The sequence below is a fragment of the Hevea brasiliensis genome, chromosome 17 (genome assembly GCF_030052815.1).
Source record: "Hevea brasiliensis isolate MT/VB/25A 57/8 chromosome 17, ASM3005281v1, whole genome shotgun sequence".
NCBI classification, from domain to species: domain Eukaryota; kingdom Viridiplantae; phylum Streptophyta; class Magnoliopsida; order Malpighiales; family Euphorbiaceae; genus Hevea; species Hevea brasiliensis.
Window position 1 is genome coordinate 43941693 of NC_079509.1, and position 144179 is coordinate 44085871.

General features: G+C 36.0%; 1 non-coding gene across 1 annotated transcript; it reads right to left on the reverse strand.

The window, feature by feature from the left end:
* Positions 1-126748: 126748 nt before the first annotated feature.
* On the reverse strand, positions 126749-126855 carry LOC131175741 (small nucleolar RNA R71). The gene has a single exon (XR_009145930.1). It is a non-coding gene; the product is annotated as a small nucleolar RNA R71 (small nucleolar RNA).
* Between the last annotated feature and the right edge of the window lie 17324 nt (positions 126856-144179).

Consider the following 144179-nt stretch of genomic DNA (forward strand, 5'->3'; position numbering starts at 1 on the left):
ATAATTTATACTCTAGGACATACTACTAGCAGTTAATTATTAACATAGAATGAAATTTGATTACATGAGATACATGACATGTGACACCCTTCACCCGTCTACAGTGTAGCCGAGCAAGGCATGTCACACTTAGTGCCGGAGTATCTTATTTTATCTTACTTTATTCCTTTAATCATTTTCAAGTTATTATCTTTTAATATCAATCATTTTTCGACAGAGAAATTAACGGAGTTTCTCCTATTTTATTATCGTTTGGCATATTTCAATATTCACCTGTTTGAAAATTTCAATAATATTTTAAAAATAAAAATTTCATCAATAATTCTCATAATCATCTCATCATTTCATTCATCATCTATAAATTTCAATTTTGTCTTCAAGCCCATGCAATCTCATTCATGCTCAAATTACATAATTTACAAAATAATTACATAATTTCATAATTTACATGATATATAAATTAATTACATATGAAAAAGCTAATTTATTAGTTTATATCACATTCCTATTAATTACCTTTTCATTATTTACATTATAATACAATAACTAAGCATTTTATACAAAATACAAAAGATGATCTATATGGGCCCTATCTATAAGCATTGCTGAGGAGGTGATAACCTTATACACTTCTAACACTTCTGCAGATCCGGACTCCAAAATCCCAGTCTGTGGTTTACTTGGGCATAAAGCTTAGTGGTACCAATAATATAAGAAAATATAATATACAAATAAAAATAATAATTTCTTAGTTATTGTGCTTATAAGAATAATAAATAATTTCTAAATTTTTGTTTTGTTTAAGGCTAATTAAATCTTATGATATTAACTCTTCCTAGCATGTTATTAATCGATCTCATAATGATTTTAAGCCTCATATATTAATTTATCTTCATTTTCTGACCCTTAAGAACATTTATTTTTATTGGAATCATTCTTATTTCTTAACTTAACATTTCATCAATTTGTTGCCTTTAAATTTAATTTAATTTTATTAATACTTTTCCATGCCCAAGTAACCTATACAAATTGACCGGACTGGATAAACAGGTAAACTAGTACTGGGTATCAGATACCTCGGGCCGTCACACCATTGGTCACTATGTGTCTCCCGGTGTGCAGACATAATGGCTAATAAGCCATAAAAGCAATAAGGCATAAAGCCAATTATAACATCATCATCAGTCTAGCCATAGGCTATCATATCACAGAATGGCATGAAGCCAGATGCAGTACTGCTATCAGAACCCTATTGGCATGCCAACCTATCCAAACTAATCACACTAGGTCTACTAGGGCATTTAACACTTTTAATTTATGTAATTCTTTGAAATTGAAATTTTATGGCTACTATTCATTTTATTAGTAAACTAAAATGTTGACTTTTTCATAGACAATAGGTATATTGGTTATAATATCACCAACATACCACATTTTGCATTCTAAAGTTATGGGCATTGGTTGCCAATTCCATTTCAAAGCTTAGGGTTGGTTATTTAAAATTTTCAGATTTCAAATACTTGGTTTACTATTCTATTGGTCAATTTTTAGTAAGAATTTGGCAATATTGTCTTCATGAAAGTTGTTCCTTTATGTGTCTTCTTTAATTCCCTTTTTGAATCACTCAATTTAGAATTTTTTAGATCAAGATATGCCACTTTGAGCAAGGTTGGCCGAATTGGTATCTACCCAGAAATTCTGGACAGAATACCATTCTGCTAGATTTGGTAGTTTAATTTTGGCCAATAATTTCATTTGGTTAAGTCCAGAATTAGAGTTTGTGTTCAACATAAAAGTTGTTCTAAATTATCTAAGCTTTTCATTGACATAAATTTCAGGTCAATTGGACCTTTCTATACTAAGTTATGACTAAATAAATGAACACTGTTCATTTGGTCATTTTGCTCAGGCAGAATGTGTGTTACCCAGATTTAGTCAATTTTTAGGGCATCCTAAGTTTGGTTTCTAGACAGAGTTCCTTCATCAAAGTTGTGCCATTATGTGTTTAATTTCATATCCAATTGGCCTTGCACCAATTGAACTTACACAACTCAAGTTATAATTGTCCAACCTTGCTGGACTCCCATCTAGACCTGCAGGGTACATTGGACAACATACCTAACCTCAATTTCCTTTGCACCATTCACTCAATTTCCTTCTTAAACATGATCAAATGGTCACTAATTGACCATTACAACTTCTTTTCATCAATATATAAACAAAATCTCAAATTTGTGCCCAAACCCTAACTTTACCATTTCAATTCATGCATTAACTTACATTTCATTATCCTAATCATGAGATTAGTGTTAAGGGCAGCTATGAAGCCATTTTTAATTCAAAGGAATTCATCAAACTCTAACCCATCTATGGCTGCCAATATATATATATATATATATATATATATATATATATATATATATATATATACATAATTTTCATTTCTTTTCTTACTAATTCAACTTAAATCATGTTCTTAAACAAGAAATTAAAAAGAGAGATGAAATAGTATTTTGGAAGCCAACTTGAGCTTATAAATACCCTTAATTTCTTCTTCTAATTTCTACCTAGAGATGGTTTAAGTTGTGAGGATGAGTTTTTATGAAGCAAGCTTATGATTTTATGGTGATTTTTCAAGCAATTTTCTAGTGAGAAGATTGAAACAACAATGGAGGTTGGTAGAGAAATGGGTCTCGACTGGAGAAGAAGAAGAAACCAGAATTTGTTTTTCATTTTAATTTATTTATCTCTTTTTAATTAAGTTTTAAAGTGTGTGTTGCAAAGTGATTGGGTGGGGGCATTTTAATGATATCATGTGATGTCATAATTTCCAATTTCTTTCATTTTCTTTTCTACTCATTTTCAATTAAATTTTTAGTAATATTTATTCATATTTTAGATCATAATAATTATTTACTTAACTAGACAAGTCAGCCAAAAATCATCTCTGAAGACAAAATGACCAAAATGACCTCCGTTTGGCTTATTGAGCCAAAATCATCTGTACCAATCGAAAAATTTTTCTAAACATTTTCTTAGCATTCTAATGCCATCGAAACCTCATGACTCTTCCCTAGAGTTCCAAAAATTATTTCATGAATTTTTCCCAGGGTTTAGGGCTTCTAGCTGCGAAAACCGCAACTTCCCACTGGGTTACCCATCGCTAGGGCACCGGCTCATTTAACTTGGTTGTATTTTATTTTGTAAAATTTTTCCTTCTTTTTTCTTGTTAATATTTGAGTTAATTATGGCTCCTCACTTTAGTCCAAATATTTTTTCAAACGTTCTAGCTGTCCAGACCGACACCGGTCACCTGAACAGTAGAATGTATAGAATGGCTACAGTGAGGGTGTTACATGACACTTAGGTTAATTAATTTTACACGAACTGTGTAATTTTAAAAAGTTACATAGGTCATATAAAGACAAGCTTCATCTTTACATGATCATGTAAATGTTACATGGTCATGTAAAGATTGGCTTTATCTTTACATAAGCTGTGTAAATGTTACATAAGTCATGTAATGACACGCTTGGTAGCTACACAAGTGCTATAATGCCAAAATGAAACAAAGTGTCATGCGATTTGTCTTTACACAAGTCATGTAAAAGTTACATGCATGGGCATGTAAAGACATGCATGAAAATTTTACTTTAGAAAACAAGTAGTGTAAAAGTTACACAATTGTGTAATGACATGCTTTGTCTTTACACAATCATGTAAATGATACATGGTCATGTGAAGACATTTTTCATAGCAAGTACTAATTTTTCAAGAAGTAGAGAATTGCACAACCAAATCCACTAGCTGTGTAAAAGTTACACAAGTGGTGTAATTGCTTATGTGCTTTTCTAAAATTAGAATTTTGACACATCTTCAAGTCCTATTGTCCTAAACCTAAATTAAAGAGTTTAACTAAATTCTCAACCAAAATAAAATAGGTATTGGTACATTTGGCCTATCAAAAAGGGATTGAGCTCAAGATTATCCTTCCCTCACAAATAAAAGAATTTGTAAAACTAAAAGTCCAACATATAAGTGGGAATCCACTTGCCTCATGGGTAAATGAATTATCTTCAAGCCTAATTTTTAAAATAGGCAATAAAGGACTCATTCTTGGCCTAACAAATAGGTCTAAAAATTCAACACATCACATGTAATAAGGATCTTAGGCTCACATGTTTCTAAGGTTAGCATGGACTTAATTTCATCCTTATGTCTCCATTAGGGTCAACCGGCTCCCGTAAGTAAGGACTTAACTATTATGTCTTTCATTGGCCTTAAGAAAGCCAAAGGTACAAACGACAAGGTTTATGTTCTTTTTATATCTGAGGAGTCATGCTATGGTTAACAAGCAGCCAATTCACTCTACCTCAAATGGAAGTAGAGCCTTGTCACACCTTACCCCTCTGTAAGGCATAATATGATCCCGTAGAATACCTAATGAACTACCGAACTTTACCTACCGATAACTCATTAAGTACCCTACAAGGGATTTTAAAACTATTTTCTTACTTTTTGGAGTGGTGAGCATTTTAGTAGAGATTAAAAACATTTAATTGAAGTTTCAAAACTAGTAAAAATTTTTGTTCATTTTTATTTGTCCGTAAATTTTGGAAAAATTTCAGCAGAGTGCCGTCTGTATTTGAAGAAAACAGTTCTTCAAAAACTTGTAAAACACTTCCAATAATTATTTCCACAACTCTCAACCACCAAAAGAACTCAAGTCAACACAATTCAATTTAAGTTCACAATTCAACCAAAGTTGTCATCTCAAAATACTTCACAAATTGTAATACCCCTCACCCGTCTACAGTATAGCCGAGCAAGGCGTGCTACACGGCGTGCCGGAACACCTAGTCTGTGATTATTTCATTTCTTGAACTAAATTTGATTTTAAGAAGTCTTTTATGTAATATTCATATCATGCTGATACTATTGTCATACTTTGATAAAATCAGTGTTTCAAGATTGGTAATAAAAATTTGGCAAGGTGCCATCTATATTTAGGACAAACTGTCCTTCCAAACCTGTTGAAAACAGTTTAATATAATGATATCAAAATCTCAAATATTTCACAGTATCTATTTCTCAGTAAAGTCAATAGACTTTTACAGTCATTAAACAGTTCCATAATACATTCCATAATAATTTAAGTATATATAGAAAATCTCCATGTCATTTAATATGTACAAAATATTACAAACTTTAGAGCTTTCATAACATTACAAAATACAGGGCTGAATTTCAAATATACAATAAAAGTACAAAATACAAGATATTCTAAGTCCTACCATGCATGCAATGCAGTGCAGATGATTCTGGACTCCTGTGCAGATCTGATGTCTTACCCGGTCGTAGGTCTGCTGGGCTCCCCAGCTGTATCTCCAATACCTACGCGTTACAAAAGCAACGCGCTAAGCAATTTTGCTTAGTGGTGCCAAATATAAAGAAATATACATTAAAATAAAGTAAATAAAGTGTTTACAAATTTTTGGTGGTGCTGTATGTCGGTAGACTGGATTTAGGTATTTGAATTTAATAGTACTTGAATTATCATCGTAGCTGTGGTAATCGATCGGACTAGATAAACGGATATACTGGCACTGGATACCTAGTACCTCGGGCCATCACACCATCGGTCATAAAGTGTCTCCCGGTGTGCAAATAGCGTGGCTAAAAAGCCATATAGTCAATCTGGTGATAAGCCAAAAATAAATACACAATATGTATAGCCGTAGGCTATTAAAGTCATAGTGCGGCATAATAAGCCGTAAAAATACAGTATGGCATAAAGCCATTTACGTAATACCGTCGAATCCTATTGGCATGCCAACCTATCCATACTAGTCAACTAGGCAAACTAGGGCACATTATTAATTAATTGTTTAATTCTTCAATTTTTGGAGTTTACTAACTATTATATAATTCACAAGTCAATGCATAAGTTGACCTTTTTAGGTAATATGGATAAGTTGTTTCTAGCATCAATATGTCACAATTTATATCTCAATATGCTGCCAATATAGTGCAATTTACCATTTTTACAAGTTGGCATTCATTGCCAAAATGCTTCAAGCATCATTGTATGCAAAATATCAAATTCTCAATTTTTGTGTGCTAGATTGGTCTAGCTTAAAGTCCTATTTCCCTTGGTTTTTAGCTTCTGGTCAAAGAAGAAAAATTGTAGCTCTATGTCTTATTGCACGCAGGGCAAAATTTCAGGTTATTCTGAGTTGTATAGACCAAGATATGGTCAATTTACTAAACCTGGACAGATTGCACCTTTAGAGCAAAATTTGGTCAATTTTAGGTCAGTTTTGGTTCGGCAGTTTTTGTACCCGAACTTGTGCAAGCCATTTGACTTGGTTTTGGCCATTTCTGGGCTTTGGTATCTTCATAAGAATTGTAGATCTATGTCTAAACTAACCATGGTAAAAATTTCAGGTCAATTGGGCCTGTTTTGAGTGAGTTATGGTCATCCAATGGACTACTGTTCATATGGTCAAAAATCTGGGTTGCAAGGTTGCTAATCCAGATTTGGTCATTTTTAAGGTCAGTTTCTAGGCAGAATTTTGGCAACATTTCTACATGAAAGTTGGCCTATTTGGTGTCTAGTTTCACCCCCTATTGACCTCATACCAATTGGGTTCATAGTTTGGCACTTATGGCCTAATTTATGTACTACCTTCACACACAACCTGCACAAAGCACATACACTTCCAATTTGATATTCCTTCTCCTCCTCATTTCTTCAATATTCAATCAATAAAACTTCCATATATATATATATATATATATATATATATATATATATTGTACACAATTCCAGCAACAATTTTGGGCAGAATATTCAAGTGCTCAATGCACACAATTCACCATTAATTCAACATTCACTTCCACCAAAATTTAACACATCTCAATGTCAATATTACACATACACTTCAACATAATCATACTTTAATATCACTTACACTTGCTGCCCACAATTTAACTTTAGCATATTTCATTAATAACTACATGTTCACACACAAATTTATGCTATTAGGGGCTGCCAAATATGGCAGTTTGCTCAAGGCATCAAAGTTCCATTTCACACCCTTAATTCAAACACTACATGCATATACTTAGATACAAACTTACTACAACTTTCATTTAAATTAATCAATCTTCATTTCCATTCATTAGAAGTAAAAATATCTCAAGCTCAACAAAGGTTCATGGCTGCCAAAAATGGACAAGTCCATTTCTCACTATTTCTTTCATTTCTCTTCACCAAAATACTCACCTCAACCTAAACACAAGGTTTACTAAAGCAAGGGAGAGGTTTTGGACACTTACTACTTTTGAAGCTTATCAAAACTTCACCAAATCTTGCTTTTCTTGTTGCCAATATCTTCCCCAAGGTGAGTAGGCAAGCTTTAATGAAGGAAAAAAGTGGAAAGGATGGCTTGATCATGCACCCATAGAGGTTGCATGTGGGGTGGCCATGGTGGAATTCATTTCGGCAAAGTAAAATGGGATGATGAAGAAGATGATGGTGAGTGCTATCTGCTGTCCCAAGGCTATGATAAGGGTCCCAATATCCAAGTTAGTGGAGCACTAACTTGGATTTTAATGTTAATTATTCAAAGTTTCATAAATTGGATTTTATCCCCCATTTCTTTCACTATTCTTATAATGTATCACAATTTAATTTTTCATGACATTTTCTAAGTGCAATATCATTTATTCTTAATGGACATTGAGGTCAAAAGGCAACACTAGGTGTCAAATGACCAAAATACCCCACTTCGAGTTATATTCCCGATTTTTCGATAACACCGATTTTTGTCTGTTTCTCGATTTTTCATTTTTCTTTGTACTAATTTATTAATTTTTTTTTGATATTTCTAGTATCAATTACATTTCAATAAACCTTTATTTATGTCTCAAAATTAAATTCAGAGGGTTCCCCGCGGTCCTGGGGTCAGCAACGGCCTTCCTAGTGCAGTCACCCATCGCTGCGGTGCTGGCTCGTTTAACTTAGCATCATTTTCTCTCTTTCATTTTTGTTTGATTTTTATTGTATTTTCTTTTTATTTATTTCATCATTATATGTCTGTTCACTATCACCGAAGTGTAGTTCTAGACATCCTGACTTGCCTGGACTGTTATTTGACTACTGGAGCAATAGAACGTACAGAACACGTATAGGGAGGAATGTTACACAAATTCATTCACATTGCAAATAGTACTTAATTTACAAATACAGATCTTAATTTACAAAAAGAAAATTTAAAATATCATTATTACAATTTATTATACAACTGCTCAACTTTACATTAATACATAAGACATTACAGTATTTACATCAAATAACTACAAGGTATAATTAAATACCCATACAAAAAGATCGGCGAAGGCCTTGCCAATTTAGCAGCTCACTCTGCTGCTTTATCCGTGCCCTTATCTACGACAGCAAAATAAGCTATTGCTGAGTATAAAAATACTCAGTGGTGCACAATAAAAATTTAAAATGCAATACATAAAACATTTATTGACAAATCACAAATTAAATATTTCAAAATTATCAAAACTCATTATAGCACAATTTTGGTCAAACAATTTAATAAACATAGCGTTGCCAATTCATACACAACTTAAGCCATGACACAAAATTTTCGATCAATGCCGCGTTGTACACCACGACAAAGCAATCTACAACCCCAATAATCAAAATCAATGAGGGAGGTGGCTATTTAGCTAATGAGTACTCATCCTATCTACAATCTCAACTGGTAAACCAGAGAGGGAGGAAAATAATTAATCTCAACCCCATAAATAGAGGAGGAATAATAAGGCACTGTCATGCTAAGTGTGAATCAGAAATCAATTTAAAATAATTTATTCAAATATTGCATGCAAAATCAAATCAATTTCCAAAGTCACATTTTCATTCACAAAGTGGCAACACAAAAGTTCTTAAACTCATAATTAACACGGAAATTTCATAGTGCACAGTAAATCAAATTTTCAATGAGAAAATGCTTAAATAGGGTTTATTGTGCACAAACCTGACGTGAGTCGCCTCTAAGCCTTGACTCAGTCTCTTAGACCTTCCGAGTCTTTTTCAGTTGAAACACGAAATTTATAGTATCTCAGTATCTTTGCCTTACAATAATTCCAATAATTAATTCATATATGTTCAATTCTAGCCCCAATATGCTTAAACTTATATTCTTGAAAATTTTCATATTGAGGTTACTATTCATGGTACTATTCAAGTCAAAATATTGACTTTCTTATGCTTAATAGGTATGGAAAATCCAACTATACTCACATACCACATTTTGGTTACCAAACTTATTGGTTTTGGTCATTTTCTAAAAACCTAAGTCTTTTAGGCAAACTTTCAAAATTTCAGTTTTGGTGACCTATTTTGCACTGATCCATTGGTCATGTTGCTGTTAGAATTTGGCCAAGTTTTCTTCATAAAAATTGTTCCTTATTATCTTAAATTTATTTCCCTTTTTGAATCACCCCATTTGGAGTTTTTTAGCTCAAGTTATAGCCATTTAAACATGGCTGGCCGGATTAGCCTAACCTCGATTTTCTTGGCACCAAAACTGGTTCTGGCAGTTTTAGGTCACCAACTTTGGGTAGCTAAATGACTTGGTTAAGGGCATAATTTGGGTTTGTGTTCTTCATGAAGTTGTAGATTTTATTTCTCAGCTTTCTATGTTAGTAGTATGCCCTAGAGCATATCATTTAGTATGTATCTTGTACATAATTTTATTAATAAAAGGCATTTCCACTTTTCCGTTTACATAATATATTTATGTGTAATAGAAAAGGTCCATTGATATTTTGTTAGAAATATTATTCTTAAGTTGTTAAGAATATGAGTGACAATATTTCTAGCACAAAGTATCATAAATAGGTTCACAATCGAGGATACTTCATAATAAGGACATGACTTATCCAGAAAGATTGTATTCATGTTTGTTCCCAAGTTATTTATATGAGATATAAATAAGATGGAATGGTGAGTCTCATGCCATATAACAAACTTGGTAGGCACTTATAAATGATAAGTAGGCCGAACCAGTGACACTTATGACAAGCACATGGAGTTTACTCTTGTCAATGTTTTGTCATAAATCATATCAGTGCATATAATCTTTAGACACGAGATAGCACAGTTATCTTGTATATAGGTAGTTTGAGTTTGATCTGCTTTCATACTTGTACTATGTATGGGTATATGGGCATGTGTTGGCTCTGCTAGTTATATATGGAGGTAGGTGTTGATCAAGATGGAATCTGTTCCTCTAAGTAAATAGAGATAAAATCCTATGTTCATTTAATTGTTCTTGATGTTTCAAGTTCTGGCCAGACAGATAGATTTATTCGTAAAAGAGTTTCGATGAGAAAAATCTTTTAATCAAGAACTGGAATTAAAAGAGAACATAATATTCATAGCAAATGGAGTTTGACATAAACCATGACTCCGGCTTGAGTTGGGATTTTGTAATGAGAGATTCTAGTGCATGGTAACATATGATTATAGGTTCATTTAAGGTAAATCTTATTACTAATTGGGTGGCCATGGCATGCTATGCTAGGTGTTAACCATGGTCTATGAGGTTCATAAAATGATTTAGAGAAATCACTTATGGTAAGAAAGAGTTCGATGATATTAAGAGTTGATATCATGTCTCATTGCCAATTAGTGATGAGCCTAGTAAGTCACACACATACACAAGTTATCACCTATTTAAATATGATTTAATTAATTAATTAAAGAGTTTAATTGATTAATTAAATAGATTTGGTTTGCAATAAAATTGCAAAGTCCTAGCATGACTTGAAACCAAATCTAGATTATTGGATGTGTAGTATAAATTAAATTTATATTTAAAGTGTTTAAATATGAATTTAATTGATGAGAAATTAATTAATAGAGATTAATTAATTAATTTATATTTGATATAAATTAATTAGAAGAAGAAAATAATTATTTTGGGTTAAGAACTCAAAATTAAGACACAGGGCATTTTGGTCATTTTGCGATTGTGACACGTGGCACCATGAGATGGTGACACATGGCATAACACATAAGCTTGCCAAATATTTTTAATCATGTAAGATGATTAAAATCAAGATTAAATATAGGTTTGACACTTGGCACAATGTGATTGGGTCACTTAAACCTAGAGCTAATCAAAAGGTGACATGTGGCTAGGGTTTAATGTGTTAACCTAGCTATTTAAGTGGGGTTATGAAAAGAAAACACAACCAGCAGCCTCTCCTCTCATATGTCACGCCACTTTGAGCCTCTCCAGCTATTTCTCTTCATCTCTCATCAATTCAAAGAGATTAGCCATCAATCTCTTGAATTAAGAACACTAGAAATTGTTTCTAGTGTCCTGTTTGCATCTCTAAACTCTTAAAAGGCAGAACTTGAATATCTAATTAATAGAAAAGGCTTTAGAAGCTGTTCAAGGGCTGCCATAGGTGTTCTTGGTGTGGACAAGCTAGAGGGACAACATCTGGTGTCCTGAAGACGAATCTCAAAGGCGCAGACATGCTGCAGCACATCAAGAGGTTAGTGTAATCGTTCTTGATTTAATATAGGGTTCTAAAATTAATCTGATTAATTTTAAAATCTTAAATGGAAAATACAGATCCAAAAACATATTAAAAGAGTTTTAATATGTTGTTTATCATTGAAATCAAATAGATAAAAATAAATCTTGCATGGTGCATGTGACCCTAGGTGAAAATTTTTGAATTCAATGGTATAATATTGTGTTTTTCACGCTTCCGTTCCTTCAATTGGTATCAGAGCCACTATATTTGCCATTTAGATTGTTGATTATATGATTTAATTGTGTGATTTGATCATAAGATGATTGATTCATTGCTGGTTGGATTAAGAGGTGTGGCGTCACACATGCTGAAGCCACCAATGGTGGCGGCAACAATGGTTCCATGGGTGATTCAAGGTTTGGCTTTTAATTCTGCAATTGTTGTATGATCTAAGGCCTATTCTTTGACTAATTAAAGTGTTTAATTAGTTGTTTTAATCACACAATTAAATTATGATTCAAATCAGAATTTAAAAAAAAAATGTTTGAATGTGATTCAAATCTGAATTTTAAAAGTTGTTTGAATGTGATTCAAATCTGAATTTTTAAAGTTGTTTGAATCATATTTAAATCTGATTTTTTAAAATTGATTCAATAAAATTCAGATCTGATTTTTTAAAAAATATTTGAATGTGATTCAAATCTGATTTTTTAAAAAATATTTGAATGTGATTCAAATCTGAATTTTTGAAGTTGTTTGAATGTGATTCAAATCTGAATTTTTAAATTTGTTTGAATGAGATTCAAATCTGAATTTTTAAATTTATTTGAATCATATTCAAATCTGATTTTTAAGTTGAATATGAGATATTCAATTTAATATAAGTATGTATGTTTTATTTAATTGTTAAATAGTGATATGCATGATGGATGATCATGGACTATAAAAGACCAATGTGATTGGATTTATTTCTTTTATGTTTCTTTGGGATTGTAAATTAATTTATTTTAATTTATTTTGGGCATATATTATTAAGTTTGTAATATTTTTGGGTTGTAATTTCATTTATTTAAGTTCTTGTAAATTCGCCTTGGTATGCCAAGGATTACTATGTAATATTGGATTGCAAGAAGTTCAAGGAGGTCAAGAGCATTGGTGGGACCGTGGGAGGAATTCAAGATCAAGTGTTGATTATGTACTCCTTCAGCAACTCTTGTAAAATGAATGAATGAAATGCACCTAGGAATGCCCTGATTCAATTCTTGGTGGCTCGAATTGAATCCTTAGAAAGTCCATGATCATACCATATTTATCGCTTATCCATGAATGCATGAGATGTATGGGAATGTATGCAATTATATGATATATGCATGCTAAATGGATAATGTGCAAAGTGAGACCTTAATAGTAATTAGGATGGCTATAAAATCTTCCAAACAAATGATTAAGTTGGAAATGCTATAATTAAAGTAATTATAACATAAGCCCTCCATTGGGGCAATTATTTTAAGAAATTTTAAATAGTTGCATGAGATGCAATTAATTTAAGAGATTTTCTTAAGAATAATTGTTAAGCATGAGATGTTGTAAATATGTAAATGGTTTGGTGGCCAATATTGGATGTACCTGAGGACATTAAAATTATTTGCATAATTACTGGCTCAATGGGATCAACTTAACTAATGCAAGATAAGTCAATATTGGATGTACCTGAGATTTTGAGCATTAGGGGCTAGTAAAAGGATTGAACCTCACATGAGATGTGATGGGCAAGGAGTTGCTCACTTATAGTTTATTGTAATTCCAATAATGGATGTACCTGAGGATGATCAATAGAATTATAAGAATTCAATCACCCACTAGAAATTCATCCAACTAGGATTTCCGTTTTCTACTTTGGAAGTGTAGGATTCGCTAAGTTAGTGGGAGGACCAATTTGATTAAAAGACCATAATCATTTTGGTTAATTACATGATACATTTACTAATTAATCTGGTTATTTTCTGCAATTAATTTTTACGATAAAAATGAGCACAAAACAACCACCACCATCCAATATCCTTGCAAGCATACTTGATCACAACAGTTGACAGGACCTAATCATGCGATTGGCTAAGAAATTTGAAACTTGTCTGAACCTTGAACATATAGGATATGTTCTATATTCAAATGTTCTGGTCCCTTACCTCCGGAGGCCACACAAGAGGAACATGATACTTTGGACAAGTGGAAGGAGCATGATATGAGAGCTAAGTGTTACATGCTTGCTTCCATGAGTAATGAGTTCTGAAGCAACATGAGAACATGCAGAGTGCTAGTGAGATCCTCCTTCACCTACAAGAGTTGTATGGTGAGCACAGCAGGAATGCTAGGTATGAGATATCTAAACAGTTATTCCGTATGAGGATGTCTAAGGGACAGAATGTTGGGGATCATGTCCACAAGATGATTCGGCTGATTGAGCAGTTGGAACATCTTGACTTCAACATGGATTTCCAACTACAAACGGATTTGATCCTTCAGTCCCTTCCTGAGTCTTTTGGGAATTTTGTGACAAATTTCCATATGACTAAACAAGAATGCACCTTAGCCGAATTACTCAACATCTTTGGTTATTGCCCAAAAGAATATGCCAGCAATAAAGAAAAAGAGGTAGCTTTGGTTGCATCTTCTTCTGTGGAAAGTCCAACAAGAAGAAAGGCAATAAGAAAAAGAAACCTCAGATTCCTGGTCCTTCCAAGAAAATAGCTAAACAGAAAAGTAAGACTAAAGCTGATGGAGGCAAAGGAAAGTGTTTCCACTGCCAACAGGAAAGTGTTTCCATTGCCAGTAAGAAAGTGTTTCCACTGGCCAGAGTGTAGCAATCTAAATGAAAGCAATGCCATGGTGAAAACCAACTCAAGTTCAAAATATACTTGGCACTTAAGGTTAGGTCATGTTTCATAAGATATGATTGCAAAATTGGAGAAAATGGGGATTCTTTCCTCATTGGTCTCTGAGCCTACTCCAACTTGTGAATCTTGCCTTGAGGCAAAATGACTATATCACCCTTTGTTGGACAAGGGCTAAGAGTGAAAATATTTTGGAGCTAATACATAGTGATGTATGTGGTCCATTTAAAGAAATGGCTAGAGGGCTTTCATTATTTTATTACCTTTCTTGATGATAAATCAAGGTTTGGGTATTTGTATTTGATGAAATACAAACATGAATCCTTTGAAAAGTTTAAGGAATTTAAATCAAGTAGTAAATCAAACAGAAAAAATATTAAAGCTCTTCGATCGGATCGTGGAGGTGAATATTTGAGTTTTGATTTTGATGAATACTTGAGAAAGCATGGTTTTGTTTCTCAGCTGCCTCCTCCAGGAACGCTACAACTGAATGGTGTATCTAAAGGAGAAATCGTACCCTATTGGATATGGTACGTAGTATGATGAGCTATCTTGATATGCCAATCTCCTTTTGGGGATTTGCATTAGAATCACTTTCTATATTCGAATAGGATTCCATCAAAATCGGTTTCTTCCACACCTTATGAGATATGGCATGGAAGAAAACCAAGTCTTAAGCATGTTAAGATTTGGGGTTGTCGACAATTATATCAAAAAGTGAACACGATAAATTGGAGACCGGATCGTAAAAGGTCGATTTGTTGGATATCCAAAAGATAGTTTTGGATATTATTTTTATTTGCCTACTTCACAAAAGGTCATGTGATAAGTAGAGATGCCACATTTCTTGAACAACGGTTTGTTCAAGAAGGAGGCAAAGGAAGGCAAATAGAGTTAGAATTGGAGAATTCGACCAACCAGCATCGGATGGATATAGATCCATCTAGTCAACCTATACCCATTGATGAAACATCTACACTGTTCCTCGTAGAACAACCAGGTATCTCACCCACCGGTGAGATATGGTTTTCTTCATGAAGAAGAACAAGAGTTGTCTACTCATGAAGAAGTAGATCATGGAGATAATCCACTTACCTATGACGAAGCTATATCAGATATAGACTCTTCAAAATGGATGGATGCGATGAAATCCGAGAGTGATTCCATGTATAAGAATCAAGTTTGGGATCTTGTTGACCCACCTAAAGGTGTTGTACCTATAGGGAACAAATGGGTTTTCAAGAAGAAAATTGGTTCTGATGGAAAGGTAGAGACCTATAAGGCAAGGCTAGTAGCGAAAGGGTTTCGCCAAAGGCAAGGAATAGACTATGAGGAGACTTTCTACTTTGTTGCCATGCTTAAATCAATTAGGATTTTATTAGCAATAGTGCATACTATGATTATGAGATTTGGCGGATGGATGTCAAAAGCGACTTTTCTCAATGGATACATTGAAGAAAACATTTTCATGGAACAACCTAGGGGATTTGAATCCCAAGATGGTTCCAAGGTATGCAAGCTAAAGCGATCCATTTATGGGTTGAAACAAGCTTCGAGGAGTTGGAACATCCGTTTTGATGAAGCCATTAAATCTTTTGGTTTTATAAAAAATGAGGATGAGCCATGTGTATATAAGAAGGTTAGTGACAGTGCTATCACTTTCCTTGTCTTATATGTGGATGACATCGTTGATGGGTAATGATACAGGTATGTTGACGACTATAAAGGTATGGTTGTCAAATACATTCTCCATGAAAGACTTAGGGGAGGCAACCTATATTCTTGGGATTCGCATCTATAGAGATAGAGCGAAAAGAATAATTGGTTTATCCCAAAGTCTATACTTGGAAAAGGTGTTAAAGAGGTTTAACATGCTTGATTCCAAGAGAGGATTGTTACCAGTGAGACATGGTATCCACCTTTCTAAAGAGATGTCTCCAAAGACACCTGAAGAAAGAGATAAGATGGCCAGGATTCCATATGCTTCGGCTATTGGAAGTTTAATGTATGCAATGTTGTGTACTAGGCCGGATATCGCATATGCTGTTAGTTTGACTAGCAGGTATCAATCCAATCCAGGTTTGGAACACTGGATAGCTGTCAAGAATATCCTTAAGTACTTGAGAAGAACTAAGGATTTATTCTTGATTTATGGAGGTGGAGACTTGCAATTGGATGGTTATACTGATTCTGATTTCCAATCAGATATCGATGATAGAAAGTCTACCTCTGGATATGTGTTCATTTGTAATGGAGGTGCAGTCAGTTGGAAGAGTTCCAAACAGAGCACGACTGTAGATTCCACTACAGAGGCTGAGTATATTGCTGCATTAGATGCTGCAAAGGAAGCTGTTTGGATTAAAAAGTTCGTGACAGAACTTACAGTAGTTCCTTCCATTGAGTCAGCAGTTCCATTACATTGTGACAACAATGGAGTAGTCATACAGGCTAAGGAACTAAGGTCTCACCCAAAATCCAAACACATAGAAAGGCACTACCACATTATCAGAGATATAGTTGGGCAAGGCGATTTAGCCATGCAGAAAATAGCATCAGCTGAAAATCCAGCTGATCCATTCACTAAGCCTATGTCACGCACTCGCTAGACCGACATCTTGAGAAGATAGGTCTAAGATATTGTAATGAATGGCTCTAGTGCTAGTGGGAGATTGTTAGTAGTATGCCCTAGAGCATATCATTTAGTATGTATCTTGTACATATTTTTAATAATAAAAGGCATTTCCACTTTTCCGTTTACATAATATATTTATGTGTAATAGAAAAGGTCCATTGATATTTTGTTAGAAATATTATTCTTAAGTTGTTAAGAATATGAGTGACAATATTTCTAGCACAAAGTATCATAAATAGGTTCACAATCGAGGATACTTCATAATAAGGACATGACTTATCCAGAAAGATTGTATTCATGTTTGTTCCCAAGTTATTTATATGAGATATAAATAAGATGGAATGGTGAGTCTCATGCCATATAACAAACTTGATAGGCACTTATAAATGATAAGTAGGCCAACGTTGACACTTATGACAAGCACATGGAGTTTACTTGTCAATGTTTTGTCATAAATCATATCGGCATATAATCTTTAGACCTGAGATAGCAGATTATCTTGTATATAGGTAGTTTGAGTTTGATATCGCTTTCATACTTGTACTATGTATGGGTATATGGGCATGTGTTGGCTCCTGCTAGTTATATATGGAGGTAGGTGTTGATCAAGATGGAATCTGTTCCTCTAAGTAAATAGAGATAAAATCCTATGTTCATTTAATTGTTCTTGATGTTTCAAGTTCCTGGCCAGGACAGATAGATTTATTCGTAAAAGAGTTTCGATGAGAAAAATCTTTTTATAAAGAACTTTAATTAAATGAGTACATTATATTCATATCAAATTGAGTTTGACATAAACCATGACTCCAGCTTGAGTTGGGATTTTGTAATATAGAGATTCTAGTGCATGGTAACATATGATTATAGGTTCATTTAAGGTAAATCTTATTACTAATTGGGTGGCCATGGCATGCTATGCTAGGTGTTAACCATGGTCTATGAGGTTCATAAAATGATTTAGAGAAATCATTTATGGTAAGAAAGAGTTCGATGATATTAAGAGTTGATATCATGTCTCATTGCCAATTAGTGATGAGCCTAGTAAGTCACACACATACACAAGTTATCACCTATTTAAATATGATTTAATTAATTAATTAAAGAGTTTAATTGATTAATTAAATAGATTTGGTTTGCAATAAAATTGCAAAGTCCCTAGCATGACTTGAAACCAAATCTAGATTATTGGATGTGTAGTATAAATTAAATTTATATTTAAAGTGTTTAAATATGAATTTAATTGATGAGAAATTAATTAATAGAGATTAATTAATTAATTTATATTTGATATAAATTAATTAGAAGAAGAAAATAATTATTTTGGGTTAAGAACTCAAAATTAAGACACAGGGCATTTTGGTCATTTTGTACAGTGACACGTGGCACCATGAGATGGTGACACATGGCATAACACATAAGCTTACAAATATTTTTAATCATGTAAGATGATTAAAATCAAGATTAAATATAGGTTTGACACTTGGCACAATGTGATTGGGTCACTTAAACCTAGAGCTAATCAAAAGGTGACATGTGGCTAGGGTTTAATGTGTTAACCTAGCTATTTAAGTGGGGTTATGAAAAGAAAACACAACCAGCAGCCTCTCCTCTCATATGTCACGCCACTTTGAGCCTCTCCAGCTATTTCTCTTCATCTCTCATCAATTCAAAGAGATTAGCCATCAATCTCTTGAATTAAGAACACTAGAAATTGTTTCTAGTGTCCTGTTTGCATCTCTAATCTCTTAAAAGGCGGAACTTGAATTTCTAATTAATAGAAAAGGCTTTAGAAGCTGTTCAAGGGCTGCCATAGGTGTTCTTGGTGTGGACAAGCTAGAGGGACAACATCTGGTGTCCTGAAGACGAATCTCAAAGGCGCAGACATGCTGCAGCACATCAAGAGGTTAGTGTAATCGTTCTTGATTTAATATAGGGTTCTAAAATTAATCTGATTAATTTTAAAATCTTAAATGGCAAATACAGATCCAAAAACATATTAAAAGAGTTTTAATATGTTGTTTATCATTGAAATCAAATAGATAAAAATAAATCTTGCATGGTGCATGTGACCCTAGGTGAAAATTTTTGAATTCAATGGTATAATATTGTGTTTTTCACGCTTCCGTTCCTTCATTCTACTGGTAAAATTTCAGGTCATTTGGACCTGCCTAGCCCAAGTTATGGCCAAATGAACAAACACTGTTCATTTGGTCATTTTTATACAGGGTAGAACACCCAATTCCGGATTTGGTCAATTCGTTTACTATCTTATGGTCACTTTCTGGGCATGATTCCTGAATGAAAAATGTGTCATTTTGTGTCTAATTTCATTCCTAATTGGCCTCACATCAATTGGGCTGGTAAATTTTCAGTTTTGGTCCCTGAAAGGGACCTTGGTCATGCTACCTGCATAATGACCATGTCCAATCCGAATCTCCATTTGATTCCAACACTTTCAACATACCACAATTGGTCATACATGACCATTTTTCTACTCAAACTAGGTCAAACACACCATTTGAGAAATTCTCAAATTTTTTTCTCCCAAACCCTAGGTCCAAAACCCTAACTCATTAACTTTGTTACATTTTACTAAATCAAAACATATAAACATAATTTCTCAACTCATTCAAGCTTTCTAACATGTTTAATTCAATCAAACTCATGCAAATCATTCCCCTACATAAGCTGGCCGAAATTATCATATAGTCCTCCAACAATTGTTTTCTTTTCCATTTTTCATAATTTCTAAGTTTATTCAACTATAAACACAATAATTAAACTAGAAAAACAAAGTTTAGCTTACTAACCTTTCTCTTTGAAATTCAACCACCCAAATCTTTCACTTTTCTTTTAAAATTTCTTGATCAATCTTCTTGTCTAGTGGTAATAGCAAGTTTTCTTTAGAAATTTGGGGGATTTATATCCACTTTGGGGAGTTTGAAAAGCTTGAAATCAAGCTCTAATGGAGGATTTTGAGAGAGAGAAGGGAGAGATGAGAGACGACAATGAATGAAGATGAAGACCAAATTTCTTTTTCAATTATTTTTGTTTTATCCTCATTTTTGACTTGGTCAAAATAAATTCATTAATTCAATAATTATTTATGAGGTCATCCATGATGTCATGGAAGGTGATGTCATAAACTTTTTCTTCCTCATTTTTTTTTCTTTTTCTTTTGTATTTATTTTTCTATTAGCTCTTTAATTTAATTCTTAATCCTAAAATTTTCTTTTTTCTGATTTTATTTGGCAGTTAGGTCAGGAGTTAGCTCCAGGGGTCAATTAACCAAGTTGCCCCTCACCAGTTCGATCCGGTTTGCAAATAATTCAATATTTCTTCTGGATCCCTGACCTAATTATTTGACCTGTTTAACCACTCTTTTTTGTGATTTTCTCTTTTCCACTGTGTTCGCAATAGTCCTAAGGACCGTAGCATTTCATTTTATGATTCGAAATTTGAGTTTAAATCGACCTCGCAATCCTTCTCGAGGTGGTCACCCATCGCTGTGACTCTCGGCTCATTTAACCTCTTATGTTCTATTTTTCTTATTTATACTTAACTAATTGACAATTACTAATTATTTATGTTCAAGGCTTCTCTAGGTGTCTTAGATGTAGTTCTAATCCCCTTAATTATCCAGACTGACACTAGTCACCAGAATAATAAAATATACTAAGCAATGCAAATAGGGGTGTTACAATTCTCCCTCCCTTAAAATAAATTTCGTCTCTAAATTTTACCTGGTATCAATTTCTGAACAACTGTGGGTGCTGTCTCCTCATGTCCTCCTCTCGTTCCCAAGTAGCCTCCTGGCCCGAATTATGGTTCCATAGCACTTTTACCAACGGTATCTGCTTATTTCGTAGCTGCTTCACCTCATAGGCCATAATCTCTATGGGTTCTTCCTCATATGTGAGGTCTGGATTCACTTTAATTTCTTCCACTGGTAGTACATGAGATGGGTCTGATTGATACCTCCTCAACATAGACACATGGTAGATATTATGTATCTTCTCTAACTCTGGGGTTAGTGCCAAACAATATGCTAAAGGACCCACTCTTTCCAGAACCTCATATGGCCCAATGAAATGAGGACTCAGTTTTCCCTTTCTGTCGAATCTCATAATCTTCTTCCAAGGGAAAACCTTGAGGAATACTTTGTCACCCACTACATACTCAATATCCCTTCTCTTTAAATCAATATAGGACTTTTGACGGTCTGATGCAGTCTTAAGTCGATCTTTGATCACCCTGATCTTCTCCTCGGTCTGCTGAATAATTTCGGGCCCAACCATCTTCCTTTCACCTACATCATCCCAACACAGTGGAGTTCTACATTTTCTACCATACAAAGCTTCATATGGAGGCATCCTAATGCTTGATTGGTTGTTGTTGTTGTAAGCAAATTCAATTAAAGGCAAGTGTATGTCCCAACTGCCCTTAAAATCAATCACACAAGCCCATAGCATGTCCTCCAAGATCTGAATCACCCTCTCAGACTGGCCATCTATCTGTGGATGGAATGCCGTGCTGAAGTTCAATCTAGTTTCTAGGGCTCTCTGAATACTACCCCAGAATCTAGAAGTGTACCTAGGATCTCTGTCAGATATGATGGATACTGGCACTCCATGCAGTCTTACTATCTTATCAATGTATAACTTGGCCAATCTTTCAAAACTATAGTCTATCCAGACTGATAGAAAATGAGCAAACTTGGTTAGTCTGTCAATAATGACCCAAACTGCATCATGACTCTTCTGTGTCCCCAGAAGTCCCATCACAAAATCCATCGATATTCTCTCCCATTTCCATTCTGGTATTGGTAGTGGATGTAACAAACCAGCAGGTACTTGGTGCTCTGTTTTTACTTGTTGACAAGTTAGGCATTTGGAAACAAATTTTGCCACATCTCTTTTCATATCCATCCACCAGTAATGCTCCTTTAGCCCTCTATACATTTTTGTACCACCAGGGTGCATGGCAAAAGGAGACTCATGTGCTTCCTTCAAAATCATTTGGAACACACATTCTGCCCTGGTGTAGCAGTAGACCATCATCTCTTATTGAGAATTCTGGTTTCTTGCCCTGCCAAACTTCTTCTAACAGCTTTTGATACTTCTGATCATTCTGAGCAGCCATTCTGATTTGATCAATCAACACTGGCTGTACATGCCATGCAACTACTGTCTGCCCCTCATCATTAATCTCTAAGCTGGCATGTAATGATCTCAACTCATGTACCATAGATAAAAGAATAACCTGTAGACTTGCCATAGTCTTGCGACTTAAGGTGTCAGCCACAACATTAGCTTTCCCTGGCTGATAGTCTATCAGACAATTATAGTCTTTTATCAACTCTAACCATCTCCTCTATTTCAAAATCAACTCTTTCTGAGCGCCCAAATACTTTAAACTCTTATGATTTGTGTAGATGTAGCACTTCTCCCCATACAAATAGTGTCTCCAGATCTTAAGAGCGAACACAATAGCTTCTAGCTCCAAGACATGTGTTGGATAATTTCTCTCATGCTGTTTCAGCTGGCGTGATGCATAAGCTGTGACACCCCTTACCCGTGTACAGTATACCCGAGTAAGTAATGCCACATGGTGTACCGGCACACTCTAATATTCCTCAATTAATTTATATCATACTTTTGCATATAATTTATGAAATACAATTTGTTTAAGCCATTTATCAAAAGTATTATTCATTTAAGGTTCCGAAAATTTTAAAGAAAATCCGGCGGAGTACCGGCTAAAAATGGAGAAAACCGTTCTTCGGAACCTGTTAAAAACACTTCCAATAAACAAATTCATTCATTCTCAACTTCAATATCGTCACAAAACTCAATATTAAGATTTGAACAATTTTTCAGTTTCAGGTTTCAACAACCTTTTCATTTCTCAACATCCATTTCTCATATACAAGCAATAAATACATGCTCAAATCTTGCATTCATAGTCATAACTTTCATTATTTACATAAACATTAAAATATATTACATGAGTTCAAGTACATATGAGAAAATACAAATCTGCTACAAAATATCAAAATGACAAAATGACACCTAGTGCCCTACCGATGCAATCGCAGTAGTGAGGTGACACGGACACCGAGCGTAACTGCGGATGGACTCACCACCTGTGGTCTACCGGGCTCACGGTCGGAATCTCCAGATTACGCTGGCGTGGCAAAAGCAACGCGCTAAGCAATAATGCTTAGTGGTGCAATAATATAATAGAAGAAATTGGCAAGAAAATAAATGTGTATGCAAAGTGTATGCTTTCTTTGTTTGATTTTGGTATATTCATTAATTCATTAACTTTGTTCACTTTTATTCATTTGGTTGCCCCAAGTAACCTACACTAGACGATCGATGGATAACGGGTAACCGCACTGGGTACCTAGTACCTCGCCACACCATCGGTCACATATGCATCTCCAGGCAAATGCAGAGCACTAACAAGTCAGAATAATATCGGCACAAGGCCAAGTCTCAATGCAAAGTCGAATGGCTAAAAGCCATGAAATCACAGAATGGCATTTTTGCCATGTGCGATCGCTAATCGAACCCTATTGCCATGCAAAACTATCCAAACCAAACTTGATCGGTAAACTATGGCATTTGAAACTATTAAATACGTCAAAATGGGAATATCAATTTTTAGTGGAGTTACTATTAATAATTGGTCAACAAAAATGTTGACTTTTAGAATAAAAATGTGTACATCAACTTTGGCACTCCCAACATACCACATTTGGTGTTTAAAACTTGTTGGCATTAAGTGTTTTTGCCATTCCAAAGTGTAACTCAACACAAACAGATTTTTCAGTTTTGGTGAGTCAACTTCACTGTTCCATTAGACACTGTTACTGTTGGAATTTGAGGAAATGTAAAACATGAAAGTTGTTCCCTATTTTGTCTAGTTGAATTTCCTTTTTTGAATCACTCCATTTGGAGTTTTGTAGCTCCAGATATGGCTCAAAAACCCAGGCTGTCCGGATATGCAGTCTGCAGAATTTTACCATATCTACAGTGCATGAACAGTGACTTGAGTCACTTGGTTGAATGGGTTCTGGCCATAATTTGGGGTAGGTTCCTTCATGAAAGTTGTTTGTCTATGTCTTAAATTGTTGCTGTAAAAATTTCAGACCAATTGACCAAATATACAGTGACTTATGGCCAAATGAACAGTTACTGTTCATTTGGTCAAATTCTGCAGAGGCAGTTTCAGGGTTCCGGATTGTGGCTGAGTTTTGACCCTTTTGCTTTGGTCTTTTGGGCATGGTTTCTTCAGCAAAAATGTGCCATTATAAGCCTAGTTTCATGTCCAATTGGCCAAACATCAATTGGACAAGCACAGCCCAAGTTATGGCAGTGCAAAGGGACTGAAATTTCAGTCCCTATGCTGCTGTCCATAGGGCAGTTTATACTTTCACTTTACCATCTCATTTTTCAGTTCTAATTAGGGTCAACCTACCTAAAATGGTCACTAATTGACCATTAAAAAGTTCCCTAACCATTTCCTAAGCTAAGTCACAATTTCACCTACACAACCCTAATGTCCAAACTCATTACTCATACACTTTGATTAACATACTTACTTAAGTCTCCATGCATATTAATACTTTAACCATGATTTCCAACCATTCTAAGCTTATCAAACAATCAACCTCAATCTCCCATAGGGCTGCCTAAATTCTTTGGTAGAGATACACATGGATTTGTTTCATTATTTCACAATTTTTCATTCATTACAAGCATAGATCATGGAACTAATGAGTTTTAAACTTCATATATGCACTAACCTTGTTTGGGCAGAATTTCCAAAGCCTTAAACTCCAATTTCTTCCTTCTTCTAGGCTGCCAAGAGACCATGCAAGGTACTAGAACAAACTTTAGTGAAGCTGGGTTATGATTTTAGGGTGAAACAAGGTAGGAATTTGAGCTTGCTTATTTGAACTTCAATGGAGGTTTCTAGGTGTGTTTCGGCTGGGTAGGGAATGAAGAGGGGCTGCTGCAAATTTTGGTAAATTTAGTATTCATTTAGTCTTTTATTTAGTTAGTCAAAGGGTGGTTAAATTGTGATTGGTCCAAATAACCTTAATGACATCACCATGATGCCATAATTAAGCTTTTTTCCTCATTTTCTTTCCTTTTTTCCACTACTCATTTTCAATTTGATTTCTAGTAATGTTTATTCATATTTTATGTTATATTAATTATTTACTCAACTGGACAAGTCGGCCAAAAATCACCTCGGAAGGCGAAATGACCAAAATGCCCTCCGTTTGGCTTAACGGGTCAAAATCGTCTGTACCGATTGAAAAATTTTTCTAGGTATTTTCTTGGCATTCTAATGCCATGGGAACCTCAATTACCCTTCTCTGGAGTCCCAAAATTATTTTATAATTTTTCCCCTGTCTAGGGCTCCTCGTTATGCAGAACTGCAACTTCCTCCGATGACCCATCGCTTGGGCACCTACTGCTTGACTCGATTGTATTTTATTTCTAAAATTTTTACTAAATTTTTCTTATTAGTATTTGAGTTAATTATGGTTCCTGACTTTAGTTTAAATATTTTTCCGGACATTCTAGCTGTCCAGACCGACACCGGTCACCGGAACAGTAGGATGTACGGAGTGGTTATCGGAGGGTGTTACAACTCTTCCCCTCTAATTTAAATTTCGTCCTCGAAATTTACCTGATGCAAACAGTTGAGGGAACTGTTACCTCATCGACTCTTCACTTTCCCAAGTTGCCTCCTCGGTGTTGTGGTGCCTCCAAAGCACTTTCACCAATGGAATTTGCTTGTTCCTCAATTCTTTTACTTCCTGAGCCAGGATCCGTAGAGGTTCCTCTTCATATGTCAAATCAGGCTGTATTTAAATTTCTTATCTGGAGATGACATGCGAAGGATATGATCGATATATTCTTAGAATAGACACGTGGAACACATTGTGGATATTGTGGATCTCTTGTTGTAAAGCTAGCCTATAGGCCACTGGACCCACACGTTCAATGACTTCATATGGGCCAATGAACCTAGGGCTTTACTTACCTTTCCTTCCAAACCTCAATACCTTCTTCCCTTTTGACACCTTGAGGAACACTTTGTCGCCAACCACATATTCTATTTCTTTTCTCTTGGTCGGCATAAGATTTACATGCATGCGAGGCAACCTTCAAGTTGGCATTGATTATATTCACTTTTTCCTCACTGTTTCACCGTGTCCGCCCTACCAGTTGTCTTCTCCCAATTCAGCCAGACACCTGGAGTTCTACATTTTCTTCCATACGATTGCTTCATACGGCCATTTGAATACTAGCTTGGTAGCTATTGTTGTATGCAAATTCTGCGATGGGAGGTATCTATCCCACTTCCTCAAACTCAATGACACAACTCCTCAGCATATCCTCAAGGACCTGACAAGTATTTCATGTTATTGTTATCATTTCAATTCAATATTTGTATCAATTTCATGGGTTTCAATTGTTTACCTGGATTACTCTTTCTGATTGCCCATCCGTCTGAGGATGGAAAGATGTGCTGAAATGGAGTTGTGTACCCAAGGATTCATGCAATTTCTTCCAAAATCTCGATGTAAACCTTGGGTCTCGATCGAATATGATGGAAAGTGGGATTCCATGCAATCTAACTATCTCACCGATATACACCGCTAACCTCTCTAGTGAGTAGTCACCCTAATCGCAGAAAGTGTGCTGACTTTGTCAATCTATCCACTATTACCCATGCTGCATCATGTTTCCTCTGGGTGAGAGGCAGACCACTTACAAAATCCATGGTGACCCGATCCCATTTCCATTCAGGTATGCGTATAGGCTGTAGCAAACCCGATGGAACTTGATGTTCTGCCTTGACTTGTCGACATGTCAAGCATCTAGTCACATAGTCACTATGTCTTTCTTCATACTGTGCCACCAATATCAAGCTTCGTGTCATGATACATCTTTGTACTTCCAGGTGCATAGCATATACACCGGTGTGTGCCTCTTCGTAAATCTTGGCCTTCAATTCCCCATTATCCGTACACACGTCTTCCTTTGAAATACAGACACCCATCCGCTTCGCCTCATAGTCGCTTGCTTTTCCTCTCGAGATCTTGCTCATAATAGCCAAGAACTTCTTATCCGCTTTTGCCCATCTAATATCTGCTGAGCAGGTGTTTGGCCTCACTTGCAACTCACCAAAATAGCTCCATCTCGAACCAATGATAGACGGGCATTCAATGATCTCAAAGTCGTGATGGACTTTTCGCTCAAAGCATCAAGAACTACATTTGCCTTCCCGTGATGGTAGTCAATTACAGTCATAATCCTTCAGAACTCAATCCATCGCCTCTGCCTAAGGTTGAGCTCCTTCCAGGTTGGCAAATATTTCAGGCTTTTATGGTCAGTGTTAATATAGCACTTTTCACCATACAAGTAATGCCTCCATATCTTCAGTGCGAAGATAATTGCTGCAAGCTCTAGATCATGGGTAGGGTAGTTCTGTTCATGTGGCCTTAACTGCCTGGAAGCATAGGCGACCACCTTCCCCTCTTGCATCAATACACACCCCAGCCCATTATGTGAGGCATCACTATAGACCACAAAGTCCTTCTCGACACCGGCCGTTAACACCGTGCCTCTGTTAACATAGCCTTCAACTTCTCAAACTGGTCCGACATTTATCATTCCAAACTGACATTCTTGTGTAACAACTTGGTCATTGGAGCAGCTATTAGGAAAATCCTTCACAAATCTCTGTAATACCCACTAGCCCCAAGAAACTTCGACCTCGATTGTGTTTCTGGGAGGCTTCCATTCCATCACTGCTTCTATTTTCTTGGGATCCACCCTAATCCCATCAGCTGACACTATGTGTCCAAGGAATGCAATCTCATCCAGCCAAAAGTCACACTTGGACAACTTAGCATACAGCTTCTTTTCTCTCAGGGTTTGCAGAACAATTCTCAAATGCTCATCATGTTCTTCCCTAGGTATTTTCTTGGCATTCTAATGCCATGGGAACCTCAATTACCCTTCTCTGGAGTCCCAAAAATTATTTTATAATTTTTCCCCCAGGTCTAGGGCTCCTCGTTGCGAGAACCGCAACTTCCCTCTGGTGACCCATCGCTTGGGCAGGCACTGCTCGTTTACTTCGGTTGTATTTTATTTCTAAAATTTTTACTAAATTTTTCTTATTAATATTTGAGTTAATTAGGGTTCCTGACTTTAGTTTAAATATTTTTCCGGACGTTCTAGCTGTCCGGACCAACACCGGTCACCGGAACAGTAGGATGTACGGAGTGGTTATCGGGAGGGTGTTACATAAGCAATGAAATTTTGATCTTGCATCAATACACAGCCTAACCCATTGTGAGAAACATCACTATAAACTGCATATTCTTTACCCGGTGTAGGTAAAGTCAGGACTGGAGACTCAGTCAAACACCTCTTCAATTCATCAAAACTCTGCTGGCATTTATCCGTCCACTAAAATTTCACATCTTTTCAAAGTAATTTGGTCAATGGAGATGCCAATATGGAGAATCCCTTCACAAACTGACGGTAGTATCTAGCTAAACCTAAAAAATTGTGAATCTTAGTGATATTCTTGGGTGGTCTCCAATTAAGGACAACTTTTATCTTGCTAGGATCTACCTTAATACCTTCTGCTGATACTATGTGCCTCAAAAAGGATATCTCCTTCAGCCAAAATTCACACTTCGATAATTTGGCATATAGTTGTTTCTCCCTCAAAGTTTGTAGTATAATCCACAGATGTCTATCATGCTCTTCTGCACTCCTCGAATAGACCAATATATCATCTATAAACACAACTACAAACTGATCTAGGTATGGTCTGAAGATAGTGTTCATCAGATCCATAAAAGCAGCCGGAGCATTAGTTAACCCGAATGGCATAACCAAGAAATCATAATGGCCATAATGGGTTCTAAAAGCAGTTTTAGAAATACTTTGCTCTTGTACTTTCAGCTGATAATAACCTGATCTCAGGTCAATTTTGGAAAACACAGCTGCACCCCTCAACTAATCAATCAAATCATCAATGCAGGGCAATGGATATCTATTCTTTATTGTCACCTTATTCAACTGCTGATAGTCAATGCATAACCAGAGAGTGTCATCCTTCTTCTTTATAAACAACACTGGCGCTCTCCAAGGTGACATGCTAGGGCGGATGAAGCCCTTGTCAAGTAGGTCTTGCAACTGCACTTTCAATTCTTTCAATTCTGCTAGAGCCATTCTACATGGTGTTATGGAGTTGGGTCCACACCAGGCATAACCTCAATCTCAAACTACACTTCTCTTTCTGGAGGTAATCCTGGCAATTCAACAGGAAACACATCCGAAAAGTCACATACTGTGGGAATGTCCCTCAATGCTGGACTACCCACTTGGGTGTCTATCACATGTGCCAAGTATGCCTCACACCCCTTCCTAATCATTTTTCTGGCCAGCGTAGCTGAAATGATGTTTGATGGCAGTAAATGCCTCTCCCCATGTATTACCACATCACCGTACAGAGGGAGACCAAAAGTGACTGTCTTCAGTCTACAGTCAATCATTGCATGATGCCTGGCTAACCAATCCATGCCCAAGATAATATCATAATCTCTGAAGGGCATTTCAATCAAATCTAATAGAAAAACATGTCCTTGGATCACCAAAGGACAGTCTCTATAGATTCTGTTGACCCTAACCTCCTGACCTAATGGACTAGTTACTAACACATCATAGTCCATTTGTACACACTGGATAGCAGTAGAACACATCACACTAGCACTGACATATGAATATATGGAGCCAAGATCAAACAACACATATGCATCTTGGTCAAGGATAGAGAAAATACCAGCTACTACATCTGATGTTTCAGCCTCCTCTCTTTATTTCATGGTATAGACTCTAGCTAGTGCACCACTTGGTTCTGGCTAGTTAACAGTACTTTGACTTCCAGGAGTGTTACCAGGAGCTCTACCTCTGCCTCTACCTCGACCAGCTAGCTGTGACCCTCTAGGTGTAGAGACTTGGGTTAATCCCTCAGATGTAGCAGAAGGTCTAGATCGGCGTGGACTAGTACAATCTTTAGCAAAATGTCCACTCCCTCCACAGTTGAAACATGCACCTGTGGCCTTGAAACACACCCCACCGTGTGTTCTACCACAAGTCTCACACTGCCGGACTGATAAAGTTCCTCGAGATGCTTGCTAGGTCTGCTGACCAGACCAGGGTGGTCTTTAGACAGAGTATCTGCTTCTGCCAGATATGTGAGAGCTGGATCCCCTAAATTGTTTCCTCTTCCCAAAACCACTCTCAGTAGCCTGATCCATAGCCTTTTCAATATTTTCTTTCTCTTGAGTGCCCTTCTTTACCGCCCCTTCTGATTCTATCTTTTTTAGTTCCAGGGCTTGTGAAATCAGCTCAGAAAAATTCTGGTGTATGAATCCTACAACTTGCATTCTTAAGCTAGGCCTTAACCCAGCCTCAAACCTCTTACATCTGTCTCTAGGGGTGGAGACTAAGCTTCCAGCATAATGACTTAGCCTTGAAAAGTCTCGCTCATACTTTACTATTATTCTGTCCCCTTGCTTCAAGCTCAAGAATTCTTGCAATTTCATATATACATAAGCATCGGGAACCCATATTTGCCTGAATTCCCTCAGAAAGTCTGTCCATGTCAGCACAGGTGGCTCAACCAGGCTGTGGGGGATGGTCTTCCACTATTCATATGCATCCCCTTGCAATAGAGAAACAGAGTACTCGAACTTAAGCTCTTCTACACATTGTAGCTTTTTGAAAACTCGTTCCATTCGTTCTAACTACCGTTCTACCTCCAGTGGATTCACAGTGTCCTTAAACTCAGTGGCCCCAAATTTCATTAATTTTTCATATTGCCGAGCCGAGGGCTATGGTTGTGCTGCAGGTGCTTGCATCTGAGCTTGAGGTGGCACATTTCCCGCCATTTGTTGGAAAAACACAGCCATCTACTGTGCAAACTGAGCAAGAAACTGCGGTGCTGGAGTAGGACCTGGAGTGGCTGACCCACTCACGTTCTAGAGTGCTAGGGCTTCCCCTTGGACCTCAGCCTCGACAGATTGCTCCACAGAATGATCTCCCTCTTCCATTCCGTTTCTCAAAAATTTCTACTTCTTGAGATCAAACGCAAGGAGGTTGACCTCCATTAGCGCATATACATGATGTAAATATGTCATATCTATCAATTAAAGACACTTGAGCAGATGTACTTATCAAAGAAATATTCACATGCATAGTCAAATTCATTGCAAAACCATGCTCTGATACCACTAAAACATGTCACACCTTACCCCTCTGTAAGGCATAATATGATCTCGTAGAATACCTAATGAACTACCAAACTTCACCTACCGATAACTCATTAAGTACCCTACAAGGGATTTTAAAACCATTTTCTTACTTTTTGGAGTGGTGACCATTTTAGTAGAAATTAAAAACATTTAATTGAAGTTTCAAAACTAGTAAAAATTTTTGTCTATTTTTATTTGTCCGTAAATTTTGAAAAAATTTTGGCAGAGTGCCGTCTGTATTTGGAGAAAACAGTTCTTCAAAAACCTGTAAAAATACTTCTAATAATTATTTCCACAACTCCCAACCACCAAAAGAACTCAAGTCAACACAATTCAATTTAAGTCCACAATTCAACCAAAGTTGTCATCTCAAAATACTTCACAAATTCATTCACATTGCAAATAGTACTTAATTTACAAATACAGATATTAATTTATAAAAAGAAAATTTAAAATATCATTATTACAATTTATTATACAACTGCTCAACTTTACATTGATACACAAGACATTATAATATTTACATCAAATAACTACAAGGTATAATTAAATACCTGTACAAAAAGATCGGCGAAGGCCTTGCCAATTTAGCAGCTCACTCTGTTGCTTTGTCCTACGACAGCAAAATAAGCTATCACTGAGTATAAGAATACTTAGTGGTACACAATAAAAATTTAAAATGCAATACATAAAACATTCATTGACAAATCACAAATTAAATATTTCAAAATTATCAAAACTCATTATAGCACAATTTTGGTCAAACAATTTAATAAACATAGTGTTGCCAATTCATACACAACTTAAGCCATGACACAAAATTTTTGATCAATGTCGCGTTGTACACCATGACAAAGCAATCTACAACCCTAATAATCGAAATCAATAAGGGAGGTGGCTAGCTAGCTAATGAGTACTCATCCTATCTACAACCTCAACTGGTAAACTAGAGAGGGAGGAAAATAATTGAACTCAACCCCATAAATAAAGGAGGAATAATAAGGCACTGTCATGCTAAGTGTGAATCAGAAATCAATTTAAAACAATTTATTCAAATATTGCATGCAAAATCAAATCAATTTCTAAAGTCACATTTTCATTCACAAAGTGGCAACACAAAAGTTCTTAAACTCATAATTAACACAGAAATTTCATAGTGCATACTAAATCAAATTTTCAATGAGAAAATGCTTAAATAGGTTTTATTGTGCACAAACCTGACGTGAGTCGCCTCTAGGCCTTGACTCAGTCTCTTGGACCTTTCGGGTCTTTTTAAGCTGAAACATGAAATTTATAGTGTTTCAGTATCTTTGCCTCACAATAATTCCAATAATTAATTCATATATGTTCAATTCTAGCCCCAATATGTTTAAACTTATATTTTTGAAAATTTTCATGTTAAGGTTACTATTCATGGTACTATTCAAGTCAAAATATTGACTTTCTTATGCTTAATAGGTATGGGAAATCCAACTATACTCACATACCACATTTTGGTTATCAAACTTATTGGTTTTGGTCATTTTCTCAAAACATAAGTCTTTTAGGCAAACTTTTAAATTTTCAGTTTTGGTGACCTATTTTGCACTGTTCCTTTGGTCATGTTGCTGTTAGAATTTGGCCAAGTTTTCTTCATAGAAATTGTTCCTTATTGTCTTAACTTTATTTCCCTTTTTGACTCACTCCATTTGGAGTTTTTTAGCTCAAGTTATAGCCATTTAAACATGGCTGGCCAGATTGGCCTAACCCAGATTTTCTGGGCACCAAAACTGGTTCTGGCAATTTTAGGTCACCAATTATAGGTAGCTAAAAAACTTGGTTAATGGCATAATTTGGGTTTGTCTTCTTCATGAAAGTTGTAGGTTTTATATATTAGCTTTCTACTGGTAAAATTTCAGGTCATTTGGACCTGCCTAGCCCAAGTTATGGCCAAATAAATAAACACTGTTCATTTGGTCATTTTTGTACAGGGCAGAACACCCAATTTCAGATTCGGTCAATTTGTTCACTATCTTATGGTCACTTTCTGGGCATGATTCCTGAATGAAAAATGTGTCATTTTGTATCTAGTTTCATTCCCAATTGGCCTCACACAAATTGGGTTGGTAAATTTTCTGTTTTGATCCATGAAAGGGACCTTGGTCATGCTGCCTACATAATGACCATGTCCAATCCGACTCTCCATTTGATTCCAACACTTCCAACATACCACAATTGGTCACACATGACCATTTTTCAGCTAAAACTAGGTCAAACACACCATTTGAGAAATTCTCAAAATTTTATCTCCTAAACCCTAGGTCCAAAACCCTAACTCAATAATTTTGTTACATTTTACTAAATCAAAACATATAAACATAATTTCTCAACTCATTCAAGCTTTCTAACATGTTTAATTCAATCAAACTCATGTGTCACACCCTACCCCTCTGTAAGGCATAACATGATCCCGTAGTATACCTAATGAATTATCAAACTTCGCCTACTGATAACCCATTAAATACACTATAAGGGATTTTAAATATTTTCTTACTTCTTTTTACAGTGGTGGGCACTATTACAGGTGTTAAAAAGTTTCTTTTACTGAAGTGAAACAGCTAACACATTTGAAGAATTAATAATTTCTGTAAAAATTTTGACAGAGTACCATCTATATTTTGAATAAAACAGTTCTTCAAAAACCTATAAAAAACACTTCAAATATATTTTTCAATCTCAAACTCCAACATCCAAATCAACACAATAAGTTTCTCAACATTTGTCTACTCAATCCTCAATAATTTTCTAGTATTTTCAAAAGCTGAGATAAAAGAAATATATCACAATATTTACAAACCAAAATAATTTACAAATTTAGTTTACGACTTTAATGTACAATTTTAATTTACAACTGCTCAAAACCAAAAACACTCTATACATACAGTGAACATACATTACAATACGAAATGCTAAATTTGGTATACTCAATATACCCGATGAACTCTCAATATAACATTAGCAGCCTAGTCTGCTACCCTGTCAGTCTGTCTACTTGCGACAGTAATGAAAAGCTATCACTGAGTAAAATTTACTCAGTGGTGCACAATAACAATTTGAAATGCGATATATAAATCTTTTATTAATAATTCAAAAATCAAATAATTCACAATTCCATTTCACAATTTACAAAGTTCATATAATACAAATTTGATCTAACAATTGAATAACACAGTTTTGCCAATCAATAACACCATTTGATCAAATAACTGAATAATACAGTTTTGCCAATCAATAACACCATTTGATCAAATAACTGAATAACACAGTTTAGGCCATGACACAATTTTTCCGCACATGCCGTGTTGTACACCACGATAAGACACACTCACCCCAATAATCGAAATCAATGAGGGAGGAAGCTAGCTAAACAATGAGTACTCATCCACACTCACCTCATACTGGTAAGTCAAAGAGGGAGGAACATAATCACACTCACTTCAGATTGATAAGTCAAAGAGGGAGGAATATAATAACAGTGTCATGCCAAGTGTGAATCAAAACAATTCCAAATCATAATATTTCATACAATTCCGAAATCATATTTTATCTCAAAATTTCCATTTGCAAAGTAGGCAACACAATAATTTCCAAATAAGATTCTCAAAGCCAAAACAATAAAAAATTATTTATAACTCATTTCTCCAAATAAATTTTCTGGTAAAAGCAGTGAATATAAAAAGTATTGTGCATAGACACAATTTAAAACTATAATGTTCAAATAAATTTTTAAGTAGAAAATAAGAAATCAAAATTATTGTGCACAAACACAATTTAACATACAAATAATCATAATTTATTTGAATTGAAAAATTCAAAAGAAATAACTATTGTGCACAAACCTCTGATATATGCCTCTTGGCCCTGACTCAGTGTTCCTTATGCTTCTCAATATCATTTTCAACTGAAACACACAATTTAAAGTGCTTCAGTACTGAATGAATTTGTTTATAACAATAAAATCCAATATTTAAATTTTCTTGGTACTGTTCCTTTCAATTCATTTCATTAGTCAACCTATAATGTTAACCCTTGATGCACTCTTAGTGAGTTAATTCTAATGTTACCAATATGTCATATTTTGTAGCCTTTTAGTGTTGGTGCATGTTACCAAATTCATTTTCAAGTATATTGCATTTTATTTCAATTTGCTGGATTTCGGTATACTAATTTGACCTAGCAGGATGACCTAGTTCCCTTAGTTTTCGGGTTTCGGTCCAAACTACAAACTTGTAGGTCTATGTCTTATTGCACGCGGGGCAAAATTTCAGGTCATTCTGAGTTGTGTAGACCAAGTTATGGTCAATTTACCAATGCTAGACAGAATGTACCAAAATGGTAACTGTAGGTCATTTTTAGGTCACTTTTGGTTCGGCTAGTTTTGGTACCCGAACTTGTGCAAGCTATTTGACTTGCTTATGATCATTTCTGGGTGTTGGTGTCTTCATGTGAATTGTAGATATATGTCTAAACTATTCATTGTAAAAATTTCAGGTTAATTAGACCTATTTTGAGTGAGTTATGGCCAAAACACCAACTACTGCCCAAATGGTCAATTTTCAGGCTTTCAAAGCACTAATCCGGATTTGGTCATTTTTCAAGTCATCTTCTAGGCAGAATTTTGGTAAGCCTCCTTCATGAAAGTTGGCACATTTTGTGCCTAGTTTCACCTCCAATTGGTCTCATACCAATTGGAGCCACACACTTAAGGTTCTAAGCTAAAACATACACTGCCCTATTACACATTGTTCATCACTCATCAATTACACATCCTATGCTTACCAAGTTAACTCTTCCATGTCATTTCTGTTTTATACCTTACCATTAACATATTTAACAACACATTTTTGGTCATTTTGGCAGCTTATAACCATTCTCAATATGTACATTATAACCCAGAATTTTCCAAGTCCAATTACAACAATTAAACACATGAATGCACCTCATTTACATGTCCAAATTCAAACCTTTATACACACATACATGCTGCCATCCATAACAACATAATTCAACAATATAATTCCATAAACCAAACCATGAAACAACACATTTTGATCTTCTTCATAAGACTACCACAAGTTTACACATATCCATCAATTGCCATTTTCACTTTTTAAGCTTCCAAATCATACCTTACACATGGAATTCAAGTACAATACAATCAAACCTATAAATCATCATTTAAACCACTATTTATGTGCAAAAATAAACTGTTTTTATTGAGGTTCCATGGCTGCCAAAATGTACATCTCCCTTAAAACATCAAACTTCAAAAATTCTTCCATAAATCAACTACCCATAACATCCATTCAAGGTTTAATGAAACAAGAATTAAAAAAATACATACTTACCAATTTTGAAATTCATCAAAACCTCACCAAAACTTAAATTTCTTGCTGCCTATCTACTGCACAAGTTGTGTAGAACAACCTTAGTGAAGGATAATGTAAGAAAATTGGCTTGGATCATGGTGAGAGAGAGAGCTTGGCCATGGACGGCTATGGATGAATTTGAGAGAAGAAAAGGATTCGGCTGGTTCTTATCTTTGAGGTTGAAGATGAGGTTTAGTTGTCCATTTAGCTTATATAGTGGTCGCAAATCTACCTTAGTGGAACACTTACATGATTTTAATGTTTAATTATTCTAACTTTCTAAATTTTCACTTTTATGCCGTAAGCTTCCATCATTTATATTATGTGCTTCAATTTTAATTTTCATGACATTTTTCAAGTGTAATATCATTTATTTTTAATGGACATTTAGGTCAAAAGATAACTCGGGGTGTCAAATGACCACAATGCCCCTGTTTGTTTTGCATTCCCGATTTTTTAGTAACACCGAGTTTTATCATTTTCTCAATTTCTCGTTTTTCTTTGTACTAATTAATTAATTTTTCTTTGATATTTCTAATGATATTTATGCTTCAATAAGTCTTTAATTATTTCTTAAAAATATTTTTCAGGGTTTCCCGCGGTCTAGGGCTAGTCAACGGTCCACGCCGCAACTTTCCGGTGCGGTCACCCATCGCTACGATTTTTGGCTCGTTTAACTTGGTTACATTTAATTGCTATTATTTTTCCTTTATTTTTCTTGTATTTTTCTTTCTTGTATTTCATTATTTTATGTCTCCTCACTAACATTTAGATGTAGTTCTAGGCATCCTAGCTGTCCGGTCAGACGCTGGTCACCGGAACAGTAGAATGCACTACCGAACATAGGGGTGTTACATCATACAAATCATTCCCCTGCATAGGTTGGCCGAAATTTTCATATAGTCCTCCAAAAATTTTTTTCTTTTCCATTTTTCATAATTTCTAAGTTTATTCAACTACAAACACAATAATTAAACTAGAAATACAAAGTTTAGCTTACTAACCTTTCTCTTTGAAATTCAACCACCCAAATCCTTCACTTTTCTTTCAAAATTTCTTGATCAATCTTCTTGTCTAGTGATAATAGCAAGTTTTCTTTAGAAATTTAGGGGATTTATGTCCACTTTGGGGAGTTTGAAAAGCTTGAAATCAAGCTCTAATGGAGGATTTTGAGAGAGAGAAGGGAGAGATGAGAGATGGCAATGAAGGAAGATGAAGACCAAATTTCTTTTTCAATTATTTTTGTTTTATCCTCATTTTTGACTTGGTCAAAATAAATTCATTAATTCAATAATTATTTATGAGGTCATCCATGACGTCATGGAAGGTGATGTCATAAACTTTTTCTTCCTCTTTTTTTTTCTTTTTCTTTTACGTTTATTTTTTTATTAGTTCTTTAATTTAATTCTTGATCCCAAAATTTTCTTTTCTCTGATTTTATTTGACAGTTAGGTTAGGAGTTAGCTCCAGGGGTCAATTGACCAAATTGCCCCTTGCCGGTTTGATCCGGTTTGTAAATAATTCAATATTTTTTCTGGATCCCTGACCTAATTATTTAACCTGCTTAACCACTCTTTCTTGTGATTTTCTCTTTTCAACTGTGTTCACAATAGTCCTAAGGACCGCAGCGTCACATTTTACAATTCGAAATTTAAGTTTAAATTGACCTTGTAATCCTTCCTGAGAAGGTCACCCATCGCTGTGACTCTCGGCTCATTTAACCTCTTATGTTCTATTTTTCTTATTTATACTTAACTAATTGATAATTACTAATTATTTATGTTCAAGGCTTCTCTAGGTGTCTTAGATGTGGTTTTAATCCTTTTAATTATCCGGACCGACACCAGTTGTAACACCCCCGTTTGCATAGCCTGGTAGATTTCACTGTTCTGGTGACCGGTGTCGATCCGGACAATTAATGGGATTAGGGCCACACTTAAGACAACTTGAGAAGCCATAAACACAAATAATTAGTAATGTTTAATTAGTTAACTATAAATAAGAAAAACAAAATATAAGAGGTTAAACGAGCCGAGAGTCACAAATGATGAGTGACTCTCTGAACGATCGCAAGTCATTTTAAACTCAAATTTCGAACCGTAAAAAGTGACGCTGCGGTCCTTAGGACCCTTATGAACACAGTGGAAAAGAGAAAATCACGAAAAAGAACTGTTAAGTCAGTCAAATAATTAGGTCAGGGAACCGAACGAAATATGGAATTATTTGCAAACCGGGATGAACTGGTGAGGGGCAATTTGGTCAATTGACCCCGAGAGCTGACTCCTGACCTAACTGTCAAATAAAATCAGAGAAAAAAAAAATTTCGGAATCGAAAATTAAATTAAAGAACTAATAGAAAAATAGAAAAAAAAGAGAAAAATGAAAAAGTAAAAAGGTGATGGCATCATGCATGATGTCATAAAATAAATTAATTAAGTTAATTATTAATTTAGATTTTTGTAGTCTTCCATAAACCAAAATAAATAAAAGAAAAGAAAAAAAAATTTAATTACTTCTCCATTCCCGTCACCCATTTCTCTCTCATTTCTCTCATTTCATTTCCTCCATTAACACCCATCTCAAGCTTTCAAAAGCTTGATTTTATTTTATAAACTCCCTAACTTCTTTAAGTAAATCTTGTTCTTAGACTTTAACAAGCATCTTGACAACAAAAAGAAGAGGAAAGAAAGAAGATTTGAAGAGGGAGAAATTCAGCAAAAGAGGCTAGTGGTTAGTTTTTAATATTATGTTTAAATTCATAATGAAGTAGTTGAATTGCACTAGAAATTGTGAAAAAATGAAATGAAATAAATTGTTGAAGGACCAAGCCTAAATTTTAGTCAACTAGGGTTTGAGGATGTGTATGCATGAACTTGGTGAATTTAAAGGTGTATGTGAGCTTATTGGTGTTGAATGATCATGATTAAATGTTTTGAATTAGTTAAATGCAACAATTTAGTGTGATTAGGGTTTGGAGGCCTAGGGTTTTGAGGCAAAAATTTGGAGAAATGAGTAAATGATGTGTTTGACCTATTGTGAAGTGAAAAATGGTCAATTATGACCAAATGAGTTGTGTTTGAATTGTTGGAATGGAAGCCAAATTCGGAGGTTGTATGGTCATGCTGCTGGCAGCATGACCAAGTCAAATTTGAAGGACCAAAACTGAAATTTTACAAGTCCAACTGATATGGCACCAATTGGGGATGAAAATAGACATAAAATGACACAATTTTCATTTAGGAACTATGCCCAAAAAGTAAACCAAACCTAGTGAACAAATTGACCAAAGTTGAGTAAGAGCAGTCTACCACTGTACAAACTGACCAAATGAACAGTATTTATTCATTTAGTCATAACTCGAGCTAGGTAGGTCAAATTGACCTGAAATTTTATCAGTGATTAGATGAGATATAGACCTAAAACTTTCATGAGGAACACAAGTCCAAATTCTGCCAGCAACCAAGCCATTTGGCCACCCCAAGTTGGTGACCCAAAACTGCCAGCACCAAACTTTGCCCATAAAATCTGGGTTATTTTTCATCCGGCAGCCCTGATTCAAAGGACCATAACTTGAGCTACAAAACTCCAATTGTGGTGATTCAAAAAGGAGAATAAACTTAAGACATTAAGGAACATTTTCTATGAAGGAAGTTTTGCCAAATTCCAACAGTAGATTGACCAATGGAACAGTGCAACTTGGAGCACCAAAACTGAAAATTTGACAATTTAGCCAAAAGGATTTAAGCTTTGAGAAAATGACCAAAACCAACAAATTTAATGACCAAAATGTGGTATGTGGGTGAAGTTGGAGTTCCCATACCTATTAAGCCTTAAAAAGTCAACAATTTGACTTGAATAGTGTAGTGAATTGTAACCAAAAACACAAAAACTTCGAGAACGTCGAAATTAGTACATTAAAGCTAGGTAAAAATGAAGTGAAATTTATTTTTGGATTTATGCTAAGTTATGGTACTGAAACACTGTGAAATTGTGTGTTTCAGCTGAAAAAGACTTGGAAACTCGAAGAGACTAAGTCAAGGCCTAAAGGCGACTCACGTCAGGTTTGTGCATAATAATAATTGTTTAAATATTTTAATCTCAAAAATTTGACTTTGATTAATTATGTATTGTGTTGCCATTTTATAATCGTAAATGTGACTTTGGAAATTGATCAGATTTCTCATAAATTGTTTGAATAAATTTTTTTGAATTGATTTTATGTTCACACTTAGCATGACAATATCACATTATTCCTCCTCCATTTATGGGGTTGAGATCGTTTATTTTCCTCCCTCTCTGGCTTGCCAGTTGAGGTTGTAGATCGAATGAGTACTCATTAGCTAGCTAGCCACCTCCCTCATTGATTTTCATTAATGGGGTTGAGATTGCTTTGTCGTGGTGTACAACGCGGCATTGATTGGAAATTTTGTGTCATGGCTTAAGTTGTGTATGACTTTGGCAATACTGTGTTTATGAAATTATTTGACTAAACTGTGTTTAATAGATTATTTGACAAAATGGTGTTATTAGGAACTTTGATAATTGTTGAAATGTGTTTGAGAAACATTTGAATTGTGTTTGGCAATGAATGATTTATTTATTGTATTTTAAATTTTTATTGTGCACCACTGAGTATTTTTATACTCAGCGATAACTTATTTTGCTGTCGCAGATAAGAGCAAGGAGAAAGAAGCAGAGTGAGCTGCTATCGAATTGTGGACCACATCGATCATTTTGTACGGGTATTATTTTATACCATTGTAGATAATTTTGATGTAAATATAGAAATGTTGTATGTATCAATGTAAGTTGAGCAGTTGTAAATAAATTGTGATAATATTATTTTGGATTTTCTTCTATAAATTTAATATTGTACATGTGAATTTCATGTTTTATGCCTTGTGAATGAAATATTAAATATTTGAGATAATGAATTTTGATTTGGATTGTGGAATTACTTTGAAGTGTTTTGAATTGAATTGATTTGAGGTTTGGGAGTTGTGAAAAATTTTTGGAAGTGTTTTTTTTTCAGGTATTTGAAGAACTGTTTTCTCCAATTACAAACAGAACTTTGTCAAAATTTTTATAAAATTTGCGGCAATATTTAAATGGACAAAAATTTTTACTAGTATTTAAACTTTGAATAAATGGTTTTTAATTTCTACCAAAATGCTCACCACTTCCAAAATGTAAGTAAATTGTTTTAAAATCCCTTGTAGGGTACTTAATGAGTTATCGGTAGATGAAGTTCGGTAGTTAATTAAGTATTCTACGGGATCATGTTATGCCTTACAGTGGGGTAAGGTGTGACATGTTTTAGTGGTATCAGGGCATGGTTTTTTCAATAAATTTTGACTATGTGTATAAACATTTTATTGATAAGTACAACTGCTCAAGTGTGTTTAATTGATACATATGACATATTTACATCATGAATATGCACTAATGGAGGTCAACCTCCTTGTGTTTGATCTCAGGAAGTAAAAAATTTGGGAAAATGGAATGGAAGGAGGAGATCATTCCGAAGAACAATCTGTTGAGGCTGAGGTTCAAGGGGAAGCCCCAGCACTCCAGAATGTGAGTGGGTCAGCCACTCCAACTCCTGCTCTAGCACCGCAGCTTCCTGCTCAATTTGTACAGCAGATGGCTGCATTCTTCCAGCAAATGGCGGGTAATGTGCCACCCCAAGCTCAGATGCCAGTACCTGTAGCACAACCACAGCCCTTAGCTCGGCAATATGAAAAATTGACGAAATTTGGGGCTACCGAGTTTAAAGGCACTGTGGATCCACTGGAGGCAGAACAGTGGTTGGAAAGAATGGAACGAGTTTTCAGAAAGCTGCAATGTACGGAAGAGCTGAAGTTTGAGTATTCTATTTCCTTGTTACAAGGGGATGCGTTTGAATGGTGGAAGACCATCCCCCACAGCCTGGTTGAGCCACCTGTGCTGATATGGATAGACTTTTTGAGGGAGTTCCGACAGAAATGGGTTCCCGATGCATATGTGGGCATAAAGTTGCAAGAATTCCTGAGTTTGAAACAAGGGGACAGAACTATAGCAGAGTATGAGAGAGACTTCTCAAGGCTAAGCCACTATGCTGGAAGCTTAGTCTCCACCCCCAGAGATAGATGCAAGAGGTTTGAGTCCAGGTTAAGGCTGAATCTAAGAATGCAAGTCGTGGGTTTTCGACATCAGAATTTTTCTGAATTGATCTCACAGGCCCTGGAACTGGACAGAATAGAATCTGAAGGGGCAGTGAAGAAAGGTACACAAGAAAAAGATAAGACTGAAAAGACTACTGGACAAGCATCTGAAAGTGGTTTTGGCAAGAGGAAACAGTTTGGGGGATCCAGCTCCCGTAGATCCGGCAGAGGCAGATTTTCTGGCCAAAGACCACCCCAGTCTGGTCAGCCGACCCAACAAACTTCTCAAGGAGTTCTATCAGTCCGGCAGTGTGAAACTTGTGGTAAAACTCATAGTGGGGTTTGCTTCAAGGTCACCGGAGCATGTTTTAACTGTGGAGGAAGCGGACATTTCGCTAAAGATTGTACTAGTCCGCGCCGGTTTGGATCTTTTGCTACATCAGAAGGATCAGCCCAAGTCTTTGTACCTAGAGGGTCACAGTCAGCTGCTAGAGGTAGAGGCAGAGGTAGGGGTCCTGTTAACACTCCTGGAAGTCAGAGCACTGTTAACCAGCCAGTATCCAGTGGTGCACCAGTCAGAGTGTATACTATGCGTCAGAGAGAGGAGGCTGAAACATCAGATGTTGTAGCTGGTAATTTCTCCATCCTTGACCAAGATGTGTATGTGTTATTTGATCCTGGCTCCACACATTCGTATGTTAGTGCTAGTGTGATGTGTCTTACTGCTATTCAGTGTGTACCAATGGACTATGATGTACTAGTAACTAGTCCATTAGGCCAGGAGGTCAGGGTAAATAGGCTATATAGGGACTGTCCTTTGGTGATCCAAGGACACACTTTTCTGTCTGACTTAATTGAAATGCCCTTCAGAGATTATGACATTATCCTGGGCATGGATTGGTTAGCCAGGCATCACGCCATGATTGACTGTAGATTGAAGACAGTCACTTTTGGCCTTCCTCAGTATGGTGATGTAGTAATACATGGGGAGAGACCGTTATTGCCTTCAAACATCATTTCAGCTGCACTGGCCAGGAAAATGATTAGAAAAGGGTGTGAGGCGTACTTGGCACATGTGATAGACACCCAAGTGGGGAGTTCAGCACTGAAGGACATTCCTACTGTATGTGACTTTTCGGATGTATTTCCTGATGAATTGCCAGGATTACCTCCAGAAAGAGAAGTGCAGTTTGAAATTGATGTTATGCCTGGTGTGGACCCAATCTCCATAACGCCATATAGAATGGCACCAGCAGAACTAAAAGAATTGAAAGTGCAGTTGCAAGAGCTGCTTGATAAGGGCTTTATCCGCCCTAGTGTGTCACCTTGGGGAGCGCCAGTGTTGTTTGTTAAGAAGAAAGATGGCACTCTCCGGTTATGCATTGACTATCGGTAGTTGAATAAGGTGACAATAAAGAACAGATACCCATTGCCCCGCATTGATGACTTGTTTGATCAGTTGAGGGGTGCAACTGTATTCTCCAAAATTGACCTGAGATCAGGCTATTACCAGCTGAAAGTACAAGAGCAGAGTATACCTAAAATTGCCTTCAGAACCCGCTATGGCCATTATGAGTTCTTGGTCATGCCATTCGGGTTAACTAATGCTCTGGCTGCTTTTATGGATCTGATGAACACTATCTTCAGACCATACCTCGACCAGTTTGTTATGGTATTTATTGATGATATACTGGTCTATTCGAGGAATGCAGAAGAGCATGATAGACATCTGCGGATTGTACTGCAAACTTTGAGGGAGAAACAACTATATGCCAAATTGTCGAAATGTGAATTTTGGCTGAAGGAGATATCCTTTTTGGGGCACATAGTATCAGCAGAGGGTATTAAGGTAGATCCTAGCAAGATTGAAGCTGTCCTTAATTGGAAGCCACCCAGAAATGTCACGGAGATTCGCAGTTTTCTGGGGTTAGCTGGATATTACTGTCGATTTGTGAAGGGATTCTCCATGTTGGCATCTCTATTGACCAAGCTACTTAGAAAGGATGTGAAATTTCAGTGGACGGACAAATGCCAATAAAGTTTTGATGAATTGAAGAGATGTTTGACAGAGGCTCCAGTCCTGACTTTACCTACACCGAGTAAAGAATATACAGTTTACAGCGATGCTTCTCACAATGGGTTAGGTTGTGTGTTGATGCAAGATCGAAATGTCATTGCCTATGCATCACGCTAGCTAAAACCGCATGAGAGGAATTATTCGACACATGACTTGGAGCTTGCAGCCATTGTGTTTGCTCTTAAGATCTGGAGGCACTATTTGTATGGGGAGAAATGTTACATCTACACATATCATAAGAGTTTGAAGTATTTGGGCACCTAGAAAGAGTTGAATTTGAGACAGAGGAGGTGGTTAGAGTTGATAAAAGACTATGATTGCCTGATAGACTATCAGCCAGGGAAAGCTAATGTTGTGGCTGACGCCTTAAGTCGCAAGACTATGGCAAGTCTACAGGTTACTCCTTTATCTTTGGTACATGAGTTGAGATCATTACATGCCAGTTTAAAGATTAATGATGAGGAGCAGACAACAGTTGCATGGCATGTACAGCCAGTGTTGATTGATCAGATTAGAATGGCTGCTCAGAATGATAAGAAGTATCAGAAGCTGATGGAAGAAGTCCAGCAAGGTAAGAAATCAGAGTTCTCAATCAGAGATGATGGTTTACTGCTACACCAAGGTAGAATGTGTGTTCCTAATGATGTTAATTTGAGGTAGATCATTTTGAAGGAAGCACATGAGTCTCCTTTTGCTATGCACCCTGGTGGTACAAAAATGTATAGAGGGCTAAAGGAGCATTACTGGTGGATAGGTTTAAAAAGAGAGATGTGGCAGAGTTTGTATCCAAATGCCTAACTTGTCAGCAAGTAAAGGCAGAGCATCAAGTACCAACTAGGTTGTTACATCCACTGTCAGTGCTAGAATGGAAATGGGAAAGAATAACTATAGATTTTGTGATGGGACTTCCGAGAACACAGAAGAGTCATGATGCAGTATGGGTCATTGTCGACAGACTAACTAAGTCTGCTTATTTTCTGCTAGTTCGAATGGACTACAGTCTAGACAGATTGGCCAGGTTGTACATTGATGAGATTATGAGGCTTCATGGAGTGCCAGTATCCATTGTATCAAACAGAGACCCTAGGTTCACTTCTAGATTCTGGGGTAGTCTTCAGAGAGCCCTAGGAACTAGATTGAACTTCAGTACTGCATCCCACCCACAGACAGATGGCCAGTCTGAGAGGGTAATTCAGATCTTGGAGGACATGCTACGGGCTTGTGTGATTGAGTTTGAGGGTAGTTGGGATACACACTTGCCTTTGATTGAGTTTGCTTACAACAACAGCTACCAATCAAGCATTGGGATGCCTCCATATGAAGCTTTGTATGGCAGGAAATGTAGAACCCCGTTGTGTTGGGATGACGTGGGTGAAAGAAAAATGATTGGACCCAAAATTGTTCAACAGACTAAAGAGAAAATCACGGTGATCAGAGATCGACTTAAAGCTGCATCAGACCGTAAGAAGTCCTATATTGATTTGAAAAGAAGGGATATTGAGTATGTAGTGGATGAGAAAGTTTTCCTCAAGGTTTCTCCCTCGAAGAGGATTATGAGATTCGGCAGGAAGGGGAAACTAAGTCCTCGTTTTATTGGGCCATATGAGGTATTGGAAAGAGTGGGTCCTTTGGCTTATCGTTTGGCACGACCTCCAGAGTTAGAGAAGATACATAACATTTTTCATGTGTCTATGTTGAGGAGGTATCGATCAGACCCATCTCATGTACTACCAATAGAAGAAATTGAAGTGAATCCAGACCTCTCATATGAAGAAGAACCCATAAAGATTCTAGCTTATGAGGTGAAGCAGCTGCGGAACAAGCAGATACCATTGGTAAAAGTGCTGTGGAACCATCATTCGGGCCAAGAAGCTACTTGGGAACGAGAGGAGGACATGAGGAGACAGCACCCACAGCTGTTCAGAGATTGATACCAGGTAAAAACTTCGAGATGAAATTTATTTTAAGGGGGGGGGGGGGGGGGGAGAATTGTAACACCCCCGTTTGCATAGCTTGGTAGATTTCACTGTTCCGGTGACCGGTGTCGATCCGGACAATTAATGGGATTAGGGCCACACTTAAGACAACTTGAGAAGCCATAAACACAAATAATTAGTAATGTTTAATTAGTTAACTATAAATAAGAAAAACAGAACATAAGAGGTTAAACGAGCCGAGAGTCACAGCGATGAGTGACCTCCTCGGGAACGACTACGAAGTCATTTTAAACTCAAATTTCGAACCGTAAAAAGTAACGCTGTGGTCCTTAGGACCCTTATGAACACAGTGGAAAAGAGAAAATCACGAAAAAGAACTGTTAAGTCAGTCAAATAATTAGGTCAGGGAACCGAAAGAAATATGGAGTTATTTGCAAACCGGGATGAACCGGCGAGGGGCAATTTGGTCAATTGACCCCGAGAGCTGACTCCTGACCTAACTGTCAAATAAAATCGGAGAAAAAACAAATTTTGGAATCGAGAATTAAATTAAAGAACTAATAGAAAAATAGAAAAAAAAGAGAAAAATGAAAAAGTAAAAAGGTGATGACATCATATATGACCTCATGCATGACGTCATAAAATAAATTAATTAAGTTAATTATTAATTTAGATTTTTGTGGTCTTCCATAAACCAAAATAAATAAAAGAAAAGAAAAAAAAATTTAATTACTTCTCCATTCCCGTCACCCATTTCTCTCTCATTTCTCTCATTTCATTTCCACCATTAACACCCATCTCAAGCTTTCAAAAGCTTGATTTTATTTTATAAACTCTTTAACTCCTTTAAGTAATCTTGTTCTTGGACTTTAACAAGCATCTTGACAACAAAAAGAAGAGGAAAGAAAGAAGATTTGAAGAGGGAGAAATTCAACAAAAGAGGTTAGTGGTTAGTTTTTAATATTATGTTTAAATTCATAATTAAGTAGTTGAATTACACTAGAAATTGTGAGAAAATGAAATGAAATAAATTGTTGAAGGACCAAACCTAAATTTTAGTCAACTAGGGTTTGAGGATGTGTATGCATGAACTTGGTGAATTTAAAGGTGTATGTGAGCTTATTGGTGTTGAATGATCATGATTAAATGTTTTGAATTAGTTAAATGCAACAATTTAGTGTGATTAGGGTTTGGAGGCTTAGGGTTTTGAGGCAAAAATTTGGAGAAATGAGTAAATGATGTGTTTGACCTATTGTGAAGTGAAAAATGGTCAATTATGACCAAATGAGTTGTGTTTGAATTGTTGGAATGGAAGCCAAATTCGGAGGTTGTATGGTCATGCTGCTGGCAGCATGACCAAGCAAAATTTGAAGGACCAAAACTGAAATTTTACAAGTCCAACTGATATGGCACCAATTGGGGATGAAAATAGACATAAAATTACACAATTTTCATTTAGGAACTATGCCCAAAAAGTGACCAAAACCTAGTGAACAAATTGACCAAAGTTGAGTAAGAGCAGTCTGCCACTGTATAAACTGACCAAATGAACAATATTTGTTCATTTAGTCATAACTTAAGCTAGGCAGGTCAAATTGACCTGAAATTTTATCAGTGATTAGATGAGATATAGACCTAAAACTTTCATGAAGAACACAAGTCCAAATTCTGCCAGCAACCAAGCCATTTGGCCACCCCAAGTTGGTGACCCAAAACTGCCAGCACCAAACTTTGCCCAGAAAATCTGGGTTATTTTTCATCCGGCAGCCCTGATTCAAAGGGCCATAACTTGAGCTACAAAACTCCAATTGGGGTGATTCAAAAAGGAGAATAAACTTAAGACATTAAGGAACATTTTCTATGAAGGAAGTTTTGCCAAATTCCAACAGTAGTTGACCAATGGAGCAGTGCAACTTGGAGCACCAAAACTGAAAATTTGACAATTTAGCCAAAATGATTTAAGCTTTGAGAAAATGACCAAAACCAACAAATTTAATGACCAAAATGTGGTATGTGGGTGAAGTTGGAGTTCCCATACCTATTAAGCCTTAAAAAGTCAACAATTTGACTTGAATAGTGTAGTGAATAGTAACCCAAAATACAAAAACTTCGAGAACGTCGAAATTAGTACATTAAAGCTAGGTAAAAATGAAGTGAAATTTATTTTTAGATTTACGCTAAGTTATGGTACTGAAACACTGTGAAATTGTGTGTTTCACCTGAAAATGACTTGGAAACTCGAAGAGACTGAGTCAAGGCCTAAAGTCGACTCACGTCAGGTTTGTGCACAATAATAATTATTTAAATATTTTAATCTCAAAAATTTGACTTTGATTAATTATGTACTGTGTTGCCATTTTATAATCATAAATGTGACTTTAGAAATTGATAAGATTTCTCATAAATTGTTTGAATAAATTGTTTTGAATTGATTTTATGTTCACACTTAGCATGACAGTATCACATTATTCCTCCTCCATTTATGGGGTTGAGATCGTTTATTTTCCTCCCTCTCTGGCTTGCCAGTTGAGGTTATAGATCGAATGAGTACTCATTAGCTAGCTAGCCACCTCCCTCATTGATTTTCATTAATGGGGTTGAGATTGCTTTGTTGTGGTGTACAACGCGGCATTGATCGGAAATTTTGTGTCATGGCTTAAGTTCCTCCCTCTCTTTGGCAACACTGTGTTTATGAAATTGTTTGACTAAACTGTGTTTAATAGATTATTTGACAAAATGGTGTTATTAGGAACTTTGATAATTGTTGAAATGAGTTTGAGAAACATTTGAATTGTGTTTGGCAATGAATGATTTATTTATTGTATTTTAAATTTTTATTGTGCACCACTGAGTATTTTTATACTCAGTGATAGCTTATTTTGCTGTCGCAGATAAGAGCAAGGAGAAAGCAGCAGAGTGAGCTGCTATCGAATTGTGGACCACATCGATCATTTTGTACGGGTATTATTTTATACCATTGTAGATAATTTTGATGTAAATATAGAAATGTTGTATGTATGAATGTAAGTTGAGCAGTTGTAAATAAATTGTAATAATATTATTTTAGATTTTCTTCTGTAAATTTAATATTGTACATGTGAATTTCATGTTTTATGCCTTGTGAATGAAATATTAAATATTTGAGATAATTAATTTTGATTTGGATTGTGGAATTACTTTGAAGTGTTTTAAATTGAATTGATTTGAGGTTTATTGGAGGTTGGGAGTTGTGAAAAATTTTTGAAAGTGTTTTTTTTAGGTATTTGAAGAACTGTTTTCTCCAATTACCAACGGAACTCTGTCAAAATTTTTATAAAATTTGCGGCAATATTTAAATGGACAAAAATTTTTACTACTATTTAAACTTTGAATAAATGGTTTTTAATTTCTACCAAAATGCTCACCACTTTCAAAATGTAAGTAAATTGTTTTAAAATTCCTTGTAGGGTACTTAATGAGTTATCGGTAGGTGAAGTTCGGTAGTTCATTAAGTATTCTACGGGATCATGTTATGCCTTACAGTGGGGTAAGGTGTGACACCGGTCACCAGAATAGTGAAATAAACCAGGCTATACAAATAGGGGTGTTACAAGCCTTCTCATCTTAACTATATAGGGCTGCATCACGTTAGGGTTGTGAAAGTAGTATAGGTACTTGTGTTCATGCAATGCAAATAACTTTGATAAAGAAAGAATAATAGGCTATAAGATTCATTACTAAGTAACTATCCTTAATCCCTTAGTGGAGTTACCACTGTTGGCGATGAGGTTCATGTCCATACTAGTTTAACTCCATCTTCCCATAATACTACCATAGAACTTGGATATTAATACCTCAAGAGGCAGAGGATTGATTAGAGTCAACAACCGAATGATAACTAAGACAAGAACTTCAGAAGAGATATGGATGATGACTTTACCCTATGCAGAGGTCCACTACCCTTCTCTTACCATGAGCCTAATGGCCTTGTTTTGGGATAATGCATAGAAGAAGGTATTAAAAACACCTTCTTCGCTCTTCCACTTGTGTTTCTTATACTTGTATCATTTTTTCTTTATTTAAGTTCTTAATCATACAATGCAAATCTAAGTTACACACACTTTTTGTTCAATTAAGCACACTACATCAATTACATGTGCATATTGTAGCCCTCTATCATGCTTAGTTTCTATGTTAATAGTTGTTACCATATTTACCATGTTGCCCTAATCAATATGTTGCTAAGTTGTTTATGTGCCTTGAGTTTATTTTCACATTATTGAAGACAACCAAAGATAAGAGCAATCCTTAAGCATGCATTCCATGTTTCTAATATGCATCAACTGTTTTAATCTTATCAAATTTCCCTAAGCTAATTACTAAGTTAATGTATATGCACAAGTTATAGTATAACAAAATAAATATCCGAAGAAAGGGGGGAGGAGAAAATATTACAACCCATAATCTTATAACTTAAAAAGAGAGGGAGAAGGAAAGAATTACATGCCCTAAAATAAATAATAAAATACTACAAGAAATAAAAAAATGGTGACTAAAATTACCAACTAAAACAATTTAGTAGGTAATTACTAATTAAAACAATTTAGTTGATAATTTATTGACATTAATCAGTATTCTTTTGATACACTTGTATTATATAGGTATTTTAATGTACTTTTACTGCATTTCATGAATATTTAATTAGTTAATAGCATAATTTCTAGTTAGTTTCATTGTTTTTTAGGATTTTGAGTTACTTTGGCTTAATTTCTTGATTTTTGTATTTTATCAGGTGATTTTATATAGTCCTAGGGCCTAGAACACATTTAGATAAGTTGAGAAGTCAAAAAGAACAAATTCTGTACTAAGAAGAAAAGCTATGAACTAGGCATCCTTGCCCCGTGTAACAAATTGTTAAGAATATGTTGAGAGAGAGCAGTCACACGAGCCGTGTAAACAGACTTATGCAATGGTCCTTGGCCTGTGTAACCTTCTGCCGACCCAATTTGTGAAAGGTTCAAGAGCTCCATAAAGTTATATGGCCTTCGTATAATGAAGCAAGGGCCGTGTAAAATACCCCAGCTCAGGCTCCAATTTAACTGTAACTCTATTTCACTCAATTTGGAAAGACTTCTAAGGCCTCTAGGACTCTAAATTAAGGGTTTTTATGTCAAATATAAATACAAGAAGTTAGGAACAAGTTAGGGATCAAATCTTTTATATTTTACCTTAGATTTTCTACAATTTGGAGATATTTGCACTAAGATTCTTAGGAGAGATTTACGGCCAAAGTTCCAAAAGTCCAAAGCTGTAGAATCTTCTATCTGAGTTTCTTTATTATATTTGTTCAAATGTTTTATCATTATTATTTTATTTTTATGTTGATTGTTAAACTCACCATGAGTGAGTAGTTTTCTTAGACTAGCTCCTTTCCTGAATTCTCTTGTTATACTCCGGTAAGAGCTTTAATCTTTTTTCAATCAGTTTCATTTTTATTCTTAAAAAATGAGCAGTACCAAAAGTTAGGGAGTTGTGAGCCCCTCTTCCGTTCGCTTTTCATGGACCTCGGAAGAAGGTGATATGGTCAGACCCAGTGGGTGACTTGAACCTATCATAGCCATTATTTCAGTCTCTAATCAAGCGAGTAGACCGAAACAAGCATCGACTTCAAGGAAAGAGAACGTACCTGTGGATGAACTGCTATCAGTCCTTGGGGAGGCCGATCTCCAGTCTATTAGCCAAGAGTACCATCTTTCGATCGACTCTTTTATAAAGTGTAAAAGAGAGTTCAGTTCCACGTCTGAGACCTTTAGAATTCACCTTTAACAAATCAAGGGGACTGGGAGAGAGTACTTTCTTGGAACTCCTGTAATTTAACCTTTTATAAAGTGTCTGATACTATACCAGAGAGACCAGGAGAGAGTCCTTTCCTAAATTCTCTTGGCCAAAGTTCTAATAAAAATATTTTAAGAGACCGGAAGAGAGTCCTTTCCTGAATTCTCTTAACCAAAGTTTTAATAAAAATGTTTTAAGAGATCGGGAGAGAGTCCTTTCTGAATTCTCTTGGCCAAAGTTCTAATAAAAATGTTTTAAGAGATCAGGAGAGAGTCCTTTCTTGAATTCTCTTAGCCAAAGTTCTAATAAAAATATTTTAAGAGATCGGGAGAGAGTCATTTCCTGAATTCTCTTAGCCAAAGTTCTAATAAAAATATTTTGTATAAATTAGGGGAGATCGGGAGAGAGTTCTTTCCCTTTTAGCCCAGATACTTTTATTATAAACTTCATCACATATTCTAAACAAATGGGTCTACGGGAGAGTCCTTCCAAAGAATCCTGAATGTTATATTGAGGCCTGATGGAGAGTCCCCCTTGAGGCCCTCATATTTATATTATTAGAGTAGAGTTCTTCCTTCAGTTCGGATTAATAAAAAAATATCATAATTCCAAAAACATTAAATTACTTTAAGATGAAACGATTGAAGGAGCGGAAGCATGAAAATTATTAGTTTAGAACATTGAATTCAAAAATTTTCTTCTAGGGTCTCATGCATCATGCAAGATTTATTATTTACCTAATTGATTTCAATATTCAACAGCATATTAAAACACTTTTAATATGTTTTTGGATTTACATTTGCCATTTAAGATTTTAGAATTAACAGATTAATTCATTAGAACCCTAGATTAATACAAGCACATGTGCACTAACCTTTTGATGCATTGTTGATGTGTTTAGTACCTTTGGGAAGCACCTAGGACACCAGATGTTGTCCCTCTAGCTTGTCCACACCAAGATCACCAATGGCAGCCCCTTTGTAACATCCCCATTGTAAGTGTTCTGTACGTTTTGTTGCTCCGGTAACCTAATATCAGTCCAAGCAAGTCAGGATGTCTGGAACTACACTTCGGTGATAGTGAAACAAACATATAATGATGAAATAAATAAAAAGAAAATACAAGAAAAAAAAAAGAGAAAATGAAACTAAGTTAAACAAGTCGGCACAGCAGCGATGGGTGACCGCACCGGGAAGGTCGTTGCCGACCCCAGAACTATGGGGAACCCTCAGAATTAAATTTTGGGACGTAAGTAAAGGTTTATTGAAATGTAATTGACACTAGAAATATAAAAAAAAAATTAATAAATTAGTACAAAGAAAAACAAATAATCGAGAAACAGACAAAAATTAATGTTATCGAAAAATTAGGAATGTAACCCGAAGTTTGGCATTTTGGTCATTTGACACCTAGAGTTGCCTTTTGACCTCAATGTCTATTAAAATTAATGATATTACATTTTGGAAATGTTATGAAAAATTAAAATGAGATACATTATGTAAATAGTGAAAGAATTGAGATAAATGTGCAAATAATGAAACTTTGAATAAATAAACAATAAAACTAATCCTAGTGCTCCACTAACTACATCATAAGAGACATATATATGGTTTTAGTGGACAGAAAAAAGTGTCATCTTCAGCCTTTAAAGCTTTGGCCGAATTGAACCTCCATGGAAGTCCACCATGGCCGAACTCCCTCCATCACCATGCACCATTGATCAAGCCATCCTTTCCACTTGGTTCCTTCATTAAAGCTTGCCTACTAACCTTGAGGAAGATATTGGCAATAAGAAAAATAAGATTTGGTGAAGTTTAAAGGAAGCTCCAAAAGTGTAAGTGTCCAAATCTTCTCCCTTGCTTTAGTAAACCTTGTGTTTAGGTTGAGGTGAGTATTTTGGTGAAGAGAAATGAAGAAAACATTGAGAAATGAACTTGTCCATTTTCGGCAGCCATGAAGATTTGTTGTATTTGAGTTTTTCTTACCTCTAATGGATGGGAATTAAGGTTGATTAACTCAAATGGAAGTTGTAGTAGGTTAATGTCCAAGTATGTGCATGTTAGTGCTTGAATTAAGAGTTTGAAATGGGACCTTGATGCTTTAGCAAACTGCCATGTTTGGCAGCCTACAATATCATGAATTTGTGTGTGTGAATATGAAGTTTATTAATGAAATATGATAGTGTTAAATTGTGGACAGCATGTGTAATTGATATTGAGGTATGAGTATATGGAAGTGTATGTGTAATATTGATATTGAGATTTATTCAATTTTGGTGGAAGTGAATGTTGAACTTGAATGGTGTATTGTGTGCATTAAGCACTTAAGTGTTCTGCCCAAAATGTTTGCTGGAATTGTGTGCAATATATATAGAAGTGCCATTGATTGAATAATAAAGTATTGGAAGTAGGAGGATTGTCAAAATTGGAAGTGTGATGTTTAAATGCAGGTTATGTATGATGGCAACACATAAATTAGGTCATAAGTGCAAAACTATGAACCTAATTGGTATGAGGCCAATGGAGGGTGAAACTAGACACCAAATAGGCCAACTTTCATGCAGAAATGTTGCCAAAATTTTGCATAGAAACTGACCTAAAAAATGACCAAATCCGAAATGGCAACCTTGCAAACCCAGATTTTTTACCATATGAATAGTAGTTATTTAGATGACCATAACTCACTCAAAACAGGTCCAATATTGGACCTGAAATTTTTACCGTGGATAGCTTAGACATAGAGCTACAATTCTTATGAAGACACCAAAGCCCAGAAATGGCAAGAACCAAGTCAAATAGCTTGCACAATTTCAGGTACCAAAACTGCCAGAACTAAAAGTGACCTAAAATTGACCAAATTTGGCATTAAAGGTGCAATCTGTCCAGATTTAGTAAATTGACCATATCTTGGTCTATACAAATCAGAATGACCTGACATTTTACCCCGAGTGTAATAAGACATAGAGCTACAATTTTGCTTCTTTGACTAGAAGCCAAAAACCAAGGGAAATAGGACTTTAAGCTAGACTAATCTAGCACACAAAAATTGAGAATTTGACATTTACATACAATGATGCTTGAGGTAATTTGGCAATGAATGCCAACTTGTAAAAAGGGTAAATTGCATTATATTGACAGCATATTGAATTGTAAATTGTAACATGTTGATGCTTGAATCAACTTATCTATATTACCTAAAAAGGTCAACATATGTATTGACTCACGAATTACATAATAGCTAGTAAACTCTAAAAATTGAAGAATTATATAATTAATTTATAATGTGCCCTAGTTTGCCTAGTTGACTAGTTTGGATAGGTTGGCATGCCAATAGGATTCTGACAGCTGTTCTGTAAATGGCCTCATGTCATACTGTGTTTTTACGGCTTATTATACCGCACTGTGACTTTAATAGCCTACGGCTATACATATTGTGTTATTATACTTGGCTTATCACCAGATTAACTATATGGTTTTTTAGCCACACTATTTGCACACTGGGAGACACTTTGTGATTGATGGTGTGACAGCCCGAAGTACTAGGTACCCAGTGCCAGTATATCCGTTTATCCAGTCTGGTCAGTAAATAGGCTACACGGATAGTTAATTTAAGTACTATTAAATTCAAATAGTTAAATCCAGTCATCTGACATACAGCACCATCAAAAATTAGCACAAATTAAAATGTTAGCAAATAAAAGTAGAATCAACAACTGTAAAGAATATCGATGTCATAAATTCATAAATAATTCATTTACTTTATTTTAGTGTATATTTCTTTATATTTGGCACCACTAAGCAAAATTGCTTAGCGCGTTGCTTTTGTAATGCTTAGGTATTGGAGACACAGCTGGGGAGCCTAGCAGACCTACGACCGGGTGGGACATCAAATCTGCATAGGAGTCCAGAGTCATTTGCACTGCATTGCATACATGGTAGGACTTATGATATCTTGTATTTTGTACTTCTGTTGTATTTTGAAATTTGGCCCTGTATTTTGTAATATTATAAAAGCTCTAAAGTTTGTAATATTTTGTACATATTAAATAACATGGAGATTTTCTGGATATATTTAAATTATTATGGACTGTATTATGGAATTGTTTAATGACTATAAAAGTCTATTGACTTTACTAAGAAATCGAGACTGTAAAATAGTTGAGATTTTGATATTATCATATTAAACTGTTTTTAATAGGTTTGAAAGGACAGTTTGTCCGAAATACAGATGGCACCTTGTCAAATTTTTATTACCATTTTTGAAATACTGATTTTATTAAAGTATGAAAATAGTATCAGCATGATATGAATATTATATAAAAGACTTCTTAAAATCAAATTGAGTTCAGGAAATGAGTTGATTACAAGCCAGGTGCTTTGGCACGCCGTGTAACATGCCTTGCTCGATTATACTGTAGACGGGCGAGGGGTGTTACACTCTTGAATAGCTTCTCAAGCCTTTCCAATCAATTAGAAATTGAGGTTTTGCCTTTTAGAGAGGTTGCAGATGTATATTGGACACTAGAAACGATTTCTAGCAATTTTAATTCAAGAGAATGTTAGCAATTTTCTTTGAATTGATGAGAGATGAAGAAGAAGAGAGGAAGAAGACAAAAAGGGTGCAGCACCTCTTTGAGAAAATTAGATTTCTTATTTTGTTCTTTCATCCTTTCCCTTATATGGCTAGGTCACCACTTAAAACCTTTGCCACATGTTATCTTCTGATTGGCTCAGAATTTTAATTGACCCAATCATATTATGCCAATTGTCAAAACTAGAATTAATCTTGACTTTGATCATCTTATATAATTGGAAAATAAATAGCAAGCTTATGTGTAGTGCCATGTGTCACCATCTCATGGTGCCACATGTCAGCCTGTGAAATGACCAAATTACCCTTGTTTCTTAATTTTGAGTTCTCAACCCAAAATAATTATTTCTCTTCTTCTAATTAATTTATATCAATTTATATCAAATATAAATTAATGAATTAATCTCTACTAATTAATTTCTCATAATTAAATTCATATTTAAATACTTTAAATATAAATTTAACTTATACTATACATCCAACAGCCTAGATTTGATTTCAAGCCATGCTAGGGACTTTGCAATCTTATTGCAAAGCAAACCTATTTAATTAATTGTCGACATGATATTTTGGCCGATTCTCGAAATCAATAGACTTTGAAATCGATCCCCACTCGACCGATCCCCCATCTAGTCGATTCATTTCTGACCTCTCTTCAAAGAGATCAAACCAATATTAAGTCTCCATGCTATCCAATCTCATTTTCGATCTCTCACTAAAGAAGGTTGAACCAACACCAAGTCCCCATGTCATTCGATTCATTACCGATCTCTCATCAGAGAGATTAAACCAATGTCAAGTCTCCATGTCGTTCAACCTCAGTCTTGATCTCTCAAACCAATATCAAATCTCCATAAAGTGAATCAAACTAACACCCAGTCTCCTGGCCATTCAATCTCATTTTCGATCTCTTCCTACAAAATATAGTTGGAAGTTATTTAGCTAACGTTAAGATCGGGTCCCTCACTTGTATATCTTAGACATTACTTAAAATAAAGTTTAAGATATCAGTCCGATTTAATGGTGATTCCGATCTAACTCAAAATGAGCCTTTTCCAATTTTAATGATCTAAAGTTCTGCCCGGTGTTTGGTTTCAGCTTAGGCTGATCTCATGCATAAATGTTCTTCCGACCTCTTATACTTAGATTAATAATCGTTATTAAGTTAGATGCCCCAATATGTCCAAGTAATCAAGCATTCATGCAATTTAGATACTTTCCGAGCTCATCAAGAAATTGAACAAAAAAGATTTCATTTCATATCAAAATAAAATACTAGTCATTCGGCTGGAGGATCACCCCCAGCCTGTTCTACATTTCGCTCACCCTCTCTATCTCCCTCGGGCTCCTCCTCGCTCTCTTCTTCGTCTTGAGGGGCTAGATCCATCATCCACGAGAAGTTTTCCTCGGGATAACGCCTCTTAAGCTCAGCCAGAAGATCACTGTGGGCATTCACATAGGCACCAGCTTCCCTCATTATAGCCTCTTCTTCTTTCACTCTGATCTCTTTAGTAAGGCGAGCAACGTCAGCTGTTCGGAGCGCCCGAGCCTCCTCAAGTTCACGAGTCTGATCGGCCAACTTATCCTTATAGGATTTCATCCGACCCTCGATTTCAGCAATGTAGTCATGGGCGGATGAAAGTTGGGCTTGGGCAGAAGCTGCATCCTGGACTGCTTTTAAAATTTCTTGCCTCAGAAGATGAGCCTTTTCCCTGATTATATGCTGGTTCACCAGGCTCTCTACGTTCAAACTCATCGTCTGGGCCAGGAGATCGTCAATACTACTCGGGATCAGCCTGTTTCGATCCTCCTAGAGGCAGATGGAAGTTCCCAGAGACAAGGTCCTCACGGTAGGTTGGGAAGGCCCGCCTTCTGCACTAGAAGGAACAGGTGGAGGTGGTGGCTCTTCTTATCGAGGGGGAGAAGGAGCCACTTCTACTTCTGGGACCGGTAGCCTTGTAGGTCGAGACGAGTCTCCTAGCACTTCTCCTGAATCTCGCCCTAGCATCTGTGATGCTGCGACGATCTTCATTTCTCGTACCTTTCGGGAGACTTCTCTTTTCCACTTCCAGCTCTCCTTTACGCCTTCGCCTCCAGTCATTTCTGCACAGAAAAACAGTTAGTGAGATTACCTAAGCCAGGAAACTAAAGATTTAGGTTATATCGGTCTCGGGTCCGAGGTCAGAGAGCTGCAGTTCATAGTTTTCATTGGCGACCATCCGCATCAGCCACCATCTCAGTTCGGCCATAATAGCGTATAGGCACGAGTATTTTTGAGTGGCTGCCTGATCCTTTAATTCCATTGCCATGGCACTTTCGTCCCTACTCAAGGCAATCTTCTTTGAAATTGATGGGCCCAGATGCAGCCAGCTACGTGGGAAAGCCTCAAAACCGTTCGGAATCTTGCTCCTCAAAATAAAGAAGCGATTCTTCCAATTTTTCAGTGAAGAGGGGAAATCGGTAAAAAGCCCACAGTGCGGTTTGGCTTGGAAGAACCAATGCTCGTCATCCTTTCGACGAGTAAGTCTATGCAGCTCGGCAAAAACCTTTGCTGTGGGCTCGAGCTTCTTGGCTCGGCATAAGCCTCTGAAAGCCACTAGAATTCACCATGAGTTCGGATGTAGTTGGGCTATACATACTTGGTGGAATTTCAGAACGTCCTTGAAGAAGTTGTCAAGAGTAAACCGTAGTTCGGCTTTTAATTGCTCTTCATATATCATGATTGCATCATTTTATTCAAAAAAGTGATCGGCTCGGAGATTGCCATGGCATTTGATAAGCTCGTATGAGTCGGTCCGAAGGTTGTACTCTTGCCTAATCGACTGCAGATTGGTTTCTTGGAGGATTGACAACAACTCATCCACGGGAAGGTTTTGTCTCCCTGAGGAATGCATTCGTCTTGATGGTGCCGCTTGACCACGGGCTGAAACAGAGGTCGTAGGAGGTTCAGGCTGCCCATTCAACCTAATCACCTCGACTTCATCCGATGACCATGAGACATGGATGGAAGGAGGGCTCGCCGCTCTCTGACCCTTGGCGCCACTCATTTTTAATGAAATGAAAGAAGTTTCAACTAAGAGAAAGATCAAAACCCTTACCTGAATGTGATCAGCATCGGAAGAACTTGAAGAAACGAGAGAATTTTGGAATCGCTCGTGAAGTGCTGAAAATAACATAAAGGAGCAACTGACTGACCCTTCCCCTATTTATACCCTTCTGAGCATTCAATGCTCACAGTGTCCCAAGCGACGCATCGGTAAGCGAAATTTGCCCGCTTTTCTGACAAGTCGCAGGAACATTCCAGAAACTCCATAAATAAATAAGAGGAGATCGGCTGGCCAAAATCATCGGATTAAGGCGGATGTTCAGAGTTATAGATTGGCTAAGGGTGATTCAGTTAGAAACTAGATCGGATATGCACATTAGAGATCGAAAAATAACCAATGCAATAATAAAATGATAACTGTCAAAATAAAACTTTCATTTCATTTCCAAAAGGTCAGATTACATCATTTGGGCGATCTCAAGAGATTGGCTGTACATCCTACCTAGCAGGGACCTATGTCAAAGCCTAGTCTCGTGGCTGAATCAAAAGATGTGTTTGATCAGAAAGCCAGCCATAGGCATCGGATAGATGTATAGCTCAGATGGAGTGACTATGACTCTCATGATATTGAGAGGAGTCATCGTCGATGTCATTGACCAGAACCGAGCTGCAGTCGGGATGCCCGATGTGGTGAGGAGCCAAATGAACTTCAAAAGGCGATCACCGATGTTAAGAGGGAAATTAGCAGTCTTCTCACCCGAAATCGGTTCACCGATTATATCGGTAGACCGACTCGAGATCGGTATGATCGATATTCTAGATCTTGATCGATAAATTAGTCCGGTTCTCTCACTGTCATTAGATGTGGTTATCATGATTTTCTGATCACCGGGGTCATAAATTTTCAGTCGGGGAGCTAAGAGAATAGTAAAAAAAAGATCAAAAGCGATCACCATGGCCAGAATGTTACTAGAGAAATTAGAACCGGAGAAGAGAGAAATAGAAGGAGGAGAAATGGATTGTGGGAGAAATTCCCCACTGAGGCATATATATAGAGGGTTTGAGCATTTATTACTAGCAAAAATCGAAGCGGATGCATTGGTAACCGAAGGATTAAATGCTTTGACTGAGGCAGATCGGATAGAAGGAGAGGTTTTAGAATGGGAGAGAGCGGGAGAGGGGCCCGATATGAGAGATCGAAAAAGGAGTCATAAATGAGAGATCAGAAGGAATGGGAGATCGGAGAGCAAAGAGAATAAAAGACTTCCAATAACTGTCGTCATAATCAGAGCCGAGGTAGTTAAAGCATTGCAGGCAAGATTAAATCTCCACCACACGCCTCATTTGCAGAATCGCCCACATTGCTAACAGGCGCCAGGACATGTCATGGCAATCCTGTACATCTCGATCTCCACCGTTGATCTTACTTGTAAGGACAAACCCAGAGCCCTTGGATCAAAAAGAAGACGATAGGACTGGCGCCTTTTATTCCCAGCCTTCGGATCTGCCTTGACAAGAAGATCTTGAGCCATTGGATTGGAAAAGAGAAAGGACAAATATTATGAATGGGATCTCAGTCGTCCATTCTGATTCTCTTCAATTCTCAGGCATCAGATCATGTCCTTTTAAATCCAAACCTACCATCTCCCCAAAAGAGATCCTGACCCTTCATTAGGAGCACCCATTCCTTATAAATACCTACATGCAATACTGTTGAAGGGGACGGACGGACAAAGAAAAAGGTGGTAGTTATAGTGGAGAAGCTCTAAAATTTGATTCAGTCCTGCTACTTTGCTATTTTAAGCTTTCGAAATAGAGAAACTTTAGAAACCAGTTTTCTTTAGGATCTCCATTGAAGGAGTGTTGGACCCTGAAACTCTTAATTTTCAGTTTGTTCATTACTCTGTGATACATTTCTCTGTTCAGTTTCATCTTCATCATCCTAATATCAATATTTTATTCTCCAAGCTTAATCTCATTCCAACCCGGCCACTGTCACTTTGGCTCAACTGCATTCTAACTTGGTACTTGTTATTTCAAAGCTCTACTGTATCTCAACTTGGCTCTTGCAATCTCAAAGTGAGCATTGGTCCCTATATTGCCTGCCTTCAATGCAACAATATTCATGATCTCCTGAGTCGGTCTAATAGCCTTGACTTCGCAAAGGTAAGTGCCCAGACTGTCACCTTTTCGAATGATCTCGTTTCACGTTCTCTACTTTTATTTTTTAATTTCTTGTTAAATTCAGTTATGTTAAAATTTCCATGTGGATCCTTCAGGCTGATAACTACTATTTTGAGTTTACTTTTTTTTTTTTTTTTTTTTCTATTCTCCAATTCACGTTATTTGTTTTTTCTTAGTCTTAGTTTTTTTTCAAAATAATAGTGTTCCAGTTACAAGTAACTTCTAGGTAATTTAGCAAAGTGTTGGCAGCGATATCCTAATGTAACAATGTCTTTTGAAATAAGTAAAATAATCAAAGAAGGAATAGGGAATTAGAAAAGTCATGAGGTTGGGTTATTAAGCAAGTCCAGGAAATAGAATAATAAAGCGGGAGATGAAATAAGGTTAGACCTCAGATCAGTAACCTAGAGAGTGCGAATGTAGCTAGCTAAAAGGTTCGGACAAGATAGTCACATACAAGATCGGTGAGAGGCTCGATTTTAAGCCGAATACTTTAAGAGGTCGGGGGAAGAATTCTTACCCGATCCTCATTCAAAAAAAAAAAAAAAAAGAAAACACGAAGGTCGGAGGAGAGTTCTTATCCGAGACCCTTCGTTAAAAACCTTAAACCATATATTTTAAGATGTTGGGGGAGAGTTCTTACCTGATCTTCATTCAAATAAAATGGCGGAGATCAGAGGAGAGTTTTTATTCGAGATCATTCATCAAACTTTAAGCTGAATACCTTAAGAAATCGGGGGAGAGTTCTTACCAGATCCTCGCCTAAATTAAAACAGGGAGATCGGAGGAGAGTTCTTATCCGAAATCTTCCACTTAAAACTCTAAAAACATACCTAGAGATCGGTGGAAAACTTCTTATCCAAGTTCTCTTAATAAAAATTAAAACAAAGCAGCTCCAATGCATTAAATAATTTTACTCGACACCCAATCACTAAAGGGTCATCTCGTGAATTTGTGTTCTTGGGACAATCCAAAATAAGTGAAATATCAAATATTCCTTTATTCTGCACAAAGGATTAACATCATCATTTCAACCCCCTAATTATCGATTTTAATTGATAAAGAGCATAATATTAAATTTGTTTACCCTTATTGAGGAACGAGGTGGGGTGCCTAACACCTTCCCCGCCCGCATATGGACCCCGAACCTGGAATCTCTATTTTCAAAGTGGTTTCTTTTAATTTATTTTCACAAAGTGTTTTCTTTAATTCCCCTCAAAATTAAAGTGGTGACTCCTCACTCTTTTCCCACTTCAGTGAAGAGCTTTTGTCCAGGCGATCGCAAAATACCTTGCGACAGCTTGGCGACTCCACTGGGGACAGTATTACCTTAATCCTGGTTTAGAGGTCCAAAAGCAGATTTAATTTTAGGCTCACATAAACTAAAATTGTAGTTAGGTGGGCTTAATTTACAAAATTCGAAAATCTCAATATGTTAATTATTGTTATTTTTGCTAATCGTTTTGCTTATCTTGATTGTCTTATTTCCCACAACGCTCTTCGTCTAAAAAAAAAAAAGGAAAAAACTCCCCCATACTGGGTAGAGGTAAAGGTGTCCCTTCACACACTAAACACTCACACAATGTCCTCACACACTTCAGCCCTATACTCGGGCTTTCCTACCCTTTTAGGAAATAGGAGAGAGTCATGGAGTGGTACCCGTGGGTTTTACCCCGTTAGTATCTGTGAAGGCTTCTACTCAGATTGAAACTCGCTCCATTTACTGTGATACCAGTGGAACTCTCCTGTTAGTATCATGGTGATGGAATGGGGCTCTACTATTTATAGTAGGGGCAATTTGGGAACCTGTGGCTTTTAAAAAAATTAGACCTTGAGCTAAACTATCACGATAGTTGGAAGCCGTAGCAAACTACCTCATAAGATAGAACTATCCAATTAGGTAGCACCTACCTGGTACTAGGACTCTCTATTTTAGGACAAAAGGGACATACTTACTTTCACCCTACTTTCTTTGTATTTTCTTACGTTTTTACCTTTAAGGGTAATTTTGGATTATACTGCTAGGAGGATCTACACATTTTCCTACTTTGATAAATGTGTAGGTATCACCCTGCCAACAGGATAATCCAAAATTACCTGAATTCATCTTGCTAACAAGTTTCCTCCGCAGGCATCACTGAGTTAGGGTTTGCAAAAGAATAAACATTAATTTTAACATGGCATCCTCGAGTTAGTCAGCAGAAGAAGTTCCTAGACCCAAACAGAATGCTAAATCGTGGTCCAGTTCGCCTCATAGCTCAATGCCCTCGCAAAATGATGTCACCAGGGCAGATACTAGCCTGTTACCTCCATTGGACCTAAGCAAAGTCGAGGTCAGAATGACCGGTCTCGAGGGTCTATCTTATAGTTGGAAGTCGTTTCCCGATCATGGTAAGGCACAGTTCGAAGGAAAATATGGAAGGATTACGGCCTTGATACGGGTTAAAGTTCAAGTTCTAGCATTAAAGGCCATGTTGTCAGTTTGGAATCCAATGTACGAGGTGTTCTCATTCAACGACAACGATACGACCCCTACCATGGAAGAGTATCAAGCATTGCTAGAGATCCCTTATGTGGCACAAAATCGGATCTACCTATACCTCGAGCATAGGTAGACTTGGAAACTATTTGCGCACATGTTGGGAATTCCCCCAGAGGAAGCAAAGGCAAGAGAAACTATCAAAGGAAACACGCATGGATGGTATTGGACTTACCTAAAGAAGTGGTTGGACCAATACATCCAGGATGAATAATGGGAGCAAGCTTCATTGGCATTAGCTTTGGGGATCTATGGTCTGATTTTGTTCCCTGGGCCTTCGGGAATTATAACCTATAGTGTCACGGAGATGTTTTGGGCTGTAGAAAAGCAGAAGGTCAACCCAGTACCGGCAATCCTTGCAAAGACTCTATTGACTCTCACTTACTATCGACAATAAGGCAGGGGGTCTATCAAGTGTTGTTCTCAATTGTTACACCTCTGGATCATCAGTCACATGTGCCCTGTAGAGACAAGGGGGTTGACGTAGTACCTTAACCAGCCTCTTATTGAGAAGATGACCAGATTAGTAATTAGCCCAAAGGACGAGCTACAGTGGCAAGAGCGAATGGAAGAAATTATGGACGTTGGGTCAACCCATTTTGTTTAGCATAGGGGGCAATTGTTCAGTATCTTTAATCGGAGTGATCGGACATACGAGTTACATCCCAGCATTGGTAATGAGGCAGTTCGGCTTGACCCAGTCCGTATTTAGTATTGAAGAATACCACCAAGGTCATTTCTATCATGAGCTCGGTAGTGAAGAGGAATTGAAAATAGCCCGCAAATCCTGGGAAAACATCACTATGATGGAAAGGTTGCCTAAAGGTCCGAGTGCCACGGACGATTATCTTAAATGGAGGGCCGACAAGGATCAAGGACACCCAACTGCAGAGCCAACGGGGCTCAAAGTTAGGATCTCCCATCAGAACATCCTCTCAGAAGAAGCTAATACTCGTCTGGTCGACTCTCTACAAAAATCGATCACCGAAAACCAGCAATTACAGGAACGAATAAAGCAGTTGGAGGACCAACAGCGGATCCTGGGAAGAGAGGTAAAAAGGTTAAGGGAAGAAGCAATGACCGAAAAGGTAGAGTTTGAGGAGCAAGAAACGCAGTGGGAAAGGGAAAAGATCTCCCTCCAAGCTACAATAAAAGAGGCAGAAGTTTGGAATGGCAAGCTCCAAGAGAAAATGGAATACTAGGAGATACTCATGGAAGAGTATAAACAAGAGAGCAAAAAGAAGAAGCTCGAACTGAAAGAGCAAGCACAGCTTTTCAATGATATTTTGAAAGAATGCGCTAAAGAGAGAAAGGAAAAAGACAGACAAGGTACTCTCCATCACGAGCTAAGGGGAAATGTTGACCAACTGGAGAGAAGGATGGCACAAGGGAAGCCAGAGCTCTTGCTAGAATTTGAATATGCCTTGGAGACATTTAACCCCGCCAGATAAGAAGAAAGACTCTACGAATATCTCAAGAAATGTCATTGCATTATAAAAAGTCTCCCTGAGGCTAGGCCAATGTAAAAAAAATGCTATGTATGAACTGTTCATTTAATAAAATCACTTTGGGCCATTGTTTAGCAAAATTGTGAATGAATAGTATGACTCCCGTAGGAACTATCCTCGCTAGGGTTATGCAAAAAATTGAATGCGCCATATGGACAAGTATCATAGACACGCATTCGATCTAGTCATTAACCGTCAGACTATCGAACGATGCTATGATAAAATTGATGCAATTATTCTTCTGCAGATCTCATTTCTGGCTTTCAGATGCCACCGTATCCTTTGTCCGAAACAAGACCTTTAAGTTTTCATGAAATTCGAAATTCATTTAAACTTTTTTACCTTCCTCCACAGGAAATCAACATTGCTTCAAGCAAAGCAAGCCTAACCAAACAAGCAGTTCAACCAAGACGAGTGTACTTAACGAGATCCCGAACGAAGAAACTAATGGAAGATCAGGAACAAGTCCAGAACCTATAGGGGCAAGTTCTCGAATTGAAAGATCAAGTCTCAGAGCTCATGAGATTAATGAGGGAGATGTCCCAAAATAAGCATGCATCAGAGCCCAACCTGCCACTACCACCCCCACCTCCTACAACGGTTGATTCTCACCAAGCTTCAGCCTCTTTTACTTTTCAACCACCTATTCCAGATCCGATAATCACTGTCAATCTGACTCCCTTGAATAATGACCTACCCTTCTCCTACTACCTGGCTGTCCCTAATGCCGAGCTACACCCTTCAATCCTGATCCCTCTGGTTCATTCTGCCCCTCATTTCGGAATATCTCATGCAGTAGGAGGAGAAAGTAAAATGAGAGAAAATGAGAGGTTATCCACCCTCGAAGAAAGATTAAGGGCAATAGAGGGCCTGAACATGTATGGTTCAGTAGATGTATCATCACTGAGACTGGTACTAGATGTGGTAGTACCACCTAAGTTCAAGGTCCCAGACTTTGACAAATACACCGGGAACTCAGACCCTCGCATTCACTTAGCTACTTACATTGCCAAGATGTCTGCCTTGATAGAAGATGATAGACTCCTGGTCCATTTCTTCCACGAGGGTCTCTACGGGGTAGCCCTGAGATGGTGCATTCAGTTAGACAGGAGCAAGCTGTGCTCGTGGAAGGATTTGGCCGACGCCTTTTTAAAATAGTATAAATTCAACTGTGACATCACCCCCACAAGGAGAGACCTCCAAAATCTGGTGCACAGAGACAGGGAAAGTTTTTAGGAGTATGCCCAGAGGTGGAGAGAAAAGGCGGCAGAGGTGTATCCTCCGCTTATTGATAATGAACTCTGCTCCTTGTTCATTGAGACATTGAAGGCTCCATATTTTAATTTGAAGATTGGAAACACCTTCAACAGCTTCTCTGACATCATTCGAGCTGGCGAGAGAATCGAAGCTAACCTCAGGTTAGGACGATTGCAGGAGGTGACTGAGAATCCTGTAAAGAAAACTGCCAATTTTGGCAAAAAGAAAGAAGGTGATGTGCACTCCATCACCCGACAAAACACCCACTTTTCATTCCCACAGAATAATTTCCAGCCATATCCACCTTCTCATGGCCCAACAATTGCAAACATTCCACCCCCTTTCCCAAATTTTCCTCATCCTTGCCCATAGTATCCACCACTAACAATTTACCAACCCAGACCACCTCCTCAACCTATTCAACCAAGACCACCCCAAAATAATCCAAAACCACAGAGAAATCCTGATGCACCCCTTCCCCTCCCACTCAGTAAAATATATTGATACCTCCTCGGTATACAACCAAATAATGCCAATCCCCCTTGACCCAATTTAACCACCATACCCCAGGTGGTATGATGCCAGTGCCCGGTGCGAGTATCATAGAGGGGCACTTGGACACTCGATCGATAACTGCGGAGCACTCAAGCGAAAAGTGCAAGCCCTAATAAAAAATGGGTGGTTGAAGATCGAAGGGAATGGCTCTCTCCCCAATGTCACTTCAAACCCATTGCCCAATCATGGTACGGGCAATGGCGTGAATATGATAGACTCTGAAGAAGAAAGGTCAACCTTGGAGGTAGATCAACTGATTCCTCACTTTGAGGAAATTTTTACAATGGAAGTGAGGGACGGTTACCTCTACCCTCAAACACCGGGATCTGAAGATGATGCAGGATGCCCCTATCACGGAGGAGCGGCTAACCACGAGCTACGAAATTGCGGGGAGTTCAAACAAGAGGTCCAGAACTTATTGTCCCTTAAAATTTTGAGATGCCAAGCAAGGTCAAAAATGGAAGGTAGAGTAAATACAGCTAGATTCGGCCAGAATGCCTCCACCTCTAATCCCAGAATGACCTTCTCCGCCCCAGCACCATCACCACCAGTAACAGTCATCCGAACCCCACCCTAGCTCCCAGTCACAAACACTCATGCTATGCCCTGGAACTACAATTTCCAAGTCTTCACCCAAGGAGCATCAAGCAGTATATCAGCTCCTAGCCTTGACCTTGCCTCACCCTCAACACCTCCTAAACCTTGCTTTGCTCCCCATGAGCATTTTAGAATGACTTACACTGGACCTTCTTATAATGCTACTCCCCAACCAGGTCTCAAACCTGTCACAACTAGCAACACCTCCCCACCTGAGCAAGAGGTGGAATTTATAACCCGAAGTGGGAGATGTTACGAAAATGAAGAGAGAGAAAAGAAGAAAGGGAAAGCAAAAATGGGAGAGCAGCCAGAAAATAAGGAGGGAGGGGCCGAAAAAATTGAAAAAGAACCAACAGAGCCAAAAGAAGAGGAGGAATTGTTGCTTCAGATAATGAAGCAAAGCGAGTACGATGTTATTGAGCAGCTAAGGAAGACACCTGCTCGGATTTCACTGCTGTCATTAATTCTGAGCTCAGAAGTGCATCGCCAAGCCCTGAAGAAGATTTTGGGTCAAGCCTTTGTTAACCCTGACATCACACCAGGACAATTCGAGAAGGTAGTTGGTCAGATACAGGCATCCAGTTTCGCCACTTTCTTGGAAGAGGAGATAGACCCGGCTGGCTTGAAGCACCCTAAAGCTCTGCATGTGACAGTAAAGTGTAAGGGATGTATAGTCGCCAAAGTCTTGATTGTTAACGGATCGACTCTCAACGTTTTACCCAATACCACCCTGGCCACACTAGCTGTAGACCGATCAAATATACGCCAGAGCACCATAGTGGTAAGAGCTTTTGATGGCATGAGAAGGGATGTGCTCGGAGACATTGATTTGCCCCTCCAAATCGGGGCATGCACTTTCAACGTTACGTTTCAAGTAATGGACATTGAAGAAGCATACACTATGCTATTAGGAAGACCCTGGATCCATTCGGCGAATGCTGTCCCTTCCACCTTGCACCAGAGGATCAAATACATCATGGGTGGCAAGATCATAACAGTAAGGGGGGAGGAAGCCATGTTGGTCACGAAGCCGCAGTCAATTCGTTATGTGGAAATGACTGAGAAGTCATTGGAAAGCTCTTTCCAGGCACTTGAATTGCAAGAAACTACCTCAAGAAGTGAAAGGGCGACGGCTATGGTGGTGAAGGTAATGCTGAAGAACGGTTATGAGAAGGGCAAGGGATTGGGCGCCACATTACAAGGAATCGTCGAACCCATATCAGCCATTCAGAAGATCCGTCGCTCCGGCTTGGGTTATGAGGAAGACGCCCTCATGGATGGGCAATTCTGGATGAGAAATATGCTCTAGGATTAGAGGTTTGACCGGAGAGCCGGAAAAATGAAAATTTTCCCAAAGATCACAGAAATCTTCACCAAATCGGTCATTGAAAACCCAGAGGAAGTTGAAGAATCTCCCGAAGAGCCATCCATTGACGTCATCCATCTCGATTCCCTGTATGAAGAGTTAATCTTGTCGATTGCTGAGGGACAGGAACTGGACAATTGGGAAGCAGAGGACCTTCCTGTGCTTAATCTCGAGTAAAGTGCATTTTGTTATCTACACTTGATCATTTTGTCCATGATGGCAAGTGTAATGTTGTAAATGGACCATTTTCTTATGATTTGATTGTTAATGAATTAATAGCGCATTTTACATCCAATTCTCTTTTTCTTTTTCTCTTGAAATCCATTCTTATAATATAGCCCACTTTCATTTCTTCAGGACCATTCATCAATTAATGCTTAATAATTCAGTAGACTAAGAAATTCCTCACGTTAATTTTGAAACTCTCATAACTGCCATTACTTCAAGTGACTCTGAAAAAGAACTAGATGAAGAAAGAGGTGAGATAGATGAACCTTCCTTGGTGCCTTGTGGGGATGAAACGCACACCATCAATCTAGGCACACAAGAAATAAAATGGGAACTTAAGATTGTAGGGAGTGGGGAATTAGATGACATGGTCGGTTTGCTCAAAGAATTCTTAGATGTATTTTCATGGAGCTATGATGACATGATCAGTTTAGATCCTTAGATTGTGACACACAAGATTCCCCTAATTCCCGGGACGGTTCTAGTGAAGCAGAAGCTAAGAAGAATGAACCCTGACATGTTACTTAAAGTTAGGGATGAAGTCAAAAAGCAGTACGAGGCTGGATTTTTGGAAGTGGTCAAGTACCATCTGTGGATAGCTAATGTGGTCCCAGTAATGAAGAAGGACGGGAGAGTCAGGGTGTGTGTTGATTACAAGGATCTCAATAAAGCCAGTTTGAAGGACGATTTCCCTCTCCCACACATAGACGTGCTAGTAGACAATGCTACAAGACTGGGAAGATTTTCGTGTATTGATGGGGCATTGGGTTACAACCAAATCCCCATGGATGAAGATGACAAGGAGAAAATTGCTTTGATCACTCAGTGGGGAGTATTCTGTTATCGGGTCATGCCGTTTGGGTTAAAAAATGCCGGAGCTACCTACCAACGCACAATGGTCACGTTATTGCACGATATGATGCACAAAGAAGTGGAGGTGTATGTGGATGACATGATCATCGAATCCAGGGAGGGAGAAAGCCATGTGCAGGTGCTGAGGAAAGTATTCGAAAGGCTCAGAAAGTATCAGCTGAAGTTGAACCCAGCCAAATGTGTGTTTAGAGTTAGATCCAGAAAGCTGTTGGGATTCATCGTAAGTGAGAAAGGAATAGAAGTAGATCCAGACAAACTTTGAGCCATTCAAGAAATGCCATCCCTAAAAACAGAAAGGGAGGTGCGCAGTTTCTTGGGGAAGCTAAACTATATTTCGAGATTTATCTCCAACCTCACTGCTAAAGCTGAGCCCATCTTTAGGCTACTTTGAAAGAACAACACCACTCAATGGGATTCGGTTTGTCAAGAGGCTTTTGAGAAAATTAAGCAGCACCTGTCAAACCCGCCTATATTGGTTCCTCTAGTGGTAGGAAGGCCATTGATCCTGTACATGGCAGTCCAATAGAGTTCAATGGGATGTGTTTGGGGCAGCATGATGACACAGGCTAAAAGGAGAGGGCCATTTACTACCTCAGCAAGAAATTCAATGATTGCGAGATCAGGTACTCTTTCCTAGAATAGACTTGTTGCGCATTGGCCTGGACGGCGAATTGGCTTAAACACTACATGTTGAATCATAAGACATGGCTTATCTCCAAGATGGATCCTATCAAGTATATATTTGAAAGCCCATTTATGCCAGGGAGGATAGCCAAATAGCAAGTCATACTCTCTCAATATGACATTGTCTATATGACCCGGAAAGCAGTAAAAGGTAGTGAAATCGCTGATCTCCTAGCAGAAAACCCTATCCAAGATTATGAAGCCTTCGATTTTGAATTCCCTGATGAGTATGTTAACGAGGTCAACGGCAAGGAAAAAGAACCAGTTGATGTATGGAAAATGTATTTTGACGGAGCTATCAATTTGTTTAGCAATGGGATTAGAGCGGTGTTGGTATCCCCTGACGGAAAACACTTCCCGATAGCTATCAAGTTAAGGTTTGACTGCACTAACAACGTCATAGAATACGAAGCCTGTGTGATGGGTTTGTAGGCTGACCTTGAAATGAAAATCAGGAAGTTAGAGGTGTATGGTAATTCGGCCTTGATCATTTATCAAGTCAAAGGAGAATGGCAAACCAAGGACCCGAAGCTAATTCCATATCAAAAGTACTTACTATAATTGATCAAGAGGTTTAAAGAAATTTCTTTCACTCACCTCAGCTGGGACAACAATCAATTCACAGATGCCCTGGCCACTCTAGTTGTCATGGCTCAAATGGAGGAGGGGCAAACGACTCAAGTATTACAAATCAAAGCGAGGAGTGAGCCGGCGTACTGCCTCATGATCGAGGAAGAAACAGATGGTAAACCATGGTATCATGACATCCAGGTCTACATCAAGACCAGAGAATACCCTCCCGGGGCAAATAGAAATGAAAGGAGAATGATCAGGAAATTAGCTTTGGGATACTTCCCTAGTGGTGAAGTTCTGTACAAGAGGAGCTCCAACGGTGAATTATTGAGATGTGTAGATGCAAAAGAAGCGAGGAAGATCCTTTTCAAGACTCATGAGGGGAATTGTGCAACCCATGCTAATGGACATATGATGGCCAAGCAAATCATGAGACGAGGATACTTCTGGACTACTATGGAGAAAGATTGCATTGAGTACTTTTGGAAATGCCATAAATGCCAAATCTATACAGATCCGATAAATGTTCCGCCTCACCAATTATTCAACCTCGTCTCGCCATGGCCTTTTGCAATGTGGGGAATCGACGTGATTGGTCCCATGAACCACAAGGCATCCAATGGGCATAGGTTTATCCTAGTAGCTATTGACTATTTTTCAAAATGGGTCGAAGCAATGTCATATGCTCACATCACGCTGAACACATTCCTCAAATTCCTCCGAAATAATATCATCTGCCGACACGGCCTCCCCATCGAAATCGTCACTGTCAACGCCAAGAATTTGAATGGTCTGAAGGTCCAAAGTTTATGTGACCAATACAAGATCCGACATCTCAATTCTTCACCATACCGTCCCCAGATGAATGGAGCGGTGGAAGCCGCTAATAAAAATCTCAAGAGGATCATTCGAAAAATGACCATTACCTATAGAGATTGGCATGAGATGCTTCCCTACGCCCTTCATGCATACCGAACCTCCATAAGGACATCAACTGGGGCAACTCCATACTCACTGGTTTATGGAATGGAAGCTGTTTTGCCTATCGAGGTAGAAATTCCTTCCCTAAAAATTCTAAAAGAATCAGGAATTGATGAGTTAGAATGGATCCAATCAAGGTTGGACCAATTGAATTTGCTGGATGAGAAAAGGCTAGCAGCGGCGTGTCATGGGCAGTTATACTAGAGAAGAATGGCTAGGGCATTTAACAAAGGCGTTCGCCCTCGCGAATTCCAACCCGGGGATCTGGTCCTGAAAAAGGTGCTTCTAAATCAAAATTATGCCCGGGGTAAATGGTCACCAACTTATGAGGGACCCTACGTGGTTAAAAAGGCGTTTTCTGGTAGGGCTCTGATCTTGACCTATATGGATGGTGAAGAATTTTCAAGACCCATGAATGCCAACACTGTCAAAAGGTATTATACTTAAAAAAAAAAAAAAAAAACTAGTGGTGAAAACCCGAAAGGGCGCCCTTAGAACCAGAAAGTGGAGAAATAAGGAGGGATACTGGACCAGGAAAGGAAATAAACCAACATGGTATGAATGTTCGTCAATAGAGTACTTGAAATAATGGCAGTCAAGGGACTTCAAAGTCAACTACAAAAAATTTGTGAGATCCATTCTTGTACCCCTTCTTCTTTGAAACTGTACCTTTATCTCTCAAGCCATAATAAAGTCATCCTTTCACTTTAATCTATCTTCTTCACACATTTACATTTTAATTTATTGTTTTACTTACACTCAGACTTGTCTTTCTCCTATACTCACACTCTAATGTTGTTTTTTGCGCGCTATTAATCTGTTAAAATTTTGTCATAAGATTAGGATTTGGATATTGATAACCTCATGTACTTTGCTAAGAGATTTGCAGGGCATGGTCGATAGTAAAAAAAAAAAAAAAAAAAACTAAGGGTGAAAACCCGGAAGGGCGCTTCTAGTCGAATAGGCAGAGGGGAAAGCGAAAACCCGCAAGGGCGATTTTTGCAAAATAAGAAGGAAGTCAAGGACCGAAAGGGCATCCTTGGAAGTGTGTAAGAAATGGAAAGTGATAAGTCAAGTCTTGTAACTTGTCCTCTATTAATCGTTTATCTTCAAGATCCTGTTAAGTGCACTCCGTCACGGAAGGACTTCTTGTGTCATGTTAGGCTTGCTTTGTAAGCATTTTAATTTTTAGCATTTAAATTTCTGCTATCAACCTCTAGTTCCTTGATCCAAGTTGATTTTTAATTTTTCACATTTAAATTTTTGCCATCAACCTCTGGTTCCTTGATCCAAGTTGATTTTTAATTTTTCATATTTAAATTTCTGCCATCAACCTCTGGTTCCTTGATCCAAGTTGATTTTAATTTTTTAGTATTTAAATTTCTGTTATCAACCTCTAGTTCCTTGATCCAAGTTGATTTTAATTTTTCAGCATTTAAATTTCTGTTATCAACCTCTAGTTCCTTGATCCAAGTTGATTTTAATTTTCCAGCATTTAAATTTCTGTTATCAACCTCTGGTTCCTTGATCCAAGTTGATTTTAATTTTTCAGAATTTAAATTTCTGTTATCAACGTCTAGTTCCTTGATCCAAGTTGATTTTAATTTTTCAGCATTTAAATTTCTGCTATCAACCTCTAGTTCCTTGATCTAAGTTGATTTTAATTTTCCAGTATTTAAATTTCTGCTATCAACCTCTGGTTCCTTGATCTAAGTTGATTTTAATTTTCAGCATTCAAATTTCTACTATCAACCTCTAGTTCCTTGATCTAAGTTGATTTTAATTTTTTAGCATTTTAATTTTCTGTTATCAACCTCTGGATCCTTGATCTAAGTTGGTTTTAGTTCCCAACTTTAACTCTCAAGCCAAATTTTGCTTCTCAACCCAATCGCCCAAAATATGCTTCTGAATCTTTACGTAATTCCTATACGGAAAATGTTATTCCCTTCAATAGAACTTATGTAAAGAGAGGCAGCTATTGACACCATATTTGGCCGATCCTCAAAATCAATAGACTTTGAAATCGATCCCCACTCGACTGATCCCCCATCTAGTCGATTCATTTTCGACCTCTCGTCAAAGAGATCAAACCAATATCAAGTCTCCATGCTATCCAATCTCATTTTCGATCTCTCGTTAAAGAAGGTCGAACCAACACCAAGTCCCCATGTCATTCGATTCATTGCCTATCTCTCATCAGAGAGATTAAACCAATGTCAAGTCTCCATGTTGTTCAACCTCAGTCCTGATTTCTCAAACCAATATCAAATCTCCATAAAGAGAATCAAACTAACACCCGGTCTCCTAGCCATTTAATCTCATTTTCGATCTCTTCCTACAAAATATAGTTGGTAGTTATTTAGCTAACGTTAAGATCGAGTCCCTCACTTATATATCTTAGACATTACTTAAAATAAAGTTTAAGATATCAGTACGATTTAATGGTGATTCCCATTTAACTCAAAATGAGCCTTTTCCAATTTTAATGATCTAAAGTTCTGCCCGGTGTTTGGTTTCGGCTTAGGCTGATCTCATGCATAAATGTTCTACCAACCTCTTGTACTTAGATTAATAATCGCTGTTAAGTTAGATGTCCCAATACGTTCAAGCAATCAAGCATTCATGCAATTTAGATACTTTCCGAGCTCATCAAGAAATTGAACCAAAAAGATTTCATTTCATATCAAAATAAAATACAAGTTATTTGGCTGGAAGATCACTCCCAGCATGTTCTATATTTTGCTCACCCTCTGTATTTCCCTCGGGCTCCTCCTCGCTCTCCTATTCGTCTTGAGGGGCCAGATCCATCATCCACAAGAAGTCTTCCTCGGGATAACGCCTCTTAAGCTCAGCTAGGAGATCACTGTGGGCATTCACATAGGCACTAGCTTCCCTCGTTATAGCCTCTTCTTCTTTCGCTCTGATCTCTTCAGTAAGGCGAGCAACGTCAGCAGTTCGAAGTGCCCGAGCCTCCTCTGTTAGTAGTATGCCCTAGAGCATATCATTTAGTATGTATCTTGTACATAATTTTATTAATAAAAGGCATTTCCACTTTTCCGTTTACATAATATATTTATGTGTAATAGAAAAGGTCCATTGATATTTTGTTAGAAATATTATTCTTAAGTTGTTAAAAATATGAGTGACAATATTTCTAGCACAAAGTATCATAAATAGGTTCACAATCGAGGATACTTCATAATAAGGACATGACTTATCCAGAAAGATTGTATTCATGTTTGTTCCCAAGTTATTTATATGAGATATAAATAAGATGGAATGGTGAGTCTCATGCCATATGACAAACATGATAGGCACTTATAAATGATAAGTAGGCCGAACCAGTGACACTTATGACAAGCACATGGAGTTTACTCTTGTCAATGTTTTGTCATAAATCATATCGATGCATATAATCTTTAGACTGAGATAGCACAGTTATCTTGTATATAGGTAGTTTGAGTTTGATCGCTTTCATACTTGTACTGTGTATGGGTATATGGGCATGTGTTGGCTCCTACTAGTTATATATGGAGGTAGGTGTTGATCAAGATGGAATCTGTTCCTCTAAGTAAATAGAGATAAAATCCTATGTTCATTTAATTGTTCTTGATGTTTCAAGTTCTGGCCAGACAGATAGATTTATTCGTAAAAGAGTTTCGATGAGAAAATCTTTTAATCAAGAACTGGAATTAAAAGAGAACATAATATTCATAGCAAATGGAGTTTGACATAAACCATGACTCGGCTTGAGTTGGGATTTTATGAGAGAGATTCTAGTGCATGGTAACATATGATTATAGGTTCATTTAAGGTAAATTTTATTACTAATTGGGTGGCCATGGCATGCTATGCTAGGTGTTAACCATGGTCTATGAGGTTCATAAAATGATTTAGAGAAATCATTTATGGTAAGAAAGAGTTCTGATGATATTAAGAGTTGATATCATTTCTCATTGCCAATTAGTGATGAGCCTAGTAAGTCACACACATACACAAGTTATCACCTAATTAAATATGATTTAATTAATTAATTAAAGAGTTTAATTGATTAATTAAATAGGTTTGGTTTGCAATTAGATTGCAAAGTCCCTAGCATGACTTGAAACCAAATCTAGATTATTGGATGTATAATATAAATTAAATTTATATTTAAAGTGTTTAAATATGAATTTAATTAATGAGAAATTAATTAATAGAGATTAATTAATTAATTTATATTTGATATAAATTAATTAGAAGAAGAAAAATAATTATTTTGGGTTGAGAACTCAAAATTAAGACACAGGGGCATTTTGGTCATTTCACAGTGTGATACGTGGCACCATGAGATGGTGACACATGGCATAACACATAAGCTTGCCAAATATTTTTTAATCATGTAAGATGATTAAAATCAAGATTAAATATAGGTTTGACACTTGGCACAATGTGATTGGGTCACTTAAACCTAGAGCTAATCAAAAGGTGACATGTGGCTAGGGTTTAATGTGTTAACCTAGCTATTTAAGTGTGGTTATGAAAAGAAAACATAACCAGCAGCCTCTCCTCTCATATGTCACGCCACTTTGAGCCTCTCCAGCTATTTCTCTTCATCTCTCATCAATTCAAAGAGATTAGCCATCAATCTCTTGAATTAAGAACACTAGAAATTGTTTTCTAGTGTCCTGTTTACATCTTTAATTTCTTAAAAGGCAGAACTTATTTTTCTAATTAATAGAAAAAGCTTTAGAAGCCATTCAAGGGCTGCCATAGGTGTTCTTGGTGTGGACAAGCTAGAGGGACAACATTTGGTGTCCTAAAGACGAATCTCAAAGGCGCAGATATCTGGCGAGATATCAAGAGGTTAGTGTAATCGTTCTTGATTTAATCTAGGGTTCTAAAATTAATCTGATTAATTTTAAAATCTTAAATGGCAAATACAGATCCAAAAACATATTAAAAGAGTTTTAGTATGTTGTTTATCATTGAAATCAAATAGATAAAAATAAATCTTGCATGGTGCATGTGACCCTAGGTGAAAATTTTTGAATTCAATGGTATAAACTTGTGTTTTTCACGCTTCCGTTCCTTCAATTGGTATCAGAGCCACTATATTTGCCATTTAGATTGTTGATTATATGATTTAATTGTGTGATTTGATCATAAGATGATTGATTCGTTGCTGGTTGGATTAAGAGGTGTGGCGTCACACATGGTGAAGCCACCAATGGTGGCGGCAACAATGGTTCCATGGGTGATTCAAGGTTTGGCTTTTAATTCTGCAATTGTTGTATGATCTAAGTCCTATTCTTTGACTAATTAAAGTGTTTAATTAGTTGTTTTAATCACACAATTAAATTATAATTCAAATCAGAATTTTAAAAAAATGTTTGAATGTGATTCAAATCTGAATTTTAAAAGTTGTTTGAATGTGATTCAAATCTGAATTTTTAAAGTTGTTTGAATCATATTTAAATCTGATTTTTTAAAATTGATTCAATAAAATTCAGATCTGATTTTTTAAAAAAATATTTGAATGTGATTCAAATCTGATTTTTTAAAAAATATTTGAATGTGATTCAAATCTGAATTTTTGAAGTTGTTTGAATGTGATTCAAATCTGAATTTTTAAATTTGTTTGAATGAGATTCAAATCTGAATTTTTAAATTTATTTGAATCATATTCAAATCTGGATTTTTAAGTTGAATATGAGATATTCAATTTAATATAAGTATGTATGTTTTATTTAATTGTTAAATAGTGATATGCATGATGGATGATCATGGACTATAAAAGACCAATGTGATTGGATTTATTTCTTTTATGTTTCTTTGGGAATGTAAATTAATTTATTTTAATTTATTTTGGGCATGTATTATTAAGTTTGTAATATTTTTGGGTTGTAATTTCATTTATTTAAGTTCTTGTAAATTCGCCTTGGTATGCCAAGGATTACTATGTAATATTGGATTGCAAGAAGTTCAAGGAGGTCAAGAGCATTGGTGGGACCAGTGGGAGGAATTCAATATCAAGTGTTGATTATGTACTCCTTCAGCAACTCTTGTAAAATGAATGAATGAAATGCACCTAGGAATGCCCTGATTCAATTCTTGGTGGCTCAGAATTGAATCCCTTAGAAAGTCCATGATCATACCATATTTACTGCTTATCCATGAATGCATGAGATGTATGGGAATGTATGCAATTATATGATATATGCATGCTAAATGGATAATGTGCAAAGTGAGACCTTAATAGTAATTAGGATGGCTATAAAATCTTCCAAACAAATGATTAAGTTGGAAATGCTATAATTAAAGTAATTATAACATAAGCCCTCCATTGGGGCAATTATTTTAAGAAATTTTAAATAGTTGCATGAGATGCAATTAATTTAAGAGATTTTCTTAAGAAATAATTGTTAAGCATGAGATGTTGTAAATATGTAAATGGTTTGGTGGCCAATATTGGATGTACCTGAGGACATTAAAATTATTTGCATAATTACTGGCTCAATGGGATCAACTTAACTAATGCAAGATAAATCAATAATGGATGTACCTGAGATTTTGAGCATTAGGGGCTAGGTAAAGGATTGAACCTCACATGAGATGTGATGGGCAAGGAGTTGCTCACTTATAGTTTATTGTAATTCCAATAATGGATGTACCTGAGGATGATCAATAGAATTATAAGAATTCAATCACCCACTAGAAATCCATCCAACTAGGATTTCTGTTTTCTACTTTGGAAGTGTAGGATTCGCTAAGTTAGTGGGAGGACCAATTTGATTAAAAGACCATAATCATTTTGGTTAATTACATGATACATTTACTAATTAATCTGGTTATTTTCTGCAGTTAATTTTCTGATAAAAATGAGCACAAAACAACCACCACCATCCAATATCCTTGCAAGCATACTTGATCACAACAGGTTGACAGGACCTAATCATGCGATTGGCTAAGAAATTTGAAACTTGTCCTGAACCTTGAACATATAGGATATGTTCTAGATTCAAATGTTCCTGGTCCCTTACCTCCAGAGGCCACTCAAGAGGAACATGAAACTTTGGACAAGTGGAAGGAGCATGATATGAGAGCTAAGTGTTACATACTTCCTTCCATGAGTAATGACTTACAGAAGCAACATGAGAACATGCAGAGTGCGAGTGAGATCCTCCTTCACCTACAAGAGTTGTATGGTGAGCACAGCAGGAATGCTAGATATGAGAAATCTAGACAGCTATTCCGTATGAGGATGTCTGAGGGACAGAAAGTTGGGGATCATGTCCACAAGATGATTCGGCTGATTGAGCAGTTGGAACATCTTGACTTCAACATGGATTTCCAACTACAAACGGATTTGATCCTTCAGTCCCTTCCTGAGTCTTTTGGGAATTTTGTGACAAATTTCCATATGACTAAACAGGAATGCACCTTAGCTGAATTACTCAACATGCTGGTTATTGCCCAAAAGAATATGCCAGGCAATAAAGGAAAAGAGGTAGCTTTGATTGCATCTTCTTCTGCTGGAAAGTCCAACAAGAAGAAGGGTAATAAGAAAAAGAAACCTCAGATTCCTGGTCCTTCCAAGAAAATAGCTAAACAGAAAAGGAAGACTAAAGCTGATGGAGGCAAAGGAAAGTGTTTCCACTGCCAAAAGGATGGGCACTGGAAAAGGAACTGCCCAGAGTATCTTGCTTCTCTGAAGGACAAGAAGGATACACCTTCGGAAGGTATGTCCATATCTTGTTATTTAGATTCTGATGATACTCATAGTTCATCTACAGCTTGGGTTTTAGATATCAAGTGCGATTCTCACATTTCTACTGATATGCAGGAACTAGCAATGAGTTGGAGATTGCGTTCTCAAGATATTAGAGTCCTGATTGGCAATGGCTCAACTGTTGAAGCTTTAGCCATAGGATCTAAATCTTTTTACATGTTTGGACATGTTTTGTGTTTGGATAATATTTTATATGTACCTGATGCTTTTAAGAACATCATTTCTATATCTAGTTTGACTAGAAATGGCTATGAATTTGATTCACAAATGATGTTTGCAATATTTATTTTGGAAATAAATACGTTGGTTCGAGTTATATGAATGATGGTCTTTATTATTTGGATAATAATGACAAACACAAATTGAATGCAAGTGATCTAAAAGAATACAATGCCATGGTGAAAACCAACTCAAGTTCAAAATATATTTGGCACTTAAGGTTATGTCATGTTGCGAAGATAGGATTGCAAAATTGGAGAAAATGGGGATTCTATCCTCATTGGGCTCTGAGCCTACTCTAACTTGTGAATCCCGCTTCAAGGCAAAATGACTAGATCACCCTTTGTTGGACAAGGGCTAAGAGTGAAAATATTTTGGAGCTAATACATAGTGATGTATGTGGTCCATTTAAAGAAATGGCTAGAGGGCTTTCATTATTTTTTACCTTTATTGATGATAAATCAAGGTTTGGGTATTTGTATTTGATGAAATACAAACATGAATCTTTTGAAAAGTTCAAAAATTTAAATCAAGTAGAAAATCAAACAGAAAAAGTATTAAAGCTCTTCGATCGGATCGTGGAGGTGAATATTTGAGTCTTGAATTTGATGAATACTTGAGAGAGCATGGCATTGTTTCTCGGTGACTCCTCCAGAACGCCACAATTTGAATGGTGTATCTGAAAGGAGAAATCGTACCCTATTGGATATGGTGCAGTATGATGAGCTATACTGACATGCCAATCTCCTTTTGGGGATTTGCATTAGAATCAGCTTTGTATATTCTGAATAGGATTCCATCAAAATCAGTTTCTTCCACACCTTATGAGATATGGCATGGAAGAAAACCAAGTCTTAAGCATGTTAAGATTTGGGGTTGTCCACTTATATCAAAAAGTGAACACCGATAAATTGGAGACCGATCGTAAAAGGTCGATTTGTTGGATATCCAAAAGATAGTTTTGGATATTATTTTTATTTGCCTACTTCACAAAAGGTTGTGATAAGTAGAGATGCCACATTTCTTGAACAACAGTTTGTTCAAGAAGGAGGCAAAGGAAGGCAAATAGAGTTAGAATTGGAGAATTCTGACCAACCAACAGATCAGATGGATATAGATCCATCTAGTCAACCTATACCCATTGATGAAACATCTACATCTGTTTCTCGTAGAAAGACCAGGGTATCTCACCCACCAGTGAGATATGGTTTTCTTCATGAAGAAGAACAAGAGTTGTCTACTCATGAAGAAGTAGATCATGGAGATGATCCACTTACCTATGAAGAAGCTATATCAGATATAGACTCTTCAAAATGGATTGATGCTATGAAATCCGAGATTGATTCCATGTATAAGAATCAAGTTTGGGATCTTATTGACCCACCTGAAGGTATTGTACCTATAGGGAACAAATGGGTTTTCAAGAAGAAAATTGGTTCTAATGGAAAGGTAGAGACCTATAAGGCAAGGCTAGTAGCGAAAGGGTTTCGCCAAAGGCAAGGAATAGACTATGAGGAGACTTTCTACTTTGTTGCCATGCTTAAATCAATTAGGATTTTATTAGCAATAGTGCATACTATGATTATGAGATTTGGCGGATGGATGTCAAAATGCCTTTTCTCAATGGATACATTGAAGAAAACATTTTCATGGAACAACCTAAGGGATTTGAATCCCAAGATGGTTCAAAGGTATGCAAGCTAAAGCGATCCATTTATGGGTTGAAACAAGCTTCGAGGAGTTGGAACATCCGTTTTGATGAAGCCATTAAATCCTTTGGTTTTATCAAAAATGAGGATGAGCCATGTGTATATAAGAAGGTTAGTGACAGATTACTATCACTTTCCTTGTCTTATATGTGGATGACATCGTTGATAGGTATTGACACAGGTATGTTGACGACTATAAAGGTATGGTTGTCAAATACATTCTCCATGAAAGACTTAGGGGAGGCAACCTATATTCTTGGGATTCGCATCTATAGAGATAGAGCGAAAAGAATAATAGGTTTATCCCAAAGTCTATACTTGGAAAAGGTGTTAAAGAGGTTTAACATGCTTGATTCCAAGAGAGGATTGTTACTAGTGAGACATGGTATCCACCTTTCTAAAGAGATGTCTCCAAAGACACCTGAAGAAAGAGATAAGATGGCCAGGATTCCATATGCTTGGCTATTGGAAGTTTAATGTATGCAATGTTGTGTACTAGGCCTGATATCGCATATCTTTATTAGTTTGACTAGCGGTATCAATCCAATCCAGTTTGGAATATCGATAGTCACAAGAATATCCTTAAGTACTTGAGAAGAACTAAGGATTTATTCTTGATTTATGGAGGTGGAGACTTGCAATTGGATGGTTATCGATTCGATTTCCAATCGATATTGATGATAGAAAGTCTACCTCTAGATATGTTTTCATTTGTAATGGAGGTGCGATCGGTTGGAAGAGTTCCAAAGCGAGCACGATTGCAGATTCCACTCGAGGTGAGTATATTCTTTGCATCGAATCGCAAAAGAAGTCGCTTGGATGAAGAAGTTCATGACAGAACTTACAGTAGTTCCTTCCATTGAGTCGCAGTTCCATTACACTGACAACAATAGAGCGATCATACAAAGCTAAGGAACTAAGGTCTCACCCAAAATCCAAACACATAGAAAGGCACTACCACATTATCGGACATATAGTTGGGCAAAGCGATATAGCCATGCAGAAAAATAACATCAATCAAAAAATTCAGTGATCCATGCACTAAGCCTTTGTCACAAGCTCGATTAGTGACATCTTGAGAAGATGGGTCTAAGGTATTGTAATGAATGGCTCTAGTGCTAGTGGGAGATTGTTAGTAGTATGCCCTAGAGCATATCATTTAGTATGTATCTTGTACATAATTTTATTAATAAAAGGCATTTCCACCTTTCCGTTTACATAATATATTTATGTGTAATAGAAAAGGTCCATTGATATTTTGTTAGAAATATTATTCTTAAGTTGTTAAGAATATGAGTGACAATATTTCTAGCACAAAGTATCATAAATAGGTTCACAATCGAGGATACTTCATAATAAGGACATGACTTATCCAGAAAGATTGTATTCATGTTTGTTCCCAAGTTATTTATATGAGATATAAATAAGATGGAATGGTGAGTCTCATGCCATATGACAAACATGATAGGCACTTATAAATGATAAGTAGGCCGAACCAGTGACACTTATGACAAGCACAAGGAGTTTACTCTTGTCAATGTTTTGTCATAAATCATATCAGTGCATATAATCTTTAGACCTGAGATAGCACAGTTATCTTGTATATAGGTAGTTTGAGTTTGATACTGCTTTCATACTTGTACTGTGTATGGGTATATGGGCATGTGTTGGCTCCTACTAGTTATATATGGAGGTAGGTGTTGATCAAGATGGAATCTGTTCCTCTAAGTAAATAGAGATAAAATCCTATGTTCATTTAATTGTTCTTGATGTTTCAAGTTCCTAGCCAGGACAGATAGATTTATTCAGAAAAGAGTTTCTGATGAGAAAATCTTTTTAATCAAGAACTGGAATTAAAAGAGAACATAATATTCATAGCAAATGGCGTTTGACATAAACCATGACTCCAACTTGAGTTGGGATTTTGTAACAGAGAGATTCTAGTGCATGGTAACATATGATTATAGGTTCATTTAAGGTAAATCTTACTAATTGGCCATGGCATGCTATGCTAGGTGTTAACCATGGTCTATGAGGTTCATAAAATGATTTAGAGAAATCATTTATGGTAAGAAAGAGTTCTGATGATATTAAGAGTTGATATCATTTCTCATTGCCAATTAGTGATGAGCCTAGTAAGTCACACACATACACAAGTTATCACCTAATTAAATATGATTTAATTAATTAATTAAAGAGTTTAATTGATTAATTAAATAGGTTTGGTTTGCAATTAGATTGCAAAGTCCCTAGCATGACTTGAAACCAAATCTAGATTATTGGATGTATAATATAAATTAAATTTATATTTAAAGTGTTTAAATATGAATTTAATTAATGAGAAATTAATTAATAGAGATTAATTAATTAATTTATATTTGATATAAATTAATTAGAAGAAGAAAAATAATTATTTTGGGTTGAGAACTCAAAATTAAGACACAGGGGCATTTTGGTCATTTCACAGTGTGATACGTGGCACCATGAGATGGTGACACATGGCATAACACATAAGCTTGCCAAATGTTTTTTAATCATGTAAGATGATTAAAATCAAGATTAAATATAGGTTTGACACTTGGCACAATGTGATTGGGTCACTTAAACCTAGAGCTAATCAAAAGGTGACATGTGGCTAGGGTTTAATGTGTTAACCTAGCTATTTAAGTGTGGTTATGAAAAGAAAACATAACCAGCAGCCTCTCCTCTCATATGTCACGCCACTTTGAGCCTCTCCAGCTATTTCTCTTCATCTCTCATCAATTCAAAGAGATTAGCCATCAATCTCTTGAATTAAGAACACTAGAAATTGTTTTCTAGTGTCCTGTTTACATATTTAATTTCTTAAAAGGCAGAACTTGTTTTTCTAATTAATAGAAAAAGCTTTAGAAGCCATTTAAGGGCTGCCATAGGTGTTCTTGGTGTGGACAAGCTAGAGGGACAACATCTGGTGTCCTAAAGACGAATCTCAAAGGCGCAGAATCTGTTGCAAGACATCAAGAGGTTAGTGTAATCGTTCTTGATTTAATCTAGGGTTCTAAAATTAATCTGATTAATTTTAAAATCTTAAATGGCAAATACAGATCCAAAAACATATTAAAAGAGTTTTAATATGTTGTTTATCATTGAAATCAAATAGATAAAAATAAATCTTGCATGGTGGATGTGACCCTAGGTGAAAATTTTTGAATTCAATGGTATAAACTTGTGTTTTTCACGCTTCCGTTCCTTCATCCTCAAGTTCACGAGCCTGATAGGCCAACTTATCCTCATAAGATTTCATCTGACCCTCGATTTCAGCAATGTAGTTATGGGCAGATGAAATTTAGGCTTGGGTAAAAGCTGCATCCTAGATCACTTTTAAAATTTCGTGCCTCAGAAGATGAGCCTTTTCCTTTATTATATGCTGGTTCACCAGGCTCTCTACGCTCAAACCCATCGTTTGGGCTAGGAGATCATCAATACTACTCGGGATTAGCCTATTCCGATCCTCCTGGAGGCAGATGGAAGCTCCCAGAACCTTGGCCAAGCCCGGGTTCTCCCTAACTGATTGGTTCCTCTCTAAGGAATGAATAAGGACCTGGGCACCTCGAAACAGGGTCCTCACGGTAGGTTGGGAAGGCCTGCCTTCTACACTAGAAGGAATAAGTGGAGGTGGTGGCTCTTCTTGTTAAGGGGGAGAAGGAACCACTTCTACTTCTGGGACCGGTTGCCTTGTAGGATGGGACGAGTCTCTTGGCATGATCTTCTTTGGAATTGATGGGCCCAGATGCAGCCAGCTATGTGGGAAACCCTTAAAACCGTTCGGAATCTTGCTCCTCAAATAAAGAAGCGATTCTTCCAATTTTTCAGTAAAGAGGGGAGATCGGTAAAAAGCCCACTGTGCGGTTTGGCTTAGAAAAACCAATGCTTGTCATCCTTTCGATGAGTATGTCTATGTAGCTCGGCAAAAACCTTTGCTGTGGGCTCGAGCTTCTTGGCTCGGCATAAGTCTCTGAAAGCCACTAGAATTCGCCATGAGTTCGGATGTACTTGGGCTATACATACTTGGTGGAATTTCAGAACGTCCTTGAAGAAGTTGTCAAGAGGAAACCGCAGCCCGGCTTTTAATTGCTCTTCATATATCATGATCGCATCATTTTCTTCAAAGAAGTGATCGGCTCGGAGATCGCCATGGCATCTGATAAGCTCGTATGATTTGGTTCGAAGGTTGTACTCTTGGCTAATCGACTGCAAATCGGTTTCTTGGAGGATTGATGGCAACTCATCCATGGGAAGGTTTTCTCTCCCTGAGGAATGCGTTCGTCTTGATGGTGCTGCTTGACCACGGGTTAAAATAGAGGTCGTAAGAGGTTCAGGCCGCCCACTCGACCTAATCACCTCGACTTCATCCGATGACCATGAGACATGGATGGAACGATGGCTCGCCACTCTCTGACCCTCGGCGCCACTCATTTTCAAAGAAATGAAAGAAGTTTCAACTAAGAGAAAGATCAAAACCCTTACCGGAATGTGATCGGCGTCGGAAGAACTTGAAGAAACGAGAGAATTTTGGAATAGCTCGCAAAGTGCTGAAAATAACATAAAGGAGCAACTGACTGACCCTTCCCCTATTTATACCCGTCTGAGCATTCAATACTCACAGTGTCCCAAGCAACGCATCGGTAAGCGAAATTCGCCCGCTTTTCTGACACGTCGCAGGAATATTCTAGAAACTCCATAAATAAATAAGAGGAGATCGGCTGGCTAAGATCGTCAGATTAGGCAGATGTTCAGAGTTATAGATCAGCTAAGGGTGATTCAGTTCGGAACTAGATCGGATATGCACATTAGAGATTGGAAAATAACCAATGCAATAATAAAATGATAACTGTCAAAATAAAACTTTCATTTCATTTCCAAAAGGTCAGATTACATCGTTTGGGCGATCTCAAGAGATCGGGTTACATCATTAAAAACCTTTAAAGGTCAGATTACATCATTTGGGCGATCTCTAGAGATCAGCAGTACATCCTACATAGCAGGGACCTATGTCAAAGCCTAGTCTCGTGGCTGAATCAAAAGATGTGTTTGATCAGAAAGCCAGCCATAGGCATCGGATAGATGTACAACTCAGATAGAGTGACTATAACTCTCATGATATTGAGAGAAGTCATCGTCGATGTCATCGACCAGAACCGAGCCACAGTCGGGACGCCCGATGTGGTGAGGAGCCAAATGAACTTCAAAAGGCGGTCACCGATGTTAAGAGGGAAATTAGCAGTCTTCTTGCCCGAAATTGGTTCACCGATTATATCGGTAGACCGACTCGAGATCGGTACGATCGATATTCTCGATCTTGATCGGTAAATTAGTTTGGTTCTCTCACTGTCATCAGATGTGGTTATCATGATTTTCTGATCACTAGGGTCATAAATTTTCAGTTGGGGAGCTAACAGAATAGTCGAAAATCACCATGGCCAGAATGTTACCCGAGAAATTAGAACAGTAGAAGAGAGAAATAGAAAGAGGAGAAATGGAATGTGGGAGAAATTCCTCGCTGAGGCATATATATAGGGGGTTTGAGCATTTATTACTAGCGGAAATCGAAGTGGATGCATTGGTAATCGAAGGATTAAATTCTTTGACTGAGGCAGATCGGATAGAAGGAGAGGTTTTAAAATGGGAGAGAGCGGGAGAGGGGCTCGATATGAGCGATCGGAAAAGGAGTCATAATAGAGAGATCGGAAGGAATGGGAGATCGGAGAGCAAAGAGAATAAAAGACTTCCAATAACTGCCACCATAATCAGAGCCGAGGTAGTTAAAGCATTGCAGGCGAGATCAAATCTCCACCGCACGCCTCATTTGCAGAATTGCCCACATTGCTGACAGGCGCCAGGACATGTCATAGCAGTCATGTACATCTCGATCTCTACCTTTGATCTTACTTGTAAGGACAAACCTGGAGCCCTTGGATTAAAAAGAAGATGATAGGACCAGCGCCTTTTATTCCCAACCTTCGGATCTGCCTTGACAAGAAGATCTTGAGCTATTGGATTGGAAAAGAGAAAAGACAAATATTCTGAATGGGATCTCGGCCATCCATTCTGATTCTCTTCAATTCTCAGGCATCAGATCATGTCCTTTTAAATCCAAACCTTTTATCTCCCCAAAAGAGATCCTGACCCTTCATTGAGAGCACCCGTTCCCTATAAATACCTGCATGCAATACTGTTGAAGGGAACGGATGGACAAAGAAAAAGGTGGTAATTACAGTGGAGAAGCTCTGAAATTTGTTTCAGTCTTGCTACTTTGCTATTTTAAGCTTTCGAAATAGAGAAACTTCAGAAACCAGTTTTCTTAAGTATCTCCATTGAAGGAGTGTTGGACCCTGAAACTCTTCATTTTCAGTTTGTTCATTACTCTGTGATACCATTTCTCAGTTCAGTTTCGTCTTCATCATCCTAATATCAACATTTATTCTCCAAGCTTAATCTCATTCCAACCCAGCCACTGTCACTTCGGCTCAACTGCATTCTAACTTGGTACTTGTTATTTCAAAGCTCTACTACATCTCAACTTGGCTCTTACAATCTCAAAGTGAGCATTGGTCCCTATATCGCCTGCCTTCAACGCAACAATATTCGTGATCTCTTGAGTCGGTCTGATAGCCTTGACTTCGCACAGGTAAGTGCCCAGACTGTCACCTTTTCGAATGATGTCGTTTCACATTTTTTACTTTTATTTTTTAATTTCTTGTTAAGTTCAGTTATGTTAAAATTTCCATGTGGATCCTTCAAGCCAATAACTACTATTTTGAGTTTTCTTTTTTTTCTATTCTCCAGTTCACGTTATTTGTTTGTTCTTAGTATTAGTTTTTTTCAAAATAATAGTGTTCCAGTTACAAGTAACTTTTAGGTAATTTAGCAAAGTGTTGGCAGCGATGTCCTAATGTAACAATGTCTTTTGAAATAAGTAAAATAATCAAAGAAGGAATAGGGAATCAGAAAAGTCATGAGGTCGGGTTATTAAGCAAGTCTAGGAAATAGAATAATAAAGCGGGAGATGAAATAAGGTTGGACCTCAGATCAGTAACCATAAAGAGTGCGTATGTAGCTAGCCAAAAGGTTCGGACAAGCTAGTCACATACGAGATCGTTGAGAGGCTTGATTTTAAGCCGAATACTTTAAGAGGTCGGGGGAAGAGTTCTTACCCGATCCTCATTCAAAAAAAAAAAAACACGAAGATCGGAGGAGAGTTCTTATCCGAGACCCTTCGTTAAAAACCTTAAACCATATATTTTAAGAGGTCGGGGGAGAGTTCCTACCTGATCTTCATTCAAATAAAATGGCGGAGATCGGAGGAGAGTTCTTATTCGAAATCTTCCGCTTAAAACTCTAAAAACATACCTAGAGATCGGTGGAAAACTTCTTATCTGAGTTCTCTTAATAAAAATTAAAACAAAGTAGCTCCAATACATTAAATAATTTTACTCGACACCCAATCACTAAAGGGTCATCTCATGAATTTGTATTCTTGGGACAATAAAAAATAAGTGAAATATCAAATATTCCTTTATTTTGCACAAAGGATTAACATCATCATTTCAACCCCCTAATTATCGATTTTAATTTATAAAGAGCATAATATTAAATCTGTTTACCCTTATTGAGGGACGAGGTGGGGTGCCTAATACCTTCCCCGCCCGTATATGGACCCCGAACCTGGAATCTCTATTTTTTTGAAGTGGTTTCTTTTAATTTATTTTCACAAATGGTTTTCTTTAATTCCCCTAAAAATTAAAGTGGCAACTCCTCACTCTTTTCCCACTTCAGTGAAGAGCTTTCATCTAGGCGACCACAAAATACCTTGCGACATTAATCAATTAAACTCTTTAACTAATTAATTAAATCACATTTAACTTGGTGATTACTTGTGTACGTGCGTGACTCACTAGTCTCATCACTAATTGGCAATGAGATATGATATCAACTCTTAATATCATCTCTTAATATCATCAGAACTCTTTTTTACCATAAATGATTTCTCTAAATCATTTTAGGCAGCTTATAGACTATGGTTAACACCTAGCATAGCATGCCATAGCCACCTAATCAGTAATAAGGTTTACCTTAAATGAACCTACAATAATATGTTACCATGCACTAGAATCTCTTTTTTACAAAATCCCAATTCAAGTTGGAGTCATGGTTTAAGTCAAACCTCATTTGCTATGAATATTATGTTCTCTTTTAATTCTAGTTCTTGATTAAAAAGATTTTCTTATCAGAAACTCTTTTCTGATTAAATCTATCTGTCCCGGCCAGGAACTTGAAACATCAAGAACAATTAAATGAACATAGGATTTTATCCCTATTTACTTAGGGTAACAGATTCCATCTTGATCAACACCTATCTCCATATATAACTGGTAGGAGCCAACACATGCCCATATATCCATACACAGTACAAGTATAAATGCAATATCAAACTCAAATCACCTATAAACAAGATAACTGTGCTATCTCAGGTCTAAAGATTATATGCACTGATATGATTTATGATAATGTATGGACAATAGTAAACTTCATGTGCTTGTCATAAATGTCACTTGTTCGGCCTACTTATCATGCATAAGTGCCTATCATGTTTGTTATATCGCATGAGACTTACCATTCCTTCTTATTTACATCTCATATAAATAACTTGGGAACAAACATGATTACAATCTTTCTAGATAAGTCATATCCTTATTGTGAAGTACCCTCGATTTTGAACCAATTTATGATACTTTGTGCTAGAAATACTGTCACTCATATTCTTAACAACTTAAGAATAGAATTTCTAACAAAATATCGATGGACCTTTTCTATTACACATAAATATATTATATTTACAGAAAAGTGAAAATTCCTTTTATTAATAAAATATGTGCAAGTTAAAGTTACATACTAAATGATATGCTTTAGGGCATATTACTAACAATGATATGGGCAAAGGTTTCATTGGTAATTATGCCAATGATGGGGCCTTCCTCTATTAACTAAGAGTTCTCATTAATAAAGGGAATTCTCTAGGTTTTAATTAACACATCCCTTTTGAATTAGAGTCCTAATTAAAAGGAATGAAAATCTATACCCATATCGATTCTTACACACATCACACCCTTAGTTATTTGCATGCCAATGATGAGGTATATAATGTGTGAGCCGAGAGTCCTCTTCACTCGTTATGAATCTTTAGGGACCAAATAACACCTCTTCGAAATTAGAGTCTTAATTCGACGAGGGAGGAACTTAATGAATACATAAAAAATTAAACAAACACAATATTAATTTATTGTAGGTTCATCACATATACTGGTGTTCTTGGATAACCCAAAATAGTGAAATATCAAATGTCCCTTTTATCAATAATAGGGACCAACATCATAATACCAACCCCAAAATTATCGATCTTAAATTATAAAGGGCACGTCGTTAAATCTGCTTGCCCTCATTGAGAGATGAGATAGGGTGCCTAACACCTTTCCCACACGTACATGGACCCCGAGCCTAGAATATCTGTTTTAGAAGTGGTTTTATAAATTTTTATTTTTACAAATGATTTTCTTTAATTTCTCTCAAAATTAAAGTGGCAACTCCTCACTTTTTCCACTTCAGTGAGAATCGTCCGGAAACCGCAAAACCCTTGCGACAGCAAGGATACAGGACAACACCACCAAGTTTTCAGAATAGAGGTCAGAACGTAACTCAACCACTACCACTCTTTAACCTCAACAGCCTGAACTAAAGTTGACTACGAAATCCATTATGGAGAGTTTTCTAGTAGCTCAGTAATAGCAAAATGAAATGATCAAATAGCCGACTTTTATAATGGACTAATGGGCCATACACAATAAAATGCTTGAAAACCAGATTGCTCAACAAGCCAGATCTTCAAGTAAGGCCATTGGTAAACTGTATGGTCAACTAGAGATAAACCTAAAAGAGCAATGCAAGGTAGTTACCTTAAGGAGTGGTAGGATATTAAAGGACTAAAAACCAGAAATAAATAAAAAGACAATAAAAAAGGTCCTTGACGAAACTGAAACGCAAGCAAAGGGAGAGAAAACACAAGCTGATAAAGGCTAGGAGAAGAAGGAGGATAAAAAAGAAGAAAAGAAGGAGCTACCTAAGCCATACTAGCTACCAATGCCTTTTCCTCAAATATTCTAGAAGGCTAAGCTAGACAAGTAGTTTAAGAAATTTTTAGAGGTTTTGTAGAACTCTACATCAACATTCCCTTCACAGAAGCTCAATCTCAGATACCATCATATGTCATATGCTAGGTTCTTAAAGAAGATACTTAAAAAAAAAAAAAAAAGCTTGATGACTATGAGACTGTGGCTCTCATAGAGGAATGTGGTGCAGTTTTACAGAACATACTGCCTCCAAAGCTAAAAGACCCTAAAAGCTTCTCAATACCTTGTCTTATTGGCAATATGAACATTGACAAGGCCCTTGTGACTTGGGTGTAAGTGTTAGTCTGATGCACCTATCTATCTATCAAAAGATGAATGTTGGAGAGCTCAAACTGACTACAATCTCATTGTAACTAACAGACAAATTTGTTAAATATCCAATAGGAATTTTAGAGAATATTTCTATAAAAGTTGGCAAAATCTTTATGCCAGTCGACTTTGTTATTCTGGAGATGGAGGAGGATGTTCAAATTCCCATAATCTTGGGAATAACTTTCTTAGCAACTATCGGAGTGATCATAGATGTCAAAAATGGGCAGTTGACTCTCAAAGTAGAAGAAGAGAAAGTGGAATTCAACTTATTTCATGCCATGAAACAAAAGCAAGATGTATATAAGTGTTTAAGTGTTGATATAATTGATGCGCTAGTCAAAGAGGAATTCAATGAGAGATATCCAGAAGATCCTCTAGAAGCTTGTATTGTGCACAGCGGTACCACACAAAATGAAAACAAGGAAATAGCAATAGTGGCACAATCACTAGAAGCTAGCCCACACTACCATTGGCTCAAGCACTACAAGAAGAGGAGTTACAGTAAACTCCAACCATGTCAACATCAAATGACAAGGAGGCAACTCAACAGGTAGAACTCAAAACCCTTCCTCCACTCTCAGGTATGCATTTCTTAGCTCAAACTTTGTGACACCCCTTACCCGTCTACAGTGCAGCCAAGCAAGATATGTCACACAGTGTACCGAAACACCCTATTCAAAAATTTCGGCAGAGTGCCGTCTGTATTTTAAGAAAACAGTTCTTCAAAACCTGAAAGTAAAGACACTCCCAATATTTTTCTCAACAACTTCTACAAATTTCACAATCAATCTCAACCAATTTCTCAAGTCTCAAAATTCAAACCATCCTCATTTCAAAAATCAACACAAGCAATTCAATACACAGTTTAAATTAAATCAAACATTGAAATATCTCATTAAGAAAACAAAATGAACATTTAAATTCATGGGAGTAATAAAAAAATTTAGTAGTGCAAACTTTATAACTACGAAAAATCTCAAGATAATTTTACAATAATTTATATTTGGTTACAATCTAAATATATATATTACAAAAGAGTTGGTACAACTGCTCAAAGGAAATTTCATACATATAATTATAGAATTACATCAAAATCTAAAGTACAAGGGTATACCTATGATATACCCGAAGATAGTCTCACTATGTCTTTCAGAAATCTCGCTCAGCTACTTTATATTTTCTTTCACCTGCGACAACATACAAAGCTATCGCTGAGTGGTGAACTCAGTGACGCACAAACTAATAATTTAAAACTTAATACAAATTATTCTTAACAATTCATAATGAATAAAAATTTAAAATTCCTAAATTCTTTAAAATCCATGACATTCAAAAATCATTATTTTCATTCATGCAAATGATTCATTTGAATAACATTTTGATTAATTAATAACTATTTATTTACATTTCTTTTAAATTCAGAAACAATACAAAAATATTTTGAATCACTAACAAATTATTTATTTCAATCACAATTTATCAAATTATGCATAATTTAAAGGGCGTTGCCAACAATTCACACAGTTGAACCCATGACCCTAAATTCAAATAGATGCCATGTTGTACACCACGACATTTCACAAACCTGTTCAAAACAATTTAGAAGTGAAAAGTAACAAAAAAGTTAGTTGTGCACAAACCTTAAGCGAGTCGCCTCTTGGCCTTGACTCGATTCCTCGGGTTCTTTCCCAGTGTTCTTTTCCACTGAAACACACAGTTTCACAGTGTTTCAGTATCATAACTTATTATAAATGCAAAATAAATTCAAATTCACTTTTATTTAGCTTATATATGCTAAACTTGACGTTCTTCAAAATTTGTGTTTTGGGGTTACTATTCACTACACTATTGAAGTCACTTTGTTGACTTTATAAGGCTTAACAGATATGGGAATTCCAACTTCACCCACATACCACATTTTGGTCACTAAATTTGTTGGTTTTGGTTGTTTTCTCAAATTCTAAGTCTTTTAGGCAAATTTGCAAATTTTCAGTTGTGGTGTCTTAAGTTGCACTATTCCATTGATTATTTTACTGTTAGAACATGGCAAAAATTTCTTCATAGAAAATGTTTCCTATTATCTTAACTTTATTCTCCTTTTTGAATCACTCCATTTTTAGTTTTCTAGCTCAAGTTATAGCCATTTGAACCATGGCTGCCGAATTGGACTTAACCCAGATTTCTGAGCAAAATTTGGTTCTGGTAGTTTTAGGTCACCAATTTTGGGTGGCCAAATGACTTAGTTAATGGCATAATTTGGGTTTGTATTCTTCATAAAAGTTTTAGATCTATATTTCATCTGTCTACTGGTAAAATTTCAGGTCATTTAGACCTGCCTAGCTCAAGTTATGGCCAAAGGAACAAACACTGTTCATTTGGTCAGTTTGTACAGGGCTGACTGAGAATTTTCGGATTTGGTCAATTTGTTCACTAGGTTTTGGTTACTTTTTGAGCATGGTTCTTAAATGAAAATTGTGTCATTTAGTGTCTATTTTCATTCCCAATTGGTTTCATACCAATTGGACTTGTAAATTTTCAGTTTTTGGTCCCTCAAAGGGACCTTGGTTATGTTGCTAGTAGCATGACCACATTAAATCCGAATTTGGTTTTGGTTCAAACACTTCTAACACATTCCATTTGGTCACAATTGACCATTTCTCCCTTCAAACTAGGTCCAAGACATCATTTACTACTTTTTCACATTTTTGTCTCTAAACCCTAAGTGTCCAAACCCTAACCACACTAAATTATTGCATTTAGCTAATTCAAAGTCTTTAACTAGAATCACTCAACTAATTGAGGTTCATATACCCATTCAAATCAATCAAACCATGCAATAATACCCCCATACACATGCTGGCCGAAATTTAGCTTGGTCCCTCAATAATTTATTTTATTTCATTTTAAGCTTATTTCTAAGTTAATCAAGCTATAAACACAACTAATAAACTAATTTTGCAACTTAAATCACTAACCTCAATCTTTGATGTCCAATTCTTCAATTCTCTTCCTTTTTCTTTTTCTTTCTCTTTCAATCCTCTTATTAGGTTGAGGTAACAAGCTTTGATGAAGTGTTTATGGAAAATCTTAAGGTTAAGTGAGGGAATTTGAGCTTGAGTACAAACTTCAATGGAGGTTTAACAATGGAGAGGGAGAGAGAGAGTGAGGGGGCACATGGATGAGGAAGAAGACCAAATGAATTTTTTTTTTCTTTTCTTTTCTTTTATGTATTTTTTCTTATGGAAGACCAAGAAATCAATTTAATTAATTATAGGATTTATGGCATCATGCATGATGTCATGCATGATGTCACCTCTCTTCACTTTATCATTTTCTCATTTTTTTTTAATTTATTTTTCTATTAGTTCTTTAATTTAATTCCTGACTCCGAAATTTTCTTTTCTCCGATTTTATTTGACAGTTAGGTCATGAGTCAACTCTTATGGTTAATTGACCAAATTGCCCCTCGCCGGTTCAACCCGGTTTGCAAATAATTCGATATTTCTTTCGGCTCTCTGACCTAATTATTTGACAGGCGTAACAACCTTTTTTCATGATTTTCTCTTTTCCACTGTGTTCGCAATAGTCCTAAGGACCGCGGCATCACATTTTACGATTCAAAATTTGAGTTTAATTCGACTTCGTAGTCGTTCCCGAGAAGGTCATCCATCACTGTGGCTCTCGGTTCATTTAACTTCTTATGTTCTGTTTTCTTATACTTAACTAATTGACAATTACTAATTATTTGGGTTTATGGCTTATCTAGTTGTCTTAAGTGTGGTTCTAATCTCCTTAATTGTCCGGACTGACACCGGTTACTAAAACAGTAACATATACTAGGCTATGCAAATAGGGGTGTTACAATTCTCTCCCCCTTAAAATAATTTCGTCCTCGAAATTTTACCTGGTATCAGTCTCTAAACAGTTATGGGTGCTGTCTCCTCATGTCCTATTCATGCTCCCAAGTAGCTTTGTGGCCTGAATGATGGTTCCTTAGCACTTTAACCAATACTATTTACTCATCAATTGCTCACCTCGTGTGCCAAGTTTCTTTTGAGCTTCTGTCATAAGTTAGATTCAAATTCATTTCAATTTTAAAGGTAAGCAAATCTGTGTGCTAGTGGATCCACTCTTTCTAGGACCTCGTATGATCCTATGGGTGAAAACTTAGTTTTACTCTTTTCTTATCAGATCTCTTGATCATTTGATGCAATCTTCAGTTTAGTTTAGAATATTTTAGTCTTTTCTTGCTGTTGTTTTAGCAATTATTTTCCTTTGTAGTCTTTTTTTTTTTAAATGACCTTGTTGGTCATATATGAACTGCTTATCTTTTTCTTGGCCATAGGTCCATAACCATTATCTTACCATCTCCATTTATGACCAAGGCTTATGTACCATTTTGCACTATCTTATTTGCTTTTGTTTAACTTATTTTATTATTGATAAAATAGTTCGAGATATCGTTACGCGTCTTAAGTAGGTTGTTTGCCTTGGTGGCAATTCCTCATCTAGTGTTTTTTCTCATTTCTTATTGTTCTATTTGTTTTTTTTCTTTCATTCCACAACTTAACTTTAATTATTTTATTTCTTAATCTAACCTTCTTTCTTAACTTGACTGTCGAGTTGTAATTTAACACCTCTTATCGTCCCTAATAAATCCACTATACTTCAATATTACTTTGATTTGGTCCTCTGACCATTCTAGTCAACACTTTAACTAATATTCATAATGTTTTTTTTTTCCATAAGCAATTCTTTAATCTTAAGAAGGGAGTCTACCGGACTCTCCTTTTTCCCATGCTATTCAAAAGTTTCACTTTAATTCAAATCTAATCCTTATGATCCGTATAACAAAATTGTGCTCTTCCTTAAGAACACCTGGCCAACTAGTTCCTATCGAATTGTTGTTATCAGTAGAACATCATTTCTTAACTGTTTTATAAGTTATAATTGTCATCCATAGCATCCTATCTCTTCCAGGGAAGCAAAATTATATTTTGTGTCTTACTGCTACACAAATAGAATACTATTCCTTACTAAACTTGGAGCAAAAGATCCATTGTAATACTATAACAACTATAAATCCCATATCGAAGACTGGATGACTTAGCTCTATAGGTGTTATTTTTAATTAATTTATTTTTTACCATGCTAAAATCTCTAGTCCCATAACAATTCTTGATGTACTGTAATTCATGCTAGGGTAACGGAGTCTTTAACTCTCACTACCTTGCAACCATGATCTTTTGATATTCTAATTATAGAGTTTTAAATCCTGAATTAGGATTTTCAAACTCAGTTCTAGTAATAAAACTCTATTCTGGTATATTTGTACTAGAGCGAAAGTCATTTATAACTATTCTTATCCTTATGTACTATTGGGTAGTACGTAGCTCTACACAATAAATCCTAAGTCAGTATTATAATCTGTAGCTTACAGCACAAACATCAAGAATATTGCATAGTTACTACGATACATCCCAATAGATCAAACTTCCCTAAGTCATATTTCTTTCAAATCCACTAATATCTTAAACTTATTTTGATTATGGTATTTACTGACATCTGTCAACAGTAATACCTTTTCTTCCATCTAGGGCAGATATATTGCTATAACTTACTTTTTGGTCCTCTTGCCTTACCTAATTAGGCTTACTAATTAACTTTATAATTTATCGTAGTCTAGGAGATGTCTCTGACTAGAAACTTTTCCAAAATTAATTCCAATCACGCTTATTATCACAATTCTTATCCTAAAAGACTAATTACTAATACATTAAAATTTATCTCCATGCAAGGAAATAGCAGTAGAACATATAATTTTGCACTAGCATATAAATAAGTAGAGCCGGAATCAAATAGTACATAATTATTCCTTTCACAAGTTAAGAATATACCGACAACTACATCTGAAGTTTCTGCTTCTTCCCCTCGATGCATGGCATTCCCTCTTTCTAATGTATTCCTCTGCTCGGGTTGGTCCATTGTGCATGGATTACCCAAAGTATTGTCTCTACTTCTGCCTCTGCCTCTACTAACTATTAATGAACCTCTAAAATCAGAACCTTAGACTGATTCCTTTGGTATAGTATGTGGCATAATTCAACGTGCGCTAGTACAATCTCAGTTGAAATGTCCAATTCCACCATAATTGAAGTAGGCACTAGTGACCCTATGGCAAATACCCCCATGAAATTTTCCACAAACGTCACAGAGACGGGTAGGGTAGGAACTTCTGGTTCTTTGACGAATGGTTCTTGATTGCTTCCGCTCTGAAGATCCACCTCTGTAATACTTAGGAGCTCAGGGTCCCTCAAAATCTTTTCTCTTTCCCAAATTACTACTCGAACTTTGACCGATAGGTTTCTCACTTTTCTCTTTTTCATGCTGCTCTTGAGGGGGTTGGGTTTGTACTTGGGCCTGGGCTGACAGATTATCAACCTTTGCTAAAAGAACATGGCCATCTGCTGGGCCGTTTGTGCAGTAATTTGTATAGGAGGGACTAGTGTAGTTGGACCTCCGACACTCCGCAAAACTGGGGCCTCTCCTTGCACGTTAGCTATATCAGACTGCTCTACTATTTTATCCCCCTTGTCCATATCTATTCACAGGATTTTTTATTTTCTGTACAACCAACACAAGGAGATTTCTCCCTGTTAGTTCATATTTATGATGTAAATATACTATATGTATGAAACATTCGAGCAGTTATACTTATCGAAAATATTTCAAATTCACAGTTCAAAATTTACTTTAAAACCTTTGCTCTAATACCACTAAAACATGTCACACCATACTCCTCGTAAGATGTAACATGCTCCCGTAGTATATCTAATGAATTATCGTACTTCGCCTACCGGTAACCCATTAAATATACTACAAGGAATTTTAAAACAATTTTCATTCATTTTTAAATTGGTGGTAAAATTTTCTCAGATATTAAAAACCTTTATTTAAGGTCCAAACATAAATCAATTTTTAGATATTTAAAAATCTCCACAATTTTTACAAAAATTTCGACAGAGTGCCGTCTGTATTTTAAGAAAACAGTTCTTCAAAACCTGAAAATAAAGACAGTCTCAATATTTTTCTCAACAACTTCTACAAATTTCACAATCAATCTCAACCAATTTCTCAAGTCTCAAAATTCAAACCATCCTCATTTCACAAATCAACACAAGCAATTCAATACACAGTTTAAATTAAATCAAACATTGAAATATCTCATTAAGATAACAAAATGAACATTTAAATTCATGGGAGTAATAAAAAATTTAGTAGTGCAAACTTTATAAATACGCAAAATCTCAAGATAATATTACAATAATTTGTATTTGGTTACAATCTAAATATATATATTGCAAAAGAGTTGGTACAACTGCTCAAAAGAAATTTCATACATATAATTACAGAATTACATCAAAAATCTATAGTACAAGGGTATACCTATGATATACCCGAAGATAGTCTCACTATGTCTTTCAGAAATCTTGCTAAGCTGCTTTATATTTTCTTTCACCTGCGACAGCATACAAAGCTATCGCTGAGTGGTGAACTCAGTGGTGCACAAACTAATAATTTAAAACTTAATACAAATTATTCTTAACAATTCATAATGAATAAAAATTTAAAATTTCTAAATTCTTGAAAATCCATGACATTCAAAAATCATTATTTTCATTGATGCAAATGATTCATTTGAATAACATTTTGATTAATTAATAACTATTTATTTACATTTCTTTTAAATTTCGAAACAATACAAAAATGTTTTGAATCACTAACAAATTATTTATTTCAATGACAATTTATCAAATTATGCATAATTTAAAGGGCGTTGCCAACAATTCACATAGTTGAACCCATGATCCAAAATTCAAGTAGATGCCGTGTTGTACACCATGACATTTCACACTCTCCCAATAACCGAGGCTAAAAGGGAGAAACAAAGACTAGCTAGTATATATGAGTACTCATTCAAATTCTTCCCCAACTGGCAAGCCAGAGAGGAAGGAACTCGCCCCATCTAGTGGAGGAGATATCTCACTAGACAAGCTAATGAGAATTCACAACAAATTTTGCCATGTCAACTGTGGTTTCAAATCATATTCAAAACAATTTCTATTTACAAATTGTTTACAAATCATCAACATATTTAATCATCATAAATTCATGCTCAAGGTTGGCAACACATTAACTTAAAATTTATGATTCTCAAAACCATGCAATAAGTCCTTAAATGCATAAGAAAATTTATATTTAAATTATACAATTTCATTCAATAAGTTAAAATTCTAAACACAACAAAATCATAAGTCACAAAATAAACTTGTTCAAATTAATTTACAAGTGAAAAGTAATAAAAAAGTTAGTTGTGCACAAGCCTTAAGCGAGTCACCTCTTGGCATTGACTCGATTCCTCGGGTTCTTTTCCGGTGTTCTTTTCCACTGAAACACACAGTTTCACAGTGTTTCAGTATCATAACTTATTATAAATGCAAAATAAATTCAAATTCACTTTTATCTAGCTTATATATGCTAAACTTGACGTTCTTCAAAATTTGTGTTTTGGAGTTACTATTCACTACACTATTCAAGTCAATTTGTTGACTTTCTAAGGCTTAATGGATATGGGAATTTTAACTTCACCCACATACCACATTTTGGTCACTAAATTTGTTGGTTTTGGTTGTTTTCTCAAATTCTAAGTCTTTTAGGCAAATTTGCAAATTTTTAGTTTTGGTGTCTTAAGTTGCACTGTCCCATTGGTTATTTTACTATTAGAACTTGGCAAAAATTTCTTCATAGAAAATGTTCCCTATTGTCTTAACTTTATTCTCATTTTTGAATCACTCCATTTGGAGTTTTCTAGCTCAAGTTATAGCCATTTGAACCATGGCTGCTGAATTGGAGTTAACCCAGATTTCTGGGAAAAATTTGGTTTTGGCAGTTTGAGGTTGCCAAATTTGATTGGCCAAATGACTTAGTTAATGGCATAATTTGAGTTTGTGTTCTTCATAAAAGTTTTAGATCTATATCTCATCTGTCCACTGGTAAAATTTCAGGTCATTTAGACCTGCCTAGCTCATGTTATGGTTAAATGAACAAATACTATTCATTTGGTCAGCTTGTACAGGGCAGACTGAGAATTTTCGGATTTGGTCAATTTGTTCACTAGGTTTTGGTCACTTTTTGGGCATGGTTCCTAAATGAAAATTGTGTCATTTAGTGTCTATTTTCATTCCCAATTGGTCTCATACCAATTGGACCTGTAAATTTTCAGTTTTTGGTCCCTCAAAGGGACCTGGCAGCATGACCACATTGAATCCAAATTTGGTTTTGGTTCAAACACTTCTAACACATTCCATTTGGTCACAATTGAGCATTTCTCCCTTCAAACTAGGTCCAAGACATCATTTACCACTTTTTCACATTTTTGTCTCTAAACCCTAAGTGTCCAAACCCTAAACACACTAAATTATTGCATTTAGCTAATTCAAAGTCTTTAACTATAATCACTCAACTAATTGAGGTTCATATACCCATTCAAATCAATCAAACCATGCAATAATACCCCCATACACATGCTAGCCGAAATTCAGCTTGGTCCCTCAACAATTTATTTTATTTCATTTTAAGCTTATTTCTAAGTTAATCAAGCTATAAACATAACTAATAAACTAATTTTGTAACTTAAATCACTAACCTCAATCTTTGATGTCCAATTCTTCAATTCTCTTCCTTTTTCTTTTTCTTTGCTTTTTCAATCCTCTTCTTAGGTTGAGGTAACAAGCTTTGATGAAGTGTTTATGGAAAATCTTAAGGTTAAGTGAGGGAATTTGAGCTTGAGTACAAGCTTCAATGGAGGTTTAACAATGGAGAGGGAGAGAGAGAGTGAGGGCGGCACATGGATGAGGAAGAAGACCAAATGAATTTTTTTTCTTTTCTTTTCTTTTATGTATTTTGTCTTATGGAAGACCAAAAAATCAATTTAATTAATTATAGGATTTATGGCATCATGCATGATGTCATGCATGATGTCACATCTCTTCACTTTTTCATTTTCTCATTTTTTTTATTTATTTTTCTATTAGTTTTTTAATTTAATTTCTGACTCTGAAATTTTCTTTTCTCTGATTTTATTTGACAGTTAGGTCAAGAGTCAGCTCTCCGGATCAATTGACCAAATTACCCCTTGCTGGTTCAACCCGGTTTGCAAATAATTCAATATTTCTTTCGGCTCCCTAACCTAATTATTTGACTGGCTTAACAGCATTTTTTCATGATTTTCTCTTTTTCACTGTGTTCGCAATAGTCCTAAGGACCACGGCGTTTGAGTTTAAATCGACTTCACAGTCATTCCCAAGAAGGTCACCCATCGCTGTGACTCTTGGCTCATTTAACTTCTTATGTTTTGTTTTCTTATTTATACTTAACTAATTGACAATTACTAATTATTTGGGTTTATGGCTTGTCTAGTTGTCTTAAGTGTGGTTCTATTCCCCTTAATTGTTCGGACCGACACCAATCACCAGAATAGTATCATATACCAGGCTACGCAAATAGGGGTGTTACAAGGTTTCTTCATGAAAGTTGTAGGTCCATATCTCAGCTTTCTGTTGGTAATATTTCAGGTCAATTGGACCTTTCTACACTGAGTTATGACCAAATGAATAGACACTGTTCATTTGGTCATTTTGCCAGGTAGAATGCAAGTCACCTGGATTAGGGCAATTTTTAGGTCAACTTGGTTTGGTTTTCTGGCAGGGTTTCTTCACCAAAGTTCTGCCACTATGTGTCTAGTTTCATATTCAATTGGCCTTGCACCAATTGAACCTCTACAACTCCATTTATAGCTACCCAAACCTGCTGGACTCATGCTCAGTCCTACAGGTCAGCCAAGGCAGCTCACCCACACTCAAATACCAAGCCTCAACTCACTTCATTTCCTCATCATACATATTCAAATGGTCACTAATTGACCATTACAAGGTTAATAAACCATCACATGAGCAAACCCTAATGTTGTTCAAATGTCCACATTTCCAAGGTTCATTCATGCATCACACTTGCATTTCACTTACTCTTACATGTTCAATCACCCATCTCATGCTATGGGCAGCTCATAAATACTTTACTTCAAGTAAATTCATCAAACCCTAACCATCCCTAGGCTGCCCAAATTGTAGGGATGAATATACATAACTTTATTTTGTTTTTCTTGCACTTTTCCACTTATCTCATACCAATAAACATGAATTAAGTAAAAGAGATAGGAGAATGGACACTAACCTCTTTGAGCAGAATTTCTAGGTAACAAAACTTCAATCCTTTCTCTTTTTTTTTGCTATAACTAGCTTCTCCAAGAAGTGGGAATGATTTTTAGTGAAGTGAGTTTAGGGTTTTGTGGAGAGGAAGCTTAGGAAAATCAAGCTTTAAAAGAGAAAATGGAGAGAGAGCTTCTTGGCTATGGTGGATGGGAAATGAGGAAGAAGAGTGTAGTTTTTTGCATTTCAATTTTCTGCCCATTTAACTCATTTTAAGTGGTTTATGGACATGTGTCACAGTGTGATTGGGTGAGAGTGCTTAGTGACATAAACATGAGGTCAAAATTACAATTTTAATTCATTTTATTTTCTTTTCTTTGCTACTCATTTTCAATTTAATTTTTAGAAATATTTATTCACATTTTGTGTCATAATAATTATTCACTTAACTAGACAAGTCGGCCAAAAATCACCTCTGAAGGCGAAATGACTAAAATGCCCTCGTTTGGCTTAACAGACCAAAATTGTCTGTACCAATTGAAAAATTTTTTTAAACATTTTCTTGGCATTCTAATGCCATAGGAACCTCAATGAACCTTCTCTGGAGTCTCAAAAATTATTTTAGAATTTTCCCTCAGGTCTGGGGCTCCTTGTTGCGAGAACCGAAACTTCCCACTGGGTTACCCATCGCTAGGGCACCAGCTCATTTAACTTGGTTATATTTTATTTCTAATTTTTTTTTTCTAAATTTTTCTTATTAATATTTGAGTTAATTATGGTTCCTCACTTTAGTTTAAATATTCTTCTAGACATTCTAGCTGTCCGGACCGACACCGATCACTGAAACTGTAGAATGCACAAAGTTGCTACAGTGAGGGTGTTACAAACTCTACTTTTCTTGTACTGATAAGTGCTAGTCTAGCTAAAAAAGAAGAAGAAAATTTATTGAGGGAATTAAGAACCCAACCCATAGGAAGAGCATTAGGTATAACATAGTAACTTAAAAGGAATTAGCCCTTTCACTTGTATCATAGGATACCTATGGAAGAAAAAACTAAACCCATTATAGAGCATTAAATGAGACTTAACCCAAACATGAAGGAGGTAGTAAAGAAAGAAATCTTGAAACTATTAGATGTAGGTGTAATCTACTTTATTTCTAATAGTAAATGGGTTAGTCCAGTACATGTAGTACCTAAGAAGGTTGGGATGACTATAATAAAAAATGAAAATAATGAGCTAATCTCTACTAGGACTGTCACTGATTGGTGAATGTGCATTGACTATAGAAAATTAAATAATGCTACCAAGAAAGACTATTTTCCTCTTACGTTCATCGTCCAAATGCTTGAGAGACTAGCAAGGCATTCAAATTTTTGTTACGCAGATGGATACTAGGGATTTCTCCAAATCCCAATTGAAGGAGTGGAAGCATGAAAATTATTAGATTAGAACATTGAATTCAAAATTTTTTTTCTAGGGTCTCATGCATCATGCAAGATTCATTATGTACCTAATTGATTTCAATGTTAAATTGAATATCAAAACACTTTTAATATGTATTAGGATCTACATTTTCCATTTAACATTTTTGAATTAACAAATTAATTCATTAGAACCCTAGATTAATATAAGAATATTGGCAATAACCTTTTGATGCACTGTAGATGTGATTGGTACCTTTGTGAAGCACCTAGGACCCAAAATGTTATCCCTCTAGCTTGTTCACACTAAGATCACCAATGGGCAACCCCTAAACCAACTTCTCAAGCCTTGCAAACCAATTAGAAATTAGGGATTTGCTTTAGAGAGGTTGTAGATGTTTGCAGGACACTAGAAACAATTTCTAGTAATTTTAATTCAAGAGAAGATGAACAATCCTCTTTAAATTGATGAAAGAGAAAGAAGAAGAGAGGAAGAGAGCTTTATGGGTGGCGGCACCTCTTTAGAAAAATCAGAATGTATATATTTTAGTTTTCATTCTTTCCCTTTTATAATTAGGTTATCACTTAAAACCCTTGCCACATGTCATCACCTAATTGCATTTTGAATTTTAATTGACCTAATCACATTAAGCTAAGTGTTAAAGCTAGACTTAATCTTGACTTTGATCATCTTGCATGGTAGGAAGACAAATGACAAACCATGATGCCATGTGTTACCATTTCATGGTGCCATATGTCACCCTGTGAAATGACCAAATTACCGTTGTATTGTAATTTTGAGTTCTCAATCGAAAATAATTATTTCTCCTCTTCTAATCAATTTATATCAAATATAAATTAATTAATTAATCTCCATTAATTAATTTCTCACAATTAAATTCATATTTAAATATTTTAAATATAAATTTATCTTGTACTATATATCCAATAATCTAGATTTGGTTTCAAGCCGTGCTAGGGACTTTGCAATCTTATTGCAAACCAAACCTAATTAATTAATTAATTAAACTCTTTAATTAATCAATTAAATCATATTTTACTTGGTGATTATCTTGTGTATGTGTGTGACTCACTAGGCTCATCACTAATTGGCAATGAGATATGATATCAACTCTTAATATCATCATAAATTTTTCTTACCATAAATGATTTCTCTAAATCATTTTAGGTACCTCATAGACCATGGTTAACACCTAGCATAGCATGCCATGGCCACCCAATTAGTAATAAGGAATACCTTAAATGAACCTATAATCATATGTTACCATGCACTAGAATCTCTCTGTTACAATATCCCAATTCGAACTGGAGTCATAGTTTATGTCAAACCCCATTTGCTATGAATATTATGTTCTCTTTTAATTCTAATTCTTGATTAAAAAGATTTTCTCATCAGAAACACTTTTTTGATTAAATTTGTCTGTCTTGGCCAGGAACTTGAAATATGAAGAATAATTAAATGAAAAATAGGATTTTATCCCTATTTACTTAGGGTAACAGATTCTATCTTAATCAACACCTATCTCCATATATAACTAGTAGGAGCTAATACATGCCCATATACCCATAGACAGTACAAGTATGAAAGCAGTATCAAACTCAAACTACCTATATACAAAATGACTGTGTTATCTCAGGTCTAAAGATTATATGCACTGATATGATTTATGACAGTGCATTGACAAGAGTAAACTTTATGTGCTTGTCATAAGTGTCACTGGTTCGGCCTACTTATCATGCATAAGTGCCTATCTTGTTTGTTATATGGCATGAGACTCACCATTCCATCTTATTTACATCTCATATAAATAACTTAGGAACAAACATGACTACAATCTTTCTGGATAAGTCATGTCCTTATTGTGAAGTATCCTCGATTTTGAACCAATTTATGATACTTTGTGCTAGAAATAATGTCACTCATATTCTTAACAACTTAAGAATATAATTTTTAACAAAATATCAATGGACCTTTTCTATTACACATAAATGTATTATGTAAATGAAAAGTGAAAATGCCTTTTTATTAATAAAAAATGTACAAGCTATATACTTAATGATATGCTCTAGGGCATACTACTAATAATCTCCCACTAACACTAGAGCAATTCATTACAATATCTTAGACCTATCTTCTCAAGATGTCGGTCTAGCTGAGTTTGTGACATAGGCTTAGTGAATGGATCAGCTGGATTTTCAGCTGATGCTATTTTCTGCATAGCTACATTGCCTCGCCCAACTATATCTCTGATAATGTGGTAGCACCTTTCTATGTGTTTGGATTTCTGGCGAGACTGGGGTTCCTTGGCCTGTATGACTGGTCCATTGTTGTCATAGTGGAGTGGAACTACTGACTCAATGGAAGGAACTACTGCAAGTTCTGTCAAGAACTTCTTTATCCAAATAGCTTCCTTTTTAGCATTTGATGCAGCAATATACTTAGCCTCTGCAGTGGAATTTGTAGTCGTACTCTGTTTAGAACTCTTCCAACTGGCTGCACCTCCATTACAAATGAACACATACCCAGAGGTAGACTTTCTATCATTAATATCTGATTGGAAATCAGAATCAGTATAACCATCCAATTGCAAGTCACCACCTCCATAAATCAAGAATAAATCCTTAGTTCTTCTCAAGTACTTAAGGATATTCTTGATATCTATCTAGTGTTCCAAACCTAGATTGGATTGAATCCTGCTAGTCAAACTAATAGCATATGTGATATCCGGTCCAGTACATAACATTGCATGCATCAAACTTCCAATAGCCGAAGCATATGGAATCCTGGCCATTTTATCTCTTTCTTCAGGTGTTTTTGGAGACATCGCTTTAGAAAGGTGGATACCGTGTCTCACTGGTAGCAATTCTCTCTTGGAATCAAGCATGTTAAACCTCTTTAACACCTTTTCCAAGTATAAACTTTGGGATAAATCAATTATTCTTTTCGCTCTATCTTTATAGATGCAAATCCTAAGAATATAGGTTACCTCTCCTAAGTCTTTCATGGAGAATGTATTTGACAACCATACCTTTACAGCTGTCAACATACCTGTGTCATTACCCATCAACAAAATGTCATCCATATATAAGACAAGAAAAATGATAGCACTATCACAAACCTTCTTATATACACATGGCTCATCGCCATTTTTGATAAAACTAAATGACTTAATGGCTTTATCAAAACGGATGTTTCAACTCCTCGAAGCTTGTTTCAACCCATAAATGGATCGCTTTAGCTTGCATACTTTGGTATCATCTTGGGTTTCAAAACCCTTAGGTTGTTCCATGAAAATGTTTTCTTCAATGTATCCATTGGGAAAAGTTATTTTGACATCCATCTGCCAAATCTCATAATCATAGTATGCAACTATTGCTAATAGAATCCGAATTGATTTAAGCATGGCAACAGGTGAGAAAGTCTCCTCATAGTCGATTCCTTGCCTTTGGCAAAACCCTTTCGCTACTAGCCTTGCTTTATAGGTCTCGACCTTTCCATCAGAACCAATTTTCTTCTTGAAAACCCATTTATTCTCTATAGGTACAATGCCTTCAGGTGGGTCAATAAGATTCCAAACTTGATTCTTATACATGGAATCAATTTCGAATTTCATAGCTTCAATCCATTTTGAAGAGTCTATATCTGATATAGCTTCTTCATAGGTAAGTGAATCATCTCTATGATCTACTTCTTCATGAGTAAACAACTCTTGTTCATCTTCATAAAGGAAACCATATCTCATTGGTGGGCGAGATATCCTGGTTGATATGCGAGGAATAACTGTAGATGTTTCATCAATAGGTGTAGGTTAACTAAATGGATCTATATCCATCTGATCTGTTGGTTGATCAGAATTCTCCAATTCTAATTCTATTTGCCTTCCTTTGCCTCCTTCTTGAACAAACTATTGTTCAAGAAATGTGGCATCTCTACTTATCACAACCTTTTGTGATGTAGGCAAATAAAAATAATATCCAAAGCTCTCTTTTGGATATCCAACAAATCGACCTATTTTTGATCTGGTTTCCAATATATCAGTGTTTAACTTTTTGATATAAGTTGGACAACCACAAATCTTAACGTGCTCAAGACTTGGTTTTCTTCTATGCCATATCTCATAAGGTGTGGAAGATACTAATTTTGATGGAATCCTATTCAGAATATGCAAAGCTGATTCTAATGCAAATCCCAAAAAGGAGATTGGCATATCAGTATAGCTCATCATAGTACGTATTATATGTAATAGGGTATGATTTCTCCTTTCAGATACACCATTCAACCATGGTGTTCCTAGAGGAGTTAACGGAGAAACAATGGCATGCTCTTTCAAGTATTTATCAAATTCAGTATTCAAGTATTCACCTTCACGATCTGATCGAAGAGCTTTAATACTTTTTCCTGTTTGATTTTCTACTTCATATTTAAATTCTTTGAACTTTTCAAAAGATTCATGTTTGTATTTCATCAAATGCAAATACCCAAACCTTCATTTGTCATCAGCAAAGGTAAAAAGGTAATGAAAATCATCTCTAGCCATTTCTTTAAATGGACCACTTATATCACTATGTATTAGCTCCAAAATATTTTCAGCTCTTTATCCTTGTCCAACAAAGGGTGATCTAGTCATTTTGCCTTGAAGGAAGGATTCACAAGTTGGAGTAGGTTCAGAACCCAATGAGGATAAAATTCCCATTTTCTCCATTTTTGCAATCCTATCTTCTGCAACATGACCTAATCTTAAGTGCCAAATATATTTTGAACTTGAGTTGATTTTCATCATGGCGTTACACTCTTTTAGATTGCTTGCATTCATTTTGTGTTTGTCATTATTATCCAAATAACAAAGACCATCATGCATATAATTCGAGCCAATATATTTATTTCCAAAATAAATATTGCAAACATTATCTATGAACTGAAATTCATAGCCATTTCTAGTCAAACTAGATGTAGAAATGATGTTCTTAAAAGCAATAAGTATATATAAAATATTATTCAAACACAGAAATGTCTAGACATGTAAAAAGATTTAGATCCTATGGCTAAAGCTTCAACAGTTGAGTCATCGCCAATCCAGAGTCTAACATCTCGAGAACGCAATCTGCTACTGTTTGCTAGTTCCTGCATATCATAAGAAATGTGAGAACTGGCTCCAGTATCTAAAACCCAAGCTGTAGATGAACTATGAGCAGCATCAGCATCTAAATAACAAGATATAGACATACCTTCTGAAGGTGTATCCTTCTCGTCCTTTAGAGAAACAAGATACTCTGGGCAGTTCCTTTTTCAAGTGCTCATCCTTCTGGTCGTGGAAATACTTTCCTTTACCTCCATCAGCTTTGGTCTTCCCTCTCTGTTTAGCTATTTCCTTGGAAGGACCAGGAATTTGAGCTTTCTTTTTATTATTGCCGTTCTTCTTATTAGAATTTCCAGCAGAAAAAGATGCAATCAAAGCTACCTCTTTTCCTTTATTGCCCGGCATATTCTTTTGGGCAATAACTAGCATGTTTAGTAAACCAGCCAAGGTGTATTCCTGCTTAGTCATATGGAAAATTGTCACAAAATTCCTAAATGACTCAGGAAGGGACTGAAGGATCAATTCCGTTTGCAGTTGAAAATCCATGTTAAAGTCAAGATGTTCCAGCTACTCAAATACCAAATCATCTTATGGACATGATCCCCAACATTTTGTCCCTCAGACATCCTCATGCGAAATAGCTGCCTAGATATCTCATACTTGGCATTTCTGCTATGTTCACCATACAACTCTTGTAGGTGAAGGAGGATCTCACTTGCACTCTGCATGTTCTCATGCTACTTTTATAACTCATTACTCATAGAAGCAAGCATGTAACACTTGGCTCTCATATCATGCTCCTTCCACTTGTCCAAACTATCATGTTCCTCTTGAGTGGCCTCTGGAGGTAAGGGACAAGGAACATTTGAGTCTAGAACATATCCTATATGTTCAAGGATCAGGACAAGTTTCAAATTTCTAAGCCAATCAGAAAGATTAGGTCCTGTCAACCTATTGTGATTAAGTATGCTCACAAGACTATTGGATGGTGGTGGTTATTATGTGCTCATTATTATCAGAAGAATAACTGTAGAAAATAACTAGATTAATTAGTAAATGTATCATATAATTAAACAAAATGATTATGGTCTTTTAATCAAATTGGTCCTCCCACTAACTTAGCGAATCCTACACTTCCAAAGTAGGAAATAGAAATCCTAGTTGGATGGATTTCTAGTGGGTGATTGAATTCTTATAGTCTTATTAATCATCCTTAGGCGCATCCATTATTGGAATTAGAGTAAACTGTAAGTGAGCAACTCCTTGCCCATCACATATTATGTGAGGTTCAATCATTTACCTAGCCCCTAATGCTCAAAATCTCAGGCACATCCATTATTGACTTATCTTGCATTAGTTAAGTTGATCTCATTGAGCCAGTAAATATGAAAATAATTTTAATGTCCTTAGGCACATCCATTATTGGCCACCAAACCATTTACATATTTACAACATCTAATGCTTAACAATTATTCTTAAGAAAATCTCTTAAATTAATTGCATCATATGCAAGTATTTAAAATTTCTTAAAATAATTGCCTTAATGAAGGGCCCATGATATAATTATTTTAATTATACTATTTCCAAATTAATCATTTGTTTGGAAGATTTTGTGGTCGGCCTAATTACTATTATAGTCTCACTTTGCACATTATCCAATTAGTATGCATATATCATATACTTGCATACATTTCCATACATCTCATGCATACATGGATAAATAATAAATATGGTATGATCATGGACTTTCTAAGAGATTCAATTCTAAGCCACCAGGAATTGAATCAAGGCATTCCTAGGTGCATTTCATTCATTCATATTACAAGATTTGCTGAAGGAGTACATAATCAACACTTGATCTTGATATCCTCCCACTGGTCCCACCAATGCTCTTGACCTCCTTGATCTTCTTGCAATCCATTACATTGTAATCCTTGGCATACCAAGGTGAATTTACAAGAACATGGGCTTCAAAGTCTTTAAATAAATGAAATTACAACTAAAAAATAGTACAACCTTTATAATACATGCCACCAAAATAAAATTAATTATTTTACAACCCAAAGAAAAATAAAAGAAATAAATCCAATCACATTGGTCTTTTATTATCCATGATCATCCATCATGCATATTATCATTTAATAATTAAATAAAACATACATACTAAAATTAAATTGAATATCTCATATTCAACTAAAAAATTCAGATCTGAATCTCATTCAACCAAATCTAAAAATTCAGATTTGAATCTTATTCAAAACAAATTTAAAAATTCAGATTTGATTCTTATTCAAACAAATTTAAAAATTCAGATTTGAATCTCATTCAAACAAATTTAAAAATTCAGATTTGAATCATAATTTAATTGTGCGATTAAAATTCCTAATTAAACATTTTAATTAGTCATGGGATGGGCCTTAGATCATATAACAATCGCACATTCAAAGCCCATATACCTTGTGCACCATTGTGGTGCTAAAACCATGAGCACCATGGAGCACAAACATGATGCCACCACACTCTTCTATGTAGCCGGTAATGAATCAATTAACTTTTGATCAAATATCACAATTAAATCAGATATTAAACAATCTAAATGGTAAATATAGTGGCTCTGATACCAATTGAAGGAGCGGAAGCATGAAAATTATTAGATTAGAACATTGAATTCAAAAATTTTCTTCTAGGGTCTCATGCACCATGCAAGATTCATTATGTACCTAATTGATTTCAATGTTCAATTGCATATTAAAACCCTTTTAATATGTATTAGGATCTACATTTGCCATTTAAGATTTTTGAATTAACAAATTAATTCATTAGAACCCTAAATTAATACAAGAATATGTGCACTAATCTTTTGATGCATCGTAGATGTGATTGGTATCTTTGTGAAGCACCTAGGACCCCAAATGTTGTCCCTCTAGCTTGTCCACACCAAGATCACCAATGGGCAGCCCCTAAACCAGCTTCTCAAGCCTTGCGCCAACCAATTAGAAATTAGGGATTTGCCTTTAGAGAGGTTATAGATGTATACAGGACACTAGAAATAATTTCTAGCAATTTTAATTCAAGAGAATATGAACAATTCTCTTTGAATTGATGAGAGAGGAAGAAAAAGAGAGGAAGAGAGCTTTATGGGTGGCGGCACCTCTTTAGAAAAATAAGAATGTATGTATTTTATTTTTCATTCTTTCCCTTTTATAATTAGATCATCACTTAAAATCCTTGCCATCACCTGATTGCATCTTGAATTTTAATTGACCTAATCACATTAAACCAAGTGTTAATGCTAGACCTAATCTTGACTTTGATCATTTTACATGATAGGAAGAAAAATGACAAACCATGATGCCATATGTCACCATCTCATGGTGCCACATGCCACCTTGAGAAATGACTAAATTACCCTTGTATTGTAATTTTGAGTTCTCAATCCAAAATAATTATTTATCCTCTTCTAATCAATTTATATCAAATATAAATTAATTAACTAATCTCCATTAATTAATTAATTTCTCACAATTAAATTCATATTTAAATACTTTAAATATAAATTTAACTTATACTATACATCCAACAGCCTAGATTTATTTTCAAGCCATGTTAGGGACTTTGCAATCTTATTACAAACCAAACCTATTTAATTAATCAATTAAATCATATTTTACTTGGTAATTATCTTGTGTATGTGTGTGACTCACTAGGCTCATCACTAATTGGCAATGAGATATGATATCAACTCTTAATATCATTAGAACTTTTTCTTACCATAAATGATTTCTCTAAATCATTTTAGGCACCTCATAGACCATGGTTAATACCTAGCATAGCATGCCATAGCCACCCAATCAGTAATAAGGAATACGTTAAATGAACCTATAATCATATGCTACCATGCACTAGAATCCCTCTGTTACAAAATCCCAATTCGAGCTGGAGTCATGGATTATGTCAAACACCATTTGCTATGAATATTATATTCTCTTTTAATTCCAATTCTTGATTAAAAATATTTTCTCATCAGAAACTCTTTTCTGATTAAATCTGTCTGTCCTAGCCCGGAACTTGATACATCAAAAACAATTAAATGAACATAGGATTTTATCTCTTTTTACTTATGGTAACAAATTCCATCTTGATCAACACCTATCTCCATATATAACTAGTAGAAACCAATACATGCCCATATACCCATACACAGTACAAGTATGAAAGCAGTATCAAACTCAAACCACCTATATATAAAATAACTGTGTTATCTCAGGCTTAAAGATTATATGCACTGATATGATTTATAACAATGCATTGACAAGAGTAAACTCCACGTGCTTGTCATAATTGTCACTAGTTCGGCCTACTTATCATGCATAAGTGCCTATCATGTTTGTTATATGGCATTAGGCTCACCATTTTATCTTATTTACATCTCATATAAATAACTGGGGAACAAACATGATTACAATCTTTCTGGATAAATCATGTTCTTATTGTGAAGTATCCTTGATTCTGAACCAATTTATGATACTTTGTGCTAGAAATAATGTCACTTTTATTCTTAACAACTTAAGAATAGAATTTCTAACAAAATATCAATGGACCCTTTCTATTACACATAAATGTATTATGTAAATGGAAAAGTAAAAATGCCTTTTTATTTATAAAACATGTACAAGATACATACTTAATGATATGCTCTAAGGCATACTACTAATAATTCAGCCAAAAGACTAAGAAATGACCACTTTTAATTGCCCTATGGCACTTTTGCATATGGGAGAATACCTTTTGATCTATGTAATGCCCCTGTTACTTTTCAAAGATATATGATGGCTATTTTCTCTAACTTTATTGAAAATATAATAGAGGAATTTATGGATGATTTCTCTGCCTATGGCACTACTTTTGATGATTGTTTGACTAATCTTTCTAAAATGTTACAAGGATGTGAGGAATAAAACTTAGTACTTAACTGGGATAAATGCCACTTCATGGATAGAGAAGGCATAGTTCTTGGTCATCTAATCTCAGAAAAGAGGCATAGAAGTGGACAAGGAAAATATTGAAATCATAGAAAATATGCACCTCCAACATTAGTCAAAAGAGAGTAAAACTTTTTGGGATATGTAGGATTCAACTAAAGATTCATCAAAGACTTTTCCAAAATAGCTAAGCCATTAACAAACTTGCTAAATCAAGATGTACCCTTTGATTTTGATAAAAATTGCCTTTCTTCTTTTTGCAAGATAAAGGAAGCATTAATTTCTATACAAATAATGCAACATCCAGACTGGGAGCTACCATTTGAGACATTGTGTGATGCAAGTGACTATGCAATAGGAGCAGTCCTTGGGCAAAGAAAAGAAAAGAAGATCCATGCTATCTACTATGCCAGTAAGACACTTAATGATGCACAGATTAATTATTAGCTACAGAAAAGGAGTTTCTAGCCATTGTATTTGCAATTGACAAATTTAAATCCTACCTAGTTAGAACAAAAGTAATTGAATATACAGACCATGCAGCTCGTCAATATCTCTTGAACAAAAAAGAGGCAAAGCCAAGGCTAATTTAGTGGATACTTCTCCTACAGGAATTTGACTTGGAAATTAAATATAAAAAGGGAGCTGAGAATGTAGTAGCGGATCATCTCTCCAGGCTGACGCAAGAAGAAAGGGGGGACATAACTAAAGACACACCAATAGATGACTCCTTTCCAAACAAGCACCTCTTATCCATAACTCAATCCCTATGGTATGTGACATAGTCATTTATCTTGTATACAGAGTGCTACCACTAAATATGTCCTATGAATAGGGAAAGAAATTTTTATTTGATATAAAAGACTATGCTTAGGAAGAGCATCTGCTATATAAGAGATGTAATAATGGTCTTATCAGAAGATGCATTCAGAAGAGAAATTTGACAGCATACTCCAACATTGTCATTCTTCACCTTATAGAGGACAATTCAGCACAACAAAAATGGTAGCAAAGATAATACAAGTAAGTTTTTATTGGCCATCCTTATTCAAAGATATAAAAAACTTTGTGCTCACATGCAATTAGTGTCAAAAGACCAAAAGTATATCAAAAAGGAATGAAATGCCCCTACATAGAATACTTGAAGTAGAGCTTTTTGATGTATGAGGGATAAACTTTATGTGTCCATTCCCATCTTCACTTAGGAACAAGTATATCCTAGTTGGTGTAGATTATGTATCCAAATGGGTGGAAGCAATAACCTCACCAACCAATGATGCTAGAGTGGTCATCAAATTCTTAAAAAAAATACATCTTTACAAGGTTTAGGACACTAAGATCCATAATCAGTGATAGGGAAGTCACTTCTATAATAACTAATTTGAAGCACTACTTAAGAAATATAGAGTAACTCACAAAGTGGCAACACCATATCACCCACAAATAAATGGGTAAGTGGAGATTTCAAATAAAGAGCTAAAGAGGATACTTGAGGAAACAGTGAATCACTCAAGAAAAGATTGATCATGAAAACTTAATAATGCAATGTGGACTTACTGTACAGCCATCAAAATACCTATTGGTACTACCCCCCTTAGGCTTAGTCTTTAAGAAATCCTGCCACTTCCTATCAAGTTTAAACACAAGGTTTATTGGGCAATAAAAATACTGAATTTTGACTTAAAGAGTGCTAGAGAAAAAAAGCTTCTACGCTCAATGACTTAGAAGAAATTAAGCAAAATGCCTATGAAAATGCTTGGATTTATAAAGAAAGGACAAGGAACTAGCATGACAAGCACATCACAAGAAAAGAGATTAAAGAAGAAGACCTTTTCTTACTATTCAATTCTAAATTGAAACTATTCCCTGAAAAGTTAAAATCTAAAGGGTTCGGACCTTTTAAAGTCCTGCAAGTCTTCTCTCATGGAGCAGTAAAGATTTGGAGTGAGATATCAAGAGCATTCAAAATCAATGGGCAATGCCTAAAGCCATACTTCTTTGGAGAACCTATTGAGAAACGAGCTACACACTCCTTTGTTGATCCACCTACTCTCAATAAGCCAATAGTACAGTTAAGCTAAAGACTATAAATAAGCATTCCTTGGGAGGCAATCCAAGTTCTAATGTTTTAATTTCCTTTGTTGTTTTGCAATTCTTTTCTTTTATTTTATTACATACTCCTAACCAAACTCTAACCTTAAACTATTTTAGGTGAAAAGAGGAGGAGCAAGAAGTTGAAAGAAGGATGGACTGGAAAAAAGGCATAAAACCACACAAAAGAAATGAAATTCAATTAGGGAGGTTTCCTTACTTGCTAATTTTATGTTTTATTAACATACTTATAATCAAATTATCATAGGGATGGAAGTCAAATAAAGTATCATTATGAATCTAAAGTGTTATTCTATAGAGTTTCTAGTAGTTAGGTAGTGAAATACAACGTAACACAACTAAAAGGAACCAAGAAAACTTAAAAATCCTAAGTCCAGAAAGTTACACAAGGCACCCCGTGCATCAACACATGCACCTTGTAACTTGGGAAGATAAAAAGAAAAAAAAGGCAAATGCACTATAAAAAGTTATGTGGGGTACCACATGCAAGCATACACCCATACACGCCCCGTGTAACCATGGGCCGAAAAGAATGTTTAAAACATGAGTCCAAAAATTCACATGGGCCCATGTAACCTTACACGAGCCGTGTAAATTATTGAGGAAAAAGGAAAAAAAATAATGGATAGAAACTTATACGAGGTGATCCGTATAACATTACACGGCCTCGTGTAATTTATCGTAGCCCCAATTTTAAACTTGGACCGTTTTGCACAATAAGTTATACCTACCTACCAATCGACCCTTGACCCCTATTTAAACACCAAAACCCTTCCTAAACCTCACAAATACACTTTTTTCTCTCTCAAAACTCTCTCAAATCCCTCTCCCTAATAAAAACCTCTTCCAAAACATAAATTTCAAGTAAGTAAATCCCTCTCCCATGACTTTAATGAAAAGAGCAACCCACTGCTTTTCCTCCCATGCTAGAGATGACTCTCCCTCCCCTCTATTGTGCCCAAGAACTAGATAAAACCATATGGAGGAAGAAAAACAATCAACACCATAACCCCAATAATAACCACAATAATAACTTGCACCACAACCACCACTAAGGGCACCATTGCGCCAAGACTATGAATTGGCTTGGCCATTCAAAGATGCAAACCATAAAACCCTCTCCCTCTAACTTTCAGCACATAAGATTACCCCAAAGAAGTATCTTGACAAAGATCTTTTAGACTAATTGGGATTGATGGCATAAGTGGATGCCTATTTGCATAATATAGGATGGGAGCACTTCGCCACTCTATGGTTCCCCACATATAGGGACCTTATTTTAGAGTTGTTAGAGATTTTCCAAGTAAACTTATGGGCAATGGATAAAGCCAATAAGGGAAGTATTCAATTCCAGCTTTTGTGAGTGGATCAGGCATTGAACATGGATGAGTTAAATGCTAACTTTTGTTTTGACAATGATGGCCTCTAGGACGATAGATGGTTTAAAACAACATGACTTTTTAGTGGACTGTGGCAAGAGTACCATGCCAGCTGCTCCAAATTTACAAGGCTTACAAACTTGGCACTGTGATATCTCCACCGCTTCACAACTCACAGCATCATTGTGAAGGAGAAATTCACTTTAGCACACCTTAGGGTGCAAAGTTTAGCAATTGAAAAATTTTCAACACCTAGGCCTTCATGTTTCATGCAAACCAATTAAACTATTGAAAAATACATAATTTTGTCATAACAAATTATGTTTCAATTGTTAACATACCTAATTATCATTAGGAAATAAAAGCCCTAAATTTTAAACAAGTTAGGGTTTAAGGAAAAATTACCCTTAAAGGCATAGAATCACATTCACACACCAGTCTGGGCAGTGAAGACCACCAAGTGTTGGTCCTCTAGCTTATCCATACAAGCAAGTTGAACCAAGCAACCTTGAAGAACCAAAAATCCTTGAATCCCTTTCCTTATGATTCAGCCAAGATGAAGAAAGGAAGGCTTTAAGATTTTTCTTGGTTTCAAGAGTATAGAAGTAGTGAGAAATACTTTCTCAATGTTTAATTCAAGAGTGAACAACTTCTAATATCTCTTGAACCAAGCAAAGAAGGAAGAGAATTTGGCTATGGTGAGAGGAAAGTAGACGGCAACAAAGGAGAAGAAGAAGATCTAATCTTCTTTTCCTTTTCTCCTTATTTATATTTTAATTATCCTTAATTATTTTAAGTTAACAAGTGTTCAAATCTCATTTAACCATTAAATAAGTTTTCTCAATTTAATTTGGCCACTTGTCAAACTCAAATAAATTAACAAATTAAAATCATAATTAATTAGTATATCTCATATTCTAATTAATTTAATTTTCCTCTCATTTTGACCAAGTCAAACTTGTCAAATTTTAACCAAGTCAAATTACCAAATTAATCAAATTAATTTTCTTCCTTAAGCTTAATTAATCAAGTTTATATTTAAATACTTTAAATATTAACTTAATATTTTCATAAATAAATTTATTTTCAAGTCATGATAGGGACTTTGCAATCTAATTGCAAACTAAATATATTAATTTAATTAATTAATTAAATTAATTTTGCTTAGATCATATTGCTCTTATGTGTGTGACTTATTAGGTTCATTACTAATTGGCAATGAGAGTAATATTAACTCTTTAATATTATTGGAACCATTCCAAACTTAAAATGAAATTCCCTTTTCATTTAAGTCCTCATAAATCATGGTTGACATTTAGTTTAATGTACCATGACTACCCAACTAGTTATGAATTATTCCCTAATTCATGAACCTTAATCATACATATCATGCACTAAAATCTCTTCTTTACAAAATTCCAATTCTAGCTAGAGTCATGGTTTATGTCAAACTCTTATGCTTAGAATCATATATAGTCATTTTAATTCTAATTCTTGATTAATAAGACTTTCTTGTCAGAAACTCTTTTCTGACTAAGTCTATCTGTCCTAGTTAAGAACTTGAATCATCAAGAACAATTCAAATGAACATAGGATTTTATCCATATTTACTTAAGGCAATGGATCCCATCTTAACTAACACCTAACTCCACATATAACTAGTCAGAGCCAACACATTCTTATATACTCATACATAGTACAAGCATGAAAGCAGTATCAAACTCAAACCACCTCTATATAAGAGAACTATGTTATCTTAGGTCAAAGAATTATATACACTATTATGATCAATATGACTATGTATTAACAAGAGTAAACTCCATGTACAAGTCAAATTATGTCACTAGTTCAACCTACTTATCTCATAAGTACCCAACATGTTTGTTATATTGCATGAGATTCATTATTTCATCCCATTAGTATCTCATACTAATCCATGGAAATAAACAAAGGTGATCATCTTTCTGAATAAATCATGTTTAATGAGGTATACTAGATTATGAATTGAAATTTATGATACTTGTACTAGAATGTTCTGTCACTCATATTCTTAATAACTTAAGAATAGAATATCCAATAAGATATTAAAGAAAATTTTCAATTAATTTTAAAGTATTCAAATTTAAAAGAAAAAAGATAAATTTTCCATTAATGAGAATAAATATTTACGAGATACAATACAATGATATGCTCTAGGGGATACTATTAACAATCTCTCACTTGCACTAGAGCCAATCATTACAAAATTTCAACCCATCTTCTCAAGATGTCGATCTAGCTAGTTTTGTGTCATGGCCTTGGTGAAGGGATCAGCTGGATTATCAACGGATGCTATTTTCTGTATGGCTACATTGCCTCTCCCAAATATTTCTCTGATAATGTGGCAGCACTTTTCTATGTATTTGGATTTCTGGTGAGACCGGGGTTCCTTTCCTTGAATAATAGCACCATTGTTGTCACAATATAAAGGAATTGATGACACAATCAAAGGAACCACTCCAAGTTCTATAACAAATTTCTTTATCCAAATAGCTTCTTTTGCAGCATCAATGTAGCAATATATTCAGCCTCTATAGTGGAGTCTATAATTATTATCAGCTTGGAACTCTTCCAGCTAACTGCGCCTCCATTACATATGAACACAAAATCAGAGATAGACTTTCTATCATCCACATTTGATTAGAAATTAGAATCTGTAAATCCATCCAGTTATAAATCACTTCCTTCGTAGATTAAGAATAAATCCTTAGTTCTTCTCAAGTACTTAAGGATATTCTTGACAACAATCCAGTGTTCTAAACCTAGATTAGATTAAAACTTACTAGTCAAACTAATGGCATAAACAATATCCAGTCTTGTATACAACATTGCATACATAAGACTTCTAATTGCTAAAGCATATGGAATTTTTGCCACCTTCTCTCTTTCCTCAAGTGTCTTTACAGACATTTCTTTGGAAAGATGGATACTATGTCTTTAAATTATGGTCATTTGGAATTAATAATTAAATGTGAATTGATGTTGGTTAGTGCAAGTAATTGAAGGAATTAACAATTAAACCTTAGGACAGAAATTTTACACACTGAGTCTAGTGTGTTTGGTAGCTCATAAGATGAGCTACACAACTCCAATTGGTGTGAAACCAATTGGAAATAAAACTTAAGACATAGGGATAGAATTTTCATGGAGATACCCTACCCAGAAAATGACCATAAGCTACCCTAAATGAACCTTGAAACTGGAAGTGAAATTCTGGAACCTGCAGAAATTAAGCACGTAAACAGTAAATTTTGAATTGTCATAACTCTCTCTAGAAAACTCCAATTTATGTGATTTTTAAACCGATGGAAACCTGAAACATAGTAGAATATTTCATATGGAGAACTTTAGGCCAAATTATGGACTTAACTCAATCATATTATTAGGCGAATTTAAGTCAATGAACCTGCCAGAACCTAAATCTGCAGAATTTGAACCATGTGAACAATAAAATTTACATTGTCGTAACTCTCTCTAGAAAACTGTTTCGCTATTTTGCAATCACCGCAAGTGCACGTATCGCTAATAAGTAATAAAGCGATAAGTAGAGTATCGTTCCCATGAGGAATTTTATTTAGAAAGTACCAATCTACACAGAAATCTTGACTGTCTAGGCTATCGAATACTTAGGGAATGAAGTTTTTTAACTTTAAACACTAAAATGGTAAACTTAAAATGAAATGATTTATTTGAAGCAATTCTGGAATTAAGATTTCACACTTGAATCTTACGAGGGATGTTATCTCGTTTATTTACTGAATTGAGGATTGTTTTCCTTGATGGTAATCAGTCCTAAGTTAGCCTAAATCCTTTCTCAAGGTATCTAGGGTATATTCTAATTAACTCGAACCCTACTTTCATGGTGATCAAATCAATTAAAATCCTTTAAGACCTTTGACCAATTTTTAGGTTCCACAAAGGTATCAGCCTATGTCTAGGTTAGAATTCCTTGGTTCAAGATCTTAATTTTCTAATATTAATCTTCATCTTTCAGTCCTTCAATTAACATCTACAATCATAACTAAACAGGTATCAACACATAGAATGCATTAAGATCGTGATAAGTGCATAATTTATTAATTTTACTCTCATCACATTTAGTTTTTTTTTTTTAAAGTGTTTTTATGTTTAATTTAGTTGGTTAAGTATAGTTATCTATTAGGCACATGTTTAGAGAGTTGTTGAAATAATTATATTAAATGGAGAAATTTGACTCTTGCTATATTTTTTAGGGTTTTGCTGAAGTTCCGGAGCAATATAGTGTGGAAGGAAGCTTGGAAAGGTCGAAGAATTGAGAAGCATTATTGATACAAAGTACACGGGCCATGTAAGCATAACTAGAGACCCGTGTAACATTCTGCCAGAAGGAATCCAGAGAACTGAGGAAGAAACAAAGTACATGGGCAGTGTAAATTGACCCGTGTAAATCCTGGAGAGCCGTATAACTTTCTGTGCCCATGCGAAACATGCCCATTCAGCTCCAGTAAGTTACAGGGCCTTGGGCCGTGTAGTGATACACGGGCCATGTATATGTCGATAGTTAGATTCCTGATTTTGCTCCCGTTGCAGTTTTTGATAGAGACTCTAAAAACCTAACCCTAGACCATTTATTATAAATAGAAGAGATAGCAGCCGACTCAAGGAGAGAGAGACGCCTCCAAAAATCATTCAGTAGCCTCTCCATTCATCTTTTAGAATTCTTCTTTATTTTTCTATAAGCCATGAATGGCTAAGTTTTTAATTCAGTTCAAGGGATTCTAGTTCTTTTGCTTGATTTGTGAGACCAAGTTCTTAATTTAGTTTATATCTTTTTGAATATCTATTGTTTTCTTATTTCTTTGTCTTTGATCTATTGAATGATTTGCTAAAAAGGCCTATTAGTTGATTGTTTGAAGATATCAATTGCTATTTCATCTTCATAATTCGTAATTGTTGTATAAGATTGAACATAAGTAGCAATTAGGTTTTATTGATTATGATCCCAGTTTTCAAAAATAACCTAAGGAAACAATAGGGTGGATTAAATGATTTATGCTTCATAAATTGTTGTTCAACTTAACTACTTCCTTTTCTTAAAGCAGTTATTAATTTGATGAGGATTGCTTAATATGAACTCAGTTAATAATTAGAGTCAATAAGAGTGCTGGGCTCGAATTGATGAATATAGGGAAGTCAGGGGTTTACCTCGCTATTTGGTAAATCTACGTTAAGGATTCAATAAGAGATAATTATATTTCTTTTATCTATAATCAAATCAATGAATTGGAATGAGAACTACCTTAGACTGAATTTTGTTTAAATTGATATTTTCATATATAGTTCTTGAATTTTTTATTTCTTCTGATTTTGTGTTACAAAACCCCCTCAATCTTTGTCTCTTTCGTTTTCCATTACACAAGTGCATGAAGATCCAATAATTCAGTCTCTAGGGTTCAACCTGGATTTACCACTTGCTATAGAAAATATTTCATACTTGGTAATTTTAATTAATTTAATTTCTGGTGGATTCGATACCCATCATGAATTTTGGCACCGTTGCCGGGGACTGAAGTTTATTTGATTTCATGTTTTTGGAGTTAGATATTTTGTTATTAATTCTGTTTGTGCTAGTTTTAGGTTTTTGAAAAAAAAAATTATTATGGTGTTAGTGTTCATCGTTACTGTTCATTAAGAATTTTGGTTGAATTTGGAGGGCGGCCCATACCTATTTTGAAGGAAACGATGCTCTGATCAAGACTAATCAATCCATAGGATTCCTTGGCCCCACCCTCTTGAGGCCAAATTCCATTGCTTTCTAGGGTTTTGATGCATTTTTTTGTTTTTACTTTGATTTGTTTTTGTTTATGACATGAACTTCTCAATCTGCTAAGTTGATCTTTGACCCAAAAGTAGAAAAAATAGCTAAACAGTTGAAAAAAATTGGCTAAGCAAGGTAGGCTGATTCTGAGTACATCTGAAGGAGTCCAATCTCCAAAGGAACTAAGTTCGGGTTCAGATTCGGATTCAGAGTCAAATTCCAAAAACGAAACCATGGCTGTTAGGACTTTGAAAGAGTTGGCTGCTCCTGATCTAAACCAACAACTTTTGTGTATTCAATACCCTGCTTTAAATGTTGCTTTTGAGTTGAAATATGGACTAATCCATTTGTTGCCTAAGTTTCATGGTCTTGCAGGTGAGGATTCGCATAAGCATCTAAAGGAATTTCATGTTATGTGTTCCAGCATGAAACCTCAAGGAGTTTCAGGGGATCAAATCAAGCTTCGAGCTTTTCCCTTCTCACTGGAGGGCACAGCTAAGGATTCGCTATGTTACCTTCCTTCCGGATCTATCAACTCATGGAATGGAATGAAGCGGATATTTCTAGAAAAGTATTTTCCTGCTTCCCGTGCTGCCAACATAAGAAAAGAAATTTGTGGCATCCAGCAGTACAATGGAGAGAAGTTATATGAGTACCGGGAGAGATTTAAGAAGCTGTGTGCAAGCTGTCCCCATCATCAAATAAGTGAGCAGCTGTTGATTCAATATTTCTATGAGGGACTTCTACCAATAGACCATAGTATGATAAATGCTGCTAATGGAGGAGCTTTGGTTGACAAGACACCAGAAGAGGCAAAGAGGCTGATTGCTAATATGGCAGCAAATTCTCAGCAGTTTGGAATGAGAATGGATCATACACCTATGAAGGTTAATGAGGTAAGTACATCTAACATTGAGAAAAAAATTTCTGATTTAACTTCTTTGGTGAGATATTTGGCTGTAGGGAATATGCAAACTGTTAAGGAATGTGGAATTTGTTCGAGTTTGGGTCATGCTACTGATATGTGTCCTGCGTTACAAGAGGATGAATCAATGCAACATGCTAATGCAGTAGGACATTATGGGCAGCCACAACGCAGGTATGATCCCTATTCGAATACTCAAAATCCAGGATGGCGAGATCATCCCAATCTGAGTTATGGGAATCAACCAGTGTAAAATCAATACTATCAGCAAAGACCATAAGTGAATCAACCACAACTGCCTCTACCTCCACCTCCCTCAAATCAAGGTATGTCACTTGATAAAATTGTTAAGGCTTTAGCTAACAATACACAACAGTTTCAATAGGAGACCAGAAATAGCATTCAAAACATAAAGAGGTAGATTGGTCAATTAGCCTCATTTGTGAGTAAGCTAGAAGCTCAAGGTTCTGGAAAGCTTCCATCACAAACAGTTATGATTCCTAGAGAAAATGAAAGTGTGATACTGTTACGGAGTGGGAAAGAAGTTGATAACCAAACTCCACATGAGAAAAAAAAGAAGCAAGGAGAAAAAGAGTCTAAAGTTCCTGAAGTTGAGGTAAATACTGAACCTAACTTGAATAAGATTAATAATCCTGTTCTTCCTCCATTCCCTTGTAGGTTGGCTAAAAATAAGAAAGAAGAATAAGAGAAAGAAATTTTGGAGACTTTCAGAAAGGTAGAGGTGAATATACCTTTACTTGATGTGATCAAATAAGTTTCCAAGTATGCTAAATTCCTTAAGGAACTATGCACTACAAAGTGCAAGTTGAGGAATAATGAGAAGATCAGTGTGAGGGAAAATATGTCAGCATTAATTTAGCAAAAATTACCCCCCTAAGTGTAAGGATCCAGGTTTGTTTTCTATTCCCTGCAGAATAGGTGATTCTAAATTTGAACGTGCAATGGCAGATTTAGGAGCATCTATTAATGTTATGTCAAATTTAGTTTTTTAAACTTTAAATTTGGGTCCTTTGAAAGAAACCAATGTCATTATTCAGTTAGTTGATCATTCTAATGCTTACCCATTAGGAGTAGTTGAGGATGTGTTGGTGCAGGTTGGAGAATTGATTTTTCCTACAGATTTTTACATTATAGTTATGGAGGATAGTATTCTCACATCAAAGTCAGCTTTGATTTTGTTTGGAAGACCTTTCCTAAAAACTGCCAAGACAAAAATTTATGTGGATGATGGCACCCTAACTATGGAGTTCGATAGAGAGACTGTCAAATTTAATATCTTTGATGCCATGAAGTATTCTGCTGATGATCATTCTGTCTTTTCAATTGATGTTGTTGATACAATTGTGTAGGATGTTTTTGAGTTAAGCATGGAGGATGAGTTAGAAGTGCTGATTAGTTAAGGAATTCAAGAAATTAGTACTAATCAACCATTAAGCGTAAAGGTTCAAGAGGCAGTAATGGCATTGCAGTCATTACCTTCTGTTCAAAAAAAGGTATGGAGTATCAAAGATTGACTTACCTATGTCTCACAAAAAATTATTACCTTCTGTGGTGCAGGCACCAGTCCTTGAAATCAAGCCTTTAACTGAGCATTTGAAATATGTTTACTTGGGAGACAATGAGAGACTTCTAGTTATCATCTCAAGTAATTTAACAAAGATTCAAAAAGACAAATTGATTAGGGTTCTAAGACTACACAAGGAAGCAATTTGATGGACAATAGCTGACATCAAAGGTATAAGTCCATCAGTGTGCATGCATAGGATTTTACTAAAGGATGAGGCTCAACCGAGTAGAGAAGCCCAAAGGAGATTAAACCCACAGTTGATGGAGGTTGTGAAGAAGGAGATTTTAAAGCTACTGGATGCAGGAGTTATTTACCCAATTTTAGATAGCAATTGGGTAAGTCCAGTCCAAGTAGTGCCAAAAGAATCAGGAATCACTGTGGTAGCAAATCAAGATAATGAACTTATTCCTACAAGGATTCAAAGTGGATGGCAAATGTGCATCGACTATCGCAAACTGAATTCAACAACAAGGAAGGACCACTTCCCATTGCCATTCATTGATCAGATGCTTGAGCGGTTAGCAGGTAAGTCTTATTTTTGCTTTCTAGATGGCTTTTCTGGATATAACCAAATTGTGATTGCACCGGAGGATCAAGAGAAGACTACCTTCACTTGCCCTTTCGGAACTTTTGCTTTTAGAAGGATGCCCTTTCGGGCTTTGTAATGCACCTGCCACATTTCAAAAATGCATGATAAGCATATTTTCATATTACATTGATACTTGCATTGAGGTGTTCATGGATGATTTTACTGTGTATGGTGATTCATTTGATCCATGTTAACATCATTTAACTTCTGTTCTTGAGAGATGCATTGAGAAAAATCTTGTTTTGAATTATGAGAAGTGTCATTTCATGGTGGAATAAGGGATTGTTTTAGGTCATGTTGTATCTAATAGGGGTATTGAGGTGAACTTACCCTACCCCACAACTGTAAGGGATGTACGCTCTTTTCTTGGTCATGCAGGTTTATATCGCAGGTTCATTAAGGATTTCTCTAAGATAGCATTGCCTTTGTCTAGACTCTTACAAAAAGATATCCCTTTTGAGTTCAGTGAAGAGTGCAAGGAGGCTTTTGACAAATTGAAATCTGCATTGACATCACCTCCTATTATCCAGGCTCCTAATTGGACTATACCATTTGAAATTATGTGTGATGCGAGTAGTTATGCAGTGGGAGCAGTTTTAGGGTAGCGTGTTGGGAAGCTCTTTCAATGATTTATTATGCATCCAGAACACTCAATTCAGCTCAACGCAATTATTCTACGATCGAAAAAGAGTTTTTGGCTATAGTTTTTGCTTTAGACAAATTTCGGTCATATTTGCTTGCTTTTAAAATAATTATCTTCTCTAATCATGCAGCGTTGAAGTATCTCTTGGCAAAGAAGGAAGCAAAACCAAGGTTGATTAGATGGATCCTTTTGCTGCTAGAATTTGATCTTCAAATAAAAGATAAGAAAGGAGCTGAGAACCTGGTAGCAGATCATTTGAGTAGATTAGTGACACAAGAAGATCCATTTCCTTTGCAGGAACTTTTTCCTGATGAGCAGTTATTTAAATTACAAGGTATGATCCCTTGGTATGCTGATTTAGTGAATTATTTGGCTGCTAAGGTTGTGCCTTTTTATTTGAGTAGAGCCGAGAAAGAGAAATTGAAAAGTGAAGCTAAGTATTATGTGTGGGATGACCCGTATTTATGGAAATTTTGTTCAAATCAAATTATTAGGAGATGTGTTCCTGATAATGAGATTCAATCTATTCTTGGTTTTTGTCATGCCTATGCATGTGGAGGTCATTTTGGACCCAAGAGAACAGGTAGAAAAATATTAAATTATGGGTTTTTCTAGCCCACTATATTTCATGATTCATATTTTATTTGTAAAAATTGTGAACAATGTCAAAGAATAGGAAGTTTAACCTGTAGGAATGAGATCATTCAGAATCCAATACTTGTTTGTGAGATTTTTGATGTGTGGTGGTATTGATTTTATGGGTCCATTTCCTTCCTCCTTTGGCTTTATTTATATATTACTTGCTGTTGATTATGTTTCGAAATGGGTGAAAGCCAAAGCCACCAGAATTGATGATTCTAAAGCTGTCGTAGGTTTTATCAAGTCAAACATTTTTAGCAAGTTTGGAGATCCTAGAGCTATAATCAGTGACTGGGGTACACATTTTTGTAATAGAACTATTGAGGCATTGTTGAGGAGATATAGTGTTTTCTATAGAGCATCTACAGCTTATCATCCTTAAACAAGTGGGTAAGCAGAGGTGTCTAATAGAGAGATCAAGTCTATTTTGGAAAAAACAATAAAGCCAAATAGAAAAGATTGGAGCCTTAGGCTTGATGATGCATTGTGGGCTTATAGGACTGCTTATAAGACACCAATAGGTATGTCCCCTTTCAGATTGGTATTTAGTAAGTTGTGTCACCTTCCTGTGGAGTTAGAAGATAAGGCTTATTGGGCTGTTAGACAATGTAATTTGGATTTAGATACTACTGGTGTGGAAAGAAAATTACAATTGCAGGAATTAGAGGAAATTTGACTTGAAGCTTATGAGAACTCTAAGATCTGTAAAGAAAAGACTTAGGCATTCCATGACAAACTAATTCTAAGGAAACAATTTATGGTTGGTTAAAAAGTTTTATTGTATAATTCCAGATTGAAGCTGATGCCTGGTAAGTTGCATTCTCGTTGGATTTGACCCTTTGTTATAACTAATGTGTTTCCTTATGGTGTAGTTGAAATTCAAAGTTTAGGAACTAATAAGGTATTCAAGGTTAACGGTCATAGACTCAAGCCATTTTATGAAGGGTTTCAGGAGCATACAGTAGAGGAACTCAAATTGAGTAACCCAATTTATAAGGATTAAGGAGATTTGCCATGTCGAGCTAACGACATTAAATAAAAGTGCTTCTTGGGAGGCAACCCATGGGTGGCTTGTTAGACATAATCAAATTTGTTTTTTTTTCCTTATCTTATTTTATTTTCTAGCATTTTTTTTTCCTTTTCTTTTGCTTTTGGGCTTTACATTGGGGACAATGTAAGTTTTAAGTGTGGGGAGGAGAAATTTGTTGCTTTAATAATAATAATAATAATAATAAATTGTTCTTATAAGCTTGATTTATGATTCTATATTAACTCTAGGAGAGAAGTGCTATGTCCTTAAAATGACTTTTCTACTTTAGATTGAATTTTTGAAATTTTAGGCATGGTAATAATAACTTTAATGCTGGATTTTCCCTCTTCTCCATACCATAGAGAAATTTTTTCCTGCATAAATCATTTAGGCTTGATCTAATGGTGAAATGATTAGTTATGTATGCTTTAAACTAGTGTTATGCATATTTCAGAACTTTGTTTAATCTATCAGGGCACTTTAGAATATGTAGATGCATAAATTGGGGGAAATAAAAGGTTGAACTTGAAATTTGCTCCACTATTTTAGTTAAGCAAACAAACCAGGGGTCTTCATGAACCCCATGTCGATTCTCAGGCCAAAAGCTAGCTAGGATATGAGCAAGATACTTTTCTGAAGGTGACGGTCAAAAATAACTGTGACAAGAGAGAAGTACCGATTTCATATATATATATATATATATATATATATATATATATATATATATATATATATATATATATATTTCTATCTCTCTTAAAATTTTCAAAGAGCTATAATTGTTGTGCCTTGATAAATTAGCCTTGTGTTTTGGTGTGTATTGACTTAAAGTTTTATGGAACTTTAATTGTGTGAGCTTAATTGATTTCAAGCCTTTTGTTTTGTGTTGGAAAATTATTGATATATTGGTATGGTGTTGATAGAATTTATTATGATGGTTATTACCTTACTTGCCTCTTCTTTCAAGCTTTTAATCTTTTGTTAGAGAATGTTGTGATAGGGTGAAGTTAAAGAACTTCTAAGTGGAGTTGATTGGAATTTAAGTCATTCTTGAGGACAAGCATGGAATAAGTGTGGGGGAATTTGATAAGTGCATAACTTATTAATTTTACTCCCATCACATTTAGTTTTTTTAAAGTGTTTTTATGTTTAATTTAGTTGGTTAAGTATAGTTATCTATTAGGCACATGTTTAGAGAGTTGTTGAAATAATTGTGTTAAATGGAGAAATTTGACTCTTGCTGTATTTTTCAGGATTTTGGAGAAGTTCCGAAGCAATATAGTGTGGAAGGAAGCTTGGAAATGTCGAAGGATTAAGAAGCATTGTTGATACAAAGTGCATGGGCCGTGTAAGCATAACTAGAGAACTGTGTAACATTTTGCCAGAAGGAATCTAGAGAACTGAGGAAGAAACAAAGTACATGGGCCATGTAAATTAACCCGTGTAAATCTTGGAGACCCGTGTAACTTTCTATGCCCATGCGAAACATGCCCATTCAGCTCCAGTAAATTACACGGCCCTAGGCCGTGTAGTGATACACAGGCCGTGTATCCGTCGACAGTTAGATTCCTGATTTTGCTCCAGTTGCAGTTTTTAACAGAGACTCTAAAAACCTAAACCTAGACCATTTATTATAAATAGAAGAGATAGCAGCCGACTCAAGGAGAGAGAGACGCCTCCAAAAATCATTTAGCAGCCTCTCCATTCATCTTTTAGAATTCTTTTTTATTTTTCTGTAAGCCATGAGAGGCTAAGTTTTTAATTTAGTTCAAGGGATTCAAGTTCTTCTGCTTGATTTGTGAGACCAGGTTCTTAATTTAATTTATGTGTTTTTGAATATCTATTGTTTTCTTATTTCTTTGTCTTTGATCTATTGAATGATTTGCTAAAAAGGCCTATTAGTTGCTTGTTTGATGATATCAATTGCTAGTTCATCTTCATAATCCGTAATTATTGTGTAAGATTGAACATAAGTAGCAATTAGGTTTTATTGATTATGATCCCAGTTTTCAATAACAACCTAAGGAAATAATAGGGTGGATTAAATGATTTATGCTTCATAAATTATTGTTCAGCTTAACTACTTCATTTTCTTAAAGCAATTATTAATTTGATGAGGATTGCTTAATACCAACTCAGTTAATAATTAGAGTCAATAAGAGTGCTGGGCTCAAATTGATGAGTATAGGGAAGTGAGGGGTTTACCTCACCGTTTGGTAAATCTACATTAAGGATTCAATAAGAGATAATTATATTTCTTTTTGTATATGATCAAATCAATGCATTGGAATGAGAATTACCGTAGACTGAAGTTTGTTTAAATTGATATTTTCATATTTAGTTATTGAATTTCTGATTTCTTTTGATTTTATGTTACAAAACCCCCTCAATCTTCGTCTCTTTTGTTTTCCATTACACTAGTGCACGAAGATCCAATAATTCAGTCTCTAGGGTTTGACTTGGATTTACCACTTGCTATAGAAAATATTTCATACTTGGTAATTTTAGTTAATTTAATTTCTAGTGGATTCGACACCCATCAGATCGCAAGAAATTAAATAAAGAAATGAATCTCAAATCTAATAAATAAAACTTAGTGTTCATCCATAATAATAATTACAAGAGCTACTCTCCCAAATCCAAAATAAGAAAACTGCTCACTTATGGTGGGTTCAGCAAATGTCATGATAAAAAGTAAAAACAATAAAAAGAGAGTTTTGCAGAAGAAATAAAATAATAAAAATCTATCTAAAGAGATGAAACGAAGGAACCAAAGAGAGTTTGTAGCTGTGATCTTGTGGAGCTTCAGCTGGAAAACTTTTTTTGGTACTGATGTAGAGCTCAACAACAGCAACGTTTAGCAGCAGTCCCAATGACAGTGACCGACCTCGCTTCCTGATGTTTTCTTTTCTATTTATATTGGTTGCTCTAGGGTTAGGTCATTGTGAGCCCAAAAGGCTTTTGGAGTCTCGTTCGAGTAAGAAAATAGGAGGGGAATTCGAGTCAGAAAATACGCTGCAGCATAATATACGGCCCGTGTGTTACTACACGGGTCCCACAAAGTAGGGTCGTGTAACTTGCTGGAGGAGAATCGCGTGGTCTTGTTTTGGCGCAGAAAGTTACACGGGTCTGTGCCAACTACACGGGCCTGATTACATGGGCCGTGTACTATTGTTCCCATAAGGTTCTTCAAGCTTGTGCCTGGCAGAGACTTACATGAGTCCCTGCAGATTACATGGGTCTACTTACACGATCCGTGTACTTTGTATCAGTAGCAATTCTCTATCTTTTTACCTCTCCAAGCTTTCCTTTGCACTCCCATCCTTTGGGGCTTCACCCAAACACCTGAAATAATGCAGAAAACATGGAATTAAGGGCTTGGCAACAAAATTTATGAAAACTAATGAAATCAACTGCTATGCATGAAAATACTTGCCTAAATGCTATAATCTAGAATACAAATGTGCTTAAAAACATCTATACAATTCAAGTGTATCAAATACCCCCAAACTCAAACTCTTGCTTGTCCTCAAGCAAAACAAAACTCTGTTTTAAAGCACATTTTAGGGGATACTTAGGAATACAACCATCAATTTAATAAGCATAGAATTGCACTCCTCCAACCTTCATGCCAATTTCCCTCTTTAAAGACATAAGGGTTCTAACAGCTGCCTGTTTGGAGCTTCACCTCGTTTCATGGTGTTTCAATTAATTATTCCTCTATACAAGACCATTAATAAGCCACAAACAACCTGTTTTATTGGGATAGAATTAAGAAACACTAACTCCCCCAAATTTGCCTCTTTTGGGAGTAATTGTGGAGAAGTAATTCAATTCCAACTCCATAGGCATATCTCAATTCTCTATCTCCACTAATATAGTATGTACTTTTCAAAAGATCAAAAGGTCTTCAAAAGGGTTGTAATGGGGCTAAGGGATAATGACTTGGCTGCCAATGAAAGGTCTTTAGGGAATGCAAATGTGAGAATAGCGTGTATGCATAAAATACTGACTTTGTATGGAGAGGAAGGGCTTTTGGCTTTTTACAGTGCTAAGCATGCTTCCATGATACTTATCTTGGTACTTCTTTTCTTTTCTTTTTTCCTTTCTTTTTATGTTCCTTTTGTCCTCTTCCCCAAACTTATTACTTTTGCTGGTTTGGAAAGGCAAGTTTTTCTTTGATTTCTATTGCACACTTACACTCTTTCTTGAGTACTACATCCTCTCTTCATTTTCCTTTTGCATATTGCTTCCTCAGAAGGGTGTGGTAGGTGTTTAGGCTAGGGGCTAGGTAAATAACATGGGTAGTCAATAAATTCTAAGGGATAAACATAGGCTTCAAGTTGGCTACAAGGGATATACATTTTAATTAGGGATGGCTAAGGCTTAATGAGGCTATATCAAAGAATGCCTTAATCATTTCTTTATCAAGCATATGCTAGGATTTCGCCTTGATAGGTCCAAGAGATATGTTCTTGAACTAGTGAGGCAATTTTTAGGTTTGCTTGCATTTCAAAAATTGTTCTCCTAATTTTACAAGTTCAATGTGATAAATCAATAGTTATGAAGAGGTTTAGCTAGTCTAGTTCCATAAAAGAGATTAGCTTCTTCACAAATAACATGTTCGAATCCCTTTTTGCCCATCTTGATATGTTCATTCCTCTATCTTGTGGAGTCCAATTATTAGCTTACAAAAATTTGGTTATAGTGCTAAGTTTCATAATTTAAAATCCAAAATTTTTTTAAAAAAAAATTCTCAATTTTTTTTTAATACACAAGAATAATGCAGCTGAATTTAAACAATGCATTGATGTGCATGTAATGATATGCAAATGCAATTTTATCCCCCCAAACTCAAACCAGACATTGTCCTCAATGTTAGCATAATGTGCAAAATTAGAGCAAACGTACAAAATTTTAAGGAAGCATAGTATTTATTAAGCATGGAAAATTTTTTAACATAAAGCAAATAAAAGAGACCTCTGGTTGTAAGTTAGGACTAGGGCATGTAAGATATTACAATAAAGATCCTATCTTATAGTCCTATCTCTAAAAGGCCTCTGATGATGATGATGGTGATGCTGGTGATCCTTGCTCCTCTTCCTCCTCATCTAGTTTATCCATTAGAATGTCTGCCCTTGCCCTTGCCCTTGCCCTTCTTCTTGAGGCTGTGAAGTCTCACCGGGTCCCTCCCTTGCCTCGTCTCTCAGAGGGATGGCGTTTCCTTCAGCATCCACCAATTAGCATTTGTTGCCCACCTTCTTACATATCCCCATGGATATGCAGATAGTTTGATCTATTCTTAATGTTCCAGCAACAAAGCGCAATCTGTGATGTCCTGGAATAAAGTCGAAGTAGAGGGCAAGGGTGGTGACAAGGCCTCTAACCACTATGTGCTCGGCAGGCTAATGGCAAAGGCGTCAGAGATGGTTACACAAGAAAAAGCCAGTACTGCACCAGTGCCCGGTTACCATGCACTATAGGAAAAATGTCACACCTTACCCCTCTATAAGGCATAACATGATCTCGTAGAATACCTAATGAATTACCGAACTTCACCTACCAATAACTCATTAAGTACCCTACAAGGGATTTTAAAACAATTTTCTCACTTTTGATAAGTGGTGCGCATTTTCTAAGAGGTAGTTAAAACATATGATTAAAAGTAAATCTAGTTAATATTTTTGGTCCATTTTATTTTTTCGCAAATTTTATAAAAATTTTGACAGAGTTCTGTCTGTATTTTGAGAAACCAGTTCTTCAAATACCTGTAAAAAGCACTTCTAAAAAATATTTTCTCAACAATTACTTCACTTTCACAATCAAACTCAATCAATTTCAACAATTCCACAATCATTTCAATCAATTTCTCAAGTTCAAAAATCAATAATCCTCAGAATACTAGCAATACATTTCATTTAAATTAAATAAAATAGTTGTACTCATATTTCATTAGAGACAAAAAAATTTATATACATTCTTAAAGAATTTACATCAAAAGAAATACAAACTAAACTTTATTACAAACTTCATACAAATTTTGTACAAGCTACTCAAGACCCATTTACATGTCCATACATTTATATGCAATACATACATCAAAAGAAATATTTATAATTAGGGTATAAATTATACTCGATGACTTCAAGCTGATAGCTACTCACACCTCAGCAGCTTAGTCTGCTGCTCCTCTAGTCTCTAAATCTGCGACAGCAATAAAAGCTATCGCTGAGTACTAGGACTCAGTGGTGCACAACATACTAAAATAATCTTTATGCAGAACTTAAATCACATTTATTCAAAAATTTGACTGAACATGAGAATTAAACACAAAACATGAATTATGAGATTTTAATGCAAACCAAGTTCATTTCGAAGCATCAAAACACATTTCATAAAACCCACGTTAGATTATGCCATTCGAAACAAATAGAATCTCAATAGCCAAAGGCTAAAGAGAAATCACATCACAAGGCTAGCTAGCTCAAATATATGGATATCCATTCACATTCTCTTCTACTGGCACACCTCAACACTTCTCCAAAGAAGGAATCAAAATTCGAAACTAATTACCCCCACTAGTCATGCTAGTGAGGTGTTGAAATATATGATCATGACACTGTGGTTTCAAAACTTATCTTAACAATTTGCTAAACATTGTCATTTTAAATATACACAATAACTTTCATAATTTAAATCAAACATCATAAGAATGCCATAATTCAATATTTCACATTATTCAAAACAGTATGCAGAAGATAATTATAAAAAGTATACGTTGTGCACAAACCTCAAGCGAGTCGCCTCTTGGCCTTGACTCAGTTCCTTGGGTTCTTTCCTGGTATTCTTTTCAACTGAAACACACAATTTTACAGTGTTTCAGTACCATAATTTAATATAACCAAAAATAAATTTAGCCTTATTTTTACCTAGCTCTAATGTGTTAAACTCGACGTTCTCGAAATTTTGTGTTTCGGGTTACTATTCACTACACTATTCAAGTCAAATTATTGACTTTCTAAGGCTTAATAGGTATGGGAACTCCAACTTCACCCACATACCACATTTTGGTCACTAAACTTGTTGGTTTTGGTCATTTTCTCAAAACTTAGGTCTTTTAGGCAAAATAGCCAAATTTTTAGTTTTGGTGTCCCTAATTGTACAGTTTCATTGGTCAGTTTACTGTTGGAATTTGGCAAAACTTTCATCATAGAAAATGTTCCCTATTGCATTAAGTTTATTTTCCTTTTTGAATCATCCCAATTGGAGTTTTGTAGCTCAAGTTATAAGCAAATTACATTTATTGTTCATGCTGCAGAATTTGTTCTAGCAGATTATTAATTCCAACTTCGTTCAGCAATTTGATCAAGTTAGATCCATAATTTGGTCTAATTTTCTTCATATTAAATGTTCTACTATGTCCTAGGTTTCCATCAGTTTAAGAATCGCATAAATTAGAGTTTTCTAGAGAGAGTTATAGCCATCGAAACTTTACTGTTCATATGGCAAATATGCAGTCTGCAGATTCAGTGAGTCAAATTTGCTCACTAATTTGATTGGGTTAATGACATAATTTGGGTTGGTGTTCTTCATGAAAGTTTTAGGTCTATATCTCATCTAATCACTGGTAAAAGTTCAGATCATTTTGACCTACCTAGCTCGAGTTATGACCAAATGAACAAATACTGTTCATTTGGTCAATTTGTGCAGGGCAGCCTGCAATTTTTCAACTTTGGTCACTTTGTTCACTAGGTTTTAGTCACTTTTTGGGCATGCTTCCTAAATGAAAATTGTGTCATTTAGTGCCTATTTTCATCCCTAATTGGTCCCATATCCATTGGACTTGTAAAATTTCATTTTTGGTCCCTCAAAGAAAATTTTGGTCATGCTGCCAGCACATGACCTTGTCCAATCTGAATTGGCTTTTAATTCCAACACTTCTAACACACCTTATTTGGTCACAAATGGCCATTTTTTACTTCACATTAGGTCAAAGACACCATTTACAAGTTTTTCACTTTTTTGGTCTCTAAACCCTAATGTCCAAACCCTAATTTACTAACCTCATGCATTTACTTGATTCCATGCCTCTAACCATAGTCATTCAACTAACTAAGGTTTATATACCCAATTAAATCCATCAAACCATGCAAATATACTCCCATATACATGCTGGCTGAAAATCATTCATGGTCCCTCAACAAATTTTTATTTCATTTTAAGCATTTTTCTAAGTTAACTAAGTTATAAACACAAGTAATAAACTCATTTGCAACTTAAATCACTAACCTTTGTGTAGCAACTTCTAACTCCCATTTTCTTCAATTTTCATTCTTCTTTTCTTCTTTCTTTGATGACCAATCTTCTTCTCAAGTTGCCTAGACAAGCTTTAACTATGGTGGCTTACTTTTCTATGGTGAAATCTTATAATATGCAAGCTCAAAATTGTGCTTTGATGGAGGTTTTGGTGTGGGAGAGGGAGAGTGACGTTTTTTAAGAAGACTTTTGTGTTTTATTTTTTTTTTCTTTTCTTGTATGTCTAAAGAAGTCCAAAAATCAATTTAAGTAAATTTATTAATTATATTCTTTATGGCATCATGCATGATGTCATGCATGATGTCATCTCCCTACACCTTTTTCATTTTCTCTTCTTTTTTTTTCTATTAGTTCTTTAATTTAATTCTCGATTATGAAATTTTGTTTTCTTCGATTTTATTTGACAGTTAGGTCAGGAGTCAGCTCTCGAGGTCAATTGACCAAATTGCCCCTCGCTGGTTCATCCTGGTTTATAATTTATTACATATTTCTTCTGACTCCCTAAACTAATTATTTAACTGGCTTAACAGTTCTTTTTCGTGATTGTCTCTTTTCCATTGTGTTTATAAGGGTCCTAAGGACCGTGGTGTTACATTTTACGGTTCAAAATTTGAGTTTAAAATGGCTTCGCAGTCGTTCCCGAGACGGTCACCCATCGCTGTGACTCTCAGCTCATTTTACCTCTTATGTTCTGTTTTTCTTATTTATACTTAACTAATTGGCAATTACTAATTATTTGTGTTTATAGCTTCTCTAGTTGTCTTAAGTGTGGTTCTAATCCCCTTAATTGTCCGGACCGACACTGGTCATCGGAACAGTGAAATATACCAGGCTATGCAAACGAGGGTGTTACAATTCTCCCCCCAATAAAATAAATTTTGTCTTGAAATTTTACCTGGTACTAATCTCTGAATAGCTATGGGTGCTGTCTTCTCATGTCCTCTTCTCATTCCCAAGTAGCCTCCTGGCCCGAATGATGGTTCCACAGCACTTTTACCAACGGTATTTGCTTGTTTCGTAGCTGCTTCACCTCATAAGCTAGAATCTCTATGGGTTCTTCTTCATATGTGAGGTCTGGATTCACTTCAATTTCCTCTACTGGTAGTACATGAGATGGGTCTGATCGATACCTCCTCAATATAGACACATGGAAGACATTATGTATCTTCTCTAACTCTGGAGGTAGTGCTAAACGATATGCCAAAGGACCCACTCTTTCCAGAACCTCATATGGCCCAATGAAGCGAGGACTCAGTTTATCCTTTCTGCCAAATCTCATAATTCTCTTCCAAAGAGAAATCTTGAGGAAAACTTTCTCACCCACTACATAATCAATATCCCTTCTTTTCAAATCAATGTAGGACTTCTGACAGTCTGATGTAGTCTTAAGTCGATCTCTGATCACCCTGGTCTTCTCCTCAGTCTGCTGAACAATTTCAGGTCCAATCATCTTTCTTTCACCCACGTCATCCCAACACAACGGGGTTCTACATTTTCTGCCATACAAAGCTTCATATGGAGGCATTCTAATGCTTGATTGGTAGCTGTTGTTGTAAGCAAACTCAATCAAAGGCAAGTGTATATCCCAACTGCTCTCAAATTCAATCACACAAGCCCATAGCATGTCCTCTAAGATCTAAATTACCCTCTCGGGTGGCCATGCATGCGTGGGTGGAATGCGATCAAGTTCAATCTAGTTCTTAGGGCTCTCTGAAGACTACCCCATAATCTAGAAGTGAACCTAGGATCTCTGTCTGACACAATGGATACTGGAACTCCATGCAGTCTCACAATGTCATCGATGTATAACTTGGCCAATCTTTCTAAACTGTAGTCCATCTGGACTGGCAGAAAATGAGCAGACTTAGTCAGTCTGTTGACAATGACCCATACTGCATCATGACTCTTCTGTGTCCTCGGAAGTTCCATCACAAAATCCATTGTTATTCTCTCCCATTTCCATTCTAGTATTGGTAGTGGATGTAACAACCCAGCGGGTACTAGATGTTCTGCCTTCACTTGCTGACATGTTAGGCATTTAGATACAAACTCTGCCACATCTCTTTTCATACCCATCCACTAGTAATGCTCCTTTAGCCCTCTATACATTTTTGTACCTCCAGGGTGCATGGCAAAAGGAGACTCATGTGCTTCCCTCAAAATGATCTGCCTCAAATTAACATCATTAGGAACACATATTCTGCCCTGGTGTAGCAGTAGACCATCATCTCTGATTGAGAATTCTAGTTTCTTGCCCTGCCGGACTTCTTCCAACAGCTTTTGATACCTTTCATCATTCTGAGCAGCCATTCTAATCTAATCAATCAACACTGGCTGTACATGCCATGCAACTGCTGTCTGCCCATCATCATTAATCTCTAAGCTGGCATGCAATGATCTCAACTCATGTACCAAAGACAAAGGAGTAACCTGTAGACTTGCCATAGTCTTACGACTTAAGGCATCAGCCATAATATTAGCTTTCCCTGGCTGATAGTCTATCAGATAATCATAGTCTTTTATAAACTCTAACCATCTCCTCTATCTTAAATTCAGCTCTTTCTGGGTGCCCAAATACTTCAAACTCTTATGATCTGTGTAGATGTAACACTTTTCCCCATACAAATAGTGCCTCCAGATCTTAAGAGCAAACACAATAGCTGCAAGCTCCAAATTATGTGTTGGATAATTCCTCTCATGTGGTTTTAGCTGGCGTGATGCATAGGCAATGACATTTTGATCTTACATCAATACACAGCCTAACCCATTGTGAGAAGCATCACTGTAAACGATGTCTTCTTTACCCAGAGTAGGTAAAGTCAGGACTGGAGCTTCGGTCAAATATCTTTTCAATTTATCAAAACTCTGTTGGCATTTATCCGTCCACTGAAATTTTACATCTTTTCTAAGTAGCTTGGTCAATGGAGATGCCAACATGGAGAATCCCTTCACAAATCTACGGTAATATCTAGCTAAACCCAAAAAACTGCGAATCTCTGTGACATTTCTGGGTGGCCTCCAATTAAGGACAGCTTCAATCTTACTTGGATCTACCTTGATGCCCTCTTCTGATACTACATGCCCCAAGAAAGATATTTCTTTCAACCAAAATTCACATTTGGACAATTTGGCGTATAGCTGTTTCTCCCTCAAAGTCTACAGTACAATCCACAGATGTCTATCATGCTCTTCTGCATTCCTCGAATAGACCAATATATCATCAATAAATACCACAACAAACTGGTCAAGGTATGGTATGAAGATAGTGTTCATCAGATCCATAAAAGCAGCCAGAGTATTAGTTAACTCGAATGGCATAACCAAAACTCAAAATGGCCATAGCGGGTTCTGAAGGTAGTTTTTGAAATACTCAACTCTTGTATTTTCAACTGATAATAACCTGATCTCAGGTCAATTTTGGATAACACAGCTGCACCCCTCAACTGATCAAACAAGTCATCAATGCGGGGCAATGCTATCTATTCTTTATTGTCACCTTATTCAACTGTCGATAATCAATACACTAATTAAGAGTGCCATCTTTTTTCTTAACAAACAATACTGGCGCTCCCCAAGGTGACACACTAGGGCGGATGAAGCCCTTGTCAAGCAACTCTTGCAACTGTACTTTCAACTCTTTTAATTCTGCAGGTGCCATTCTATATGGTGTTATGGAGATTGGGTCTACACAAGGCATAATATCAATCTCAAACTGCACCTCTCTTTCTGGAGGTAATCCTGGCAATTCATTAGGAAACACATCCGGAAAGTCACATACAGTAGGGATGTCCCTTAGTGCTGGGTTCCCCACTTGGGTGTCTATCACTGTGCCAAGTATGCTTCACACCCCTTTCTGATCATCTTTCTGGCTAGTGCAGCCGAAATGATGTTTGATGGCAATAAATGCCTCTCCTCATGTAATACCACATCACCGTATAAAGGGAGACCAAAAGTGACTGTCTTTAGTCTACAGTCAATCATGGCGTGATGCCTGGCTAACCAATCCATGCCCAAGATGATATCATACTCTCTGAAGGGCATTTCAATCAAATATGACAGGAAAACATGTCCTTGGATCACTAAAGGACAGTCTCTATAAAATTCTGTTGACCCGGACCTCTTGTCCTAACGAACTAGTTACTAGCACTTCAAAACCCATTTGCACACATGGAACAACAAGTGAACTGACTATCCTAGCACTAATATATGAATGGGTTGAACCCGGATCAAACAGCACAAATACATCTTGATCAGAGATAGAGAATGTACCAGCTACCACATCGGAAGTCTCAGCCTC